At 38.6% G+C, this 121896-nt stretch overlaps 2 protein-coding genes and 1 pseudogene across 2 annotated transcripts; 2 read left to right on the top strand and 1 right to left on the bottom strand.

Annotated features, from left to right (window-relative positions):
* Positions 1-6781: 6781 nt before the first annotated feature.
* Positions 6782-8454, top strand: LOC129536120 (ADP-sugar pyrophosphatase pseudogene; annotated as a pseudogene).
* A 1713-nt stretch (positions 8455-10167) lies between these two features.
* Positions 10168-64284, bottom strand: PLCZ1 (phospholipase C zeta 1). Its single transcript, XM_055395995.2, has 13 exons — positions 64218-64284; positions 63593-63681; positions 52203-52434; positions 47841-48042; positions 44682-44826; positions 38882-39031; positions 31381-31623; positions 29962-30109; positions 24051-24167; positions 22763-22935; positions 16937-17060; positions 11387-11536; positions 10168-10253 (listed from the first exon to the last, which is right to left on the bottom strand). Exons 1-13 carry the CDS (start codon positions 64282-64284, stop codon positions 10168-10170), a joined length of 1926 nt encoding a protein of 641 aa, XP_055251970.2.
* A 1346-nt stretch (positions 64285-65630) lies between these two features.
* CAPZA3 (capping actin protein of muscle Z-line subunit alpha 3) lies at positions 65631-66530 on the top strand. The gene has a single exon (XM_055396495.2). The coding sequence runs from the start codon at positions 65631-65633 to the stop codon at positions 66528-66530; it is 900 nt and encodes a 299-aa protein (XP_055252470.1).
* Positions 66531-121896: the final 55366 nt, after the last annotated feature.

Genomic DNA, 121896 nt, shown 5'->3' with positions numbered 1-121896 from the left:
AGATCAACTAAGAACATGTACCACAACTGCTGAGCCTGTGCTTTAGAGCACAGGAGCCATAACTACTAAAACTCGCATGCTGAAACTACTGAAACCCATGAGCCCTAGAGCCTGTGCTTGGCAACAAGAGAAGCCACTGCAATGAGAAGCCCATGCACTATAATGAACTGTAGCCCCTGCTCGTTGAAACTAGAGAAAAGCCATCATAAGAATGAAGACCCAACAGAGCCAAAATTAAATTTAAAAAATTTTTTTTAAATGTTGGAGTGAACACAGCATCAACACAAGTTTCAGTAGACCAAGAGACACTGCTTGAACTTTAGGCTTTGGTAAGCACGTGGATTTATTAACCTTGGTAGTTTGTAATGGCTTAGATTGCACCAAATGACTGGTTTTTATCATTAAAGGGATGTAGCATTAAACCTTTAGGCATTAATGAGTACAGACCATGTAAGATTTAGTCTTTAGAACAAAATAGACTAGAAGAGAAAGATAACCCTTTTAAAATTTTCTTAAGCTTTTTAAGCATTAGGTGATAAAAGAACATCAGCTGCTTTCTTTAATGGATTTCTCAGCCATATCTCAAAATAGCTAGGCCAGAAATTTGAACATTAGCTAAATTTAAAGTGTGCTACAAGTTCTAGTAAAGTTAGAACTTAAAATTCTCAGCTCCAGAGACAGATATGTTTGCCTACGATATCAACTTCCCCAAACTGTGTTCTTTTGTGTGTGTGTCTGTGTGTGCGCGTGCGTGCGCATGTGTGTATTATTTTGAAGTGACTTTAGGATAACAGCTGTGGAAGAGATGAGACCAAATCTGCATTCATGTGTCATGTCCACAGTCTTCAGTCACTGAAACAACACAGTCTAAAGGAGGTACTGCATTTGATAATTACAGAAAACTCTAATTATTAGAGTTCAGATATTCCAACCATGCCTCCAATCACAGAAGGGAAGTGGATTTTAGTAATATTTAAATCAAAAAGAATGGGTATTCTTTTCATAAAGAGAATATGCCCTCTTCCTAGGCTGAGGTCAAAAAATAACTGACTGAGATTATTAAATGCCCCAAAACTGAAAAAGCAATTTAAAAGTCTGTGCCGGTTAGCCTCTGGCTCTGAAATTCTGATTTACCCCAGGAATCAAGAAGGAACTGGAATTTCTTACCATCAGAACAAAGGTAGTAGAAAAGGAAAATAAAATAGAAGGCATCAAACAGAGTAGTAATGAGAATGATATTTCCTTGAAAGAAATACTGGGGCCTTAAAAACATAGACTGGGCAGATATGAAGGGGAAATGAGATGCTAAGAGCCAGGAGAGAGAACTACAAAGTGAAAAAGGTGACAGATTCAAATCAAATTTCTCTTGAAAAAGTAACAGAAAAGGGCAATATATTTCAGTTGTTATTGGTTCAGTAGGGAGGAACAGTACCTAAAAAAAGTCAATCAGATAAAAAGAGAAAAGGCCTTGGAGAGCAGCTATCATGACATCCTAGAGAGAACTAAAATTAGAAAAACTTTTAAAAGATTTCTCATAAAGCAGCATCATTTTGTAAGAACAACTGGGAAACCATCCCTCAAAAATTGAGACAGAGTTATTAAGTGATAAGCAAATCTGGTCATATCTGAGAGAGAAACCCAGGAAGACAGGTGTAAAGGATTCCAAGAATTATTTGACTTTCAAAGGAGAAGAATTATTGGCAAGAGGGCCTAGGGGAACATACTTGGAAAATCTCTAGAACTGGTGCTCTAAGGGAAAATGAAGCAAACAGAGGACTGACTGAAGGGAAATCAGACAGGATGGTTACAGGTCAAGACTTGCTCTGGAGCAGATGTTGGTCTGAAAGGAACAGTTTAGGTGAGACTAACCACTTCCTGGGTGGCTCAGTGGTAAAGAATCGCCTGCCAGTGCAGGAGACGAGGGTTTGATCCCTGGGTCAGGAAGATCCCCTGGAGAAGGAAATGGCAACCCACTCCAGTATCCGTGCCTGTAGAATTCCATGGACAGAGGAGCCTGGCGGGCTATAATCTATGGGGTGACAAAAGAGTCAGACATGACTTGCAACTAAATAATGACAACACAACCTACTCTAGAGGTTGTCGTCAAGACTCATGTGAACAAGGGATGTGGAACAAACATGGAACTCACTGACTTCACCTCTCTCAAAACTTTGAGAGCAGAAAGAAAAACAAATGCCTAGGCCACAGAAAAAAGGGATAGGAAAAGTAAACATGGCACTCAGGTCCAGGAAACACTGTTATCCTTATATGAACTACAGAAATAAAGAGACCAAAGATTAAGTTTAAAAAAAAAGGTTATAAATCCAGCTCAAAATATCTGAAAAGAATATTAAAACAATAGGAGGGGGGAAATACCAAAAGTTTTCCTCATGTCATCCGAAAAAGAACTTTAGGGACAGTGGTTAAGACTTTGCCATCCAATGCAGGGGGTGTGGATTTGATCCCTGGTTGGAGAGGTAAGGTGACAATATACAGCCTTGATGCACTCCTTTTCCTATTTGGAACCAGTCGGTTGTTCCATGTCCAGTTCTGACTGTTGCTTCCTGACCTGCATACAGGTTTCTCAAGAGGCAGGTCAGGTGGTCTGGGATTCCCATCTCTTTCAGAATTTTCCACAGTTTATTGTGATCCACACAGTCAAAGGCTTTGGCATAGTCAATGAAGCAGAAATAGATGTTTTTCTGAAACTCTTGCTTTCTCCATGATCCAGCGGATGTTGGCAATTTGATCTCTGGTTCCTCTGCCTTTTCTAAAACCTGCTTGAACATCTGGGAGTTCACGGTTCACATATTGCTGAAGCCTGGCTTGGAGAATTTTGAGCATGACTTTACTAGCGTGTGAGATGAGTGCAATTGTGCGGTAGTTTAAGCATTCTTTGGCATTGCCTTTCTTTGGGATTGGAATGAAGACTGACCTTTTCCAGTCCTGTGGCCACTGCTGAGTTTTCCAAATTTTCTGGCATATATGCAGAGTACATCATGAGGAATGCTGGGCTGGAAGAAGCACAAGCTGGAATCAAGATTGCTGGGAGAAATATCAATAATCTCAGATATGTAGATGATACCACCCTTATGGCAGAAAGTGAAGAGGAACTCAAAAGCCTCTTGATGAAAGTGAAAGAGGAGAGTGAAAAGGTTGGCTTGAAGCTCAACATTCAGAAAACAAAGATCATGGCATCTGGTCCCATCACTTCATGGGAAAAAGATGGAAAAACAGTGGAAACAGTGTCAGACTTTATTTTGGGGGGCTCCAAAATCACTGCAGATGCTGATTGCAGCCATGAAATTAAAAGACGCTTGCTCCTTGGAAGGAAAGTTATGACCAACCTTGATAATATATTAAAAAGCAGAGACATTACTTTGCCAACAAAGGTCTGTCTAGTCAAGGCAATGGTTTTTCCCGTGGTCATGTATGGATGTGAGAGTTGGACTGTGAAGAAAGCTGATCGCCGAAGAATTGATGCCTTTGAACTGTGGTGTTGGAGAAGACTCTTGAGAGTCCCTTGTACCGCAAGGAGATCCAACCAGTCCATTCTAGGGGAGATCGATCCTGGGTGTTCATTGGAAGGAATGATGCTGAAGCTGAAACTGCAATACTTTGGCCACCTCATGTGACGAGTTGATTCACTGGAAAAGACTCTGATGCTGGGAAAGGTTGGGGGCAGGAGGAGAAGGGGATGACCGAGAATGAGATGGCTGGATGGCATCACCGACTCTGTGGACATGAGTTTGAGTGAACTCCGGGAGTTGGTGATAGATAGGGAGGCTTGGCGTGCTGTGATTCATGGGGTCGCGGAGAGTCGGACTGAGCAACTGAACTGATTGACTGACTGACTGGAGAGGTAAGATCCCACATGCCTCTAGGTCAAAAAAACAAAAACATAAAACAACCAGTTCCCACATGCTGCAAATAAGACCTGGCACAGTCAAATAAATAAATAATTTTTTAAAGGTTAAACTGTATACAGATGGAGTGGAAAGTAGACAGAGAGCACTGGTCCCTGTAAATGTGTAGGTTTTTAAGGAATTTAGCACCAACTCCCACCACCATCCCCACCACTACCATGTGTTCAGCTGATGCGTAAGAATGCAAGACACACAGAAGACCAATCTCTCATAAGCTCAAATTCCACTTGAATCTACCCCTTTAGTTTTTAAATGGAAATTTCTAGTGACTGGTAAAAATAACTTACCTCCAAATACTACAGGGAACTCAAACTTTATGGCCTAAGAATCCAGGATGCATCACTAGAAAGCTTTGTTGGTACAAATATTTCCAGAGGGTTGTTACTTTGAAAGAAATGTAATTCAGCAAATGTTTCAGTTCAGTTCAGTTCAGTCACTCAGTCGTATTCGACTCTTTGCGACCCCATGAATCACAGCATGCCAGGCCTCCCTGTCCATCACCAACTCCCGGAGTTCACTCAAACTCATGTCCATCGAGTTGGTGATGCCATCCAGCCATCTCATTCTCTGTTGTCCCCTTCTCCTCCTGCCCCCAATCCCTCCCAGCTTCAATAACTCCTGAAAATAGGATCTAATTCATATAGTCTCTCAATAAAATATTCACTGTTCAAGCCCAGAAGGGCTCCACTAAAAGTAAGCAATTCCATTTTCCTGATCCTAATCTACGACATGAGCTTCCTGCCTTTGTGGTTCCCAAATAACCCTTGAAATTTGCATAAAGTTTTCAAGTGGAATCTGGGATTCACATGCCTGCATCCCTCAAGATACCATATACTCCTCCCTACCCAAAATTTACAAATAAAGACCTCCTTTTTACAGCTCTAGGCAATTCTTCCACACTTCTTTCAAAAACAGGGCAACTTAAGAGCATCCAGCATCAGTGGCCTCCAGTGGACTCCAGTGGCCACCATCTCCCAAACAAAAGTCAAGGTAAGTCTAGACTGTGATCTGCATGTTTTCTATTTGAAGTTCTAAACAACCAGAAACAAGGGGAAAAAAATAAAGGTCGAAATTAATGACATAACAAAACTTTCCTGTCTTTGATCACTACAAGGTAATGAGAGTAACAAAAGGAAGAGTCCAGGTTTGTGTTAATGACCTCCAGCCAAAGACCACCAGAAACACACACAGTGTGTTGACTACTCATTGCAATGAGGGAGATACACAAATGAAGAGCCATGGAGTGTCTCAGCAAAGGACGTACTATTGGATTCAGGCTTGTGTTAGATGATCTGAGAGAAGGTTCAAGGAAGCAGGTGAAGAATCCAAGGGTCATTTACGTTTCCCCTAGGAGTGTTTGGCACTTCTGTGTTTGGACAATATTCATGCTTCTGTCAGGTGCTCCACCATGGTTACAGACTTACAGACTGGTCTCATTTTTCTCCTTATCCATTGTGGTCACATGGTGGCCCTTTTGGGTGTTGATGTGAAATTGTTCACGTCCGGCAAACAAACACCGTAGCCTGACTGTGAGTGTCAGGCCAGCTCCTAGCAACACCAAGGCCTTCCTGACAGTGCAAAGTCTCTTCCTAGCTGTCACTTTACTCAGTTGCATGGAAACGTAAACCAAGGAATGTAACCTAATCTAGGAGGTCATGGATGGCCACCCTGAGGAAGTGACATTTAAACTAGAGTTTAAAAGCTAAAAGATCTTCCATTAGCACAGCTTAGAGGTTCATTTTAGCTGTTTCTTCTGTTTCTTATCCCTCACCAACACTATTATTTTTCTACAAGTGAATTAGGCTTAGAAATAAGTCAAAGCTGGCTTTTCACACCATTCCCAATCTACTCTAATGTGAGAACATCCCTGGCAGTGGAGTTTCTATGGGTTCAGTTCAGTTCAGTTCAGTCGCTCAGTCGTGTCTGACCCTCCGCGACCCCATGAATCACAGCACGCCAGGCCTCCCTGTCCATCACCAACCCCCGGAGTACACTCAAACTCATGTCCACAGAGTCGGTGATGCCATCCAGCCATCTCATTCTCCGTCGTCCCCTTCTCCTCCCGCCCCCAACCTTTCCCAGCATCAGAGTCTTTTCCAGTGAGTCAACTCGTCGCATGAGGTGGCCAAAGTATTGCAGTTTCAGCTTTAGCATCAGTCCTTTCTATGGGTAGTATCTGTTAAAAGCTCTTGTGAGAAAATAATAATAGTAATAATAATGGTACCAGCTTAATTTAAAGGGTAATGTAAATGATAAATAATGCACATAAAATGGAAACAAACATGCCTAAAGATATTCCAAGATTACTGAAAGGAAAATAAAATAATGTTTCCTTTCAAAATTGCATTTCTAATGTAGTGTGGGATATTAAAGATTTTGTCTTCAAAGTTAGTGAGCTGAGTTTGAGTGGTACCTGAAGTAAAGTGAGAAAAGGAAAGATCCTTTTTTCTTCCTTATTTTAAATCTTTTCGGTATAAATGAGAAATAAGTTCTTTCTCCTTCAAGAATTAAGGAACTCTTACAATATTCACCTGGTGAAAGCCTTTAAACTCTCATGGAATTCCAAACCTTCAAAAGGCTTTAGGAGTTTAGAGAAGGTGAAAGCCTTGCATTAATGGGCGGAACAGGCCACTTGTTATTAGGTTGAACAGTAAATGATTTAAATAAGATCCTTCTGGAATGGATCATGCTTGAAAAAACAACTTACAGGGATCCTACTGGTCACACAAGAACTTGTGAAACAGCAAAGCATACAACCAGAGGATAGTCAGGTTATGGGGGTGGCAGTTACCCCAGAGCATCAAAGAACCCTTTGTTAGGAACACATCATTCTAGTGAAGCAGTTCCAACCACCAATGGGAGGCTACTGCCAAGTATTCCCCTGAGTCTGATGGATGACAGCGAAAGCCCAGAAGCAGCTGCTCTTCGGGAGCTCAAGGAAGAAAACCATGTATAAGTGTAACACTGCATGTTCTTCAGCCAAACATATGGATCTGGGTTTGTCAAATTAGTTGCACCATGCACACCTCTACCATAACTCTCAGTGGAGATGATAATGAAAATGTAAGGCCTAAGCCACAGTCAGGAGAAGGAGAATTTGTGGAATTAATTTCCTTACTTCCACATTACAATTGCCTCAAGCTGCAAAAAGAAAAAAACCCAACACCATACCTAAGTTATCCCTCTCTCAAAATAATGCCATTTATGTTATAAACCATGAGCACCCCATCAAAAGACGGGAACTGCTTTTGTTAATTCATATATATATATATATATATAACTGTATCAGTTTGCTATACACCTGAAACAAACACAACACTGTAAATAAAATATAGTACAATATAAAATAAAAATAAGTAACAGACCTTTGGGGCTTTACACCGAGTTAGAGTTCCTATCAGAGGGATAACAGCACCACAGCCGTACTGAATCCTCATGAAGGAGGCACACGAATGACTGGATTACAAGAGTTACAGGAATGAGAGCTGCTCACTTCCCAGAAACTACAGCTCACAGAGAACCAACAAAGGCACGAGATACAGACCATTCACTTATGAATGTGTAAAACTCAAGAAAGTCCACATTATTCCTACAACATGTTGAAAGTGCTTCAGAATTCACACAATACTAATTTTCTTATGGTTCTGGTTAAATTATACATACCAGTTTATCACAAATGGTAAAATCTGAACTCTGTTCAAAGTTTTAAAAGATTACTTAAGAATAGTTTCTTGTATTTCTATGCCACCTTTATAGTTCTGGTTTCTCATTTCTTAATTAGTAAATTCAGCGTGCAGTTTCTATCCCAGGCTAATTTATACACTTCCAGAAGGAACGGCCTCTTAAATCCACAGAGTGTTGAGGTGGGGAGCTCCCAACCATGTCAGATTTGTTTCACATATGATAATGTACATGTTTCAATCCATTCTCCCAAATTATCCCACCCTCGTCCTCTCCCACAGAGTCCGAAAGACTGCTCCACACATCCGAGTCTCTGCTGTTGTCTTGTATACAGGGTTATCGTTATCCTCTTGCTATATTCCATATATATTTGTTAATATACTGTATTGGTGTTTTTCTTTCTGGCTTACTTCACTCTGTATAATAGGTTCCAGTTTCATCCACCTCATTAGAACTAATTCAAAGGTATTGTTTTAAATTGCTGAGTAGTCCTCCACTGTGTAAATGTACCACAGCTTTCTTATCCATTCATCTGCTGATGGACACCTAGGTTGCTTCCATGTCCTGGCTATAATAAACAGTGCTGCAGTGAACATTGGAATGAGTTAGTAAGCTGCAATGAGTAATGAGTAAGTTAGCTGCAATGAACATTGGAATGACCCGCTGAAGAGACGGGATGCTCTGGTAGCTGAAGGGTATCTGAGAGTAGATGCCAGAGTCTATTTCTGTGCTCAGGTCACTAAAACATGCACACGTGAGGCCTTTTGAAGGGCTCTTCCTGAAGGTGGAATGCCAAAGGACAGTAGCCACATTTTTGCACACAGAACCACCAGGCCCCCTTCACTAAGACTTTGCATCCAGCTTAGTTTTCAGGGAGATTTGAAATTAGCTTTTTCATAAAATAAAATCATTATAAATAAATATAAAATCCTTTTGTAATCTGGCAAAAAAGAAGCATTCCTGTGAGAATTGACTGTTCATTCCCCCCTGGGAAGACTGTGCTCATGTGCTCAGTTGTGCCCAACTCTTGTGTGAGTCCATAGCCTGCCAGGTTCCTCAGTCCATGAGCTTTTTTCAGTGCTTTCCTACTCTAGGGGATCTTCCCAACCCAAGGATCGAACTCGCATCCCCTGCACTGCAGGCACCACGCCACTGGGAAAGCCCACTGGGAAGATTATCTCTTGGTCTTAACTCCTGACAGCCCATGAAGCAGGATCTGGATGATTATACACTGAGCAATCTGGGATACCCAACTCCTTATGGGCTGGATATTTCAATTACCAGTGGCATGTTTATTTTAAATATTTAGTTCTGAGGCTAAACCATGATAGTAGGAAAACATGGTAGATAACTTTTTTGTGTATTTTCCTGGCTATCAAGTGATAATGCATTAACAATCATAAACATAGAGTCATTTCTGTTGTTTTAATTATAAAGTCAGATTTAATTTCAACAAATACTTATAATGGCCCTCTATGTTGTCAAAAATTTTACTGGGTGATTTTACCTCACTGCCATGCAACAATGTGGTAGAATCAGTATTAGTAATGCTTGGTTTTTTAAAAAACAGTTAATACTGAACCATATTCTTCTACGTATAACATTTAGTAAAGCAAAACCCTGCTGATGGTGAGAAGCCCAGTATACGAAATAGCACGGGAATTTCAAATCTGACCAAGAGACGAACTTCAATGTACATTTAGTGCAGATTCAGAAGGGAAGTGAAAATCACTCAGTTGCATCTGACTCTTTGAGACCCCATGGACTATATGGTCCATGGAATTCTCCAGGCCAGAATACTGGAGTGGGTAGCCTTTCCCTTCTCCAGGGGATCTTCACAACCCAGGGATCAAACCCAGGTCTCCCACATTGCAGGCAGATTCTTTACCAGCTGAGCCACCAGGGAAGCAGATTCAGACACAATGCAAATTCATTCTGAGATCTGAGCATGTAAGCCACTGTAGTAGATCACCTTTAGAGATACAGAGTCTGGAAGGCAGTCTGAATGCAAATCAAAATCATATGCACTCATAAAAACATCTATGTAATTACAGGGTACCCAATCCAGTGCACAGCATCTGAGAACTAGTCTGAGAGTGTAAGGGCTAATTACTCTCCAGGATGTAAAAGGGCACTAAGCACCTGGAATCCAATTCCTTTCCACTACAATATGCACTAGTGGGTGTCTAGAAGTTAAACACTCTCAGATTTCACATTTCTTTTATACCTCCAAATATTTGCCAACATATCTTATTCACTCAGACGTATTTTAGAAACTTATAAATTCCACTAATTAAACATGATACAAACAGGTTGAAAGAGCAGCCTCAAGAGCAGAGGGGCAAGAGAAATTGGCTGACAAGGATGTCACACTGAGTCGGGACCCGCTGAAGCTTCTGTTTTGTTTCCACTGCTCTAGTTTGCATATTTTAAAGTGAATTTGCTCAGTACTTCAAAATAATTAGTTTTCTTTACATTAAAAGAAAAAATATCTAGACATTCATTCTAGACTGTTTTATTGCAACTTGTAAGCTAACGCTATGTCAAGTACCATGAGTGGCTATCTGATGTACCAAACATAAATAAAAAGGGAAGCGGGCTCAAGACTCTCACCCAGTTTGGAAAACAGAGGAACACGACGGTAACCTGCAAAAGAAATCACATCTGATTAACACAATAAAAATACATTCATCAGCAGGGGCCCCAATAGGGCTCCTGAGAAATAACATACTTTGTTGTTTGTTGTTCAGTCACTAACTCGTGTCTGACTCTTTGCAACCCCATGGACTATACAGCATGCCAGGCTCCTCTGTCCACCACTATCTTCTGGAGCTTGCTCAAATTCATGTCCATGAGTTGGGCTATAGGGATGCCCAAAATATTTTCCACTGCTACAGTGTTAACTGTAAAATGCACTGTATTCTCCTGAATCTCATACTTGGGGTAGATAAAAATTGACTGTCTCATGTCAAGTCTTGTGCTGTCTGTTGCTGTGCCAGAAATCCATGTCCATTGAGTCTGTGATGCTATCTAACCATCTCATCCTCTGCTTACCCCTTCTCCTTTTGCCTTCAATTTTTCCCAGCAAGAAATAATAAAGTACATATAAAATCTAGGACTATGAAGCTATATTCCATCATGTATATTCATTTTCCTCCAAAATAAAATATTTGAAGTTTCTACTCCAACTTCATACTAAGTAAAACACAGCTCATACGTCCCCCCCACCCCGAAAATGTAGCATCTCCAAAATTAGCCATCACCCATCTGCTTCAGAAAGACAGTTTCCTAGGTACATCTCAGATGGTACTAGAAAAATAAATATAAGGATAAAATTGGGAGCACACTGTAAATCACCCCGGAGAGGTGACTGCAAGGCAGCTCTGAAAAGAGTCAAGGTAAGAGTCTTGGTCTCCCTGTATCTTCTTAGGTGGAAAAAAAAAGTCACTGCTTCTCCCTTCTGAATGGTTCCCATCCTTCACTCCTTCATGGTAGTCATGCCTACTGTTAACTGAAACAAAAGAGCTATAATCCACACAGAGAAATTTTCATATAAGTCATGTTTGTCTAATTAGTCTTCCTAGCATTCCCAGTTCCCAATCCCACCTTCCGTATCAGAACATACTTCTATAATTCCACTAGGAATAACTATATATATTTTTTTCCTCTACATATCTGACTGTCATGAAGAGAGCTATTTGGTATATCAAAGAGTCTCTTTGTTAAACTCAAGTTATACATAAATATTAGCACAGTCATCTTACTTTTCAGAATATTACCTCTGTTCATGCATAGAACTGGTAAAGTATATTGTCCAAGAAATTCATTTCCGGCTATTAAACCTTGATTTTCAGCAACAAAACGAATCAATGCTAATTCTGGCACCTGAATAACAAATGTGAATGTTTCATTCCATCTTGGATTAAAAGCTGAAATATAAAGGAAGAGATAGAATTTTTTTAAAAATCAAACTCTGTTCCTAGGGGAAAATGCTTAATATCTGTTCTCTAAAATTCTTATTTTTAACACTTTAATAGTAATAATGAAAGCTGATGGTTTAGAGGACTTAAATCTTTAATGCATCCAATGAGAAAGAAATAATAATGGCAATAATAATACTTATTAGGTGTTTACAAATGCTGGGCAATATTCCAAAACCTTTAAGGAGATAATCTCACTTAATGCTCACACCAGGGTTATCTCTATCCACATTTACAGATGGGAAACTGAGTCACAAAGATGTTTCATAACGTTAAAAAAAATAGCCATTTTTGTGTGTGTATGAAATAGCTTTCAAGAAATAACCATTAAGTAGTGGGGCAGGAAATCAAACAAATGGTGTCTGATTTCACAGCAGAAACGTGTAACTGTTATACAATATGACTGTAGTGTTCAAGCATTTTATCAACAAAGAACTTGAGACAACAGGAAGTTATGTAACATCATTTTTCTAGGTCAGGACATATTATGGGAAGAACTACAGACAGTGGTTGGACTGAGAGCGCACTAATGTTTGCTCTAAAGTCAGCTCTTGATCCTTCTTTTGATTAAATGCTTATTTTCAATCCAAAATTGATGAGTAATCTATGTCCCTAGTGAAATAGATCATCCCAAATACTCTCCTGCCAAACAAGAAATCCAAATTGCATCACAATGTGACCCAAATCAGATAAAAATTAAGCATAATTGAATGGAACCAAGAAATTCTCATCCAGATCAAATAAATGCTCTCACTTTAATTAAAAAAAAGTTCAGGGAAAAATAATGCATTGTTTTCCACGTACAAAGGCAATGCTACACATACTACCTCAACAGATTTGTCCTTTGTGTCATGTTTCAGCACATATCGAAGCTTCTGTGACTATACCATATCTATGCTTTCTATGGTGTATCTGTGGTCACAAGTGCACATTTACTAGACAGGAATTCAGAATTCAAACAATGCTAGTGAAAATTTTATACAAATTGACTCACATTGAAATAATGACCATCTTACCTTGCTCTAATAGAGAAATAATTCAGTGAAGTACAGGAAACATGTTTAGGAGTGAAATCTCTATAGACACTGCAAAATGTCTGCACAAAATTCTTATACTAACTTATTCTCTGTCTTCTAACCCTGCTTGACCATACTCTCTCTTTCATACACACACAAAATCATACATAGATACATGTGAAAGTCCTTTTAGTTGCCAAAATAAAAAAAAAACTAATTTGATAGTTACAAATATAGTTAAAAATCATGGGATTTCCCCAGTGGTCCAGTGGTTAAGAATCCACCTTGCAATACAGGAGACCCAAATTCAATCCCTGTTCGGGGAACTAAGATCCCACATGCTTTGGCGCAACGAAGCCTACCCATCACAAATAGAAAGACCAAGTTCTGCAGCTACTGAAGCCTCTACATCCCAGAGACTGTGCCACAACTAGACAGTCCAGCACCACAAGGAAAGACCCCACATGACGCAATGAAGATACTCCATGCTGCAAATGAATAAATATTTCTAAAAAATCACTTCCTTATTGTACACAAACGTGATTGTTTTCCTCCCAGACTCTCATGTCTTTCAATACACTACCATCACACTAGTAGCTAAGCGATCTCAGCACCCTTCTTGTCCGGCTATCGACATTTTCAGTCCTGCCGGTCTTCCTCATGTGCATCTTCCATTCCTTTTCTGATGGTGCAGCCCTTCTTTAAGACTTGACTTCTGCATCGTATCACAGTGAAACCGCACCCTGACCCTCTCCTGTATTTCTCATCTCTCTCTCACACTTCTTCCTCTCTCACACTTCTTCCTCTCTCCTCTATAGAAACGATCTCTCTTAACACTCAGTTCTTAGTGCTTTATATCCCTGTTTAAAAGATTTAATTTTATTCATTTTATACAGAAAAGAAAGTTTCTAATACTGTGTCATGGCTTTCACGATTTTCCATCCCCAAAGTAAATCTCTCATTTTTATCTCACAACTAATCTTACTTAAGTATACTGTACTTGAACTTTTGTACTTTCTGCCAACATGCTTGAATTTTGTTCTCTCCATGCTTTAGCACACATGTTATTACTTTTGCCTTAAATTCCTTTATCCTAGGGAATTCCCTAGAGGAACAATGGTTAGGATTCAGCACTTTCCCTGCCATCACCTGGGTTCAATCCCTGGTCAGAGAACTAAGATCCCACAAGTCTCAAAGTGTGGCCAAAAATGGAGAAGAAAGAAAGAAAGAAAATTCCCTTATCCTCAATCTCTATAAAAAAGATTCTACTCATTTGCCAAGAACCATCTTCAAATTTTCCCCTTCCATACAATTCTTTGTACTTTCTTTAAAGCACTAATGACTCTTTTGTAACAATTTCACTTACATCTCATATTCCATACTGAACTATAAACTATCTATAATAGAATTAGTTGGGGCATACATAAGAATGCAGTGAATAGAGGTTTCTAAGTTTTTTGATACTTAGAATCAGGCTTTTAACATGATAGGCTCAATGATGTCTGGTGAACCAAACTGAATTTGTGTAGGTGTATTCCCATAAAACCAGGGATGCAAAGAAATTTTAAATGGGAGCTAAAATCACAGTATTACATAAGAAGTGCATGAAATAAATTAATATTCTGTGCATTTAGTTATGAAGACTCAAGTAAGGGGGATGGAGAGAACAAGGGATAGGTTACTAGAAGCTTCCTGATACAGCAGTTACCATTTCTTGACACTGCCATTTCAACTCTAAGGGGAGCCAAATAAGGCAGTCAGTAATGACTAAAATCCCTTCCAGTGATAACACAGGATGAGGTAATAAAACTTTCCAAATCTTTTTTCTCTCTTTTGTTCCTAGGGGCTGAGATGGAGGAATATTTGGGGTTTGGGAGGAGGCAAACATTGTATTTTGAGGAAATTATCACTAAATAAGAAAAAGATAGCTCAAACTACACCTGCTTCTCTGTCCATGCCATTCAACCTGGAGCATATTTCTAGACTCTGAAATGAAGTCCACTATACTTTGAGAATATTCACTCAAAGAAGATTCTACTCTCAAAGGATCAGCTGCAAGTTCTCTTCCTGAGTGATTCTGACTATCTGACCAACAGTCAATCCCAAGAATCTATACTTTTATAAATTTGGAAAACTCAGCAGTGGTCACAGGACTGGAAAAGGTCAGTTTTCATTCCTATCCCAAAGAAAGGCAATGACAAAGAACACACAAACTACCGCACAATTGCACTCATCTCACACACCAGTAATGTAATGCTCAAAATTCTCCAAGCCAGGCTTCAGCAATATGTGAACCGTAAACTTCCAGATGTTCAAGCTGATTTTAGAAGAGGCAGAGGAACCAGAGATCAAATTGCCAACATCCGCTGGATCATCGAAAAAGCAAGAGAGTTCCAGAAAAACATCTATTTCCGCTTTATTGACTATGCCAAAGCCTATGACTGTGTGGATCACAATAAAGTGTGGAAAATTCTGAAAGAGATGGGAATACCAGACCACCTGACCTGCCTCTTGAGAAACCTGCATGCAGGTCAGGAAGCAGCAGTTAGAACTGGACATGGAACAACAGACTGGCCCCAAATAGGAAAAGTGGAGTATGTCAAGGATGTATATTGTCACCCTGCTTATTTAACTTATATGCAGAGTACATCATGAGGAACGCTGGGCTGGAAGAAGCACAAGCTGGAATCAAGATTGCCAGGAGAAATATCAATAACCTCAGATATGCAGATGACACCACCCTTATGGCAGAAAGTGAAGAGAAACTATAAAGCCTCTTGATGAAAGTGAAAGAGGAGAGTGAAACAGTTGGTTTAAAGCTCAACATTCAGAAAACTAAGATCATGGCATCTGGTCCCATCCTTTCATGGGAAATAGATGGGGAAACAGTGGAAACAGTGTCAGACTTTATTTTGTGGGGCTCGACAAGTTGACTCACTGAAAAAGACTCTGATGCTGGGAAGGATTAGGGGCGGGAGGAGAAGGGGATGACAGAGAATGAGATGGCTGGATGGCATCACCGACTTTATGGACATGAATTTGAGTGAACTCCGGGAATTGGTGATGGACAGGGAGGCCTGGTGTGCTGTGATTCATGGGGTCACAAAGAGTCGGACACGACTGAGCGACTGAACTGAACTGAAAAACACTGCAGATGGTGATTGCAGTCATGAAATTAAAAGATGCTTACTCCTTGGAAGGGAAGTTATGACCAACCTAGACAGCATATTAAAAAGCAGAGACATTACTTTGCCAACAAAGGTCTGTCTAGTCAAGGCTAGGGTTTTTCCAGGGGTCATGTATGGATGTGAGAGTTGGACTGTGAAGAAATTTGATCACCGAAGAATTGATGCTTTTGAACTGTGGTGCTGGAGAAGACTCTTGAGAGTCCATTGGACTGAAAGGAGATCCAACCAGTCCATCCTAAAGGAGATCAGTCCTGGGTGTTCATTGGAAGGACAATGCTAAAGCTGAAACTCCAATACTTTGGCCACTTCATGCGAAGAGTTGACTCATTGGAAAAGTCCCTGATGCTGGGAGGGATTGGGAGCAGGAGGAGAAGGGGACGACAGAGGATGAGATGGCTGGATGTCATCACCAACTTGATGCATATGAGTTTGGGTGAACTCCGGGAGTTGGTGATGGACAGGGAGGCCTGGTGTGTTGCGATTCATGGGGTCGTAAAGAGTCAGACACTACTGAATGACTGAACTGAACTGAACTAATGATTTAAACTTCAGAGAATAAATAACAGTGTTAATACTGTATAATGTAAACTGTCATGAGATGCTGGCACACTGAAAATCTCACCAAAGTCAATTCTTTCATTCCTACATTTCCCTTCTGGCAAAAATGACTGAATTATGAATCCAAACACTGTTATGAGTAGGTTTCTATGGCATACTGAGTCAGAAGCCACAGACCTTTGATCTAAAATAATTCAAGCTGTCAAGTAAAACTGCAACACACTATATCAAAGAAATCTTAAGCTCTTTATTTTACACAGAAGCTAGCAACTAGATAGATTTGAGGTCATCAAAATATCTCTCTTAATCAGCCAAACAAGAAAACATAAAGAGGAAGTAAAAATGGAAATAACACTACTTCTTCAGGTCAGATACATTTTTGTATCTGTAATTGAAACTGTATCTAACAACATTAAGTCATTATCAAATTGTTTTTGCTGCATATAATACTTTGGTCATCTTGAACATAATGCAAGGGTTTGCCTTAAGAAAAATAAATATGTATCAAAACTCTATCAATAAATAATTTTTAAGCTTTCCAACATGAAGTCTAATAGACTTATCAATAAAATATATTCAGAGCTCACCATTTTTTCTAATTACACGACTCTGCTGCTTCACTTGATCATTTGGAACCCCAAAAATTTCTACAATCACTAGGGTATCAGCTTTGTTTTGATAACTGGGAGGCAACTGGATACCACTGATGAGCTGCACAAAAATAAGTAAATTGAAGAATTCAGCAGAACAAACTGTATCACTACTAAGTAAGTGATACTTTGAAAGTATCAAAATAAAATGTTTTCCAAAAATTATGATGAACTAAGTCAAGTCCCACCAAAAAACTGAACATAGAAAACAGTGAAAACCTTAAATCTTAGTCCTTTTTGAGTTAAATTTCAACTTAAGTATCAAAAGATGATTACCAAATTATTCCATTTGACCCAGATGTGATTATAGTAGAACCCACATTCTCCAATATTTACAGTCGAACATATATTTTTATTCTAACAGCATTTGTTATGATTGCTATAAAGCAATGTTTAAAAATATTATGACCCCCCTTCTGCTATAATACAGACTGAGCACTCCAATAACTTGAACTATTTTCAAATCTATGTAGTCTATAAACAACAGTAAAAATGGAAATTATAAATATTACTTCTGAAATGTACGAAAAAGCACCACATAATTTTCTATGATAGCATTTTCTGACTATATAACTTATATGTTTGGATAAATGATCATGAATTCTTACCTATCCATTGTTGTCTATTTTACCATAAGTCACCTGAGTTTGAAAAATCAATTATTTCATATATACATATCTCAGGGATTGAACAGCAGAAAAATGTTTAACAAAGTAATTAATAATAAATTTATTTCACCTTCTATTATTCAAGCTAATTGTTGAAGCACAGATTTGTTTTACTTTAAGGAACAAAGGAAATGATGTTGTTAAAGTGCTGCACTCAATATGCCAGAAAATTTGGAAAACACAGCAGTGGGCACAGGAGGAAAAGGTCAGTTTTCATTTCAATCCCAAAGAAAGGCAATGACAAAGAATGCTCAAACTACCACAAAACTGCACTCATCTCACACACTAGCAAAGTAATGCTCGAAACTCTCCAAGCCAGACTTCAACAGTACGTCAACTGTGAACTTCTGGATGTTCAAGATGGTTTTAGAATATGCAGAGGAACCAGAGATCAACTTGCCAACATCTGCTGGATCATCAAAAAGCAAGAGAGTTCCAGAAAAACATCTATTTCTGCTTTATTGACTATGCCAAAGCCTATGACTGTGTGGGTCACAATAAACTGTGGAAAATTCTGAAAGAGATGGGAATACCAGACCACCTGACCTGCCTCTTGAGAAATCTGCATGTAGGTCAGGAAGCAACAGTTAGAACTGGACATGGAACAACAGACTGTTTCCAAATAGGGGAAGGAGTAGGTCAAGGCTGTATATTGTCACCCTGCTTATTTAACTTATATGCAGAGTACATCATGAGGAACGCTGGGCTGGAAGAAGCACAAGCTGGAATCAAGATTGCTGGGAGAAATATCAATAACCTCAGATATGCAGATGACACCACCCTTATGGCAGAAAGCAAAGAACTAAAGAGCCTTTTGATGAAAGTGAAAGAGGAGAGTGAAAAAGTTGGCTTAAAACTCAACATTCAGAAAACTAAGATCATGGCATCCAGTCCCATCATTTCATGGGAAATAGATGGGGAAATAGTGTCAGACTTTATTTCCGTGGGCTCCAAAATCACTGCAGCTGGTGACTGCAGCCATGAAATTAAAAGACGCTTACTCCTTGGAAGGAAAGCAATGACCAAACTAGATAGCATATTAAAAAGTAGAGATATTACTTTGCCAACAAAGGTCCTTCTAGACAAAACTATGGTTTTTCCAGAAGTCATGTATGGATGTAAGAGTTGGACTATAAAGAAAGCTGAGCGCCAAAGAACTGATGCTTGTGAACTGTGGTGCTGGAGAAGACTCTTGAGAGGCCCTTGGACAGCAAGGAGATCCAGCCAGTCCAACCTAAAGGAAATCAGTCCTGAATATTCATTGGAAGAACTGATGCTAAAGCTGAAACTCCAATACTTTGGCCACCTGTTGCAAAGAACTAACTGATTGGAAAAGACCCTGATACTGGGAAAAATTGAAGGTGAGAGGAAAAAGGGATGACAGAGGATGAGATGGTTGGATGGCATCACCGACTCAATGGACATGAGTTTGAGTAAACTCCTGGCATTGGTGATGGACAGGGAGGCCTGGCGTGCTGCAGTCCATGCGGTCCAAAGAGTCAGACACGACTGAGCAATTGAACTGAACCAAAGGAACAAAGTCTAAATAAAAAAGAACAGCTTTTGAAGTGCACTAATTTATAAAGTGTGAAAGTGAAAGTCGCTCAGTCCTGTATAACTCTTTGGGACCCCATGGATTATACGGTCCCATGGAATTCTCTAAGCTAGAATACTGGAGTGGGTAGCCTTTCCCTTCTCCAGGCAATCTTCCCAACCCAGGGATCGAACCCAGGTCTCCCACATTGAAGGTGGATTCTTTACCAGCTGAATCACAAGGGAAGACCAAGAATACTGGAGTGGATAGCCTATCCCTTCTCCAGCTGATCTTCCCAACCCAGAAATCAAAGCAGGGTCACCTGCATTGCCAGTGGATTCTTTACCAACTGAGATATCACTAATGTAGAAATTGATACATGATTTCAATTTCTGAAGATTATAATAAAGAGGAACAAAAAATAACTGTTTGAATAAAGGAAAAAATGAAAGAAAAAGAATTAGGCCATATCCGATAATAGTTTATTAAAAAGAAAAAGGGAGGGAAGAGAAAAGAAAAAAGTGCCAATGTGTAATTTCTTCTTCCTTACATCCACACATTATAGCACCCAATAGAAACCAGAGTGACTGCACAAATATTTAATGAGCAGCATGGAATTGGCCCAGCAACCCACTGTAGTAGTCTTGCTTGGAGAATTCCATGGACAGAGGAGCCTAGTGGGTACAGTCCATGGGGTCCCAAAGAGTCACACATGACAGCGACTGAACACCCACACATCAGCTGACTATCAGCCCTCCGGGTGATTAATCCTTTTCATTAGGGAGCAGGTGTAACTCATAACAAAAAAAAAAATTGCTAACTAAGTAATAATTGAATATGAGCACTGAAATAGAATTTAGAGATTTATTGTCAAAATAATTTGTACACTCCAATTCACAAAGCCCTTTCAGGGGCCACTGCAGAGGATGGATGTCAAGCAGATGACCTTTAGTGGTCAACCAGATAGCTCTTGCTTTCATCTGGTGGTCTTAGGAGATTTTAAACTTAGGAAATGATTCCATAGTTTTAATAAGCTTGAAAATAACTGATTTAATCCAAAGTTCTCTGTTTACAGATGACAAAGAGTATACCAGAAATGCTGAATGACTTTATCAAGGATAAGAAAAATAACTGAAAAACTGTGTCTTCTTATTTTCAAATCATGCTTTCCACAATTTGTGCAAGTAATCACAAAGCTCCCTAGAACAATCATAAGAAGAGGGGAAGACCCACGTGGCTATGAGAGCAGCTTCCTAGGAAAATCATTAACTCTACCTCTTTCACATCATGTCACTTAAGCCCCTTTTGGAGTATAAATATGTGACATTTATAAACATCTGTGCATACCAGCTATCTTCCAGCTTCGCTTTTACAAATTAACCCTACATGTACTAAGCAAATACTTTGTATCAGTTACTGTGGATAAGGATTGAACAAAACATAGTCCTTATTTTTAAAGGACTTGTCCTCAGACAAGTAAGGGGAGAAAGACAAGTATAACAAGTAAATAATTATAACTTACAGTGTGCTAAGTGCCATAATGCATGCATGTATAGGGTTTTATGGGCTTACCTGGTGGCTCAGTAGTAAAGAATCTGCCTGCCAATGCAGGAGACATGGGCTCAATTCCTTGACCAGGAAGACCTCCCAGAAAAGGAAATGGCAACCCACTCCAATATTCTTACCTGGGAAATTCCATGGAGAGAGGAGTCTGGTCAGCTACAGCCCATGGAATTGCCAAAGAGTTGGACACAACTGAGTAACTAAACAGCAACAACATAGGGTGTCATGGAAAAACAGAAGAAAAACTTCAAAAGAAATGCAACTTAGCCCAGGAAAAATTTTCCAAAAAGAAGTGACTCTGAAAGTCTTGAAAATAATGAGTCAGAGTGCAACAGGCAGATGAAGAATGGAATAGTAGTCCAGTCAAAGGAAATAGCATATGCAGTACCTAGAGGTGCCATTGTGGACAAAAAAAAGAAAAAAAGGCTTCCATATGGTTTTAGAATGGGTTAAAAGGCTGGAAGTGGTGAGAGATGAGGCTAGAGGAGTGGGACAAATCCAGACTAAGAAAACAATCAGGAGACACAAATAAATATTAAGTAAACATGATCAGATTAGCCTCAGCAAAATCTCTCTTGTTGACTTGTTGACTCAGACAGGCTACCTAAAAACCCCTTAAGAAGCCAAAGGAACAGAGGTGATGACAGGTAACAAATTCCTTAAAAAAAAGGACAGCAGCAAATGACATCAGATCAAGGGAATGAATAAGAAAGACAGTTAAAGTAAGATCTACAGAAGTTAGAGATTGATAAGACAAGGGACATGAAGGAGATGTGGAAGAGAAGAATAGCTCCCAATTTTATGGCCTGAGTCAACTGAATAAATGAATTTGACTCAATTCACTGAGATTTAAATAAAATAGAAGAGATTTAACTAGGAAGGGATGTTCAGCTTTAATATTTTAAGTCTGACAGAACTGGTAGGGATGCTAGGTGGGCTATTAAAAATAAGACTTTAGAGTCAAAAAATGAAGTCAGATTAGCAATGTGAGCATGTTTGTGGTTGAAACCATGAAAATGTATAAAAGAACACAAAGAGAATGTTTAGTTTGAGATGAGGATTGAGAAAAAGCCTTTGGCAACATGAATATTTTAGGGGCATGCAGGGGGCTAAGAGTCGGACATGACTGAGCAACTTCACATTCACTTTTCTCTTTCCTGCACTGGAGAAGGAAATGGCAACCCACTCCAGTGTTCTTGCCTGGAGAATCCCAGGGATGGTCAAGCCTGGTGGGCTACCGTCTGAGGGGTCGCACAGAGTCGGACACGACTGAAGCGACTTAGCAGCAGAGGCTACCCTGGAGAAGAGAATGGCTACCCACTCCAGTATTCTTGCCTGGAGAATCCCATAGACAGAGGAGCCTGACAGACTCCAGCGCATGGCATCGCAAAGAGTTAGACACGACTAAGCAACTAAGCATGCATGGCTTCCCAGGTGGCTCTCCTGTCAAATCAGGAGATGTGGGTGCGATCCCTGGGTTGGGAAGATCCCCTGGAGAAGGTAATGGAAACCCACCCCAGTATTCTTATCTGAGAAATCCCATGGACAGAGAAGCCTGGTGGGCTACAGTCCATGGGGCTGCAAAAGTTAGACATGATTTAGTGACTAAATAACAGTAAAAGAGGAACCCACAATGAAAGTGAGAAAGAATTGCTTGGAGGTAGATTGAAAAAGGAAAAAGGAAACACACAGAAGCACATCAATGAGATTTGTGTGGATTAGGAAGGGGTCTGAAAAAGTGGCTGCTTCATCCCAGCTATACCCAAGAACAACTAGACATGTTCCTCTAATTAGAACAATGCAACTTTTTGAATTTTTTCATTCATGCAAAAAGACAACAAAAAGATATGGCAAGATGCTGCAATACCATCCACCTACAGTACCTGAAAAGATTAACATAAATTTAAAAGGTATTAAGGAAAATCAATGGAACTAAAAATATTAATGGTTACTATCTAGCTTATATCATAACTGAAAAAAAGGTAAAAGTAATCTTACCCTTATTGTAAGTGTGAGTGGATTACTGTCTATTAGTACTTTATGTGGATTAAACTTTGTTTTTTTCTCTCTTAGGAAGCGTGGTTTTAAAACATATCCAGAACAACCATTATCCAAAAATTTCCCATTTTGAAGATCCATAGGGAGACCAGGGGTCTGGAAATTTAAGGCCACTATAAGGGAAAAGATTATTTTGACCTTGTCAGGAAATGAGGGAATATCTAAAGACACATAGTTAAACAGCTGAGTGAAACCTAATCGTGGATTATATATCTTTGAACATTTTAAGAGCAAGTGTTCACCAAATGACACATGATGTTTAAACATTTGCTGTTGGCACGTTTACATTAACAGATGAAGGTGAGTTTCAAAACTTAATCTGTAAATGATTCTACAGCTTTTGAGTTAAAAAATCAAAACAGCACATAGCACAGATTATAGAATAGCAATGTACATGTCAGATAACATTCAGGAAATATGAGAATAAAGAAAATCACTACATTAAATGCTGGAAGGGTTGACACCAATGTATCATAAACTTTCAAGTCTAAAGGGGTACTGTTATCACTTGAGGAGAAAGCAAGGAACAGGCAGAGCAATAATTGTTGTTAAAATACACAGACAACTTCATATAGCCTGGTACACAGACACCGGTGGTATTCAGTACCACCATCTGCCCCCCACTGCCCACCCTACCATCCTGGTCCCAATTGTTCCCTCTCTACAAACCTATGGACCTAGCCACAGTTCGGTAACAGAAGCGTTAACACTTGGTTGGCACTTTCTAACTGGTTAGTCCCAGTGGCATACCAGTTGATCAGTTTGGAATAAGGAGGATCTCACAAGGATAAATAACAGACCTCATTACTCATCTTTAAATACTATGAATTCAGAAGTGATTAAAGTACAGAAAGCACAGGTCACTTGATTTGAAGAGGCCCTTACCAGACCTTTCATGTAAAGCACTTGATCTTCACTGTCCCCTTACGTTCATTTTCAGTTTCTTTTTCCCGTTCCTACACTTCCCATGCAAACTCTTCATGAATTTAACCTCCAGGTCTACATGCTTACCTAGATTTATCCTATGCAACCCATTTAAGAATAAACTCAACTCTTGAAGTCAATCATTCATCATTGCTTGACTCTAAAACATCCAGGGCCAAAATTTTTCAAAGGAAGCTCTTTTCATGAATATTTTATTAGTTCACAAAATGAACTTATTTTGTCTTATTTTTGCAAAAAAACAACAAAAAAAAACCCCAAACCTCAATATTCTATAATAACATACCCATTTGACAACCTACATTCCAAAATTCTTGAGGATTAAAATTAGAAGAGTCAGCTCTTATTGCTTTGGGATATACTCTGGTAATGAACTTCCTGGTGTGAAGAATAAATTCCCTGGCTGAAAAACAAATTAATTAAAATATTGCAAAATATTTCAAATAAACTACTATGTCTATATATGTATTATATTCTACAATTTTGATGTCTACTGTCCTGGCAAAAGTATTTGCAATTCATGGAAATCAAAATAAATTCATGCTTTTGTTTCACGGTGTAATTCAACTGTTATTGAAAAGTTAATAGTAATTTATTTTAAAATTTTATGTGATCATTCACTTGAAGAAAGAAACAACTGAATAACATGCTTCTTTTTCTCACATTCAAGTTAATTTCACTTTGACATAGAGCATATAAAATTCCAAAATAAAACACCACCTATAATGGTAAATGGTGTAAATTAGTTTTGAATCTTAAGTGATTTAAATAGAATAAATAGAAATGTGCAAAAAATATACGTAGACACTTAAAGAATATGTATAGGAATTGTAAAGAAACTGAAACAGACTGTGTGTATGTATGTGTTTGTCCCAGGAGACTCAGTGTAGAGTCTGCCTGCCAATGTAAGAGACTCTGGATCAATCCTTAGATCAGGAAGATCTCCTGGAGGAGGAAATGGCAACCCACTCTAGTGTTCTTCCCTGGGAAATCCACGGACAGAGGAGGTCATGGGTTCCCATGGGGTCACAAAGAGCCAGACACGACTTAGTGGCTAAACAAAAACCACCATTGGATACCCCTCAAATTTTTGAACACAGATTTCATATTTCTCCAATTTTTTTATTCTTTTTCACTATGTAAATCCTCTTCCCACATCTATTTCAGCTAATATGGTGAGAGTCGTGGAAGAAATGGTTACTGTCTACACCCACTCTATTTGCTAGTCAGAATCATTGCCACTCTCATCCTAAATGCTATTCTTTTTCTAAGATGCATGGACAGATAAAATATTAGTTATTGAAGTTAATAGTAATTATAGTTAATTTAATTAACTCATTTCTAGAGGCTATAATCTCCTTGAGGGAAAGTTCATTTTGAAGCTACTCATGTATAAATGTGTTTTGTGTGTCCAACTGTTACGATTCCTTATCTAGTCCTACATTAGATGTCTACCTTTCAATAAAACATGGGCTCTTCTGGGTCTTAATTTTTCTCATCTACAAAGTGATAAACATGAATGATCACTAAATATCCTTAACCTGATTTTGTTACTCCTGATACTTAGAAATTAAACATGCTATGTATTCACAAATGCGATTTGTGTTTATTTTAGATAAATGAGAAAATCAAATAGAAAATATAAGAAAACAACATATAATCTCATCGCTCTATTAATAACCCTGATAACCTCTTGGTATATATATATTTCCATTCTTCTGACATAGGTATATACTTATGCTTCAATTGAATCTTATTGTTTACTCTCTTTTATAAACTTCCATTTTGACTTACTAAGATAACATGAAAATCATTCCATTTCAATAATATTCACCTATTATATTTAGATGAATGAAAAGCATTCACATATATGAAAAATTGTTTCTGATTTTTCCTTATAATAAAATTAATGATGTTTATTATATTTTAAGAATGATGGACCTTCTTGCAGTACATCTTTGACTGATCATTAATTATATTCTAGAGCCAGGCATCCTGGAATGTGAACTCAAGTGGGCCTTAGGAAGCATCAAACAGAGCTAGTGGAGGTGATGGAATCCAGTTGAGCTATTTCAAATCCTAAAACAAGATGCTGTGAAAGTGCTGTTCTCAATATGCCAACAAATCTGGAAAACTTAGCAGTGGCCACAGGACTGAAAAAGGTCAGTTTTCATTCCAATCACAAAGAAAGGCAATGCCAAAGATTGCTCAAACTACCATACAATTGCACTCATCTCACACACTAGCAAAGCAATGCGCAAAACTCTCCAAGCCAGGCTTCAACAGTATGTGAGCCATGAAATTCTGGATGTTCAAGCTGCATTTAGAAAAGGCAGAGGAACCAGAGATCAAATTGCCAACATCCACTGGATCATCGAAAAAGCAAGAGAGTTCCAAGAAAACATCTATTTCTGCTTCATTGACCATGCCAAAGCCTTTGACTGTGTGGATCACCACAAACTGTGGAAAATTCTGAAAGAGATGGGAATACCAGACCACCTTACCTGTCTCCTGAGAAATCTGTGTGCAGGTCAAGAAGCAACAGTTAGAACCAGACATGGAACAACAGACAAATTACAAACTGGGAAAGGAGTAGGTCAAGGCTGTATATTGTCACCCTGCTTATTTAACTTATATGCAGAGTACATCATGAGAAATGCTGGACTGGATGAAGCACAAGCTGGAATCAAGATTGCCAGGAGAAATATCAATAACCTCAGATAGGCAGATGACACCACCTTTATGGCAGAAAGCGAAGAACTAAAGAGCCTCTTGATGAAAGTGAAAGAGGAGAGTGAAAAAGTTGACTTAAAACTCAACATTTAGAAAACGAAGATCATGGCATCATGTCTCATCACTTCATGGCAAATAGATGGGGAAACAGTGAGAGACTTTATTTTCTTGGGCTACAAAATCACTACAGATGGTGACTCCAGCCACGAAATTAAAAGATGCTTGCTCTTTGGAAGGAAAGCTATGACCAACCTAGACAGCATATTAAAAAGCAGAGACATTACTTTGTCAACAAAGGTCCTTCTAGACAAAGCTATGGTTTTTCCAGTAGTCATGTATGGATGTGAGAGTTGGACTATAAAGAAAGCTGACCACCAAAGAATTGATGCTTTTGAATGTGGTATTAGAGAAGACTCTTGAGAGTCCCTTGGTCTGCAAGGAGATCCAACCAGTCAATCCTTAAGTATATCAACTCTGAATATTCATTGGAAGGACTGATGCTGAAGCTAAAACTCCAATACTTTGGCCACATGATGCAAAGAACTGACTCATTGGAAAAGACCCTGATGCAGGGAAAGACTGAAGGCAGGAGGAGAAGGGCATGACAGAGGATGAGATGGTTGGATGGCATCACCAACTTGATGAATATGAGTTTGAGCAAGCGCCGAGAGTTGGCGATGGACAGGGAGGCCTAGCATGCTGCAGTCCAGGGGGTTACAAAGAGTCGGACATGACTGAGCGACTGAACTGACTTTTGGTTCAAGAAAAGTGCTCTATACTCTTTCCAAAGAAATGGTGATGCTACCTTTTATGACTCTACTCAGTCCCTTTTCAAATTTAATATGATGAGAATGAGAGAATTATAACCACTTTTGCTGTGCCCAGAAGTCCCAACAGCATGAACAACAACAAAAACCATCCAATAGTTTGAAATCATGGACTCTAGTAAAGTAGGTCAAATTCAAGCTCCATTCACAATATTTCACAGTAAAAATATACTTTATATCACAATCCAACACCACACACACACACACACACACACACACACATACACACACACAGTTGTTTTATAAAATAATACTTATGTTTCCTGCATATAATATACTCTTCTATATTCTATTGTTTAGTTCTATTATATTCCATTTCATTCTACTCTATTCTTTTAACTGCCATGTAGAGTTACTGAATAGATTTTTGGTCACAAGCCTCAGTTTACAACAAAAACCAAAACGCCCTAAAATATCCAGCATGTTTCTAACAGGCATTTTGAGGAGATGAGTTAAAGCATGCCTCAAAACCCTAAAGCACTGGTGGCCAGCCCAATGAGGTTAACCACCATATATATTAGAATCTGCATTACCAAATAGCCGGGAGCTTTTCTCAAGTTTTCTTTTGCAGGTTTGCTGGTGCTGACTTTTCTGCTTCTACATAAGATTGTAGATTTCAGTTTTTAAAAAGGATATGGCAAGTCACCTTATTCTCATTGACTGTGGAGGCCCAGCATAGACTGCCTCAAGATGTGCCTCAGTGGCATATTGATTACTTTGGATTAAAGTTAAGCAATGGCCAGCACAAGAGGGACACGCTCCCTCTTTTCTTTATCTTTCAAAACAGTAAATAAATCTCTCATGTGAAAGGTACACTCCCTGTATCTGAAGGTAGGACATCCTTTTCACCAATGATAGGGAATTCAGAGCTGAGAAGCCTATAAAAATAAACCTGGTGCCTTATTTAATTACTACCCCAAGCTCAAACTGTTTAGATTCTTCACAAATTTCCTGCCAGTTTCTCACTAATTTGTTTCTTTGTCTGGAAAGCATAAAGGCTGCCTTCTTTGGTCACTTCTTAGGGTCCCATTTCTATGAATTAAATTTTGTTTCTTTTTCTCCTGTCATCAATTTTATTACTAGTGCAGTCAAAGAACTCAAGAGGGGTAACAGAGAAAAAATTTTCCCTACCAACAGACCATTCCTTTTTAAGTTGATAACTGTTGTTTAGTCACTAAGTCGTGTCAGTCTCTTTTGTGACCCCATGGACTGTAGCCACCAGGCTCCTCTGTCCATGGGATTTTCCAGAAAAGAACTGGAGTGGGTGGCCATTTTCTTCTCCAGGGGATTTTCCTGACCCAGGGATCGAACCTGAGTCTCCTGCTTTGGCAGCTGTATTCTTTACCACTGAGCCACTAAGGAAGCTCCAAGTTGATGACGTTCCCCACCATGTAAGTCTGAGAACAAGGTGTAGTCTGCTCCCCATTCTTTTTCCCAGGCCTAACAGTTGTATTTCGGGCTGTACCACGTAGTTACGCACCTCAGATTTAGAGTCTGGAGACAATGAAAACAAGATTCAGAGACAAATGGCTCCTCTGTAGGTACGCAGCCATCTGGCAGCCTGGTATGGTTACCATTTTTACCTTCTTCTTCACTTTAGAGATGCAGCTTCCAGTCTATTTATCTCTACCTCACAGATGCCCACTTCTGCTAGTGGTAAAGAATCCTACCAACACAGGAGACACAAGAGACATGGGTTTGATCCCTGGGTTGGGAAGATCCCATGGAGTAGGATCCCACTCCAGTATTCCTGGCTGTAAAATTCCATGGAAAGAGGAGTCTGGCAGGCTACAGTCACAAAGAGTCAGACACAACTGAGTGAATAGGCATTCATTCAATCATAGATGTCCACAAAGCTCACCCTGGCTTCAATTTCGCTGCCATAAGCCAATCAATCTTAAGGGAAATCAACCCTGAATACTCACTGGAAGGACTGATGCTGAAGCTTCAGTATTTTGGTCATCTGACAAGAACAGCTGACTCAGTGGAAAAGCCCCTGATGCTGGGAAAGATTGATGGCAGGAGGAGAAGAGGGCATCAGAGGATGAGCTGGCTGGATAGCATCACCAATGCAGTGGGCATGAATTTGGGCACACTTTGGGCAATGGTGAGGGATAGAGGGCCTGGCATGCTCCAATCCATGGGTTCTCAAAAGAGTCCGACACAAATGGGTGACTGAACAACAACAAGCCTTTATCATCTCCCTACAGCCAGCATCACTCTTATGCTGCTAACAGAGGCATCTTTCAGAAACATACAAGGGCTCATGTAACTCCTGAGATTTCAACCTTCTGCTCACTTACAAAGTTCAAGTTTCTTGTAATTTAGCTTTGCCTACCTCTGCAACCTTGTCACTCACTACTCTCTCATATAAACTGCTCACCACAGCCCCTCCCAACAAAGTGTCCATACTGGACATTCTCAAGCAAACTTTCATTACTTAAGTAAAATTAATGGTTCAGTTCTGTGAAATAAAATGTAAAGTGACCTGAGGCATAAAACCCTTTTTAAAATCTGTTAAATATGTTGGAATTGTATTAGAATATAGTTTTATGAACATCATTGACCAATTTTGACATCTTAAAAGTGAATATAACTTATTTAAACACATCATCTATTTGAATTATAAGAATTTACCTGCCAACTTTGTAAGTTTTCGGGCTTGGGACTCCCCAATAGAGTTGCTTTCATTAAATTGCTGATATAAATTTGAATGATGAAAACTTTTGAACTTCTCAACTTTAGTATAAATAACAAGATCAGATAGGGCCATAGATAGTTTTATCTTTGTGATACAAACAAAAAAAAATAATAATAATTTCACAATTTTTCACTAATCATTTGAAAAAATCTTTTTCCAATAAAGAAAATACACTTTCAAATCAATGATTTTAGTTTTTTCATAAGATTATATCCTCAAAAACTATTTAGATTGGGTCAATTTAAATATGTTCTATGATAATAGCATTTGATGTTACTTACCAGGCAATCTAAACCTAAAATCCCAATTCATTCAGTAAGTACTAAAGATGACAATTATTTCTATTCCCTTTTCCCAAAGGTCTTAGTTTAGTCTCACAAATTTTACAAGTTCAGAAATTTTAGACTATTTCCAATGTGATCTAACATTTTGGAATAACTTCTGCTGTATTAGTACACTATTGTACACTCTTCCAGCCCAGGATCTATATTCTTTGCACTTCTGTTAGCCTCTTCCAAAGTGTTGTGTTTTTTTCATTCTTCCAGGAAAACACTGGCCACTCATGCTCAATCCATGTGCTTAAGTGTCGATCATGTGGAGTGGGTGTGGCTAAGCAGAGTGCATTCCCCTGGCAACAGTAACCAACTTAGGCAGTGTGCATGCTTGGATCACAGCCAGCCTGCTGTGATCCAAAAGGAGTCAACTTGGGCAGCTGAAAGATAGACAGGACTTTCTTTGAATCTGAAAGCATGTAAAACTGAAGCTTTGCAAAGGCTTGCACCCATATTAGGAAAGTGGGGCCAAAGTTGGCAGAAAGAAAATTCTGTGGACTTTGCTTAATACACTTTAACCAATCATTCCTGAAATTAGACTACCTTTCCTGAATGTTTCATTTCTATGGACCAGCTGAATTAATTCCTATTTTACTTAAACCAGCTGAATTAGTTTTGTATTGTTTGCAACCTTGTATACCTTTCTTTGTCATGCTAACTTGTATACTTAAAATACTATATAATATAAACAGTGATTTTCTTGTCTCTGACAGTAAGCTCTCCTTCAGGGCAGAGACATTATCTTTTGTACACTGCACAATGTCTAATATATAATGAGGCCTAATATTTGTTGGCTGTAGAGAAAAAGAATTTATGAACAGCTAACATGGAGAAAGAGATAACAACTTCTAAAATTTCTTTTCCACTGCTAATTTTTCCCAAATAAATTTTAAATGATAAACTAAAGTGATTACAAGTAGGAAAAAGATGTTTTCCTCCAAAAAGTTTAAAAAATTCTCAACTAACAAAAAAATAAAACAACTTTTCAATCACTTATAAGATTTTCACAAAACGTTGCCTCACCTTCTTTTTCCTGAAGAGTGGGATTCTGACCACCCGTTTGGACTGTTCTTCCTTTTCCAAATCATCTTGAAAACCACTCACTGGTTCTGGTTCTTTGGCACCACTTCCATCCTCCTCTTGTTCTTCCTCCTCCTCTTCTTCAAATTCCTCTACCTGCCCATGCATATCAGAACCTTTCCTTTCAAGGGTTTCACGTAAGGTTCCTATTTTCTTGTTTCTAACTAATATTTTGAATTTTAATGCCTACAGAAACAATTTGAAAGAGATACAATTATACATGTACAGGTAAACTTTCACTTGTCATGGTCATTGAAAACTCTTTCATCATATTTTCACTTTTCCCACAGTCGTAATATATGTAGCTCCTTTTTCCATATTCCTAAAAACCTAATAGAAACCAAGGGCTCTACCTGGTGGCTCAGAGGTAAAGAATCTGCCTGCAATGCAGGAGACCTGGGTTTGAACCCTGGTTCAGGCAGATTCCCTGCAGAAGGGAATGGCTATCCACTCCAGTATTCTTACCTGGAGAATCCCATGGACAGAGGAGCTTGGCAGGCTACAGTCCATAGGGATGCAAAGAGTCAGACACGGAGTGGGGGGAAGAACAAGATGGCGGAGGAATAGAACGGCGATACCACTTTCTCCCCGACAAATTCATCAAAAGAACATTTGAACGCGGAGTAAAGTCCACAAAACAACTTCTGAGTGCTGGCAGAGGACATCAGGCACCCAGAAAAGGAGCCCATTGTCTTCGAAAGGAGGTAGGAAAAAACATAAAAGATAAAAAGAGAGACAAACGACTCCCAGAGGAGAAGCAGCGCAGACGCCTGCATACACCATTAGCAAGCGGGGGCTGGCTGAACTGCTTAGAGAGAGGACTGGGCTTGAATGCCACGAGGGATAGACTGTGGGATAGCTACCCTGCGAAAAGGCGGAAAGCTCTAACCTAAGACTCCGCCAGCCCCGCTCACAGAACAAAGGGCTGAGCAGAGCGAGCTGGCTGCAGTCGGCCCATCCCCCAACCCCCGCTGAGACAGGCAGGGAGGTCAGCCAGAGCCAGAGGGGTCAACCGCGGCCCCAGAAAGGCATCAGATACAAACTGCAGGCAGTCTTGTTGCTAACAAGGCTTCTTGGGCTCGGGCCGGTTGATATCCACCTGAGAAGGCTGGGAAAACCGAGTGGCAGGGACTGGGGAGGCGATAAGTCGCAGTGACCGCACTCGCCAAACACCTGGTCACCTGAGCTGCTTGGACTGGGGAAGGCACAAAACGCAGACCCAGCCAAGTCTGCACCTTTGTGGAGTACCCGAGGACCTGAACCTGAGCCGCTCAGACCTGGGAAGTGCATACAACCCAGCGCCAGTCTCGGACAGTTCCCGGCAGAGCAACCTAGAGCCTGTGCAGTGTAGACTGGTACAACACACGCGCTGTGAGCGGGGGCAAACCCAGTGTGGCCAAGACGCTGTGAGCACTCCCCACAGATGCCAGAGATATTTGTCTGCAGCGTTCCTCCCTTCCCAGAACAGGACTGAACAACTGAGCCTTAAAAAGTGTCCACCCGCCCCCTAGTATCAGGACGGAAATTAGACACTGAAGAGACCAGCAAACAGAAGCTAAAACAGAGGGAACCACCTTGGAAATGACAGATAGAGAAGTCTAGAGACTACTCCAAGAATAAGACCAAAAACCAGAGGCAAGAGGTTTAAGCCCGAATCCCGAGAACACCAGAGAACTCCTGACTCCAGGGAACATTAATTGATAGGAGATCATCAAACGCCTCCATACCTACACTAAAACCAAGCACCACCCAAGGGTCAGCAAGTTCCAGAGCAAGACATACCACACAAATTCTCCAGCAACACAGGAAACTAGCCCTGAGCTTCAATATACAGGCTGCCCAAAGTCACTCCAAACCCACTGACATCTCATAACTCATTACTGGACACTTCATTGCACTCCAGAGAGAAAAAAATCCAGCTCCACCCACCAGAACACTGACACAAGCTTCCCTAACCAGGGAACCTTGACAAGTCACCCGTGCAACCCCACACACAGCGAGGAAACTACATAATAAAGAGAACTCCACAAACTGCCAGAAGACGGAAAGGCCACCCCAAGCAAAGCAATATAAGCAAGATGAAGAGGCAGAGAAATACCCAGCAAGTAAAGGAACAAGAGAAATGCCCACCAACACAAACAAAAGAGGAAGATATAGGGAATCTACCTGATAAAGAATTTCGAATTTTGATGGTGAAAATGATTCAAAATCTTGAAAGCAAAATGGAGTTACAGATAAATAACCTGGAGAAGAGGATTGAGAAGATGAAAGAAAGATTTAATAAGGACTTAGAAGAAATAAAAAAGAGTCAATATACAATGAATAATGCAATAGATGAGATCAGAAACACTCTGGAGGGAACAAACAGTAGAATAACAGAGGCAGAAGACAGGATAAGCGAACTAGAAGATAGAATTATAGAAATAAATGAAACAGAGAGGAAAAAAGAAAAACCAATTAAAAGAAATGAGGACAATATTAGAGCCCTCTGGGACAATGTTAAATGCTCCAACATTCGAATCATAGGAGTCCCAGAAGAAGACGACAAAAAGAAAGACCATGAGAGAATACTTGAGGAGATAATAGTTGAAAACTTCCCTAAAATGGGGAAAGGAATAATCACCCAAGTCCAAGAAACCCAGAGAGTCCCCAACAGGATAAACCCAAGGCGAAATACTCAAAGACACATATTAATCAAATTAACAAAAATCAAACACAAAGAACAAATATTAAAAGCAGCAAGGGGAAAGCAGCAAATAACACACAAGGGGATTCCCATAGGGATAACAGCTGATCCTTCAACAGAAACTCTTCAGGCCAGGAGGGAATGGCAAGACATACTTAAAGTGATGAAAGAAAATAACCTACAGCCCAGATTACTGTACCCAGCAAGGATCTCATTCAAATATGAAGGAGAAATCAAAAGCTTTACAGACAAGCAAAAGCTGAGAGAATTCAGCATCACCAAACCAGCTCTCCAACAAATGCTAAAGGATCTTCTCTAGACTGGAAACACAGAAAGGGTGTATAAACTCGAACCCAAAGCAATAAAGAAAATGGCAACGGGATCATACTTATAAATAATCACCTTAAACGTAAATAGGTTGAATGCCCCAACCAAAAGACAAAGGCTGGCTGAATGGATACAAAAACAAGAACCCCATATATGTTGTCTACAAGAGACTGACCTCAAAACGAGGGACACATACAGACTGAAAGTGAAGGGCTGGGAAAAGATATTCCATGCAAATAGAGACCAAAAGAAAGCAGGGGTAGCAAAACTCATATCAGATAAAATAGACTTTAAAACAAAGGCTGTGAAAAGAGACAAAGACGGAAACTACATAATGATCAAAGGATCAATCCAAGAAGAAGATATAGCAATTATAAATATTTATGCACCCAACATAGGAGCACCACAATATGTAAGACAATTACTAACAAGCATGAAAGGGGAAATTAACAACAATGCAATAATAGTGGGAGATTTTAATACCCCACTTACATCTATGGATAGATCAACTAAACAGACAATTAACAAGGAAACACAAACTTTAAATGATACAATAGACCAGTTAGACATAATAGATATCTATAGGACATGTCACCCCAAAACAATGAATTTCACCTTTTTCTCAAGCGCACATGAAACTTTTTCCAGGATAGATCATATCCTGGGCCATAAATCTAACCTTGGTAAATTCAAAAGAATTGAAATCATTTCAAGAATCTTTTCTGACCACAATTCAGTAAGATTAGATCTCAATTACGGGAGAAAAACCATTAAAAATGCCAACATATGGAGGCTGAACAACACGCTGCTGAATAATGAACAAATCACAGAAGAAATCAAAAGAGAAATCAAAATATGCATACAAATGAATGAAAATGAAAACACAACAACCCAAAACCTCTGGGACACTGTAAAACCAGTGCTAAGTGGGAAGTTCATAGCAATACAGGCACACCTCAAGAAACAAGAAAAAAGTCAACTAAATAACCTAACTCTACTTCTAAAGAAACTAGAAAAGGAAGAAATGAAGAACCCCATGGTTAGTAGAAGGAAAGAAATCATAAAAATAAGGGCAGAGATAAATGCAAAAGAAACAAAAGAGACCATAGCAAAAATCAACAAAGCCAAACCTGGTTCTTTGAGAAGGTAAATAAAATTGACAAACCACAAGCCAGACTCATCAAGAAACAAAGGGAGAAGAACCAAATCAATAAAATTAGAAATGAAAAGGGAGAGATCACAACCGACAACACAGAAATACAAAGGATTATTAGAGAATACTATCAGCAATTATATGGCAATACAATGAATAACTTGGAAGAAATGGACAAATTCCTAGAAAAGTACACCTTGCCAAAACTGAACCAGGAAGAAACAGAAAATCTGAACAGACCCATCACAAGCACGGAACGAGAGGCTGTAATCAGAAAGCTTCCAGCAAACAAAAGCCCAGGTCCAGACGGCTTCACAGCTGAATTCTACCAAAAATTTAGAGAAGAGCTAACACCTATTCTACTCAAACTCTTCCAGAAAATTGCTGAGGAAGGGAAACTTCCAAACTCATTCTATGAGGCCACCATCACCCTAATCCCAAAATCTGGTAAAGATCCCTCAAACAAAGAAAACTACAGGCCAATATCACTGATGAATATAGATGCAAAAATCCTTAACAAAATTCTAGCAATCAGAATCCAACAACACTTTAAGATCATACATCATGACCAAGTGGGCTTTATCCCTGGAATGCAAGGATTCTTCAATATCTGCAAATCAATCAACGTAATACACCACATTAACAAACTGAAAAATAAAAATCATATGATTATCTCAATAGATGCAGAGAAAGCCTTCGACAAAATTTAACATCCATTTATGATAAAAACCCTCCAGAAAGTGGGAATAGAAGGGACATATCTCAACATAATAAAACCTATATATGACAAACCCATAGCAAACATTATCCTCAATGGTGAAAAACTGAAAGCATTTCCCCTAAAGTCAGGAACAAGACAAGGGTGCCCACTCTCACCACTACTATTCAACATAGTTCTGGAAGTTTTGGCTACAGCAATCAGAGCAGAAAAAGACATAAAAGGAATACAAATTGGAAAAGAAGAAGTAAAACTTTCATTGTTCACTGACGACATGATCCTCTACACAGAAAACCCTAAAGACTCCACCAGAAAACTACTAGAGCTAATCAATGAATACAGTAAAGTTGAAGGATATAAAATCAGCACACAGAAATCCCTTGCATTCCTATACACTAATAATGAGAAATTAAGGAAACTATTCCATTCACTGTTGCAATGAAAAGAATTAAATATTTAGGAATATATCTACCTAAGGAAACAAAAGACTTGTACATAGAAAACTATAAAACACTAATGAAAGTAATAAAAGAGGACACTAATAGATGGAGAAATATACCGTGTTCTTGGATTGGAAGAATAAATATTGTAAAAATAAGTATACTACCCAAAGTAATTTATACATTCAATGCAATCCCTATCAAGCTACCAACGATATTTTTCACTGAACTAGAACAAATAATCTCACAATTTGTATGGAAATACAAAAAAACTTGAATAGCCAAAGCAATCTTGAGGAAGAAAAATGGAACTGGGGGAATTAACCTGCCAGACTTCAGGCTCTACTACAAAGTCACAGTCATCAAGACAGTATGGTACTGGCATAAAGACAGAAATATAGATCAATGGAACAAAATAGAAAGCCCAGAGATAAACCCACGCACCTATGGACACCTTATCTTTGACAAAGGAAGCAAGAATATAAAATGGAGAAAAGACAGTCTCTTTAACAAGTGGTGCTGGGAAAACTAGTCAGCCACTTGTTAAAGAATGAAACTAGAACACTTCCTAACACCATACACCAAAATAAACTCAAAATGGATTAGAGAGCTAAATATAAGACCAGAAACTATAAAACTCCTAGAGAACGTAGGCAAAACACTCTCTGACATAAATCACAGCAGGATCCTCCAAGACCCACCTCCAGAATATTGGAAATGAACAAATGGGACCTAATTAAAATCAAAAGCTTCTGCACAGCAAAGGAAACTCTAAGCAAGGTGAAAAGACAGCCTTCAGAATGGGAGAAAATAATAGCAAATGAAGCAACTGATAAAGGATTAATCTCCAAAATATACAAGCAGCTCTTGCAGCTCAATTCCAGAAAAATAAATGACCCAATCAAAAAATGGGCCAAAGAACTAAACAGACATTTCTCCAAAGAAGACATAAAGATGGCTAACAAACACATGAAAAAATGCTCAACATCCCTAATAATCAGAAAAGGAAATCAAAACCACAATGAGATACCATTTCACACCAGTCAGAATGGCTGCTATCCAAAAGTTACATGCAATAAATGCTGGAGAGGGTGTGGAGAGAAGGGAAGCCTCTTATACTGCTGGTGGGAAAGCAAACTAGTACAGCCACTATGGAGAACAGTGTGGAGATTCCTCAAAAAACTGGAAATAGAACTGCCATATGATCCAGCAATCGCACTCCTAGGCATACACATCGAGGAAACCAGAATTGAAAGAGACACATGTACTCCAATGTTCATTGCAGCACTGTTTATAATAGCCAGGACATGGAAGCAACCTAGATGTCCATCTGCAGACGAATGGATAAGAAAGTTTTGGTACATATACACAATGGAGTATTACTCAGCCATTAAAAAGAATGCATTTGAACCAGTTCTAATGAGGTGGATGAAACTAGAGCCTATTATACAGAGTGAAGTAAGCCAGAAAGAAAAACACCAATACAATATACTAATGCATATATATGGAATTTAGAAAGATGCAAATGATAACCCTGTATACGAGACAGCAAAAGAGACACAGATGTATAGAACAGTCTTTGGGACTCTGTGGGAGAGGGTGAGGGTGGGATGGTTTGAGAAAATGGCATTGAAACATGTATATTATCATATGTGAAACGAATTGCCAGTTCAGGGTTGATGCATGTTACAGGATGCTCGGGGCTGGTATGCGGGGATGACCCAGAGGGAGATAAGGGGAAGAGGGAGATGGGAGGGGGGTTTGGGAGGCGGAACTCATGTACACCCGGGGTGGATTCACGTCAATGTATGGCAAAACCAACCAATATAATATTGTAAAATAATTAGCCTCCAATAAAAATAAAAATTGAAAAAAAATAAATAAAGTTAATTGGAATCTTAAAAAAAAAAAGAGTCAGACACAATTGAGCAACTAACACTACACTAGACTATCCTTTTTATCAAAATATATTCACTTAAATGTTCACGGGCTATTTCCTAGGAACATTGCAAAGATACACCACTATAATTAAAACTAATAATTTTTCAATAGCTGTTTCATTGGCCAATACAATAGCAGTAGGCTTTTTCTTATCCTGAGCTTCTCAGACAAAATATTACCTCTGGTGAAGGTAGTTTGTCTGAAAAATTATCAAGCGTATATGACAGCAAGGCATCCCCAAAAGTAGCGAGCAAACTGTCGGCCATCACTTCTTGTTGGGAAGGGGAGCAGTGATTTTCCAAAGAGAGCACCACTGGGTACTCAGATGCCTAAAATAATTAACCATTACCACAGTTAATAATCAAAACTCCTCAATAACTTTAATGCAATTAAAGAAGTACTTAATTGATTTTAAAACTAACTTCTAATGTTCAGTACCTTAGCAAAATAACTTTTGAGTCTGACAAAACAAGGAACATTAAATCTGTATATAAAGGTAAATTAGTCCTAATTGTACTTAAAATATAGGGGAAAAACCCCGAAACTCCCAACTGTTTAAATAAATTTGTTAAAACTCCCAATTTTTTAAAATAAATTATAGCATATTCATATAAAGGAATGATAAAGATCTGTCGCAAAGGAAGAAGAGCTATATACACTGCTATAGAAATACGGTATCTATGATCTAGTCTTATGAAGAAAAACAAGTTGCCAAAATGTAAGATTCTACATTTTTACTTTATAAAGTACATATATATGTTTCGATATTATTAGGAAAAACTTTTAACACTGATATGTTGGAGAAAATGTTAATTTTCTACTTTTTTCTATTTTAAATTCTATAATCAAAATTCACTGCATTATAATTAGAAGCAAAGATAAAGATATTTCCAGGTTTTAAATAAGAAAGAATATCTAGTAAGTAAAAGCAACTTTGTGTGTGTGTGTGTGTGTTTGTGTGTGTGCTAAGTCATTTCAGTCGTGTCTATTCTTTGTGACCCTGTGGACTGTAGCCCACCAGGCTCCTCTGTCCATGGGAACCTCTAGGAAAGAATACTAGAGTGGGTTAAAAGTGACTCTACAAAGGTATTTTCCACCACTGTAACTTTTAACTTTGTCACAAAATAGTGGATATCACTCATTTGGAAACCTTATTCAAAATTATTTTCTTTCTTTCCACATATAATTTTCAGGGCACATTTGGCAATTTACAGTAACAAGAAAAGGAATTGCAAGGTCTGCTGAATTATTATAGACCTTTGATATATATGTCATATGTCATATTGCATATAACATACCATATTAAGTCTGAGTCTATTAATTTCTTATGGCTGTTGTAACAAATTACCATAAATTATGTGGCATGAAACAAAGGATATTTATCTTTTCACAATTGTGGAGGCCGAGATTTTGAAATCAGTTTCACAGGCTAAAATGAAGATGTCAGCAGGATCTAGGGGAGATCTGGTCCCTGCCTCTTTCAGCTTCTGGTGGTGGCCAGCATTTCTTGGCTTGTGGTCATATCACTCCAGTGTCTGCCCCTCATCTTCACATTGTCTCTTCCTCTGTTGTGTGTCAAATCTCCCTGTCTCCCACAAATAAGGATGTGATACTGGCATTTAGGACCCATCCAGATAATTCAGGGTGGTGTCTCATCTCAAGATTCTTATCACATCTGCAAAGATGCTTTTAACAAATAAAATAACATTTACAGGTTCTAGGAATTAGAATCTAGTATCTTTGGGGCTCTTATTCAGCCTACAAAATTATCTTCTTGTAAATGCCCACATATATTTATAGGGCTTCCCTGGTGGCTCAGACAGTAAAGAATCTGCCTGTGGAGACCCAAGTTAAATCCCTGGGTAAGGAAGATTCCCTGGAGAAAGGAATGGCAACCCATTCCAGTATTCTTGCCTGGAGAATTCCTTGGACAGAGGAGCCTGCTGGGCTACAGTCCATGGGGTCACAAAGAGTTGGAGACAACTGAAAAACTAATACTTTCATTTTCATTTATACATATATAAACAAGACTAATATCAAGAGAGGAGTGTAAATTTTTCTTCCCAAATATAATAAGTGATTTTGAGTTTAGGCAAAGTGAAGGCCTAGAAAATGGATTTCTCAAGTAGGCCCTGACTTCACTCACTGGGAAGACCTCATTATCTTCTATGGTCTTTGTTCCATCCTCTGGGAAGATCATCTTGTCTTTATCCTCCTTGGCCATATCTGAAGTGTGAACTGAGGAGTTGGCTTTTCTTAAAGCCAGACAACTTTTGCAGCTCGCTTTCTGACTAAGGGTGGTTTTAAGGTTCCCCTAACAAGTCAGACTTATCTTTTGTTTTTAGCAATCTAATGCCCTCAGAAACCACAATTTCATTTATGCTTGTTTCTAGTAAGTCACACGTGCTGGTACCTATACTTAAAGTTCTTTCTCGGCCATAGATATCAAGTGTATTTTATTTCATCGCTCTCTTATCCCCAAGTTAATGGCAACTATGTTGAGTAGAAAGTCTAAATTTCAGCCCAATCTTTGCTGAAAAACTGTATCACTATGTCCAACTGAGAAGTTTCATTGAGTCTGTTGAAACTCTTTTTTTTTTTTTTCATTCCATCATGTACTCTTTGGAGTCTTAGAAGTTGTAGATGTCTGTCCATCCTTGCAAGGCTTTTGAATTTTCAGACTGTCTCTATTTCCTTTTATTCCATCAGTTTTCTACCCTGAATGAAGTGGGAGAGTTTGGTACAAAAATATTTGGGAAGGGCATTTCAGATGAAGGGAATAGCAAGTGCAAAGGCTTTGAGATAGGTCTGAAAAGAGGTAAGGAGGCAAAAATGGCCACATGAACAAGGGAGAGAGAAAGAGAAGACGTCAGGGAGGTAATGGTAAACAGGTCATGTAAGGCCTTGGGAGCCATGGCACAGACTTTAACTTTTATTTTGAGTGGAATTAAAGAGTGTGAAAGTGCTGCACTCAATATGCCAGCAAATTTGGAAAACTCAGCAGTGGCCACAGGACTGGAAAAGGTCAGTTTTCATTCCAATCCCTAAAAAGGCAATGCTAAAGAATGCTCAAACTACCGCACAATTGTACTCATCTCACACACTAGTAAAGTCATGCTCAAAATTCTCCAAGCCAGGCTTCAGCAATATGTGAACCGTGAACTCCCAGATGTTCAAGCAGGTTTTAGAAGAGGCAGAGGAACCAGAGATCAAATTGCCAACATCCGCTGGATCATGGAGAAAGCAAGAGAGTTCTAGAAAAACATCTATTTCTGCTTTATTGACTATGCCAAAGCCTTTGGCTGTATGGTTCACAATAAACTGTGGAAAATTCTGAAAGAGAGGGGAATACCAGCCCACCTGACCTGCCTCTTGAGAAAGCTGCATGCAGGTCAGGAAGCAATAGTTAGAACTCGACATGGAACAACAGACTGGTTCCAATAGGAAAAGGAGTACATAAAGGCTGTATATTGTCACCCGGCTTATTTAACTTATATGCAGAGTAAATCATGAGGAACACTGGGCTGGAAGAAGCACAAGCTGGAATCAAGACTGCCAGGAAAAATATTAATAACCTCAGATATGCAGATGACACCACCCTTATGGCAGAAAGTGAAGAGAAACTGAAGGGCCTCTTGATGAAAGTGAAAGAGGAGAATGAAAAGTTTGGCTTGAAGCTCAACATTCAGAAAACGAAGATCATGGCATCTGGTCCCATCACTTCATGGGAAATAGATGGGGAAACAGTGGAAACAGTGTCAGACTTTATTTTTGGGGGCTCCAAAATCACTGCAGACGCTGATTGCAGCCATGAAATTAAAAGACGCTTACTCCTTGGAAGGAAAGTTATGACCAACCTAGATAGCATATTAAAAAGCAGAGGCATTACTTTGCCAACCAAGGTCGGTCTAGTCAAGGCTATGGTTTTTCCCGTGGTCATGTATGGATGTGAGAGTGACTGTGAAGAAAGCTGATCACCAAAGAAATGATGCTTTTGAACTGTGGTGCTGGAGAAGACTATTGAGAGTCCCTTATACTGCAAGGAGATCCAACCAGTCGATTCTAGAGGAGATCAATCCTGGGTGTTCATTGGAAGGACTGATGCTAAAGCTGAAACTCCAGTACTTTGGCCACCTCATGCGAGGAGTTGACTCACTGGAAAAGAGTCTGATGCTAGGAGGGATTGGGGGTGGAAGGAGACGGAAATGACAGAAAATGAGATAGCTGGATGGCATCACCAACTCAATGTACATGAGTTTGAGTGAACTCCGGGAGTTGGTGATGGACAGGGAGGCCTGGCGTGCTGTGATTCACGGGGTCGTGGAGAGTCGGACACGACAGAGCGACTGAACTGAACTGAACTGAAAGAGTTTGAAAAGGGGAATGCCATGATTGGACTTATCAAAAAGTCACTCTGCTATATTAAGATGAAACTGCAGAAGAGGAGGGAGAGAAGCAGAGACCCTGGATAAGAAGTCATTGCAATAATGTGAGGTGATGGTGGTTGACCAGGAGAGTGATGGTGAGAATGGGGGAAAGGGATTAAATTCAGTGTACATTTTGAAAGTAGAGCCAGGAGGATTTGCTGAAGAATGTATAGAGGATTTAGAGAGAAAAGGGAGCATTAAAGTGGACAATAATGATTTAGACCAAACACAGTTGTCATTAACTGAGATGGAAAAGACCATAGGAAAAGCGGGACTAGGAAAAAGAGGGACATTATCTGGCGCTCAAGCTGAAACATGTTAACTGTAGCTGTTAAATATGCAAATGGAAATGTCAAATAGGAAGTTGTCTACACTGGTGTAAAATTCAGAGAAGTTTGGATAAATTTAAACATCAGAAATTAGATGTTTAAGAGAATCAATGCCATATATTAAGGTTTTATATTATGATAAATTTTAAAATATTTTATGAATATTTAGTATTTATACTCTAATAAATAATGGAAGAATTAATCTAAGTATGTGATTTTAAGTTAGGCTTCTGTTTACAGATAATACATTGACCAAGCTAGGAGAACTTTAGGTTTTCCAACTTTGTAAGCTTAATTTTTTAAATAGACATTAAGTACTTAGATTTTGTTAAATCTCTTCAATTACACTACAACTGAAAAAATCTCTTCAATTACACTACAACCGAAGTACTTAAGAAAGAAACCAAATATACTAAGTTTAAAAACACAATTTAAAATGTCTGAAGGGGCTCAATTAACCAAGCTTGTCAATGGGATCAAGTATTATTCAAAATTCAGTGACTATTAAAATCTGTTCAATACACAGATGAGTATTTTTAAACTGAATAGAAGCTTTATAAAGAAAGAATTAGATCTTTGAATCTTTAACTTAATAAATTTAATAACAATTTTGAAATCCAAAGTAAGCTTTTAAACATTCTTTTCTGTATAAATAACTGCCATCATAGTATAAAATATGCCAAAAATTGAGATAATACATTTTTGATATTTGTATCTTCAAAGTAAAATATCTGAATGTTGGTAAAATATTTACTATTAAATATTTCTCAAACTTTTTGGCCATAACTCGTGATAAGAAATATAATTTACATTATGACACAATACACATGCATGCGTACATATACAGACATATAACTACATAATTAAACAAAAAGTTCCTTGAAACTACGTGTACCTTCCTACCTGAGATCTGTTTTAATAAATCTACTTTTAATGATATACTCCCTGGAGAAGGAAATGGTAACCCACTCTAGCATTCTTGCCTGGAAAATCCCACCGACAGAGGACCCTGATGGGCATACAGTCCATGGGGTCACAAAGAGTCGGATATGACTGGGCATACTCACATAATGTTACATGCTACATGGATGTTGCTGCCAACTAATGGATCATAACCGACAGTTGAAATGTCACTGATATAAACTAAGGCCAAGCACTATAGGATTTTGAAACAAATTATCTTATGTTTAAATAACTGTGACTTAACAAAGGCATGTACATACTAGGAATGCGTATTTGTGTATCGCTTGGATAACAGTTTTAAACGGAAGCTTGCTGGTCAATGTATAGCCATGGTATACAACAGGTTCATTTTGTGATCCATCCCAGCAGTCAATTTCCAGACAGCGGCATCCTTTAACAAGGGCACTAGTAAAATTTAAGCAAAATAAAATTGTCACTCCCGGATTATAGGTTAAACCTTTAACCATATTCCATGGACTATACAGTCCATGGGATCGAAAAGAGTCAGACACAACTGAGTGACTTTCACTTTCACTTTTAACCATACACTACCTGGGTTTTATTGCCTACTAGTTGATGCTGGGAAAGGTTGGGGGCGGGATGAGAAGGGGACAACGAAGAATGAGATGGCTGGATGGCATCACCGACTCTGTGGACATGAGTTTGAGTGAACTCCGGGAGTTGGTGATGGACAGGGAGGCCTGGCGTGCTGTGATTCATGGGGTCGCAAAGAGTCGGACACAACTGAGCGACTGAACTGAACTGAACTGAAGTAGATCAAAACCCTCTGTGGTTTTATGGAAAATTTTTTTTCATGAAGGACAACCTTAAATATATTGCTTATTGCCACATCTCTGGATAGGTTTAATTCTATCCATGATCAAGCCAACATTTAGCTGCTTATTTTAACTACATGGTTTGGTCCCCAGCAAAAAATGAGGGGATTGCACTGTGCCAAACCCTTTACTCAGAAGCTCACTAGAGAAAGCTCTCTATCTTTCACTGGTGGTGTAGAGGCCACTTTTCACTATCTCACACTGAGTGAAATGATTGAATAATGAAACATGGGAATGAATCATGAAAAATTTCTCACTCAATAAAGAAATTCTCCACTTAAATAAATCTAAGGGGGGGTTCATGAATTAAAATCTTTAATGCAGTCAATATTGGTTTTTCTCCTTTAAAGAGGAGGAAACTGAGACATAAAAAATGTTATAACCATCAGGAAATTAACAAATAAGGGACTGGGAGGAAAGATCAGCACCAGAAACTTAAATATTAATAGATAAACATCACTCTATACCACCTCTCACAAGTAGAGAAATTTTGAAAGACTTTTATCCAACTGTATCTCTCATAAGTGGGTAAGGAAATAGAAGAAGAAATATAATTAAACTTAACTTTAAATTTTCACAGGGGTAGAATATTTTCTCGGAATTCAAAATTAAATTTCTGTATTTCTAAATCAACCTGTTGAAAAGGTATATTTCCTCTCAAAAAAATATAATGAGGTATGAATAGAAATTTCTCTAGTGCTATGAATGGGCTTATCCTTACAGGATTTTAAGTGGGTATATTTCTGAATTTGTGGATTTTTGTATTTACTTAATTTTAAATTTAGAAGCAATATTAATTTGTAAGTTTGATGTTATCATGGGATTATAAGATATCTTCTCTATGATTTTTCCTAAGTAATATCACCCAATCACATAGCTTTGAATGGTATCTATATGCCAAGGGCTTCTAAGATTATTTTTCCAACCTGGATACTTCTTCTGAACCCCAGACACATATACCCAACTGACTATCTAGCCTAGCCCTTTGATAACTAATACCTCAAACTGAACATGGACATCACGGAACTTTTGCTTTTGAATCACACCCTACAATGGCTTTACCATTTCTGCCCATAATGTCATCACATTCTAGGTTATCAGGCCCAAAATCCTGATACCCCCTTTCCCTCATACTTCTCTTCAAATTGCCTGGTAAATCACCTTGTTGGCTCTGTCTCCCTAAAATATTTCAAATTCAACCATGTATCTCAACTGCTGCCTCATGAATTAACCATCTAGATCACCATCATCCCTGGACTGCTATAATATGTTCCCAAAGCATCTTCTACCTCCACTCTTTAACCATCAGTCTTTCCTTCACGGTAAAGAATAAATTAAATTATGACATTTTCCCAAGGAAAACCCCTCCAGTGACTTCCCTATGCAACCAGATTAAATCTATTCTCCCTTCCATGGTCTCCAAGACCCTCATAAACTTGCCTATTTCCTCTAATTCACCTCTCTTTCTTCTCCATTCACTTATTTATACCCACACTTGCTGTCTTTCTCTCTTGTAAACATACCAAGCATTATTACTTCTTATCTTCCTACTACACCTAAAACTTCTTTATTATCACTCAGACCACAGCTACACTCTCTTGAGAAGCCTTTCCTGAACCTTCAATTAAAGGAGCATCCCTTACCCCATAATTACCTTCTATCACATTACCCTAGTTCATATGATTCAGTCCCTGGAAATACTGATTTGTTTCCCTCTTTATTATCTGTCTATTCTCATGAACAAATAATTATAACCACTTCGAAAATCTTGCTCACCACTCTATCTTGAGCTGACTGACTAAACTAAAGCTGAAGACTAAATTGGTATGAACAGTATGATACATTGCAGAAAACAAAATTAAAGGTGCAGCATAGACTGCCTTTAATCTATGTAAGTCGGCTGACATACAAACATATGTATTATCATCTATAAATGCTACTTTTTTTCTTTTGGCATGGAGATATCTGAGAGTTAATTTGGACCATATTTTTCTTTAAAGTACAGGATGCTCTAAATAGCTAAATAGGATTTTAAAAGTCTTCTTCACATTTTTCCCACACAAAATATCCAAATTGTTCAGGAAACTTCAGAGGGCCAATAACCATAGAGAGGAGGTTGGCAGACAGGATTAGAAAGGCAGTGCATGATAAGGGCTTCCCAGGTGGCACTGATGGTGAAGAATCCACCTGCCAATGCAGGAGATGTAAGAGACACAGGTTCGATCTCTGGGTCAGAAAGATCCCCTAGAGGAGGGCATGGCAATGCACTCCAGTATTCTTGCCTGGAGAATCCCATGGACAGAGGAGCCTGGCGGGCTGCGAATAGTGTCACACAGAGTCGGACATGATTGAAGTGACTTAGCGGACATGCACACATGCATGATAACTATACATTGAATAAGGTATGCAACCACCCAAAGGTTGGATATTCAAGATATGCACCAATCAAAATTTCTCTACCCTACGGTTTTTGTAATATGCATTGCCTTTCTTTACTGTGACTTACAGCCTACTGGGGTAGAAACCACTAAGAACTTTCAAACATTTTTTAAATGTAATGGATTCAAAAATCAAAAGAAATACCTTATATATCCCCAAAGGTCACTTGGTCCCCATAACTGGTCAGATATCAAGTATGTATTATGTGAACTTGAAATAAAATAATCAGTCAATGGATGAGTCATATCTTGATAAACATGATCATACTTATTATTAAATAGCAGACATTCAGATGAATCCATGTATCTTCTAAAACCTTCAAATGACATCTGGTGTGCTTGTTTAACTATAAAAAATAAAAAGAATGCAGAAATATCATAAATAGTATAAAAATTACATTTCACTTTAAACTTAGTAGCAGAGCATGTTTCTAAAGTATTCATTTAGAATTAATACTAATCTATTCTAAGTTTCTTTGGAAACAAACTTTTCTAAGGTTTTTATTTTTAGTTCTTTTATATCAACATTTAAGTAAACTAAATATTACTTAATCATCTCTGTTTTTTTAATGCTTAAAAATATATAAAAGACTACTGTATTAAAATAGATAACCAACAAGGGCCTACTGTTAAAATAATACATACAAGAAAAGGACATGTGTCACAGATTCATGAATTTCCACAAGCTAAGCATCCATGTAACCAACACCAAGGTAATAGAACAGAACATGACAGCACCCCAGAAGACTGCTGCCTGCTAACTTTCTAGTTTTCCTCCATACCCCAACTCCCAACTGCCAAGTATATTCAATGGTATGGCTTCTAGAAGCACAGATTAGTTTTCTTTAGTTTTTGTGTTTGACATAAATGAACTCACACAATATGTACTTTTTATGACTGGTTTGTTTTGCTAAACATTGTTTATAAGATTTACTCTTATAGTGGCACACACATATTTTTTATTCCTATTTTTGTATAACTCTCCATTCTGTGAATATACCACAATTTATCAATTCTATTCTTGATGAGCATTTAGATAATTTCCAGTTTGGGGCTATTTACAAAACTATACTGCTATAAATAACCAGCATATATATTTTGGTGCAAATATGTACATGTTTCTATTGGGTGCATTCCTATGAGTCGAATTACTGAGTCATTTGCATATTATTATCTTTAGCAAATGATCTGTGAACTTTTTTGCTCAGTATCATATATACCAAAATTATCTATTTAAGCAGAACATTGGCTCTGGAATGAGACAGCTTGTGTTAAATTCATTTATTTGTTATATATGACGAGCCTGTTAACCTCTCCCTGTCTTAGGAATGATGGCAATCATAACGCCCATTCATGCATACTAGCGCTGTATATTAGATCTATAAAGGTTAGTTACTGTTGCTTTTGTTGCTAATAACTCAGTTTGCCTCATATTAAAAGTTAGTGTGAGTATTCACTTTAGAGAGTGGTCCTTGGCAAAGAATTTTATTTCTGGGAATTTAAACTGCAGAAATAGAAACTCGGACAAAGTTTGATGTGCAAGAATGCTCACACTAGCATTACTTATAAAAGCAAAATAAATGGGAGGAGGGGAGGAAAGAGTTTAAATCTCAAAATATGATACAATACTAAGCAGCCATTACAAATAATGTACCAGAAAAAAATACATAGTGACATTAAGTAAATGTTTATGACATCTTAAAAATGAAAAAGCCAGCATTCAAAATGCTATTACAATCTTACTTTAAAAAATGAAAGCTGGAAGAAAATACATAAAATGTTTATAGTGATGCAAACTAAACTCTCTATTTCAAAGCTGTGCAAATTATAAATATGCAAGTGTATGGTGCAAATGCTTCATATATTGTAATAGTAATGATTTGCATAAATTTATTCTTTTTTCCAGTGCAATTACCAGTGATTGGCTTATAGCTCTTTGAACTATTAACCAAGTAAATATCTTTGGTAATGGAATAGAAAACAGACTCATGTTATTCCCTTAAAAACTACTAGACTGAGATGATAGTTAATCTGATGGAATTTTATATTTAAAATAAAAAGAAGTTCTCCTCATTTGGTATACGTCACATATCACTGTGGGACAAGCTTGAGAAACTTAGCAGCATTTGGGACTATAAGTTCATAATTCAAACTGGCCCCAATAAGTCTCTAAAGTGATCTTGTGATCAAGTGGTCTTGCCTGTGTGCAAATCTATCTGAATGGAAGCAGAGGAAGACTCAAAAGATGAAATGGATAAACAGTATAATATTACAGTTAAAATGTAAGCAATTCCAAAATGTCAGTGGCACCATTCTACTATGCCTTTGTACCTTTTAAGTTGGGCTTCCCTGGTGGCTTAAACTGTAGAGAATCCTCCTGCAGTGTAGGAGACCTGGGTTCGATCCCTGGTTGGGCAGATCCCCTGGATTTCCCAGGCAACTCACTCCAGTATTCTTGTCTGGGAATCCCATGAACAAAGGTGCCTGGCAGGCTACAGTTCATGGGGTAGCAAAAGAGTGAGGCACAATTTATCGACTAAACAACAATTATTTAATTTAATTTAATCATTTACTTTGCCACATGCAGGTAACAATTCCAAAGTAAGTGTTTTAAAAATCTTCACTGGAAAAGGGCCATAAAGTGCATGTCTGTGAACTGGTTGTTTCCAGGTGGCAATGATATAAAGAGTTTGGACCAACACATAAATCAATCCACTACTTTCTCAGGGAAAGTCTTTATAACTGAAAGTAAAGACTCAGCATCTGGACTCACCGGATGTGCTTAGACAGGTACTTGTTTTATATTCTGATACAAGCTCTTTATCTTGCTGCAAACTTGTAAGTTTTAATGGAGATCAAACTCTTACCAGCACTATCTTCAATCTTACCACAATGATGCTTAGAAGCATCCAAAGTCTTTATGTGGTACTGAGTCATGAGCGAAAATCTAGCTTATGACCAAAGAGACCAATATGATTTGATCCCTGCCTATCTCTCCAGGTTCGAACCACACTGTCCTCTTCCTGTTCCTTGCTTCTCCACCTCAGGGCCAACACTTCCCTTGCCTAGACCTCAGACCCTTCTCCCATTTTGTCACATGACTAATTCTTTCTCATCATTTTTGTCTCAGCTCAAATGTTACATTCCCCATGAAGGACTCTCCTAAACACTCACCTGAGCTAGACCCTGTGGGTTGTTTACTGTTTTTTTTTTTCATAGTACATAGTACTCTCTGAAACTATCTATTTGTATGTTTAATTATTTATTGTCAGTCTCCTTCCAACCCTTATCAGGAATATAAGACCTAGTTGCCTCGTTCTCCACTGTATCCTCAGGCCGTAGAACCATGCTTGGTTGCCACAAATAAATACTTCAGTAAACCAGGAATGTATGAGTCCATGAAGGAATGTTTTGTTTTGTTAGAACCCATATCATCATATGTTAAGCACTGGTAGCCATAAACCAGTTTGCAAAGGCAGAACTCGGACTTTCACATGCAGGCGTGCCTGCTAAGTCGCTTCATCTTGTTTGACTTTTTGCAACCTTATGGACTGTAAACTGCCAGACTCCTCTGTCCATGGGATTCTCCAGGCAAGAATACTGGGATGGTTGCCATGCTCTCCTTCAGGGGATCTTCACAACCCAAGGATTGAACTCACATCTCATGTCTCCTGCATTGGCAGGTGAGTTCTTTACCACTAGTGTCTCCTGAAAAGCCCTGCACTTTCATATATCCCTTGTTAAATAAATATTCGGAGCTATTCTATTAATCTCTGTAGGGTTAAACCGCATGCTTTAATAGTGCTTTTTCTGCAACTATATGAATATTGTATTATAACATGTCTTTATTATTTTATTTAAAAATAAGTATAAATGGAAAAAATTGAAGTGCTTTACCCATTAAAGATTAAACAAAGATCAAAAACTATACAAGAGATCACTAGCCAAAATGGTTATTGGACTTAAACCAGATGATTGCGTAGGAAAATGAAAGAAAAGCAAAAATCTTTTAATGTTTATGAAATGTTGTAGACAATTAAGTGTAAACAACAGAGAAATGAGTGCTTTTACAATGTTTTAGCTCTTTCCTAGAACTGTTTTCAGTTAGCTAATTTAATATTCTATATTTCGTCAATAATATATATAAATGGAAAACTGCCTACACCTGGGTTTTTATCTTATTAATGAATAACAGGCCCTTTCTTCCATTATGGTATTTATTATAATAGGATCCTCATCTTACTTTCCCTGCCTAAGTTCATCTCTGAACACTTGAGAGATACAGAAACAGTTAAAAGGAAGGAACTAGACAATGAAAGAAAGGCATGGTTATACAACATAGCTTTCTAAAAGGTATGTACACTGTCTGTAAGTTACAAAATTAAAACTGTCAATATATAATATTACCCAGAAGAAATTTGACCCAATCAAGTTTGAATTTGATAACTGCTATTAATAAAAAAGTTTGCATATAAATATTTGATAAAACTTAGAAGTACAAGCATACCTTCTTCAATAGGCTCATATTTCTGAATGATCTCAGAAGCAATACTTTTATTGAAGTCAAGTGTATACTGCTCTTGCATCAAAAATTCGACCAGGTTCTTTTCTAAAAGAATTTTCCGGTTTTGAGAATACGTGTTGAAAATCTCAATAATTTCTTCTCTGTGTGTAATAATTCGATAAATTGTTCTAAATTCTTCTATGGTGATTCTTCCTTGGTTCAGCCTGTCATTATCCTACTAAAAAAATTTACTGGTGGGCTCACATTTTGAATGTAAAAAATACATAAAACAAAAATGTTAGAGTAGTTGTGTAACATATATACCAACTTATCCTGAAAAGAATTTACACTGGATTCTTATTTTAGATAAATATATAAAACTGCATGAAATTATACCAAAGTTTGGGAATGACTAGTGGATAATTACCACTTAAAACCTGGTGGCCTTATTCTCTACTACTACTTCTATTATAACCACATATATGTGTTAATATACGATATTTGTTTTTCTCTTTCTGACTTACTTTACTCTATATGACAGTCTCAGGTCCAACCACATCTCTACCAATGACCCAGTTCCATTCCTTGTTAATGTATAAAATAGATAACTAATGAGAACATATACCCATTTGAATGCAGAGTTCCAAAGAACAGCAAGGAGAGATAAGAAAGCCTTCCTCAGTGATCAACGCAAAGAAATAGAGGAAAACAAAAGAATGCAAAAGACTAGAGATCTCTTCAAGAAAATTACAGATACCAAGGGAACATTTTATGGAAATATAGGTACAATAAAGGATGCTTTTGAACTGTGGTGTTGGAGAAGACTCTTGAGAGTCCCTTATACTGCAAGGAGATCCAACCAGTCCATTCTAAAGGAGATCAATCCTGGATGTTCATTGGAGGGACTGATGCTAAAGCTGAAACTGCAATACTTTGGCCACCTCATGCGACGAGTTGACTCACTGGAAAAGACTCTGATGCTGGGAAAGGTTGGGGGCGGGAGGAGAAGGGGACGACGGAGAATGAGATGGCTGGATGGCATCACCGACTCTGTGGACATGAGTTTGAGTGTACTCCGGGAGTTGGTGATGGACAGGGAGGCCTGGCGTGCTGTAATTCATGGGGTCGCGGAGAGTCGGACATGACTGAGCGACTGAACTGAACTGAACTGAAAGGACAGAAAGGGTATGAACCTAACAGAAGCAGAAGATTCTAAGAGGTGGCAAGAATACACAGAAGAACTACACAAAAAAGATCTTTACAACCCAGATGATCATGATGATACAATCACTCACCTAGAGCCAGACAACCAGGAGTGTGAAGTCGAGTGGGCCTTAGGAAGCATCACTAAAAACAAAGCTAGTGGAGGTGATGGAATTCCAGTTGAGCTATTTCAAATCCTAAAAGATGATGCTGTGAAAGTGCTGCACTCAGTATGCCAGCAAATCTGGAAAACTCAGCAGTAGCCACAGGACTAGAAAAGGTCAGTTTTCATTCCAATCCCAAAGAAAGGCAATGCCAAAGAATGCTCAAACTACTGCACAATTGCACTCATCTCACACGCTAGTAAAGTAATGCTCAAAACTCTCCAAGCCAGGCTTCAACAGTACATGAACCATGAACTCCCAGATGTTCAAGTCGGTTTTAGAAAAGGCAGAGGAACCAGAGATCAAATTGCCAGCATCCACTGGACCATCAAAAAAGCAAGAGAGTTCCAGAAAAACATCTACTTTTGCTTTATTGACTATGCCAAAGTCTTTGACTGTGTGGATCACAACAAACTGTAGAAAATTCTGAAAGAGACGGGAATACCAGACCACCTGACCTGCCTCTTGAGAAATTTGTATGCAGGTCAGGAAGCAACAGTTAAAACTGGACATGGAACAACAGACTGGCTCCAAATAGGGAAAGGAGTATGTCAAGGCTGTATATTGTCACCCTGCTTGTTTAACTTATATGCAGAGTACATCATGAGAAACGCTAGGCTGGAGAAGCAAAAGCTGGAATCAAGATTGCCAGGAGAAATATCAATAGCCTCAGCTATGCAGATGACACCACCCTTTTGGCAGAAAGCGAGGAAGAACTCAAGAGCCTCTTGATGAAAGTGAAAGAGGAGAGTGAAAAAGTTGGCTTAAAATGCAAAATTCAGAAAACCAAGATCATGGCATCTGGTCCCATCACTTCATGGCAAATAGATGGAGAAACAGTGGAAACAATGACAGACTATTTTTTTGGCTCCAAAATCACTGCACATGGTGACTGTAGCCATGAAATTAAAAGATGCTTGCTCCTTGGAAGAAAGGTTATGACTCACCTAAACAGCATATTAAAAAGCAGAGACATTACTTTGCCAACAAAGATCTGTCTAGTCAAAGCTATGGTTTTTCCTGTAGTCATGTATGGATGTGAGTTGGACTATAAAGAAAGCTGACCACCAAAGAATTGATGCTTTTGAACTGTGGTGTTGGAGAAGACTCTTGAGAGTTCCTTGGACTGCAAGGAGATCCAACTAGTCCATCCTAAAGGAAATCAGTGTTGAATATCCATTGCAAGGACTGATGCTGAAGCTGAAACTTCAATACTTTGGCCACCTGATGCAAAGAGCTGACTCACTGGAAAGGACCCTGAGGCTGGTAAAGATTGAAGGTGGGAGGAGAAGAGGACGACAGAGGATGAGATGGTTGGATGGCTTCACCAACTCAATGGACATGAGTTTTAATAAACTCCAGTGAGTTGGTGATGGACAGGGAGGACTGGCGTGCTGCAGTCCATGGGGTCTTAAAGAGTCAGACACAACTGAGCGACTGTTCTGAATGAGAACATAATGTATAGCCCAGGGAACTCTATTCAATGGTCTGTGGTGATCCTGAATGGAAAAGGAAATCTGAAAGAGGGGATATAGGTATACTTATTGCTATTCCCTTTGCTGTACACTAGAAACTAATATACTATTTTAAAGCAACCATACCTCTATACAAACTTAAAAAAAAAAAAAAAACCTGGTGACCTGGGCTGCCCAGTTTAAGTAAAGAAGCAAACCCTGTTCCTCAGGAGAATCGCAGCCCATAATTAGCTCTCTGCCCAGAAAGACTTGCCCAACTTCAGGCTGAGGTATCAATACTAGTGATTTTTCAAGACTGAGGACTTCTCTGAACCATCTAGATTTGCCTCAAACCTCATCCTCACTGTGGTGATGACATGCACCATCCCATGAGGTACTTATGTGTGCTCAGTCATGTCCGACTTTTTTGCAACCTCATAGACTATCGCCCACCAGGTTCCTCTATCCATGGGATTTTTAAGGTAAGAATACTGGAGTGGGATTCCATTTCCTTCTGCAGGGGATCTTCCTGACCCAGGAATCAAACTGGGGTCTCCTACTCTGCAAGCAGATATTTTACCAGCTGAGCTACCAGGGAAACCTATCATTGAAGATGGGAAGTTATAATTTTGGTAGAGAAGGAAAAGGAAAGCACAAAGGGTAAGTAATAAGGAGAAGAAAGATGAGGCCTGGGGAACACAGTGTCAGCAGAAGAAAAGGGGGAAGAAGAAAAGTGGTAAGCAAGGAAGGTTCAAATCTTAGTTCTGAGCCTCTTAACAGCAGCCTCAAAAATAATATATGATATCAATGTATTAATATCTCCCCTGTAGGATAAAACTGAAGATCAAAAGCTTTATATGTCAATTGTCACCATTCCCAGAGCCATAGTAGACCAGGACTTGAACTAATTCCAAGGAAGGAAAGAGAAAACAATACACTATTGCCTGCACTCAAAGTGAGAAATGGAATATTTCCTGCCATATCAATAAATGAAGGATATCATCAGTGATTGCAGCCCTCCAATGTGAGCTGGCAGGCGGCTTCCCTGATAGCTCAGTTGGTAAAGAATCAACTGTAATGCAGAAGACCCTGGTTCAATTCCTGGGTCAGGAAGATCCACTGGAAAAGGGGTAGGTTACCCACTCCAGTATTTGTGGGCTTCCCTTGTGGCTCAGCTGGTAAAGAATCTGCCTGCAATGTGGGAGACCTGGGTTTGATACCTGGGTTGAGAAGATCCCCTGGAGAAGGGAAAGGCTACCCACTCCAGTATTCTGGCCTGGAGAATCCCATGGACTGTAAAGTCCATGGGGTCTCAGAGTCAGGCAGGACTGAACGATTTTCACTTTCACTTTCTTTCAATGTGAGTTGGTGAGCCCTGAGGGAACTCAGGAAGGAAAGAACACCTGCCCTCAGACTGCAACCACTCTCCATGTTGATCCCTGAGGAGGATATGAAAACACAGAATAATGACCCCAAATAGCTGAGGTGCATATCAAAGGAATGATTTCAGTGAGCCCAGACACTTACATCTTCCTATACTTAGAAATGGACAGAGGAGCCTGGTAGGCTGCAGTCCATGGGGTCGCGAAGAGTTGGACACGACTGAACGACTTCACTTTCACTATTCACTTTCATGCACTGGAGAAGGAAATGGCAACCCACTCCACTGTTCTTGCCTGGAGAATCCCAGGGACGGGAAAGCCTGGTGGGCTGCCGTCAATGGGGTCGCACAGAGTTGGACACGACTGAAGTGACTTAGCAGCAGCAGCAGCAGCAGCATACTTAGAAAAGCACTAAACTACTTAAGATATCTGGTTTTCTTTAATTTACAATGATCTTTTGACATTCAGACTACTACCCTTTGTAAAATTTCTGTGTAACCTGGGTCCCCATTGCCTCCTCAGAGCAATTCTCCCAGAATTACTTTAGATGCTACCTCCCAGGGTCAAAATCCTAAAAATTCCCCTCAAACAGAACATAACTCTCAACTTAGGTTGCATGCATTGATTCAGTTGACAAGAGTATATGTGCAGAAATAAATTAAGGTCAAATACAAGTCTGATCTCTCTCTCTTAAATTTCTCAGTGTTTCTCCTCTGTTTTCAAGACAAAATCCAAATTATTGGCATCCAAGATCCTCAAAGACATGGTTTCTGCCCTCACCACCATCACTTCTTCCATGCACTTCATACTGTGCTGTGCTCTGAATCAGTTACAATATAAATACCAAGTTACCTCTTGCTATTGTAAAGGCTGTTTCTTCTGTCTGGAATATTGTTTTCTTTTTTATTTAAGTTGGTTGGGAATAGGAAATGGCAATCCACTCCAGTATTCTTGCCTGGAAAATTCCATGGACAGATGAGCCTAACAGACTGCAGTCCATGGGGTCACAAAGAGTCAGACACGACCGAGTGACTGAGCATGAGCATGAATTTCTACTAATCTTCAAAAAAAAGTCCTCTCGAAGTCTTCCCTATGTCCTCTGCGTCTCCTCTCCAGGTCATGTTAGAGAGCCCTACCGAGGATTCCTAGAAGATTCTATACCTGCTTCTCTACTGGGGTTTATTATACCAGAATAAAACCTTTACGCATCCCTTTAGAATTGTCTCAGATGCAAAGTCGGTCATTTGTTTCCCATATCCTTAGTACATGTAGGGCTTTCCTGTTGGCTCAGATGGTAAATAATTTCCCTGTAATGTAGGAGAACTGGGTTCAATCCCAGGTAGGGTTTCTTCCGAAATGGCAAACCACTCCAGTATTCTTGCCTGGAGAGTTCCACGGACAGAGGAGCTTGGGGGGCTACAGTCCATGGGATCACAAAGAATCGAACATGACTGAGTGACTAACACTTAGCACATATAAGAGTGTCTGACTGAGGCCTTCAGAACTTGATGATTCTGATGAAATATGTTCATTTAATTGGAAAAAGGAACTAAATATCTCCCTAAAACTAGGGAGAGCAGAAAATGATGTCTTTTAAAACATATTACAGAAAATATGCAAAATCTCAGGGCCCACTGCAGGGAATACTACAGCTTTTCAAAATGTTACATGTTACTCATTTACAGTTTACAACATAAAAAAAGAAGAGTAATGAAATCATCTTTCTCCAGTTTACAAAAAATAAAAGTTCATTAAGTGGTTATTTTTTGCAAGGCATTACAAAAAGAACTTTCCCAAACAATTTATGTATAATTTTAAAACATATCTTTTGGGGACTTCCATGGCAGTCCAGTGGCTAAGACACCATGCTTCCAATGCAGGGAGCCAGGATTTGATCCCTAGTCGGAGAAGGCAATGGCAAGCCACTCCAGTACTCTTGCCTAGAAAATCCCATGGATGGGGGAGCCTGGTAGGCTGCAGTCCGTGGGGTCGCTAAGGGTCGGACACGACTGAGCGACTTCACTTTCACTTTTCATTTTCACACATTGGAGAAGGAAATGGCAACCCACTCCAGTGTTCTTGCCTGGAGAATCCCAGGGAGGTGGGAGCCTGGTGGGCTTTCGTCTATGGGGTCACACAGAGTCGGACACGACTGAAGTGACTTAGCAGCAGCAGCAGCAACAGACCTAAACCCACACATCATGCAGTGCAGCTAATAATAACTAAATAAATAAAAATGAAAGGTTTGAATAATTTTTATAAGGAAAAATATATATATCTTTTACCTTAAGCCAAGGACCCCCATAAAGGTAGATACTTTATTCTTTTTTATTCCCAAAGCCTATTAGTGGAAGATGGAAATGAGAACCCTCTCCAGTATTCTTGTCTGGGAAATTCCATGGACAGGGGAGCCTGGCAGATTATGGCCCAAGGGGCCACATGGTGCTGCAAACAGTCAGAGATAACTGAGCAACTGAGCACACCCTAAATTAGGAACCTGGTGATCATACATTTAAATGAATGATTGAATCCAGGAGGATAAAAGAACATATTAAAATAATTCTATTGTTACTCATTCTGATAGTACACTTTAGAAAACAGAATTAAGGTCTTTCACGCTGTTACCATTTCCATTGCTCAGTTTGCTAGTAAAAAGATGAAATGTTACTTAATAAACAACATTATAAGAAAGCTGATCTATCTGATGAGAAAGCTGAGCTATCAAAGCCAGAACTTCTAACATAAAATAATTACCCTGAAAACAATGTATTTAAAATATAATCTAGGAAATCTTATGGCTTTCAACTTTTTCCTCAAACTCTGACATTCTTTTCTAAGGAAGAAAAGTTATGCTCCTTGGAAGAAAAGTTATGATCAACCTAGGCAGCTTATTAAAAAGCAGAGACATTACTTTGCCAACAAATGTCCATCTAGTCAAAGCTATGTTTTTTCCAGTAGTCATGTATGGATATGAGAGTTGGACTATAAAGAAAGCTGACCACCAAATAATTGATTTTTTAGAACTGTGGTGTTGGAGAAGACTTTGGAGAGTCTCTTGAACTGCAAGGAGATCCAACCAGTCCATCCTAAAGGAGATCAACCCTGAATATTCATTGGAAGGACTGATGCTGAAGCTGGAACTCCAATATTTTGGCCACCTGATGTGAAGAACTGACTCATCTGAAAAGACCCTGATGCTGGGAAAGATTGAAGGCAGGAGGAGAAGGAGCCGACAGAGGGTGAAATGGTTGGATGGCATCACCGACTCAATGGACATGAGTTTGAGTAAACTCTGGGAGTTGGTGATGGACAGGGAGGCCTTGCATGCTGCAGTCCATGGGGTCTTAAAGAGTTCGACACGACTGAGCAACTGAGCTGAACTGACATACTAGTTTAAACTAGCAGGCAACTTGTTCTTTCCCCTTTTCTTATTCTCTGCTTCCTTCTGTCCCTAATGCATGCATGCATGCTATGCATGCTAAGTCACTTCAGTCTTGTCCGACTCTTTGTGAGCCCATGCACTGTAGCCTGCCAGGCTCCTCTGTCCATGGGATTCTCCAGGCAAGAACACTGGAGTGGGATTCCATGCCCTCCTCCAGGTTCTCATAGGTCTCCAGCACTAGCAGGCAGGTTCTTTACCACTAGCACCACCTGGGAAACCCTAATGCAGATACAGTAATCAGAGGCACCTAAGACTCAGTCTTTCCTGAAGAAGACCTTTGTGCATACCTTGGAGTCTAGCCTGAAGAAGGGAGCTTGGGCACACAAGCTGCTGTGCAGAGGACACACTCCTTGTCCAGAGGTCACACCTCTTGTCCAGAGGACATACCCCTTGTCCAGAGGACACACTGGCTCCAACAGTCAGTGGGGCTTGTGTTTCTGGGTTCGGCTGAACCATGGAAAATATAGAGAAATATAAGCTCTTGAAATTGAAAAGGATACTATTTCATATTCAGCCAACAATCAAGACTGTAATCGAAGACTAGCTATGTGTATTGAAATGACAGGAGATAATATCCTAAAATTAGTTTGTGCTGTGTTGTGCTGTGCTTAGTCTATCAGTTGTGTCAGACTCTTTGTGACCCCATGAACTGTAGCCCTCCAGGCTAATCTGTCCATGTGGATTCTCCAGGCAAGAATACTGGAGTGGTTGCCTTACCCACCTCCAGGGGATCTTTCCTGCTACAAATTAAAAATAATGATTAAAAACAATTTTTTTAATTTAATAAAGGGATTTTAAAAAAACTTAGAGAACTACTGCTCAAGTCAAGACTCAGCAATTAATTTTGGAAAAAGAAGTTTAGAATATTTTGCCAGGGTCATGAAGTTATAAAGTGCTTTACTCAAGTTTTATAATAAAATTTCACCTTGTCAGAAAGTAAATTCACGTCAGAATTTATGTCCACTATTAACACTTAGGAAATCAATAAATATAATGTAATTTTCTCTATTTTTTTTGAACAATCATGATGTAGCTTCAACTAAAATTTACTTGGTGCCTACTTTATGCCGAGCCTGATACTAGGTACATTCACAAATTATAACATTTAATATTTAGAACTGTCCTGCAAAATAAATATATTAGTATCCCCATCCTGCAGATTAAGACATTTGCTCAGAGATTTCTGACTTGTCAATCAAGTACTGCACAACTAGGTTCTAACAGACTGAAGAATCTCTACACCCAATAAGCTTGCTAATGATTACAGCTCTGAGACACTGAGCATCTTTGTGTTTGTGTGGACACCAAAAAAAAAAAAAAAAACGATTCACTGTGATTCATTTTATTTGCTCTGTCTAATAGGTGTATCATTGCCGAGTGGAGAGATCAGCAACATAAGTTAAAGCAAAAAAGTTGGATGTTTAAGCTTAATCTTGAGCTATCTAGAAAATTCAGTTAAACAATATACTTTCCCTAGGCATACTACTTAATCAACATTTTAATCCATATACAGCAATTTCACCTAAAGCAACAAAGTATTTTCTATAAGGAGAATTATTTAAATAGAAGATAATGGTTTACCATAATCATCACCCTTGTTTATACATAATTCATGCTTCTAAAGTATCTGAGGTCATTTTAAAGGGGTTTTTGAAGTATTCTAAGGAATCTCTGCACCTCTGATTTTTATAATTAATATTGTTTTCATAGCTACTTTAAAAGGGTTTTGCTAATCAAAATAGACCTTCAGCCTGGCTATGTCCAAATAATCTTAAATTCCAATTAATGAGCTATTTATTTGTTATACCTGTTGAACATTCTACATAATGCTTTTTGATACAGCTTGCATTTTACTCAAGTGCATTTCAAAGACCTATCTCTATCTTGCAGCTAATTCAAAGCAACTTGAAAATCACTAAGATTTACAGTATTTCACATTAAATACAGATTTAACATATTACTGCCTCTGTATTGTGCTGAATGTGAATTTTATTAAACCAGAAAGCACACAGCTGTTTCTCCCTTTGGGCAATACCACTGGGGGGAAGTTCTATGTGTAAAGGCCTTTCACAGAAATTTGCATTCTTCAGGTGTGGTATTAGAAATTAATCAAAATTCTTATCACTTATGGCAGCACAAGATACTTGGATCCATAGAAGCAACTCTGAATTCTTTGTCTTTTACAGCAGTCTCCTGAGAAGTTCAGTTTTTCTTTTCTGAACCTCCTCTTTTGGTTAGTAAACCTGAGGACTAAATCTGACTGAGAGAAATGCTTGTTCCTGTGTTTCTGCTTATTTTCTGAGCAGAGTCACCAATCGCCTTTCTTCAGGACTAGCTCTTCAAGGATATTTACATGATGAAGAGACAGTACTTCATTCCAGAGGAAAAAGCAGGTTTGTTTACTGTCCAGGATAATAACGTTAATAACGACACCCTCCAGGGCAAAGATCAGACAGGCTTATTGCCCGTAATAAAAGCTCTGGGTTTCTTAAACTGGAGGTCCCGCTCAGAAACCATCCACTGTATGCACACATGTCACCAGGCCCTCCTCACAGCACTTTGGGAACAGGGCTAGGAGAAATGGCAGCAAAATGGTGATACCCTGGCAACTGGTATATTAGGGAGTACCAAGCTGTCTTTTTTCTCTGAACTGGAACCTGCCTCTGCAAGCATTCCTGGAACTCTACCAGGCTCACTGGTTAGCTCACATGTGAAGGAACAACAAGGGCTTCCCTGGTGGCTCAGACCGTAAACAATCTGCCTGCAATACAGAAGACTTGGGTTTGATCCCTGGGTCAGGAAGATGCCTGGAGAAGGACACGGCTACCCACTCCAGAATTCTTGCCTGAAGAATCCCACAGACAGAGGAGACTGGAGGATTACAGTCCACGGGATTGCAAAGAGTCAGACAAGACTGAGCGACTAACACTTTCACTTTCAAAGTAACACAGGCTTCCCAGTTTAGCTTAGTTGGTAACAATTTCACCATAGATTGTGTTATCTGGCTGCCCATTTCCAAGAAACAAAATCATACTCAGGATGTCTACCTTCCTATCTGGGTTGGCTAGTCTAGTATTCTTGCCTGATTCACCAATAAATTTGCCATCTTCCTAGTAAAAAAACTCAGCTCTAACACGCAACTTTTTCTTTTTTTATGATCTTTCCGTTCATCCTCTAGTGACAGAATTGAGCCAGGTTCCCTTCCTACTAATTCTTCTTTAAACAAAGGGAAGTGAAAGTCACTCAGTCGTGTCTGACTCTTTGCGACCCCATGGACTATACAGTGGGGTCTCCAGGCCAGAATACTGGAGTTGGTAGCCTTTCCCTTCTCCAGGGGAGCTTATGATATAATTCCTTGAAGATGAGCAAAATATGATTTTTCTCGATTGCCCATGCCTTCTATAAACCACTAACATCCAATTCAGTTACCATTTCATCATTTATATGACTTGATCTAATCAGATGACAAATCCTAATCTAATGTGAACATCTGTGCATTCTCAGCAGATTGTTCTAAGCAGATAACCTGGTATTATTTCAAATTTTATCAACAACTCATTTTACCTCTTACCTAAATTCTTTCCATTTTGATTATAAATATATCTAACATAATTAATTGCTTTAATCTAAGAGACTAATCTTTCATATGTATTTCCTGCAGAAAACATACAAGTAGCTATCTACATTTCCTTATATTGGATGAAGTCCTTCCGAGGGTGGGATATGCAGGGGACGGATATTATCTCACCTTAAAAATATATTTCACATGAATAGTATTGCACTGAATATCTAATTTTTCAAGTAATTTCAGAGTTTTTTCTAGGGTAATTTTTCCACCTCTGAAGTCATCTCGAACCATCAACAAAAACCATGTAAGAGACACACCAAAAAAAGAAGTTAAGGAAATTCTCACAGAAAGTCATTAAGTACTCAAAATGACTATAGCATATTTTGTCTCTCTTCAATTCAATGCTTTTCTTCTTCTTTTCAGAGGATAGTCTATCTCATGCTTAAGTGAGAAAATAATTTTATGATAAATAATATTTAAAACAAGACTAAGTAGGTGGTATTCAGTGCTAAAGGTATGAAAGGACATAATAAAATAAGAATTATAGGAAAAGAAGAAAAATTAACATTTGAGAAATGTAGCTATTACTTGGGAAATACAGTCTATTTTCTGAAGACATGACCATCGAGATCTTTCTATCACTTGATCTCTCCCAGTGTCAAATTAATACTCCAGGAAGGTAGGGGCATTAAATGAGCTTATAATATATCATTCAACATAGTTTCTGTTACTGAGAGTTCAATAAATAGTAACCATGTCTGATATGATTACCACCATTATACTAGCCAAATGTCCAACTACTCACATGCCTCCAAAAGCAACTTTTCAAGGGCCATCAGAAAGAGCTGTTGTGTTTTTTTTTTTAATGCCATGGTGAGTGTCTAATTAGTATGAAGGAGAAAAACAAAAATAATCAAGCTTGCTTTATCTACAGAGAAACAACAAAATTTAGGACACTTCAAATTGAAAAAAATAAGATTGAGAAGGATTACTATGACAGTCTGTAAAATCATGAAAAGTATCAGTAAAAATTGTTCAACAATACACTCAATTTCAGAGTGTTAGAACTAATGGGAAGCCCTTCAATTTAATGGCTGTGACTTAATACGGCAAAACTCATGTTATAAGAAAAAGATACAGGAAGCTAGGGAAATTAAGAAAAAATACGATGGAAAAAGAAGGAAGCAGTTTACACTTAAATGAGAGAAACAAGCTCAGGAGTCTTCAAAGGGGATAAATCAAGAGAAAGCAAAGAGGAACAGAAAGGTCTTCTGAGTGGATATTTGTTCTCCATATTTTCATGACCTGAAGTTTCGTTTCTCCTCACTTAGAAGCTTCTCCCCATTATGAGTTGTCACAGGTTCCAAATATAATTAACTCTGCCCCTTGCCAAGAAAGGGATTCGTTGAAACTCATCCGTTGTTGCCACTGCCCCTTTTCTAGAAAGAAAGCAGAAAACACAGTGGTTTGTTGCCTTTGTTCTTTGCAGTTAGCGCAACACTTAAATCCCCCAGAGACTGTATGGAGGTTTGTGGTCTCTGCACTTCACTGCCCTTAAATTTTTTCTGGCTTCTTGCTTATGTTCTGACCATTTCCAAACCCACAATGTTTACAAGAGAGGCAACCCTCGCCATCTGGCATTTTCCCATCAGCCATCATCTCTCATTTTATTTTTACTATTTTGTTTAAACCCCTCAAACCTTTCAGGATAACACGCTTCCACTGGGTTGGGGACAGTTATTCTGAGGGCCTGATTACAAATCACTGCCATTGTGGCCCCCAAAGGGTCAAAGAGCTTCCAAATACTCCCTAGAAACTCTGGGTTGCTTCTCTTAGATCTATGACCACCTATGTGATAAACACAGAGACACACCACTTTATGAAGAAGGCTGTTCTGGAGGCTAAGTTCTTAAAAAATCTTCAAAATTCGTATAGCTGGTTGGCTGGGCACCACGCTGTCAGGTGACTGTCATGTTTTCCTTGGGGTCCAAACGTCCATTGTGATCTCATCAAAAGTTCCATATTTCACAGAGCAAGCTCCTTTATGACTTCATCAGGAGACTCAGAGCTGGCCAGACAACCTGTTTTCTGCATGGTCAGACATGGTAACCTTAAGCTTGAATGTTTAACACCTTGATGGGAAAGGTGCCCCATGGAATGTTCTCTCATCCTCTGAACACTGTTTATTCCAGAAGCTCTGCTTCTGCTGCAACCAAACATGTCACGTAGCACTCTGAGCAGGAAAGAGAAAGAAAAAATAATTCGCAGACTATTGATACAGGCTCCTCCAGGGGAATTTGTAAATGCCTTTGATGATCTCTGTCTGCTTATCCGTGATGAAAAACTCATGCACCATCAAGGGGAGTGTGCGGGCCACCAACACTGCCAAAAATATTCTGTCCCACTCAGCATTGATGGGAATGCTGTCCTCCTGTCTCACCACAATGTCGTGGGCGACTACAGGTTTTTCGACTACCAGAGCAAACTTTCCTTCAGATTTGACCTGCTTCAAAACCAGTTAAAGGACATCCAGAGTCATGGAATCATTAGGAATGAGACGGAGTACCTGAGGACCGTAGTTCTGTGCGCCTTGAAGCTGTATGTGAACGACCACTACCCAAAGGGAAACTGCAACGTGCTGAGAAAAACAGTGAAAAATAAGGAGTTCTTGATCGCCTGCATTGAAGACCACAGCTATGAAACAACAGACTACTGGAATGGGCTTTGGAAATCAAAATGGATTTTCCAAGTCAATCCATTTCTAACCCAGGTAACAGGTAGAATTTTTGTGCAAGCTCACTACTTCAGGTGTGTCAACCTACACGTCAAAATCTCCAAGGACCTGAAAGAAAGCTTGGAGGTAGTGAACCAAGCTCAACTGGCTCTAAGTTTCGCAAGGCTTGTGGAAGAGCAAGAGAATAAATTTCAAGCTGCAGTGTTAGAAGAACTACAGGAGTTATCGAATGAAGCTCTGAGAAGAATTCTACGAAGAGATCTTCCAGTGACCCGTACTCACATTGACTGGCAGAGGATACTCTCTGACTTGAATCTGGTGATGTATCCTAAATTAGGGTATGTCATTTATTCAAGAAGTGTGCTTTGCAACTGGATAATATAAAGGATTGCTCCTGGTAACTGTCTTGATCTGATTCAGTTGTGTTTCTGGGGGCGGGGGGTGGGGGAGGTGCTGTGGTTATTCTCCTAAAGTTGAGAAGCCACCAGATATGTCCATCACTTGGCAGATGTAAATTTTGGGGTGATTTTTGGTTTTACTTTTTTTGGGGGGAGGCCACATCACACAGTTTGTAGGAAGTTGGTTCCCCAGCCTAGGACTGAACCTGAGCCTTTAGCAGTTGAAAGCAGAGTCCTGACCACTGGACCGCCAAGGAATTCCAGATGCAAGTTTAAATTAGGGACAAGTCTTCCAAATCATTTTATTCAAGAAATATTTACCAGTAACTCAAGGAAAGGGTGATGGTAATGTGTTTCATGGTAGTGACAATCATAAAGCCAGAAACATTTATTAGAACCTAAAATGACTTTGTAGAACGTGGCACCCCAGAATTGTTAATATAGATGGCCAGGGTTAAGGCTGTGTAAGTGTGTGTAGGAATGGCTTTTGACTTTCTTTGTAATTGGAGAAGGTATGCAAAGAAAAGCCATTCTACAAATGATAATTCACCTAACTCAACTCACCAACAAGAGGGTAGATTTCAGTCAGTGACATTAGGGTTGGATGGTCCATGAAACCAACAAATATCAAAAATCTAGCTCATATGAAGGACTACTGGACCCCATGGCCACTCCCCCTCATATCCCAACCCCTCAAAAGAATCTGGAATTACTCTAATCTCCAGGCTTTTCTTCAAACAATCAAGTAGAAAAGTTTGACTACCAAGCTTATATAGTCTAGCTCTTATGAAGTCATTTATACAAGAATTTCATGCTGAACCCTGTGCTAGATGATTTACAACAAATTTTTTGTCATTAGGCTGCTACTAGTAGTAACCCCATTTTATATGAGAAGAATCTAAAAATTGAGTCACTGAATTCATCCAGGCACATGGTGAGTGATGAGTGTTACTGATCCCTAGCACTCTTAACCTCTAAGGCAGGGTCCCCAATCTCCAGGATCTAATGTCTGATGATCTGAGGTGGACTGATGTAATAATAATAGAAATAAAGTGCACAATAAACGTAATGTACTTGAATCATCCTGAAACCACCTCCCACCCTTGGTCTGTAGAAAAACTCTTCCATGAAACTGGTCCCTGGTGCCAAAAAGGTTGGACTCTGCTGCTCTAAAGCATTGCAGCTCTGGGTGGAAGCGTGTTTCATTAAAAGTTGTGAACTCTACTCTGCAATGACTCAGGGAAACATTCCACCCAAAGGATACCACTTCCAAGGGAACTAGAACTGATGGGTCGCTCTTTTCTAGCCAAGCAGTCCCCTATCACTTGTCCCAGCAATGTTACTGACCACTTTGTCTGTTTTTTAAGAATTCGAAATCTAAACCTCTCTACTAAGATTGCAGTCGAGCAGTAGCTGGGTCCCAGCCCCACATCCAACTTAGGTGGTAAGCAAAGTGCTTTACAGTTTGGACCCATACAACTGAAAAAAAAAAAGTCAAATTCTATTTAATGAACATTGGAGCCACTGTTTAAGGTTCCTCTGCAAAACTGTCTAAATTTCATACCTCTTTTAATTGGTGGGAGATCTTAGAGAATCTCATGAGGGTGACCCACGGTATATCTTTAAAACAACTTCCCCGTACCCATCCTCAGATTCTGACTTATTAGGTCAGCAAATCTACATCTTGAGCAATTATAGTGATGATTCCGATACAAGGGGCTATAGGATCACATTTTAAGATATATTGCTCTACTCTTAAAGTAACATATCTCTGCTTTCCATTTATTTAATTGAAATCACTTCCTACACAACTACTGTCCGTTGAAGGCTACTTCTACTCCTTCACTGGATTCACCACCACAGGCCAAAGACATCTGTCTGCTTTCATCTGCCATGTTAAAAATTTAAGGAAAAAAAACTAAAGAAAAGCAGCAAAGAAAAGTGCTCTCATTGCACTAAAATATACCCATCTGACAAATTCTTTCACAAAAGTCTGAATTGATATTATGGTTATATATGGAAGTATTGATATTCCAGATTGGTCCAGCATGACTTAATGTTTCATGAAACAATCACAGAAGCATTTAATGCCCACTCTAACAAAAGGGTTTTTATTTTTATTTTATGTATACACAATTCCCCTCCCTCTTGAGCCTCTCCCCATCCCCCATCCCCAACCCAGGTTATCATAGAGCACCAAGCTGAGGTCCCTGTGCTATACGGCAGCTTCCCACTATCTATCTATTAACACAGGGTATTTAAAATAATATTTATTGCTACTTCTGAATATAAAAGTCACATGTCCAAATCATAAAAATGCTTAAAGTATAAAGCATATTGGCATATTTCCTTGCATCCAATTTTATGGAATTGCTTTATATTTTTTAAAATTTTATTTTATTTTTTTTAATTGGAGGCTAATTACTTTACAATATTATATTGGTTGGTTTTGCCATATATTGACATGAATCCACTCCTGGTGTACATGTGTTCCCCTTCTTGAAACCTCCTCCCACCTCCCTCATCCCCTTATCCTCCCTCTGGGTCACCCCTGTGCACCAGCCCCGAGCATCCTGTATCATGCATCGAACCTGGACTGGTGATTCGTTTCACGTATGATAATATACATGCTTCAATGCCATTCTCCCAAATCATCCCACCCTCACCCTCTCCCACAGAGTCCCAAAGACTGTTCTATACACCTGTGTCTCTTTTGCTGTCTCGTATACAGGGTTATCATTACCATCTTTCTAAATTCCATATATATGCGTTAGTGTACTGTATTGGTGTTTTTCTTTCTGGCTTACTTCACTCTGTATAATAGGCTCCGATTTCATCCACCTCAATAGAACTAATTCAAATGTATTCTTTTTAATGGCTTTAAATATTAAGGATACACAGCATATGAAAATTTGTATCCTGTTTTTTTATATAATTTCCTGTATCATATTGTCCCATGTCATTAAAACTCCTTGAACAAATACTTTTAATTATTTACATGATACTCATATTTTCATGTGCAATAACAAGACAACCATTTCTCTATTGATAAATAGTTTAAATATATAGCATTTTATTTCTGTCATTAATTAGGCTATAGTAACTCTGTATAAAGCTTTGCCCACATTCTACACTATTTCTCTTAAGATAAATTCCCTAAAATCACATATTGAAAAGATATGAACATATTAATGTTCTTAGTACATATTGCCAAATTGCTTTCCAGACAGATTTAACAATTTATACTCCCAGTGGTAGCATGAGTGCCTCACTTAAATCTTGGCAATACAGAATATCAAATTTTTTTTTTGAAAGGCAACATACTTTAAAGTAAAACAAGTATAAAAGGTATTTCACTAACTTACGCTCCCTTTAGTTCACTTCAGTCGCTCAGTTGTATACAACTCTTTTAAGACTTCATGGACTGCAGCACACCAGGCCTCCCTGTCCATCAGCAAACCTTGGAGTTTACACAAACTCATGCCCATTGAGTCAGTGAGGCCATCCAGCCATCACATCCTCTGTCATCCCCTTCTCCTACTGCCCTCAATCTTTCCCAGCATCAGGGTCTTTTCCAATGAGTCAGCTCTGTGAATCAGGTGGCCAAGGTATTGAGTTTCAGCTTCAGCATCAGTCCTTCCAATGAATATTTAGGACCAATTTCTTTTAGGATGGACTAGTTGGATCTCCTTGCAGTCCAAGGGACTCTCAAGAGTCTTCTCCAACACCACAGTTCAAAACCATAAATTTTTTATAGTCCAACTCTCATATCCATCCATGATTGCTGGAAAAACCATAGGTTTGTCTAGACAGACCTTTGTTGGCAAAGTAATGTCTCTGCTTTTAAATAGGCTGTCTAGGTTGGTCATAACTTTTATTCCAAGGAGCAAGCGTCTTTTAATTTCATGGTTGCAGTCACCATCTGCAGTGATTTTGGAGCCCAAGAAAATAAAATATCTCGCTGTTTCCACTGTTTCCCCATCTATTGGCCATGAAGTGATAGGACCAGATGCCATGATCTTTGTTTTCTGAATGTTGAGCTTTAAGCCAATTTTTTCACTGTCCTCTTTCACATTCATCAAGAGACTCTTTAGTTCTTCTCCACTTTCTGCCATAAGGGTGGTGTCGTCTGCATATCTGAGGTTACTGGTATTTCTCCCAGCAATCTTGATTCCAGCTTGTGCTTCATCCAGCCCAGCATTTCTCATGATGTACTCTGCATATAAGTTAAATAAGCAGGGTAACAATATACAGCCTTGATGTACTCCTTTTCCTATTTGGAAACAATCTGTTGTTCCATGTTCAGTTCCGTTGCCTCCTGACCTGCACACAGATTTCTCAAGAGGCAGGTCAGGTGGTCTGGTATTCCCATCTCTTTCAGAATTTTCCACAGTTTGTTGTGATCCACACAATCAAAGGCTTTGGCATAGTCAATAAAGAAAAAATAGATGTTTTTCTGGAACTCTCTTGCTTTTGCGATGATCCTACAGATGTTGAATCTCTGGTTCCTCTTCCTTTTCTAAAACCAGCTTGAACATCTGGAAGTTCACAGTTCACTTACTGTTGAAGCCTGGCTTGGAGAATTTTGAGCATGACTTTACTAGCGTGTGAGATGAGTGCAATTGTGCGGTAGTTTGAGCATTCTTTGGCATTGCCTTTCTTTGGGATTGGAATGAAGACTGACCTCTACCAGTCCTGTGGCCACTGCTGAGTTTTCCAAATTTGCTGACATATTGAGTGCAGCACTTTCACAGCATCATCTTTCAAGATTTGAAATAGCTCAACTGGAATTCCATCACCACCACTAGCTTTGTTCGTAGTGATGCTTTCTAAGGCCCACTTTACTTCACATTCCAAGATGTCTGGCTCTAGGTCAGTGCTCACGTTATCGTGACTATCTTGCTCGTGAAGATCTTTTTTGTACAGTTCTGTGTTTTCTTGCCACCTCTTCTTACTATCTTCTGCTTCTGTTAGGTCAATACCATTTCTTTCCTTTATTGTGCCTATCTTTGCATGAAATGTTCCCTTGGAATCTCTAATTTTCTTGAAGAGATATCTAGTCTTTCCCATTCTACTGTTTTCCTCTATGTTTTTGCACTGATCACTGAGGAAGGCTTTCTTATATTTCTTTTCTATTCTTTGGAACTCTGCATTAAAATGGGTATATCTTTCCTTTTCTCCTTTGCTTTTGGCTTCTCTTCTTTTCTCAGCTATTTGTAAGGCCTCCTCAGACAGCCACTTTGCTTTTTAGCATTTCTTTTTCTTAGGGATGGTCTTGATCCCTGACTCCTGTACAATGTCACAATCCTCCATCCAAAGTTCTTCAGATACTCTATCATATCTAATCACTTGAATCTGTTTGTCACTTCCACTGTATAATCATAAGGGATTTGATTTAGGTCATACCTGAATGATCTAGTGGTTTTCCCTACTTCCTTCTTATAAGTCTGAATTTGGCAATAAGGAGTTCATGATCTGAGCCACAGTCAGCTCCCAGTCTTGTTTTTTCTGACTGTATAGAGTTTCTCCATCTTTGGCTGCAAAGAATATAACCAATCTGATTTTGGTGTTGACCATCTGGTGATGTCCATGTGTAGAGTCTTCTCTTGTGTTGTTTGAAGAGGGTGTTTGCTATGACCAGTGTGTTCTATTGGCAAAACTCTATTAGCTTTTGCCCTCCTTCATTCTGTACTCCTTCTAACTTACGTTGCCCTCTACCTAAAAGCATGCCCACAGTGATATTATGGGAAAGAAATCCCATATGAAAATATGAAGGCTAGTATAGTCAGGAAAATCCTGACTTTATATGAAGACTAGTATAGTCAGGAAAATCTACAGTTACTACCTCTTCTCTGAATATTTATCACACACATACACAAATACATTTACATTTAAAGCTTGACATGGATACAAACACATGTACGTATGCCTAGGCATATACATGGGTTTCCCAGGTGGCACTAGTAGCAAAGAAACTGCCTGTCAGTGCAGGAGATGTAAGAGATGTGGGTTCAATCCCCAAGTTGGGAAGATCCCCAGGAGGAGGGCATGGGAAACCACTCCAGCCTGGAGAATCCCATGGACAGAGGAGCCTGGTGGGCTAAAGTCCAAAGGGTCACAAAGAGTCGAACATTACTGAAGTGATTTAGCATGCATGCATACAGGCATATGCACACAGACATACAAAATGCTTCAGATTCTGAAGACTCAGTGTGATATTTTTCTTAATATTCTAGTATTTTCTCTTTCTCAATCCTATTTCCAGCTGGACGGTTAGCTCCATAAGAACATGGACCTTGTTTATCCCAAGTATCTAGTTTATAATTGTCTGTCTTAAGATAGGTACTGAATGAATATATGAATGAATGAACAAATCAGGATAATAGACGCATGACGTGTGGTAGACTTCATCGGGCTTGAGGTTTATTTTGTAAACCGTGAATCACTGCTGTCCCTTTAGGAGCCATGCATTCCTCTGCTTATTACCAAGTCTGACACTGGGACTCTTCATACTAAGGCAGTTGATTGCTTTCTGAAGCTTGCCGCCTCAAGCTCTGATGAAAATCTTTGCTCTTTTCCAACTCCCAATGGAGAGAGATTGTTTCCTCCAACATGTTTAAGAAAATCAAGTTCTCCAGAAATGATGTACAGTATTTTTTTCTAATGTTGCATCATTCTTACACTAAATAAATAACTTTGTTCCTTTACTAGCAAGACACATGCTTTCAAAAAGAGCTCCAACAGCTTCTCTTCTCTGCACTTAAAAACATACTTATTTCCTTCTCCTTCCTAAGAGTCACTGAATTCATGTATGTTCCCTGTGAGGCCCATTCTTCTTGCACACCTGATCCTAAATCCTTGATCTTTTGTCATCCAGGCTCTTGATTCATCGGTTATTTTTTTTTCTTGACTCTTCACATTCTCTACCCTCTCTTAGCTTCTCTCCTCTATAAGTAAATGTGTGTGTGTGTGTTAGTCACTCATTCATGTCCAATTCTTTGTGACCCCATGGACTGTAGCTCACCAGGCTTCTCTGTCCATGGGATTCTCCAGACAAGAATATTGGAGTAGGTAGTCATCCCTTCTCCAGGGGATCTTCCTGACCCAGGGATTGAACCCGGGTTTCCTGCATTGCAGGCAGATTCTTTACCACTTGAGCCACCAGGGAAGTCCATAAGCAAACATACTCAGTTCCAATTATCCTAAAAAAAAAAAAAAAACTTCCCTCTGAATTTTTCAGGTCCTATCACTGTGAAACTTTTCAAAAGATTATCCTATTCTTAGCTTTTTTTCTGTCTCCTTACCACTTATTTTCTTAAAGGAACAGGTTTAATTAAGACTGTGCTATGTTCTAAGCATTCTACCAAGCAATTTCACCTGCCTCATTGAATTCTTATAAGAATCAAACAACAGGGAATTATTTTTTACACTTTAAAAACTAGGAATATTTTTAAGAAATTTGGCCAAGTTGACACAGCTGGTAAGTGACAGAGCTGGGATTCCAAGTTAGATATGTCACACATCAAAACTCCTGCCTTTAACTCCGTGACTTTTCATCCAGGAGTATACTGAAAATCCATTCTTGCAAGTTTTCAATATCATCGTTCCTCATTCCAATGACCTCCACTCAGTCATCATCATGGGAACTTGACTATTTCTTTATCCTGAAAAGCTTTTCTTTCCTCAGTTCTAACTGCATCCTGGTCTCCTAATCTAAGTCTTTTCATTTTTCCTCTTCCACTGTACCCCGCACTCAATCGGACACAGGCATCCTCCAAACTTTAGCTCAACATTCTCTTCCTCTCACATGATCACCCTCATGCACCAAGGTTTTCAGCAACCACCCTTTTCTTCACAATTTTCATCATAATATTCAGCTACAACAGTACTGGATACTCAATCCACACCTATGATTAAGTAGCTCTTCAAAACAGTATTTTTTATAGCATATGTGTCTTCTCTTTGCTCTTGGCTTTCAAACTTGTTGCTTATCTTTTCAGTTTTATTTCATTATTGAACTTGTTGCTAAGCACTAAGATACACCTTGACCACATCTCCCAGGGTAGCTTCACACGAACACATCTCCCAGTTAGACCTGACCTTCAAGAACATCACAGCTCCCCCTTGATCCACACTCCATACGACCATCCCTCCAACCCTGGCCACCTATGTTCTGCAAACAAAAACAAGACATCTACTAAATAATCTTAGAGATGACCCCAATTAACTTGACTGTGCCTCACTTCTACATTCTAATACTACCTAGAAGTCCTACTTATAGTGTGTCAAAGGCAGGAATTTCAGAATTACGTTTTTATTCTTTCCCACCTCTCTCCTTTTCAATAATATGATTTTTTCTTGCCTTAGAATCTCTGTTCTATCATCAATTCAAGGTCAAAACTTCAGGCATCTTTAACTTCCTATTTCCTAAAATCCATTTTGTCATTGTATCTCTTTATTTCTGTTCTTTCAAGTATTTTTCTTATTTTTTCCCTTTCTCATTTATCAGTGAATTTTGTTACTTCTCACATATCATGTTTTCTAACTAGTCTTCTTTTATTTCCTTTTTTAAATCTCTTCTCTGAGACTCTGCCAAATTAATTTTCATAAACCTTAACTGATTATTCACTGGTGTTACAATCTTAATCAAATACTTTTAGAGAATATATACTGACTAGGGGCTACATTTTAAATTTCCTGGCTTAGCATTCCAAGGTCCCCCATGACCCAAGTGCCCCGTATCTTCCATGGATTTAACATGGCTAAACTGGACTTTAGAATTGGACTTAAACACCTTTTCCAAAAAGCCTATGAGAAGCTTCATCACAAATGATCTCTTCACTTCCTACATGTAAACACCTTCTTTCTCTAATTTTGCCATGAAACTTTACCATCCTAATTTGAACATTAGACATCTGTGTTTGTCCTATTCCTTTTAATACACTAAGGAAGGGATTTTGCTTCATTCATACACAATGTAGTGGAAATCTATGAAATTTTGAGTCAGAATATCTAAATTTGAGTTCTGATTCTACCAATCACCTCTTTTGTGACAAAACACAAGGTTAGAATATATGATTTCTTTGATACCCAATTGTTCCATTTGTTAAATGCATGATATTTTACATACAATGTGTGAGCAATAAATGGTTAGTGTAAATGTCCCAGACTTCCTGTAAGTTTTTCAGGTTGGCCAGAGCTTCACAAGCAGTATTTCCTAAAGATAAGAGAAAGGATCTGGGAGCATCATTCCTCAATTCAACCAAAGCTCTCTGTCTTCTGGGAACTGTTTACCAATATCTCTGATTTGGAAATACAGATTAATATTTTAAAGATCTTTCATAGTGTCTGGCACAAGATAAAAATATAATTTCCATGCTATATTTTCCTGGAAATAAATTCTTTGTATCTTATTATATGTCAAATGAAAATAGATCCCTTAAGGAAGCCCTGCATCCGAGGTAAGGAGCAGTGGCTGTGTTTTGCTGGAGCAGCCGTGAAGAGAAACCCCTCGTCCAAGGTAAGAGAAACCCAAGTAAGATGATAGGCACTGAGAGAGGGGATCAGAGGGCAGACAGACTGTAACCACAATCACAGATAACTAGCCAATCTGATCACACAGACCACAGCCCTGTCTAACTCACTGAAACTAAGCCATGCTATGTGGGGCCAACCAAGATGGCCATGTCATGGTGGAGAGGTCTGACAGAATGTGGTCCACTGGAGAAGGGAATAGCAAACCACTTCAGTATTCTTGCCTTGAGAACCCCATGAACAGTACGAAAAGGCAAAAAGATAGGACACTGAAAGACGAATTCCCCAGGTCAGTAGGTGCCCAGTATGCTACTAGAGATCAGTGGACAAATAACTCCAGAAAGAATGAAGGGATGGAGCCAAAGCAAAAACAACACCCAGTTGTGAATGAGACTGGTGACAGAAACAGGGTTCGATGCTGTAAAGAGCAATATTGCATAGGAACCTGGAATGTTAGGTCCATGAATCAAGGCAAATTGGAAGTGGTCAAACAGGAGATGACAAGAGTGAACATCGACATTATAGGAATCAGTGAACTAAGATCGGCTAGAATCAGTGAATTTAACACAGATGGCCATTATACCTACTACTGTGGGAAGGAATCCCTTAGAAGAAATGGAGTAGCCATCATAGTCAACAAGAGAGTCCGAAATGCAGTACTTGAAGCAATCTCAAAAATGACAAAATGATCTCTGTTCATTTCCAAGGCAAACCATTCAATATGGTAATCCAAGTCTATGCCCCTGTCAGTAACGCTGAAGAAGCTGAACAGTTCTATGAAGACCTACAATACCTTCTAGAACTAACACCCAAAAAAGATGTCCTATTCATTATAGGAGACTGGAATGCAAAAGCAGGAAGTCAAGAAACACCTGGAGTAACAAGCAAATTTGGCCTTGTAGCATGGAATGAAGCAGGGCAAAGGCTAATAGAGTTCTACCAAGAGAACACACTGGTCATAGCAAACACCCTCTTCCAACAACACAAGAGAAAACACTACACATAGACATCACCAGATGGTCGATACCGAAATAAGATTGATTATATTCTTTGCAGCCAAAGATGGAAGAAGCACTATACAGTCAGCAAAAACAAGACTGGGAGCTGATTATGGCTTGGATCATGAACTCCTTATTGCCAAATTCAGACTGAAATTGAAGAAAGTGGAGAAAACCACCTGACTTTCAGCTATGACCTAAATCAAATCCCTTATGACTATACAGTGGAAGTGAGAAATAGATTTAAGGGACTAGATCTGATAGATAGAGTGCCTGATGAACTATGGATGGAGGTTCGTGACATTGTACAGGAGACAGGAATCAAGACCATCCCCAAGAAAAAGAATTGCAAAAAGGCAAAATGGCTGTCTGAGGAGACCTTACAAATAGTTGTGAAAAGAAGGGAAGTGAAAAGCAAAGGAGAAAAGGTAAGATATACTCATTTGAATGCAGAGTTCCAAGGAATAGCAAGGAAATATAAGAAAGCCTTCTTCAGCGATGAAAGAGAGGAAATCAATAGAACGGGAAAGACTGGAGCTCTCTTCAAGAAAATTAGAGATACCAAGGGTACATTTCATGCAAAGATGGGCTCAATAAAGGACAGAAATGGTAGGGACCTAACAGAAGCAGAAGATATTAAGAAGAGGTGGCAAGAATACACAGAAGAACTGTACAAAAAAGATCTTCATGACCCACATAATCACGATGGTGTGATCACTCACCTAGAGCCGGACATCCTGGAATGTGAAGTCAAGTGGGCCTTAGAAAGCATCACTATGAACAAACCTAGTGGAGGTGATGGAATTCCAGTTGAGCTATTTCAAATCCTGAAAGATGATGCTGTGAAAGTGCTACACTCAATATGCCAACAAATTTGGGAAACTCAGCAGTAGCCACAGGACTGGAAAAGGTCAGTTTTCATTCCAATCATGAAGAAAAGCAATACCAAAGAATATTCAAACTACCCCACAATTTCACTCTTCTCACACTTTAGTAATGCTTAAAATTCTCCAAGCCAGGCTTCAGCAATACGTGAACCATGAACTTCCAGATGTTCAAGCTTGTTTTAGAAAAGGCAGAGAAACCAGAGATCAAATTGCCAACATCTGCTGGATCATTGCAAAAGCAAGAGAGTTCCAGAAAAACATCTATTTCTTCTTTATTGACTATGCCAAAGCCTTTGATTGTGTAGATCACAATAAACTGTGGAAAATTCTGAAAAAGATGGGAATATCAGACCACCTGATCTGCTCTTGAGAAACCTGTATTCAACTAGGAAAAGGAGTATGTCAAGGCTGTATATTGTCACCCTGCTTATTTAATTTATACGTAGAGTACATCATGAGAAACACCAGGTTGGAGGAAGCACAAGCTGGAATCAAGATTGCCAGGATAAATATCAATAACCTCAGCTATGTAGATGATACCACCCTTACGGCAGAAAGTGAAGAAGAACTAAAGAGCCTCTTGATGAAAGTGAAAGAGGAGAGTGAAAAAGTTGGCTTAAAACTCAACATTCAGAAAACTAAGATCATGGCATTTGGTCCCATCCCTTCATGGCAAATAGATGGGGAAACAGTGGAAACAGTGACTGACTTTATTTTGGGGGGCTCCAAAATCACTGCAGACTGTGACTGCAGCCATGAAATTAAAAGACGCTTACTCCTTGGAAGGAAAGTTATGACCAACCTCAGTTCAGTTCAGTTCAGTCGCTCAGTCGTGTCCGACTCTTTGCGACCCCATGAATCACAGCACGCCAGGCCTCCCTGTCCATCACCAACTCCCGGAGTTCACTCAAACTCATGTTGACTCAAACTCATGACCAACCTAGACAGCATATTAAAAAGCAAAGACATTACTTTGCCATCAAAGGTCCGTCTAGTCCAGGCTATGGTTTTTCCAGTGGTCATGTATAGATGTGAGAGTTGGACTATAAAGAAAGCTAAGCACCAAAGAATTGATGCTTTTGAACTGTGATGTTGTAGAAGACTGTTGAGAGTCCCTTGGACTGCAAGGAGATCTAACCCGTCCATCCTAAAGGAGATCAGTCCTGGGTATTCATTGGAAGGACTGATGTTGAAGCTGAAACTTCAATACTTTGGCCACCTGATGCGAAGAGCTGACTCATTGGAAAAGACCCTGATGCTGGGAAAGATTGAGGGCAGGAGGAAAAGGAGACAACAGAGGATGAGATGGTTGGATGGCATCACTGACTCGATGGACATGGGTTTGGGTGGACTCCAAGAGTTGGTGATGGACAGGGAGGCCTGACATGCTGCGTTTCATGGGATTGCAAAGAGTTGGACACAACTGAGCTGCTGAACTGAACCGAAGGAAGCTCCAGGGATAAGATTTGCTTTCAAATTTAATCAACCAGGTTTCCCTGGCAGCTCAGTGGTCAAGAATCCACCTGCCGATGCAGGAGACATGATTCAGTCTTCCTTGGTCCAGGAAGATACAACATGCCACAGAACAATGAAGGCTGTGGGCCTCAACTATGGAGTTTGTGCTCTAAAGCCTGGAAGTCACAACTATTGAAACCCACGAGCCCTAGAGCCCATACTCCACAACAAGAGAAGCCACTGCAATGCAAAGCCCGTACATTGCAGCTAGTGTAGACCTCACTCGCTGCAACTAGAGAAAAGCCCTCACAGCATCAGTAAAGACTCAGCACAGCCAAAGATAAATAAGTGAATAATTTAAAAATTTATCAACCTATGTCCCAATAAGAAACAGATACAAATACAGATAGGATTCTTCAAAGAAAGTATAATGAAGGGATTATCCACAAAGATGTGGGAACACAAGGGACAGTGGAATAACGTGAGAGCAGTTTACCTCTTTAGATCAGGGTCAGGGAGTCACCACTAGAATATGGAAGGAGTCAATATAATGGGTCAACAGAAGAAAGACTGTAACCTTCTGTGGAGGAACACTCCAGCTCAAGGAGACCCCTCAGGAAGAGAGCCAAGGGCATCAGTATACTTCTTTCTCTGGCTTCTGTCAGAGCTCCCCTTTGGCAAACCCAATAAAAAATGAGAGGGCAAGGGAGTCCATGAATAGTCCATGCACATCTGTGTGCCAAGGCCAATAGTTGGGGGGCAGGAGAGGTGAAAAGAAGAAGATGGATCTGGAAAGGCAAATGGAAGATACCAGAAACACATTCATTCATCTGAAGATGATTTCTCATACCAGGTAAGTCTTTTGTTTTAGCATGATGAACATTTGGCATTTTCTTAGTACATTTTATCCTTTTGTTCATTTAAAAATGTCATTATTTTGAACAAATAAATATATTTTGTAAAGCTACATAAAAGATTTGTTTGGAAGGATTTCAAATAATTTTTCTATATTCTTCAGTCCATTTTAACTCCCCTGAAAAGGACAACCTCTTCTAGGTAATAAATGCAACAGCTTTCCTGAATTAATTTTATTAAATAAATATAATGCTTATCATACTGTTCTTATTTCCCAAGTCACGTTTTATTCTTATTTTAGAATATGTAAAGTACCTGCACTTTGCAAGCACCATGTCTGTACTCCAAACTCATATGAATAAAAAAGAATTTATGGTGTGAAAATAATTTACTAATTGGACAGATTCTTTTTTTTATTCCCCAGGAATGTGATCTGTGACCCTAACAGCATGCAAATACAGCCCCTCAGTTCAGAGACAGTCAAGGCAAGAGACAATGAAGTAAGGCGAAAATTCTATAAACATCATATTTTTTTAGTAGATGTACCAGAATAGTATCCCAGTGTTTCCAAAGGATATTTACTAGGTTCACTTCAGTACTTCTTTTTATACCTCATTCTTGGATTATCAATCTTCAACAGCTCAAATGCTTTCAAATTTATTAGAAAATAACAAAAAAATAAAAATCAAGACTCTTTTGCCAAACTATTATTATAACATAACAAATGCCCAAAGTTCAAGAAGGGTCTGAGGTATTTGTCTGGCATTAAATTCACCAAGTCTAGCACTGAAATTCATTGGTCAAACTGATATCTTTAGAATTTCTAGAAATTCTTGCAGTGTGTCATGATTTCTAATGATAAGTCCTCATGATACGGAAGAAAATATGATGACAGTGGCTATTTATAGTCAGATGGAACCATTCAGTACACTTTGTTGGCCACTGACTCTCAGTACACGTCTATTCATAGGGAATTTGACTAGAAAATTTGAGTTAAGCTGCATTGACTTAGCTTGGCCTAGGACGTACTTTTATTTTTTAATTGGAGGAAAACTGCTTTGTAATATTGTGTTGGTTTGGGGATGTATTTCTAACCAGCTACCAACACCCATAGTCATTCACCCAAGAAGACCTCATACCAAACCCTTGTGGACTTTTCAGAACAATCTGAGCTGGCCCAACTCATCCACATGTGTCTCATCTTATTCCTTTTTAAGAGACTAAAATCCCAAGATCCTCTCTTATGTTACTGCAAATTTATTTAACTCCAAAATTCTTCGGCAAAATATTTTCACGGACTTATTACTAATCCTGTCTCCTTTTTACATTCCCATCACTCAATTCCTTCTTTTAAATTAACCTTCAAAAAGTAGGTCTTTATTTAAAAAAAAAAAAGAAGGGTATTTATAGATGTATGCCTCAAGAAAAAGGACTTACTTACTTTGGTGAGTCCATTACAGAGTGTGGAATATAAAGAGTGTTTAGTAGATTTTTTTTTTTTATTTTGAGGACAATTGCTTTACAATGTTGTGTTGGTTTCTGCTATACAAAAATGTGAACCAGTCAGAATTTTATGTATATATTCTCTCCCTCTTGAGCCTCCCTCTCCCATCCCATCCCATCCCTCTAGGTTGTCATAGAGCACCAGGCTGGAATTCCCAGATTATATAGCTGCTTCCTGATAATTATCTATTTTACACATGATAGGGTAAAGTATGTCAATGCTACCTTCTCAATTCATCCAAAGATATTTGTGAAATGTGTAGATGGACAGTCAAATGAATGAATATATTGAAGGAAGAAAATAAACTCTGTTTCCTTCAAATAGATAACTTCTCTACTAAATATTTTAATCTTCAAAGCATCAAGAGATGATGCTGAAAATGCAGCGACAAAGGATGTGCCTGAGATCCCATATAAAGTTTGAATATGCTGCATATGCCTCTGCTTAGAGAGTCTCGATCTACATTAAAGGCTCAGAGGTAGTCTGCCACTAAAAAAATTTTTTTACTTGAGTATTTTCTGGAATCATTTTTGATTCCTCCTTTTTTCCCTCACCATCCACATCTAACCTATCTGCAAGGTCTTTGAGTTTAACCTTTCAAAGAATATCTGTCTACCTCTCTCTACCACAACTGCTATTACTGTAGACTATGGCCCCATCGTGTCTCTCAGGAATACTGCGATGGCCTCCCAACTGACATCTCTGCATCCACTCTTAGAACCATAACCATTCCAACAATGAAGTCAAAATAAGCTTTCAAAAATATAAATTGATTTCCTGCATACCAATGAGTTAAATGTTCTTTAAGTACAGTCCTCATAAATAGGCCTGCAGAGCCTTTTGACCTTTAGCCAGAACCTCACTCTCAAACCTTATTAACCACTACTCCTTACCCACCACTCTTTTGTCCACTAGGCTCCATCCTCTGGCTTTTTTGTACTTGGAATTTCCTCTGCCTGAAAACATACCCTTCAGCTCTTACGATTAACTCCACTCTTTAAACCTCAGCTCAAGTATCTTCTATCTGAACCTCCTCTAAAGCACTGGCCCTTCCCAGTTCTCCCCACATCACCAACTTTATTTATTTCATAGTGTGTGCTTGTATGTCCAGTTGCTTCAGTTGTGTCCAACTGTTTGTGACCCCAGGGACTGTAGCCAGTCAGGCTCCTCTGTCCATGGGATTCTCAAGGCAAGAATACTGGAATAGATTGCCATGTCCTTCTCCAGAGGATCTTCCTAACCCAGGGATCCAACCAGCATCTCTTTATGTCTCCTGCATTGGCAGATGGGTTCTTTACCAGTGGCACCACCTGGGAAGCACTCATCACCACTAAAATTTTTAAAATTCTGATTTCCTACATTAGAATACCAACCCTATGGGGGCAACAACCTTGTTTATTTACCAGAACATCCTTAGCACATAAATAATACCTGACATATGGTAGGGAATAAATAGTCACTAAACAAATATGTTTATTTAGGGGATCCTCTTTGAAATAAAACTTATTAACATTCCACAGACCACAGATAGTCAAGCATAGGCTAAAAAGTTATCACTTTACTTAAGAGGTTGAGGCATATCTTCAAGGAGTTAAGAATTTCTATTCATATATAATGAGCTTTACAATTCTGACATAAAATATTATATATGTGCTCAAAAATCCATCACAACTAATGTCAAGGCTATTAGGTGTGTGGGAGTGTGTGCTTAGTTGTGCCCAACTCTTTGCGAACCCATGGACTCTAGCCACCAGGCTCCTCTGTCCATGGAATTTCCCAGGCAAGAATATTCAAGTGGGTTGCCATTTCCTCCTCCAGGGGATCTTTCGGAGCAAAGGATCAAACCCACATCTCTTTCGTCTCCTGCTTTGGCAGGTTGATTCTTCCCTGGTTGCTCAGCAGTAAACAATCATCTTGCCAATGCAACAGATATGGGTTCAACACCTGGTCAGGAAGATCCCCTGGAGGAGGGCATGGCAACCCACTGCAGTATTCTTGTCTGCAGAATCCCATGGACAAAGGAGCCTGATGGGCTACAGTCCATGGAGTCGCAAAGAGTCGGACACGACTGAGCAGGCACACGCACACACACACACACACTCCTGGGAAATCCTTCATTTATCTACTGCGTTAATACATTTTATTTAGCCATTATATGTCCTAATTTCTACAAATAATTCTCTCTTGCTTTGGATGTTTCCTTATAACTGATTCCATCCTTGTCTTAAAAAAATTGATGTTAAAGTCTTCTGCTGGTAAACCCTTCTAACTTTGGAAACAGTGAGAGTTTCATAGCATTTTTGGTTCTTTTTTGGACTAAACGACTAACCATCATACAGCTTTATTTCTTCTTTTAGAGACTGGGAAATTGAAATGAGGCCCTGGGAATTTGAGTGCCTTTTTCAAAATCATGCAGCTTTAATTAACACTATAGTCCTGGGTCCAGGTTACTTTCATATTTTGTTCAATTTCCCTATTATTTCTAAGTTCACAAGACAGAAGTTAGAAGGAATACATATGGGGTGTGTGTCATGTCCAGCTCTCTGTGGCCCCATGGACTGCAGCCTGCCAGGCTCCTCTGTGCATGAGATTTTCCAGGCAAGAATACTGGAGTGGGTTGCCATTTCCTCCTCCAGGGAATCTTTCTGACCCACGCAGGGATCGAATGGATGTCTCCTGCGTCTCCTGGATTGGCAGGCTGATTCTTTACCACTGAGCCATCAGGGAAGCCCATGTATGGGGGACTGGATCCAAACGACGATGTTGAGCAACACCTAATTTCAGAGAGGATGCCTGGAAAGACCCACTTCCATTTCTATTACAGTGCAGCAGTTGATTAGCTGCTCATTATGACCTAAGTAGAATCAGACACCCATTTATTTCCCCTTTTGATAATTATCTTTTGATAATTGGAGGAACTTGTCCTAACAAAGAAAATCCTAACAGCTCCATTCCCATTTACACTACGACTTGCCTACAAGTGGATACTATCCTCCTCCCCTCAGAAAAAGAAAAAGAGACTACAATTTCTTAGTAAATTGAGGTATCACTAATGCTCATAATTTTAACAGATTTTTTAAAATGCTCTTCATGTGGTTGATGAATGGTGAAATTACACAGGTCTTGAGTGAGAAGCTATAAAGAAGGGAAGTAAATCTTATCCTTCTTCTGTTAATATACTCAATTTGACACAAGAAGCTGCTTGAATTAGAAGACAGCAATCCTAATTTTAAAATGGGTGAAGTATAGAAACAGGTAATCTGGTGATGGTTTAGATGCTAAGTTGTGTCTGACTCTTGCGACTCCATGGACTGTAGCCTGCCAGGCTCCTCTGTCCATGGGATTTCCCAGGTAAGGATACTGGAGTGGATTGCCATCTCCTCCTCAAGGGGATCTTCCCCACCTAAGAATCAAACCTGCATCTCCTGCCTTCCAGGTAGATTCTTTACTGACTGAACCAAGATAATCCAAAACAAATAAGAAAAACATGTGCAATAATGAAAGAAATGCAAATTAAAACCACCATTAGTGGTTTTCATTTAAAAAGGCAAAAAACAATAAGCTGATTTAAGTAAATTATGGTAACAATGTGTATTTGTGTATATGTACAAGTCCCCATACATGTTTCCATATGCATGCATATACGGGTATGTGCCTGTGTACGTGTGTATAGGAATTCTCATATATTATTGCTGCTGCTGCTAAGTCGCTTCAGTCGTGTCCGACTCTGTGCGACACCATAGACGGCAGCCCACCAGGCTCCGCCATCCCTGGGATTCTCCAGGCAAGAACACTGGAGTGGGTTGCCATATTATTGCTAGTGGGAAATTAAACAAAATTTCCTGTTCTCAGGAGCAATCTGGCACTATTTAGTCAAATTAATTGTATGCAAATCCTATGTCTTAGCAATTTCATTCCTGGGTATATTTCCTTCCAAATTTCTCACACGTCTCCGAAAGGAAACATGTACAAGGATGTTCACTGCAGTGTTGTTTGTTGCAGCAGGAAGCTAAACTCGGTTTAGAAGTTCACCAATGATGGATGAAAAGTCAAATGTGGTGGGACTTTCCCGGCAGTCTATCAGTTGGGACTCCACGCTTCCACTGCAGAAGGCACACGTGTTTGATTCCTGGTCAGGGAACTAAGATCCCATACGTGCACCATGCATGGTACAAAAAGTAAGAAATGAATAAATTTTTAAAAAGTTAAACATGGTAAATGCACACCAAGGAATATCATGAATTGCTGGAAGAATAGAACAAATGTACATGGAACAGTATATGTAAGCTAAATCACTTCAGTCATGTCTGACTCTTTGTGACCCCACAGGCTCCTCTGTTCACGGGATTTTCCAGGCAAGAATATTGGCATGGGTTGCCATACATCCTTCTTGGTGGATGGTACAAGCACACTGCTGGATAAAAGCAAGTAAGAAACAATATGATTTGTATCACGAAAACAAATGCAGAGATTAAACAGAGATACTCCAAATAATGCACATTTTTTAAGTACATATTTTTTAAAACATACATTAAGTGCATTAGAATGGTTTCCTATATAGAAAACAAATTGAAAAGTACTAATAATAAGCACAACTGTAAAATAGCTAGTGGGAAGTTGCTATATAACACAAGGAGCTCAACCCAGTGCTCTGTAACAACCTAGAGGAGTGAGATGGTGGGTGGGGGTGGGAGGGAGGTTCAAGAGGGAGGGGATACACATGTACTTATGGCTGATTCCTGCTGTTGTATGGCAGAAAGCGACACGACATTGTAAAAGCAATTATCATCCAATTAAAATTAAATTTTAGGCTTCCCTGGCGACTCAGTAGTAGAGAATTTGCCTTCCAATTTAGAAGATACGGATTCGATCCCTGATCCAGGAAGATCCCACATGCTGAGGAGTAACTGAGCTCATGTGCCACAAATAATGAGCTCTAGAGCACAAGTGTCGTAATTACTGAAGCATACAGACCCCTAGAACCTGTGCTCCTCAACAAGAGAAGCCACAGCGATGAGGAGTCAGTGCACTGCAACTAGAGAATAGCCCCCACTCCCTACAACTAGAGGAAAGCCCACACAGCAGCAGAGACCCATCAGAGTCAAAAAGAGAAAAATAAATAAAATTACCCCAAAAACAGAAATTTTAAAAAATAAAGAAACAATTGCAAGCACAAGAAAAAAAGGAAAGAGAAACAGAAATAAAAAGAGCTTTACTTGGTTAGAAGCAGTGAGAACTTAAAGTCCCCAAAGACAAGCAGAAATACCGACCCCCCCAAGATTTCCGTCACCATCCCTCACTTTCTGTGGTTTAGAAGGCACCACACTTCATCTCCAGCTCACGTAGCTGTGAAAAGTCTGCAGTAGGGAGACTGGGGCCAAGGACAAGAGAAGGCGGTGCCCTGAACGAAGTCGGGAATGTCACTCGCAGGTCTGAGGTTGACTTCCCCAAGATAAGCATGAACTGGGGCTGGAAAAGAAAGTCCATCCCTGTTTTTCTTAAGGGGGTGACTGGAAAGGGTGAGTTTGGCTCCACAGACTGTCACGGGTACCACTGTCTGCTGCTGCTGCTGCTGCTGAATCGCTTCAGTCGTGTCTGACTCTGTGTGACCCCAAAGACGGCAGCCCAGCAGACTCCCCCGACTCTGGGATTCTCCAGGCAAGAACACTGGAGTGGGTTGCTATTTCCTTTTCCAATGTATAAAAGTGAAAAGTGAAAGTGAAGCCGCTCAGTCATGTCCAACTCTTTGCGACCGCATGGACTGCAGCTTACAAGGCTCCTCCGTCCATAGGATTTTCCACTGTCAAGGAGAGACCAAAAGAGACCCGGACTTGTGGAAAATTGGAAAAGCAGCATATTTCTTGCCAGGTCAAAAAATTATAAAAATCTGATCATAAAGACAGAGCATAGCTTTACTGTGACTGGCACAAAATTGTAAAAATTTTCTATGTAATAAAAGTGCTTTATCAAGGACATAAATTACCTGCTTCTCCAGTTTCCCTCCTTCTGATCCTCAATTTCATTCTCCTCTATCTTGTTGCCTCAGCTAGCTTCCTGATGGTGAAGAAAATTAGCAGAGAAGTTTCTGGAACTATTCATTTTTAAATATTTACTTATTAGAATTCAGTGCATGTGTCAGAAAAAGCAAAACCACAAAGATAAAATCCATTTATCTTTAAGCAGAGTACTGCATTTGAAGGAATTTAGCTGTAAAATTATCCGTGATATTTTTTTGGGAAAAATGAGTTGACATTTTTCAAATAAGTACTGGAGGGGCTTTGATGCCCTCACCATACAATCACATGTATTCTCAAGATGCCCTGGAGTTTATGGCACAAAGAACAGATAGCACAAAACTTGACACTAAAACGCCAATTTATATCCACCCCAAGAAACGAGATTCAGAGGAATACAGTGCATTTTTACAGTGAACACTGTAGCTATGGAAAATATTTTGGATATCCCTATAGCCCAACTCAAACTATATACAATAACTTTTTAATTACATTATTAAAATATGGTTCTTGTGCACAGAGTCCAAAAAGTGTTTGGAATGGCTATAGTGAGACAATAACTTATGGAATCAGCAAGAGATTCTCAGGCAACCCTCTCATCTCATCCATTGAAGTCCAGAGTTAGAAATATGTTTATTCTATCCATCTAATAAAACTATGCCCCTCTGTCTGCATTCCCACCCTATTAGCTTTCTTCTGGAAAGTGATCATGGAGAAGCTTTTAATGATGCCACAGAAAACTCTTTCCAAAGGTCTACAGAACAAAAGTCTGTCTAGTCAAAGGTGTGGTTTTTCCAGTAGTCACGTATGGATGTGAGAGCAGGATGAAAAAGAAGGCTGAGCGCCAAAGAACTGATGCTTTCAAATTGTGGAGAAGACTGGAGAAGACTCTTGAGAGTCCCTCGGACAGCAAGGAGATCAAACTAGTCAATCCTAAAGGAAATCAACCCTGAATATTCATTGGAAGGACTGATGCTGAAACTGAAGCTCCAATACTTTGGCCACCTGATACGAAAAGCTGATTCACTGGAAAAGACCCTGATGTTAGGAAAGATTGAAGGCAGGAGGAGAAGGGGGCCACAGAGGATGAGATGGTTGGATGGAATCATCAGTTCAGTGGACATGAGTTTGAGCAAACTCTGGGAGATAGTGAAGGACAGGGAAGTCTGGCGTGCTGCAGTCCATGGGGTCGCAAAGAATAGGAGATGACTTAGCAACTGAACAACAAGTGCTTACTCTTCCAGCTTCTGAGTAAGATGGGCCAGGTAGGGCCTTTGTTGTGACAGCATCAGCAGTTCACTTCCATTCCTAATCCAGGAGTAGGCAAACTTTTTCTGAAAACGTTGGATCACATATTTTTTAGGCTTTGCAGGTAACAGAAGGTCAACCTCTATCAATATATACATATATAAACCCTTTAAAAATGTAAGAACAATTCTTACTTAACTTGGGGGCATAAACAGACAGGCTGTGGGCCCAATTTGATTTGCAGAGCCTGCTCCAACCATAACTGCTTTTCTCGCCTGCTCCTGTTAATTTCAAGAGGACACCCCAACAAAAATACTGCAAGCAAATCCTTGTCTCAGAGCTGGTTTCCCGGGACCCTGATTATGAGAGCTTAACAAAGGGAGAACTGAGACTGAGAGGTTTAACAAGAACTTGTTGGGAAAAGTGGTGACAACGTTGATTTTACCCAAGCTCTATGGTCCTAGAAAATAGAAACAATTAATCCTCCAAACCAGGAGTCTGAAACCTCTGAGATCTAATGCCTGATGATCTAAGGTGGACTTGATGTAATAATAATAGAAATAAAGTTCACAATAAACGTGCTTGAATCATCCTAAAACCATCCCCTTCCCTGGCCCGTGGAAAAATTGTTTTCCATGAAACCCATGCCTAGTGCCAAAAAGGTTTGGGACTGAAGCTCCAAAGCAGTTTTCCAAAAACTCCCACCCTATTGTGTTCCAGGAAAGGGCTTCCTGTGAAGAACCATTCCCCCGTACAACTCAGATCACCCTCTACTTTCTCCTAACTCCCACAAGACTCTTAGATGACTCCCTTGTTTACATATAAGGCCAGACACCACCCCTCAAAATTCCCATTCTTTGTCTCATCAGTGATTGGCTGAACCATCTGTCCCCCCAAAACTAGCTAGACAAGGAAATAAACTTTTCCTGTTCTTCTAACAGACTGAGGCTCCCTCTGATCTCAGAAACCAATCGCAAGTGTAAAATCGCTCCACCTGCAGCTTCAAGATTCTTCCCTATACAACCTACATCACCACCCTGCTGAGACACTCCTATTCTCAGATCCCCCTATTGCAATATTCTGAATAAATTCAATTTCATTACCTGTTCTGGGTGTTTTGTTTTTGAAAATGAGATGACCACGGGGAAAAGAAAAATAATATAACAGGCACTAAGGTGTTGGAGAAGACTCTTGAGAGTCCCTTGGACTTCAAGGAGATCCAACCAGTCCATTCTAAAGGAGATCAGTCCTGGGTGTTCATTGGAAGGACTGATGCTAAAGCTGAAACTCCAATACTTTGGCCACCTCATGCGAAGAGTTGACTCACTGGAAAGGACTCTGATGCTGGGAGGGATTCGGGGCAGGAGGAGAAGGGGACAACAAAGAATGAGATGGCTGGATGGCATCACCGACTCGATGGACATGAGTTTGAGTGAACTCCGGGAGTTGGTGATGGACAGGGAGGCCTGGCATGCTGTGATTCATGGGGTTGCAAAGAGTCGGACACGACTGAGCGGCTGAACTGAACTGAACTGAACTGAAGGCATGAAAGGACCTGATATTGTCAAAGAGACAAGAGGAAGTCTGATGTGGCAGGAATCAAGAGTTGTGGTTGGAGTCTGAGTGAATGCCAGTGAGGATAGACAGAATCACCTCATATGTTAAACCAAGCGCTGGACCCTTGTTTCAGGAAAATTCCTGAGGCCTTTGTACAGTCCCCTCATGGAGTAAAGAGGCTTGGTGACTAGCCAAGGAAGACTAAGTCTTGCAATGGACAGAATGAAGCATCCTAAATGTCCACCCACAGAGGAATGGATAAAGATATGGCACATATATACAACGGAAAAAGAGTGAAATAATGCCAATTGCAGTGACCTGGATGGACCTAGAGATTGTCATACTAAGTCAGACAAATTCCATATGATATTGTTTATATGTGAAATGTAAAAAAAAAAAGGTACAAACAAACCTATTTTCAAAACAGAAATAGAGTCACAGATGTAGAAAACAAACAGAATTGTAAAGGGGGAAAAAGGAGAAGGATAAATGGGGAGATTGGGATTGCTACATACACACTACTATACATAAAATAGATCACTTATAAGAACCTACTGCGTAGCACAGGGAACCCAATACTACTCAATACTCTGCAAAGATTTATATGAGAATAGAATCTTAAAAAAAATGGATATATGTACATGAATAACTGATTCATTTTTCCATATAGAAGAAAATCACACAACACTGTAAATCAACTGTACACCAATAAAAAGTAATTTAAAGAAAAGAGAGAGAGACAGAGCCTGGTCCCTTGATGAGCAGAGGTCTTCAACTGACACATCCTTAAAGTCCTCAAAATAATTTTGGGAACTGTATATCCACTTGTACATTTATAAGTTACCCTTAAGATTTTTCATAAAAAGCTTAAATTATTTCAGGTAATTCAGGCATATTATAAATATTTACATCTTGAAATAAAATACACATATCAAGTTTTTTTCTTTTTATATCAGGCCTTAAAAAGCAGACAACAGAATCTAAATATCCTAGATTTATCTATCTAAAAAATAAATGAACACTTTATTTTATATAGTTCCTTTATCTCTTTGAACTTTTCTATTTCATTTCACCAACATATTTTATGCTAATGTCATATATCTTCATGCTGGAAAGGTTTTTACTGGAAGTAAAAGTCTTTTATGCTAGAAAATATAATACATCTTTGCTCAAAAATCTGTATGCAATTTTCTCCATTGTCTATAGAGCCTTAGTTTAAAAATAGTTTTTTCTCCTATAAACATTTATTCAGCACAGTATAAATACATTAAAAATTTGGTGATTGGTTATTAAATATAAAATAAAATTTATCAAAGATATACCTTATAATGTATGGCTCAAACTGATTTTCATTGAATTTCTACATCTATGAATAAATATTATTAATTGCTGAAGAGAAAGGATTCAGCATCAAATACTTTTTTCTTCTTATTTCATAGATATAAGAAATGAGCAAACTATCTGATAAATAAGTGGACAGGAATAAAAAGTTTTCTGATAGCACTCTGTTCACTCTGTTCTTTAAATTCTTCTGAATTATATACTAAAAATCACATCATAATCTATTATCAAAAATTATTGCTAATGATGTATCAAGTCACAAACTTCTTAGATAGCCCTTTTATTGTATTGAAAGCAAAAAATTAGAAACCAACTTATTTGCAAAGAGCTTTATTATAATGGGCTTCCCTGGTGGTGCAGATGGTAAAAAGTTGGCTTGCAATGGGGGAGATCTGGGTTCAATCACTGGGTCGAGAAGATTCCCTGGAGGAGGGCACGGCAACCCACTCCAGTATTCTTGCCTAGAGAATCCCATGGACAGAGGAGCCTTGTGGGATACAATCCATGGGGTCACAAAGAGTCTGACATGACTGAGTGACTAACACTTTCACTTTATTATACTAGGCCCTGACATTCTCAGTTTCTTGGAAGAGCACAAAGGCTTTACCAAGACTCAGCCAATGACTTGCCTTGTGCCTGCAACTCTGTCAGTTAGAGGCATTTTATTTATCCAATATTCTTAGATAGGGAGGAGGAAAACAAAGTATTAAATTCGGTACACCTTTGATAAGGTAAAAATCCTTTTAAGTGCCAGTTTTTATCTTACGAAGGTCTAGGAGATTCAGAGTTAACTCCTGTAATTAGTGGAAAACCTTCAACCAAACAACCTAATTAGCAAAACTAACCCACATCAGAGGGCTTCCCTGGTGGCTCAGAGGTTAAAGCGTCTGCCTCCAATGCGGGAGACCCGGGTTCGATCCCTGGGTCGGGAAGATCCCCTGGAGAAGGAAACGGTAACCCACTCCAGTATTCTTGCCTGGAGAATCCCATGGACAGAGAAGCTTGGTAGGCTCAGTCCATGGGGTCGCAAAGAGTCGGACACGACTGAGCGACGGAACGGAACGGAACGGAACCCACATCAGAAAAACACTGAACTTCAAGTTTTCACTTTCAAAAAAAGTGTTTGGTACATATACACAATGGAGTATTATTCAGCCATTAAAAAGAATACATTTGAATCAGTTCTAATGAGGTGGATGAAACTGGAGCCTATTATACAGAGTGAAGCAAGCCAGAAAGAAAAACACCAATACAGTATACTAACGCATATATACGGAATTTAGAAAGATGCAAATGATAACCCTGTATATGAGACAGCAAAAGAGACACAGATGTATAGAACAGTCTTTGGGACTCTGTGGGAGAGGGTGAGGGTGGGATGATTTGGGAGAATGGCATTGAAACACGTATGTTGTCATATGTGAAATGAATCACCAGTTCAGGGTCGATGCATGTTACAGGATGCTCGGGGCTGGCATGCGGGGATGACCCAGAGGGAGGATAAAGGGAGGAGGGAGGTGGGAGGGGGGTTCAGGAGGGGGAATTCATGTACACCCGGGGCGGATTCATGTCAATGTATCGCAAAACCAACCAATATAATATTGTAAAATAATTAGCCTCCAATAAATGGGTTCATGTAGGTTAAAAAAAAAAGTGTTAATACATAGTTTCAGAAATATAAAAATCACTGTGAAACAAATTAGAAATCAGGCCTTGTAGTACAAATTACTAAAAGCAGTCATTAAGACTAAAATTTTTCATATCTAATTTAATTTATACATATTCTAATAAAGTCAAAAGCATAATAAAATGCCATCTTCATTTCTTCATTTACAAGACTATTGTATTTATGAAGTGTGGAGTGTACCAGCACAGTACTCCTTTGGCAAATATGTAACTTGTATGTTTTAAACTCTGATGTTCAGCTTTAGTATATAATTAAATAAGAACTGTGTTAAAAACATAATAAATCCAGAATTAAAATGCCCTATGTATTTTATATAAGAAATGATATGCAAAGCTAAAAATTACTTAGTCCAAAGCACACAGTTGTATTTCTTGCTAATAGAAAGCAGAAAATATTAAATATTTTATAGATGAGAAAGATTAGGCTGACTGAAATCAGAATAAATATTTTATGAAATCACTTGAGAAAGTAAGTTTAACTACATTAGCAAATAATGAACTCCAATCTGAAAGAAATCACATAAAATGTCAATTTACAGTTATCATCCTATGTCTTAAGAAATTTGATAATGTTAAAATGATTTCCAGTTAGAGGTGAAAGAATTTTAATCCTTTGGTTCTTCATTTTGAGCTAATGGCATGACTTGAGGATGTCTATCAGAAATGGCTGAAAAGAATCAGTTACCTTTAAGTGGAAAACCTGTTCTCAGGATATTCTCTCCAGATCAGTGGATGTGCCTACAACACTGGAGGCAACAGAAGAGGCAAAGTCACTCCCATCAGTCAACTCCACAACATACCAGAATTCAGAATATAACAACCCTCAACCAACATTCAAATGTCTTTCTGCTTATTGCCCTAGAACTTTTTTAATATAAATTTATTTTAATTGGGGGCTAATTACTTTACAATATTGTATTGGTTTTGCCATACATTGACTGAATTCTCCACGTGTGTACATGTGTTCCTCATCCTGAACCCCCCCTACCACCTCCCTCCCCATTCCATCCCTCTGGGTCACCCCAGTGCACCAGCCCCGAACATCCTGTATAATGCATTGAACCTGGACTGGTGATTTGTTTCACATATGACAATATACTTGCTTCAATGCCATTCTCCCAAATCATCCCACACTCGACCTCTCCCACAGAGTCCAAAAGACTATTCTATACATCTGTGTCTCTTTTGCTGTCTAGCATACAGGATTATCATTATCATCTTTCTAAATTCCATATATATATCTTATTATACTGTATTGGTGTTTTTCTTTCTGGCCTACTTCACTCTGTATAATAGGCTCCAGTTTCATCCACCTCATTAGAACTGATTCAAATGTACTATTTTTAATTGCTGAGTAATACTCCATTGTGTACATGTACCACAGCTTTCTTATCCATTCATCTGCAGATGGACATCTAGGTTGCTTCCATGTCCTGGCTATTATAAACAGTGCTGTGATGAATATTGGAGTACATATGTCTCTTTCAATTCTGGTTTCCTCGGTGTGTATGCCCAGGAGTGGGATTGCTGGGTCGTATGGCAGTTCTATTTCCAGTTTTTTAAGGCATCTCCACACTATTCTCCATAGTGGCTGTACTAGCTCGCATTCTCACCAACAGTGTAAGAGGGTTCCCTTTTCTCCAAACCCTCTCCAGCATTTATTGCTTGTAGACTTTTGGATAGCAAAAGTGTCTACGAGTCTGACTGGTGTGAAATAGTACCTCATTGTGGTTTTGATTTGCATTTCTCTGATAATGAGTGATCTTGAGCATCTTTTCATGGTTTCTTAGCCATCTGTATGTCTTCTTTGGAGAAATGTCTGTTTAGTTCTTTGGCCCAGTTTTTGATTGGGTCATTTATTTTTCTGGAATTGAGCTGCAAGAGCTGCTTGTATATTTTGGAGATTAATCCTTTATCAGTTGCTTCATTTGCTATTATTTTCTCCCATTCTGAAGGCTGTCTTTTCACCTTGCTTATAGTTTCCTTTGTTGTGAAGAAGCTTTTAATTTTAATTAGGTCCCATTTGTTTATTTTTGCTTTTATTTCCAATATTCTGGGAGGTGGGTCATAGAGGATCCTGCTGTGGCTTATGTCGGAGAGTGTTCTCTCTACGTTCTCCTCTAGGAGTTTTATAGTTTCTGGTCTTACATTTAGATCTTTAATGCATTTTGAGCTTATTTTTGTGTATGGTGTTAGAAAGTGTTCCAGTTTCATTCTTTTACAAGTGGTTGACCAGTTTTCCAAGCAACACTTGTTAAAGAGATTGTCTTTTCCCCATTCTATATTCTTGCACCCTGTTTCAAATATAAGGTGTCCACAGGTGCGTGGATTTATCTCTGGGCTTTCTATTTTGTTCCATTGATTTATATTTCTGTCTTTGTGCCAGTACCATACTGTCATAATGACTGTGGCTTTGTAGTAGAGCCTGAAGGCAGGCAGGTTGATTCCTCCAGTTTCATTCTTTCTCAAGACTGCTTTGGCTATTCCAGGTTTTTTGTATTTCCATACATATTGTGAAATTATTTGTTCTAGCTCTGTGAAAAATACCGTTGGTAGCTTGATAGGGATTGCATTGAATCTATAGATTGCTTTGGGTAGTATACTCATTTTCACTATATTGATTCTTCCGATCCATGAACACAGCATATTTCTCCATCTATTAGTGTCCTCTTTGATTTCTTTCACCAGTGTTTATAGTTTTCTATATATAGGTCTTTTGTTTCTTTAGGTAGATATATTCCTAAGTATTTTATTCTTTTCATTGCAATGGTGAATGGAATTGTTTCCTTAATTTCTCTTTCTATTTTCTCATTATTAGTGTATAGGAATGCAAGGGATTTCTGTGTGTTGATTTTATATCCTGCAACTTTACTATAGTCATTGATTAGCTCTAGTAATTTTCTGGTGGAGTCTTTAGGGTTTTCTATACAGAGGATCATGTCATCTGCAGTGAGAGTTTTACTTCTTATTTTCCAATTTGTATTCCATTTATGTCTTTTTCTGCTCTGATTGCTGTAGCCAAAACTTCCAGAACTATATTGAATAGCAGTGGTGAGAGTGGGCACCCTTGTCTTGTTTCTGACTTTAGGGGAAATGCTTTCAGTTTTTCACCATTGAGGATAACGTTTGCTGTGGGTTTGTCATATATAGCTTTTATTATGTTGAGGTATGTTCCTTCTATTCCTGCTTTCTGGAGGGTTTTTATCATAAATGGATGTTGAATTTTGTCAAAGGCTTTCTCCGCATCTATTGAGATAATCATAGGGCTTTTTTCAATTTGTTAATGTGGTGTATTACAGTGTTTGATTTGCAGATATTGAAGAATCCTTGCATCCCTGGGATAAAGCCCACTTGGTCATGATGTATGATCTTTTTAATGTGTTGTTGGATTCTGATTGCTAGAATTTTGTTAAGGATTTTTCATCTATGTTCATCAGTGATATTGGCCTGTAGTTCTCTATTTTTGTGGCATCTTTGTTGGGTTTTGGTATTAGGGTGATGCTGGCCTCATAGAATGAGTTTGGAAGTTTACCTTCCTCTGCAATTTTCTGGAAGAGTTTGAGTAGGATAGGTGTTAGCTCTTCTCTGAATTTTTGGTAGAATTCAACTGTGAAGCCATCTGGTCCTGGGCTTTTGTTTGCTGGAAGATTTCTGATTACAGTTTCAATTTCCATGTTTGTGATGGGTCTGTTAATATTCTCTATTTCTTCCTGGTTCTGTTTTGGAAAGTTGTACTTTTCTAAGAATTTGTCCATTTCTTCCAAGTTGTCCATTTTATTGACATGTAGTTGCTGATAGTAGTCTCTTATGATCCTTTGTATTTCTGTGTTGCCTGCTGTGATCTCTCCATTTTCATTTCTAATTTTGTTGATTTGATTTTTCTCCCTTTGTTTCTTGATGAGTCTGGCTAATGGTCCCAAACAATATAAACCCAAGGTGAAACACCCCAAGACACATATCAATCAAATTAACAAAGATCAAACACAAAGAACAAATATTAAAAGCAGCAGGGGAAAAACAACAAATAACACACAAGGGGATTCCCATAAGAATAACAGCTGATCTTTCAATAGAAACTCTTCAGATCAGGAGGGAATGGCATACTTAAAGTGTTGAAAGAAAATAACTTTCAGCCCAGATTACTGTACCCAGCAAGGATCTCATTCAAAGATGAAGGAGAAATCAAAAGCTTTACAGACAGGCAAAAGTTGAGAGAATTCAGCACCACCAAACCAGCTCTCCAACAAATGCTAAAGGATCTTATCTAGACAGGAAACACAGAAAGGGTGTATAAACTAGAACCCAAAACAATAAAGTAAATGGAAACAGGATCATACTTATCAATAATTACCTTAAATGTAAATGGGTTGAATGCCCCAACCAAAAGACAAAAACTGGCTGAAAGGATACAAAAACAAGACCCCTACATATGTTCTCTACAAGAGACCCACCTCGAAACAAGGGACACATACAGACTGAAAGTGAAGGGCTGGAAAAAGATACTCCACACAAATAGACACCAAAAGAAAGCAAGAGTAGCAATACTCATATCAGATAAAATAGACTTTAAAACAAAGGCTGTGAAAAGAGACAAAGAAGGAAACTACATAATGATCAAAGGATCAATCCAAGAAGAAGATATAACAATTATAAATATATGTGCACCCAACATAGGAGCACTGCAATATGTAAGACAAATGCTAACAAGTATGAAAGGGGAAATTAACAGTAACACAATAATAGTGGGAGACTTTAATACCCCACTCACATCTATGGATAGATCAACTAAACAGAAAATTAACAAGGAAACACAAACTTTAAATGATACAACAGACCAGTTAGACCTAATTGATATCTACAGGACATTTCACCCCAAAACAATGAATTTCACCTTTTTCTCAAGTGCACACGGAACCTTCTCCAGGATAGATCACATCCTGGGCCATAAATCTAGCCTTGGTAAATTCAAAAAATTGAAATCTTTCCAATCATCTTTTCTGACCACAATGAAGTAAGACCAGATCTCCAGTACAGGAGAAAAACTATTAAAAATTCCAACATATGGATGCTGAACAACATGCTGCTGAATAACCAACAAATCACAAAAGAAATAAAAATATGCATAGAAATGAATGAAAATGAAAACACAACAACCCAAAACCTGTGGGACACTGTAAAAGCAGTGCTAAGGGGAAGGTTCATAGCAATACAGGCATACCTCAAGAAACAAGAAAAAAGTCAAGTAAATAACCTAACTCTACTTCTAAAGAAACTAGAAAAGGAAGAAATGAAGAACCCCAGGGTTAGTATAAGGAAAGAAATCTTAAAAATTAGGGCAGAAATAAATGCAAAAGAAACAAGAGACCATAGCAAAAATCAACAAAGCCAAAAGTTGGTTCTTTGAGAAGATAAACAAAATTGACAAACAATTAGCCTGGAACTTTTTATACCCAGGGAAAATGTCCCATAGCAAGATTTGAGCCAGGAATGTGCCTTTGTTTAACAGAGTGGAGGTAAAACTATTAAGAAAAGACAGGTGGCAATAGAGAATCTGCTTGATCATGCAGGAGAGTTCTCAGTAGATACATTTTAGGAAAAGTATATATGGAAACTGAGAATCCAGAAAATAATTACCTTAACTTTCTTTGCAAACTCTCAAAGGTACGAATAGCCCAGTTGGAAGACTGTCATCCTGAGGCTTGTGCAATCTAGTTTCAGACTACTAGAAATAGAAAACTAATAATAAGGAAATGAACAAAAAACATGAGATAACTTGCAAAGGGTTCATGCCCTACTGTGTCACAAGTGATTCTGCATATTCGCTTCTTCATAGTATTTCTATGAAAGAATAGAAAGAGTTCAATTCTTTATGTCACAAACAAAAAAGAAAAAGTTATAATTGAGGGCCATCATTATTGTCAATCATCTCAGGTGTAAATTAAAAGGTTCCCCTCACTTCCAGGTAAGAAATGACCAATCCATTTCACAGAGGTTGCTTCCTAAGATAGGGATGCAATGGAGTCGGGGATGGGTTAAAGGTAAGGCCACTGGAGCAGAGCAGAGGGAGTTCTATCTTCACTGTTCAATCATTTGGGAGAACTCCAGGAAAGTAAACTGTCCCACTGTAGAACTGAAAAACCAGTACAAGCAGTATCTGTTTACAACTTAATATTTATGATAGGAGAGTAAAAGGCACTTTATTCAAAAATTCTTTAGGTTGCTGTCTGCTTCAAGGAGATCAAACCAGTCAATCCTAAAGGAAATCAACCCCGAATATTCATTGGAAGGACTGATGCTGAAGCTGAAGCTAGAATACTTTGACCACCTGATCCGAAGAGCCAACTCAATGGAAATGACCCAGATGCTGTGAAGGACTGAAGGCAAGAGAAGAAGGGGATGACAGCATGAGATGACTGGATGGCACCACCAATTCAATGGACATGAGTGTGAGCAAATTCTGGGAGATGGTGAAGGACAAGGAAACCTGGCATGCTGCAGTTCAAGGGGTCGCAAAGAGTCAGATACAAATGAGAGACTGAACAACAGCTGTTTCCTAAACTTCTGAGTATTTCACTGACTGCCATATAAACAAAGCCATTAATTCAGTTAGGGCCTACAAAGCAGAAGAAAGTCCCTCTTTGGCTAAAAATTTATCTAAATTATGTGATACACAAATTTATACTTTTTAAAATTTTTTTCAGATTTTTTTGATGTGTAATATTTTATTTCAAGATGCAAATATTTATGAATGAAATTACATGGAACAATTTAAACTTATGAAAAATCTTAAGGGTAACTTGTAAATGTACAACTGTATATACAGTTTCCCAAAATTGTCTGGAAGATTTTAAAGATTTTTCAGTACAAGACCTCTGCTCATAAAGGGGCTGTGCTCTCTCTCACTCTCTCTTTTTTTAAATTAATTTTTATTGGAGTACACTTGATTTACAATGTGTTATTTTCTTCTGTACAGCAAAGTCAATCAGTTATACATATGCATACATCTATTTTTTTTAGCTTCTATTCCCATATAGGTCATTGCGGAGTGCTGAGTAGAGTTCCCTGTGCTATACAGTAGGTTCTTATAAGTTATTTATTTTGTATATGCTGCTACTGCTGCTGCTAAGTCGCTTCAGTCGTGTCCGACTCTGTGCGACCTCATAGACGGCAGCCCATCAGGCTCCGCCGTCTCTGGGATTCTCCAGGCAAAACACTGGTGTGGGTTGCCATTTCCTTCTCCAATGCATGAAAGTGAAACTATTTTATATATATCAGTGTGCAAATGTCAATCCCAATTTCCCAAGTTATCCCTCTCCCCTTTCTTCCTTGGTAATCATGTTTGTTTTCGACATCTGTGACTCTATCTCTGTTTTGTAAAAGGTTCATTTGTACCATTTTATCAGATTTCACATATAAGTGATATCACAAGACATTTGTCTGACTTATTTCACTCACTATGATAATCTCTAGGTTCATCAAAGTCTCAGCCACTGAATTAACAAGGAAGTCCCCCCAAATTATTATATATATATATATATATATCAAGACTATATCATACAAATAAAAAAGAGGCTTGTTTTTCAAACCTAAATACTTACATATTCATATTTATTATGATAAAACGGAAGGAACATCTTTCTAAAGGATGCCTAGTAGGAAAACTGCTTGAGTGCTTCAATTTCCATTTTAAAAATTAATCTTGCAACATTTTATACAAAATCTTATAATTGGTTCTATAGTTAATTAAAATTTCATTAGAGAGCAGATATGAAAAGTGCAGCTTATTTGAAGTATTTATTATTCCTTCTTGGATTACTAATTAATTAAAGCCTCAAGTGCATCTATATTAAAGTTACCTTCCTGCTCATCTATCTACATGTCCGGAAAGTAATACATTAAAACCAAGAGGGCTTCATATATTTGGTGCTATTATTTTGTCTGCCTAACTTGTGAATGCAAATTTATTCCATGGTACTTTCTGAAAAATTAACTACTGTTTCAGCTAGCAGTTTTTTCAGTCCAGTTATTTTAATAATTAGGATTCTATTTGAAGTTCATTTTCATTTAAGCATATTACAATTTCTGTCAACATTTTTCTCTTCATCAAAAGGCTGGTTTGAAGCCATATCAACAACATTAACTGTTCTAACCTGTAGACTTTTCATGAAACAAAATGCTATTTTATCCTCTGGAATTTAGTTTGCATTCCTCAATCTATTTAAAACAGATTTCAATTCAAGATGTATAAAAATATTGAATTACTATGTTGTATACCTGAAACTAACATAATATTGTAAGTCAATTATACTTAAATTTTAAAAAAAGTAAAAGCGGAAAAACAAAAATCTTCCTAAAGAAACAGATTTGAAAGAACCCAACCATTGATATTAATACAAACATCGGTATTTTTGAAGATGCTTTGGATATTTCTTAATTGCAAATGTCCTACTATGAAATTGATTAAATTATATACAAAGTAAAATGCATATATACCGATATTTTTGTTAGTATTGAATATTACTAGGATCTGTTTCTATATTCAGAAACTCATGGAAAACATTCCTTAAGGGTTTAAAATATTTCCTACTGTGAAAAGTTCTCAATTTATTACAAGCCAATTAAAGAAAGTTTATTATACTCATGGACATTACAGCAGACTCACTACTATAAATATACATTTTCCCCACTGCAATCACAAGGTGAATTTTTCCTACCTTAAGTGGGAATAAGATTTTTTCAAAGAAGGATACGAGGTTTTTGCAATTCTCCTTTTCCTATAACAAGTAACTAGGCAGGCCTCAACATTTAAGGGACAGACACAAAGATCAGAAAAAGGAAGCTTCTAACCTCACACAGTCTCTCTGTCAGGAGGAACGACATGGAGTTGTTGATATTTGACCATTGTGGAGGTGCAAAATTGGCAATTTTGAGTAATTCAGCCTATAAAGTTGATGTTTGTCTTTAATCCAATTTTCCTATGGATTTACTCTGTATTCTCCATAAAGGAGGTCTATGGAAGTGTCTACACTGCTACTCAAGAGGAAACTGCCATGTGCAGAGGAAGGAGACCTTGTGGATATAGGGCCCAAGGATTTTGTCGCCTATTAAACCCCAGAAGCTCTGTATTTATCCTTTTTACTTAGGGTTCTATGCTCTTTAAACACTTCATTATCCTCATTTCTTCCACTGACATTGCAACTTTTCAACTTTCCTGCAAACCAAAGGTAACCAAAGTCAAATATCACATAAACACGATTGTTGTATTTTGACCAGTACCGAGTTCAACAGGACCATGCCCCATGTAGTGCCCCATGCATCATTTCATTAATGATGAACATGAGCATTTCATTAATCACTTTATGGTGGAAATGAAAGTGTCAGATGTTACTCTTTGGCTTGTCCCCAAGCTTCTGCCACTTTAATAATTAAAAGGGCAAAGGCTATGAAATTTCACCTCAGAACCAGGAAAATGAAAGCCTTTGTGAGAGGGAAATGGAGGATTCTGGATAGAGAAATGGACTGTTGCATCCTAGCAAAGCTTTGTAGGAACACGTAGTTGTTCTGTAGAAAATGCACCCTATCTACAAAGTGTGAAAGAAACAGCAGACCATTTCCTTAAGAGAGGAAAAACCCTCTTGTTTAATATTTATGAGAAAGTCTCTTTATGGGGAAGAAAAGGGATCATCGTTAACTAAGTAGACTAACAGGAGAAAAACAGTTATAAAGTCCAATTTTAAAGTCTGTGAGATAAAGAGATGGGGAAAAAAATCCTCTAATTAACCAAATTTGTGTTTTACATGAGTACATACTTTGTAAGTCCTAATGAAAAGATTTTATATGTGAATCACAGCCGGATCTTATTATCTGCCTGGAAAAATGGGGGTAACTGGTCTAAAACACAAAATACTAATGTGACTTTACATGTGAACATGCAGTTACTGCAGAAAATTTGGAGTGGAATGTATCCAAGTTTAAAATTAAACTTTAAAAATGGAATGAGGAATCATAGGAACTACCCAAGCAAACAAATTTGCTTTCTAAAGATAAAGAAGGGTTTTTTCTTAAGACCTGGAGAACTTAAATAATCCATCAATAAAGTTAAAGTACACTTATTATTCAACATGCAGCAGTGCACACTTCAATAGGAATTTAAATTCAAATTACACATATTTTCCCCTATGATTTGATGGTGTGACGATACATCTTTAAACTTTTAAAACTATCTGGATTTTATTTTGCCAGTTTGTGTGAAATCATCACTAAATTGATTTTTTTCTCTGCCACTTGGATGAATACTCTTGTCTATTCCACTAAGTGGTGGACACCTTTTATGAGATAGTAAATGCTCACATGTATTTGTGCATGTTTCCATTTTTCTGTTTTTCTTCCAGTAAGTCCTTATTCCATATTTTTAAACATGTCATTTTAGGACATAGCTCTTCTTTGTCAAAAATGGTTTTGACCATTCTTACTTCATTATTTTTTCCTCTAGATTAGCATCAGAATTTTTGTCAAGTTGCTCCTAAAAATTACTCTCTAATTTAACTGTAAGTCTGTTAAACCTGGGCTTCCCAGTGACTCAGCGGTAAAGAAACTACCTGCAATGCAAGAACTGCGGGAGACGCAGGTTCAATCCTTGGGTAGGGGGCGATCCCTTGGAGGAGGGCGTGGCAACCCACTCCAGTATTCTTGCCCGGAGAATCTCATGGACAGAGAAGCCTGAGGGCTACCATCCATAGGGTCTCAAAGAGTCAGGCACAACTGAGGTGACTGAGCATGAATGCATACACTGATAAGAACCCTAGGAAGTATCATCGCTATTCCTAAATTACAGAGAGTGTAACTGAATCTTGGAAATTCTAGGCAGCTACTAAGTGAGGAACCAGAATCCAAGCCTGGGCCAGTTTGAATCCAAAGCCACGATGCTAATTATATCAAGATACATTCTTCTCAATAATTGTATCACAATATATACAGAGCACACCACGCAAAATGTCAGGCTGGATGAAGCACAAGCTGGAATCAAGATTGCCAGGAGAAATATCAATAACCTCAGATACGCAGATGATACCACCCTTATGGCAGAAAGTAAAGAGGAACTGAAGAGTCTCTTGATGAAAATGAAAGAGGAGAGTGAAAAAGTTGGCTTCAAACTCAACATTCAGAAAACTCAGATCATGCCATCTGGTCCCCTCAATTTATGATGGGGAAACAATGGAAACAGTGAGAGACTTTATTTTCTTGGGCTTCAAAAACACTGCAGATGGGGATTGCAGCCATGAAATTAAAAGACACTAGCTCCTTGGAAGGAAAGTTATGACCAACCTAGAAAGCATATTAAAAAGCAGAGACATTACTTTGCCAACAAAGGTCTGTGTAGTCAAAGCTATGGTTTTTCCAGTAGTCATGTATGGATGTGAGAGTTGGACCATAAAGAAAGCTGAGCACTGAAGAATTGATGCTTTCATATGTGGTGTTGGAGAAGACTCTTAAGAGTCCCTTGGACTGCAAGGAGATCAAACCAGTCCATCCTAAAAGAAACCAGTCCTGAATGTTCAGTGGAAGGATTGATGCTGAAGCTCCAATACTTTGGCGACCTGACACAAAGAACTGACTCATTAGAAAAGACCTTGATGCTGGGAAAGACTGAAGACAGGAGGAGAAGGGAATGACAGAGGATGAAATGGTTGGACGGCATCACCGACTTGATGGACATGAGTTTGAACAAGCTCGGGGAGTTGGTGATGGACAGGGACACCTGGCATGCTGCAGTCTATGGGGCTGCAAAGAGTCGGACATGACAGGGACTGAACTGAAATGATACTTTTCTCATTGAGTGTTATACGTCTCTCCATCCATTCAAGAATTCTTACATATACAGCAGTAAAATATTATGGTTTTCTTTATATTTATTTACATTTCTTAACTTAATTCCTACTAGTATAATTTGTTCTACTGCAATTGTGAATGAAATTCCTTGTTGTTTCATTTAAAAGGTCATTATATTATTAATAATTATTGTTTTGTACACTGTTCTTGAATCCAGTCACTTCAGTGAGATTTCTTAATTCTGGGATGGTAACTTTTAAAAATTATGTTATCAGCAAACAATGATAATTGGTCTCAGTCTTTCAAAATATTCTCGTCTTTACTGTTTCTTGTAAAACTACATTGACCTCTAATACTGTCAAATAATATGTTTCAAAAAATAATTTAATGATAAGAAAAGGTCTTTTTTTATATATAACTCTTAGTTTGAGATAATTTTTTATTAAGTAATTTTAAAGTATTTATTACTTTAACTATGAATACATTCAGTTCAGTTCAGTCGCTCAGTCGTTTCCGACTCTCCGCGACCCCATGAATCACAGCACGCCAGGCCTCCCTGTCCATCACCAACCCCCGGAGTACACTCAAACTCATGTCCACAGAGTCGGTGATGACATCCAGCCATCTCATTCTCCGCCGTCCCCTTCTCCTCCCACCCCCAACCTTTCCCAGCATCAGAGTCTTTTCCAGTGAGTCAACTCGTCGCATGAGGTGGCCAAAGTATTGTAGTTTCAGCTTTAGCATCAGTCCCTCCAATGAACATCCAGGATTGATCTCCTTTAGAATAGACTGGTTGGATCTCCTTGCAGTATAAGGGACTCTCAAGAGTCTTCTCCAAAACCACAGTTTCAAAAGCATCGATTCTTCGGCGATCAGCTTTCTTCACAGTCCAACTCTCACATCCATACATGACCACGGGAAAAACCATAGCTTTGAATAGACGGACCTTGGTTGGCAAAGTAATGTCTCTGCTTTTTAATATACTATCAAGGTTGGTCATAACTTTCCTTCCAAGGAGCAAGCGTCTTTTAATTTCATGGCTGCAGTCAGCATCTGCAGTGATTTTGGAGCCCCAAAAAATAAAGTCTGACACTGTTTCCACTGTTTTTCCATCTATTTCCCATGAAGTGATGGGACCAGATGCCATGATCTTCGTTTTCTGAATGTTGAGCTTCAAGCCAACCTTTTCATTCTCCTCTTTCACTTTCATCAAGAGGCTTTTGAGTTCCTCTTCACTTTCTGCCATAAGGGTAGTGTCATCTGCATATCTGAGGTTATTGATATTTCTCCCAGCAATCTTGATTCCAGCTTGTGCTTCTTCCAGCCCAGCATTCCTCATGATGTACTCTGCATATAAGTTAAATAAGCAAGGTGACAATATACAACCTTGACGTACACCTTTTCCTATTTGGAACCAGTCTGTTGTTCCATGTCCAGTTCTAACTGTTGCTTCCTGACCTGCATACAAGTTTCTCAAGAGGCAGGTCAGGTGGTCTGGGATTCCCATCTCTTTCAGAATGTTCCACAGTTTATTGTGATCCACACAGTCAAAGGCTTTGGCATAGTCAATGAAGCAGAAACAGATGTTTTTCTGAAACTCTCTTGCTTTCTCCATGATCCAGCGGATGTTGGCAATTTGATCTCTGGTACCTCTGCCTTTTCTAAAACCTGCTTGAACATCTGGGAGTTCACGGTTTACATACTGCTGAAGCCTGGCTTGGAGAATTTTGAGCATGACTTTACTCGCGTGTGAGATGAGTGCAATTGTGCGGTAGTTTGAGCATTCTTTGGCATTGCCTTTCTTTGGGTTTGGAATGAAGACTGACCTTTTCCAGTCCTGTGGCCACTGCTGAATTTTCCAAATCTGCTGGCATATTGAGTGCAGCACTTTCACAGCATCATCTTTCAAGACTTGAAATAGCTCAACTGGAATTCCATCACCTCCACTAGCTTTGTTAGTAGTGATGCTTTCTAAGGCCTACTTGACTTCACATTCCAAGATGTCTGGCTCTAGGTCAGTGATCACGTTATCGTGACTATCTTGCTCGTGAAGATCTTTTTTGTACAGTTCTTCTGTGTATTCCTGCCACCTCTTCTTAATATTTTCTGCTTCTGTTAGGTCCATACCATTTCTGTCCTTTATCGAGCCCATCTTTGCATGAAATGTTCCCTTGGAATCTCTAATTTTCTTGAAGAGATCTCTTGTTTTTCCTATTCTGTTGTTTTCCTCTATTTCTTTGCATTGATCACTGAGGAAGTCTTTCTTATCTCTCCTTGCTATTCTTTGGAACTCTGCATTCAGATGCTTATATCTTTCCTTTTCTCCTTTGCTTTTCGCCTCTCTTCTTTTCACAGCTATTTGTAAGGCCTCCTCAGACAGCCATTTCGCTCTTTTGCATTTCTTTTCCATGGGGATGGTCTTGGTCCCTGTCTCCTGTACAAATATTGACAAATATTCAAGAGGTATTTAATAAAATCTAATGTATTCATCAGGCACTCTAGATCTGATAGAGTGCCTGATGAATACATTAGATTTTATTAAATACCTCTTGAATATTTGTCAATATTATTTTTCCTTATTTAATTCATTTATAGGAAATAAATGGATTAATATCAAACCATCCTTGTATTTTTAAAATACAAACTACTTACTCATGGTGAAGTGTTTTAAATCATGATAGAGTATTTCAATTTATTAATATCTCATTAGAATTTCCTTCTTAATGAAGGGCAAAAGTTTGTAATTCTGTTGTATAGTATCTTTTTCAGGTTTTAATAAAATATGTGATACTTTATTAAATGACTTACTTATTAAATGACTACTTATTGTCTCAATCAGAGTACCACGAAGAAACAAATACCACGTGGGGAAATTAAGATAATTCCAAAGATTAATAAAGTTACAATGTACAGAGAGGTGAGCAGGGAGTAAAGAAACCACAAACTACACTGCAGCACATTAGGGCTGCTAACAGATCTGACAGAAAAGATCTAACAAACCTAGTTCACAGGTAGGAGTAGATACCAGACCTAAATGAGAGAATAACTTGAAAATGGCCACCTTGAGAAAACTTGTGATCTTCAGTTGGGTTCTCAAATAGGTAACTACTTGGGAAGGGAGCCAAGGGAATAAATACTACACCCTCCCTTTCCTCCCTCCTTCCTGTCTCCTGCTGGGTGTCCCATTTGGCTAAGCCCAGTGCAAAAGCAGAGGACATGGAGTTTTTTGATGAAGCCGTCTGTTAACAGAGGGTAGGGTAGAGACGGGGAGTTAACCCAGAGAGGCATATGAAGGACACCCAGCACAGGTTTTCAATGCTCTGGAGTGAAAAATAGACTTCTGAAAGGAACTCTTCCTTTAAATTTTAAATAGATGATTTATAAAGACTCTGTGACTCTGGAGTATATAATTTTAGATAATTGGAGTGTTTCTAAAATTTTTTCTAATGATTATGTTAGAAAAGTTTTCTACATCTTGAGTTAATTTAAATAGTTTTTTAAAAAGCTCTAATAAGCATAAAATTCTCCTATGATTTTATCTACTCTTCATTTATAATTAAATCCTCTCACTTCAAACTGAATTTGTATATTTTTTTTTTTAGGTTTTCCACCGACTTGACTTATTTGAAAATACTAGTTGTTGTCATTCCTTTTTAATTTCCGTCCTATTTTTAATTATGTATTTTATAGAAAAAACCTAGACAGTGTATTAAAAAGCAAAGACATCTCCTTGACGACAAAGGTTCATATAGTCAAAGCTGCCATTTTTCCATTAGTCATGTATGGATGTAAGAGTTGGGACCATAAAGAAGGCTGAACGCCGAAGAATTGATGCTTTCAAACTGTGATTCTCGAGAAGACTCTTGAGCGTCCCCTGGACAGCAAGGAGATCAAACCAGTCAATCCTAAAGGAAATCAACCCTAAATATTCATTAGAAGGACTGATGCTGAAGCTGAAGCTCCAATACTTTCGCCACCTAATGTGAAGAGCCAACTCACTGGAAAAGACCCTGATGCTGAGAAAAATTTAAGGCAGGAGGAGAACAGGACAATAGAAGGTGAGATGGTTGAATGACATCACCAACTCAATAGACATGAGTTTGAGCAAACTCTGGGAGACAGTGAAGGACAGGGAAGCCTGGTGTGCTGCAGTCCATGGGGTTGCAGAGTCCAACACGACTGAGCGACTGAACAACAATTACATAAATCTCTTTCCACTTGGATTCCTTAAATTAATTTTTTATTTCCCTCTTCTTGAATTGAATGCTTGATTCATTTATTTCCTTTTTTAAATTTTCAAAACATGTTCAAAGTGTTTAGTTCTGAATATATTTTTGGCCAAATCATGTAAGTTTTCATGACTTTATTTTTTCCTTGCTAAACTGCTGAATTTTTATTTGTTCTTTGCATGAGTGCTCAGTTGCACAGTATATGAATCTTTTCTTCTACAGATGGACAGTTAAATTCACTCCAGTTTTCTTGGAGGATGAAAATTGGTATCAGAAACATTTTTGTGTGGCTCTTTTTGCACACATGAGGAAGAATTTTTGTAGGGTACTTAGGACTGTAACTGTCTAATGATGGGTTATGCACATCTTCAACCTGGAAAGAGATCCCAACTTATGTTCCAAATTGATTGCAACAATCTCTGTATACTTTCTACTTTTAAAATTTATTGAGTTTTTTCCAGGGGTGGGCAGGGAATAGAGCTAGTTAAGATTTAATGTTAATAAATGCTCCCTTGACATTTGAAAATTTCAAAATATTTTCTGTTTGTTGCTTATAAAATTGGATACTAAACTACTAATTCAAAATTAGTAACCATATTATTCAAGTGTTATAATGTGTTTTCTGTCTTCTTGCTCTAGTATAAATATATGGAGAAGTATTAAAATTTTCCACTGCATTTTTGTAGATTTCATTTTATATTTCTAATAGATCTTGGTCTATAAATTGCATTATTTCAAGATTTTTTATCCCAATTTGGTATTGTAACTTTGAACATTATTAAGTAGCTGTCTTTTTAAAAAAACAATTGTCTTGTTTAAACTGTTTTCTCTTTATTTCTGTTTGTTATGAATAACGCCACCTTCATTTTTAAAAATTTTAAACATTTTTGCCTAATAAAGATCTCTTTGATCCTGTTTCATTTTATAATGGTATGCTCTAATGTAAAGCCTTCCCAAAAAAAAAAAAAAAGCCATCAGATGGAATTTAATGGAATTTATTGATTAATATGAGATCTCACCTATTTACATTAAATGTTGTAATTGTTAACTTTGCTTTGGTTTTAGTACACTTATTCCATCCATTCTATTCATAATTTTCTTCATTATCCTGCTAATATTTGTTATTATTCTCTCAAAAAATTCTAAAGAGAAAGAATCATTTGTTCTACTTGTGAATCTCAGGAAGTTTTGCAATGATCTATATTAAATTAGAGCTTCCCTGGTAATTTAGATGGTAAAGAATCTGCTCACAATGTGGGAGACTCAGATTTGATCCCTGGGTTAGGACGATCTCCTGGAGAAGGGAAGCCTATCCATTCCAGTATTCTTGCCTGGAGAATTCCATGGACAGAGGAGTCTGAGGCTACAGTCCATGGGATTGCAAAGAGTTGGACACAACTGAGCAACTAACACTTTTACTTTCATATTAAATAAACTATCAAATTCAATAATAGAGCAATATTATTTTACTTCCTTTTATGGACAGTAGTGTTCCTGCTCTTTTTTAACTTGGGGTACAGTTGATATACAGTATTACATAAATTTCAGGGTACAACATATTGGCTCACAATTTTTAAAGGTTATAATCCATTTATAGCTATTATAACAAGAGTTCCTAATCTTGATCTACACCTCTTTCCAACCCACGTAGTTTTGATGTGATAATAATAATGATCACAATAATAATAGCTAATGTTTACTGAGTACTTACCATGTGCCAATCACTATTTTAAGCACTTTTTTATATTAATTCCTTTCATCCTTACCCCAACCCTATGAATATTGCTCTTGTCCAAAATTACAGGTAGGAAAACTATATGGCTGAGAAGGTCACAGGTCACAGAATTCGTGTGTGATGAATCTGGATTTTGAACTCAGAAACTCTGGAGTTAAAAGCCTAAACATCTAGTTACTACATTAAATTTCTCTGACATTTAATATTTTGTCTAATTGTATAAATTATAACCTGAAAAGGGAAACAGTGGATTTGATTTGTTTTAAGATTATTTTTTTGATGTGGACCATTTTTAAAGTCTTTATTGAATTTGTTACAATATTGGTTCTGTTGGTTATGTTCTGATTTTTTGGCCTTGAGGTATGTGGGATCTTAGTTCCCCAATCAAGGATTGAACCCACACACCCTGCAGTGGAAGGGGAAGTCTTAACCACTGGATTGCCAGGGAATTTTCTGATTTTTATTTTGTATTTAAATAATTAAAACTTATCCTGGTCTACACCTTCATCATGCTTTTATTCAAACATCATCTTCTCAGCCCTAACTATCATATTTAGAATGATAATACTCTCTTCACTCCTGTCCTACCTCCAGGGCATGTTTGGCTGACAACTCTCTCTCTAGCATCTAGAACAGTAATCAAGACATAATAATCATTCAGTAAATATCTGTCGAGTGAATGAGTAGATGAAGAAATAATTTGGGTTCAGTGGTCACTAGTTCTTTTCAATTGCTATTTCATCATAGTAAAGGTCTTATCTTTGACTTTTGTTTTTCATTTTCCCTTGCATTAGCAGGAAGGATTTTCTGTGTCTTTACCATAAATAAAAATTTGCCTGGTCATCATATTATCTATTTCAAACAGTTTTCATCCAGAAGTTTGTAAGTTTCCTCCATTATCTTATAATAGTCACAGGAAAAAACTTCCTAATAGTCCATAGGAGAGAAATTCAGAGGACAATTCAATTTTTATCTCCTTATATGATATCTGAAATTTTTTAAAATGATCATTGCACTGGGAATTTTGGAGATAAGGATGTATATTTTAATACCAATGTTTTACCCTGAAATCTCCCAAAAATGGTGTAAAACAAAATGCAGTCTTTGAGAAGTTTAATGTGCACTGAGGTATCATGTAAATAAAAAGAGGAAGTCAAAATATGACATATTAAATATTTATGAACTGATGATGAATAACACAATTGAATGAAGCAAAAAATTATAAGTACGGAAGCTGTTTTTCTATAAAGCAAAATTGACCTTAATTAAATTTAAAAATGACAAGCCATTGCTTATCTAAGTTACACCTAGATTCAAAAATATTAGCAACCTGAAAGTTTGGTTATAGTCTCTGAATCACTTCTTTGTGACTACAGAGAAATTTCCTAACATTTTATCTACATACACATGACAACAGAATGGTAATTGATAGAAAGATATCAAAAGACAGTTAACCTTATATCAGGTGGCTACAAGGGCAAAGATATTGGAACTTGATTGCACAGAGATGGCTACCAGGATGGGACATAAAATAGCACTCTCTAATTGTGAGTAAAATATTCCAAGTGTATTAGTTCCCTATTGCTGCTGTAATGAATTACCACCACCTTGTTTCCATAAAACAACGTATACTTATTATCTTAACAGTTCTGGAGGTCAGATGTCTAAAATAGGCTCACAAGATTTCTTCTAAAGGCTCTATGAAAGAACCTATTTCCTAGCCTTTTCCAGAGGCCACCTGCTTTCCTTGGCTCATGAATCCATCATCATATCTCCTCTGGCTTTGATCCCTTCTAATTCCCTCTTATAAGGACCCTTGTGATTACACTGAGCCCACCAGATAACCCAGGATAATCTCTCCACTTTTAGATACTTAATCACATCTGCAAGAGGCTTCCCCGGTGGCTCAGTGGTAAAGAATCTGCCTGTGATGCAGGAGACACAGGAGACCTGAGTTTGATCACTGGGTAGGAAAGATTCCCTGGAGGAGGGCCAGGCAACCCACTCCAGTATCCTTGCCTGGAGAATCCCATGGACAGAGGACCTTGATGGGCTACAGTCCATGGGGTCACAAAGAGCTGGATACAACTGGAGTGACTGAGCATGCATGAATATCTGCAAAGTCCCTTTGGTCAAGTAAGGTAAGAGATACACAGGTTTTAGGAATTAAGACACACAAACCAAGTCCCTCAAATTCCCTCTGTCCCATTTTAAGATGAGAGATACTGTAAATCTAGTAGAAAGGAAATGTAAATGTAGTAGAAAGGAAATATGATGATGCCAGAGAAATGATACGATAGCAAAATCCTTAAGAAATAAAAGAAAATAGCATTCAAGGATACTGCTCCCATTTTAGCAGTACTTGGCACATTTGAAGAGCTTATAAATGTTTGCAGACACTCTAAATACATGCTATTCTGAAGCTCAAGTATTTACATGAAAGATACCAAAAGGCAGAAACTTTTATTACATTTGCAATATTCATAGCAAAATTAGACAAAAATTAAGTTACCCAATAATAAAGAAATTAAAAATACTACTGGGTTGGACAAAAAGTTAATCTGGGTTTTTAGGAAAAACCAAATGAACTTTCTGGTCAACCCAATATTTCAAAATCTTATTTAAGGGAAAGATAAGATATCAAAAGACTTGAATGATAAAAACAGTTAAAAACATCCAAATTCATAAGACATTACTGAATTAATACTTTAAAGAAAATACACTTTTCTGAATATAAATGTTATTGGACACCAGCCACCTAAGACTTGGGAAAGAAACAGATTATTAAGCCAAATAAAGGTGGGAAAGAGAAATGATTCAACTAACAGCAGAAACAGGCGTGCTTGGGAAAAGGAAAGCAAAAATCAGTAAAAATCGATCATTGGAAACAATAATTAACTGGGAAGGAGTAGATAAGGCAACTGGCTTTCTTTCATGGGGTGAAGAGATCCCCAAGGGAAAAAGCAGGTGACCCCCTGTCAACCTGGATGTCCCAGTAAATAGACTAGAGATATTTGCTAGAAAGGAGACAACTTATTTCTGAAATGACTTGAAGAGGAAATCTCTGGCTAAAGATTACTTAGAGTAAATAGAATCAAAGATGACAGGGGCATGGCTCCTTAGAGAATGTCAATGCAGGCTATTCACCCAGGGTATAAAAATAGAGATGTTTCATAATTGAAATGCTTCTACCATGTGCTGTGCTCCTGTCAACATCACAAAGAGACCTATCTGCTCCTGGTCAGAGGGGCACACTGGACACAGGAAGGATCTCTCTCTGTTGCATCTGAGTCTTTTAACTGCCTATGGCCTTGATCTAATTTGTGAACCTTGGTACTAGGTAAGATTTCTGATCAATGTGGGTCTGGCTTTTCAAATCTACCCTGTTTGTTGGTAGCTCACTAAGCAATAGAAGAAAACCTAACAACACTGATCAACCACTGGGTTTCATTTTTTAAACTTTAATAAATTTTATATTAAAAGATTATTTAACCTGTGACAAATATTCTCAACTAAAACATTCAACTAGAGGGAAAATAGCACTGATACCTATTTACAAATATAGACCATATTCAGAGAAACATAATAAAGACCCACATTAATACAATCAATGAGACAAAAATATAAGAGTATCCCATCATGGTAGATTCACTGTATTAATAAAACATGTAAAATTTTCAAGACTATAAATATAGATAACAATAACTGTCCAAAAATATTCAAAATTAAAACTAGGTCAAATAATTCTATCAGGCAAAAACTGTTAGATTCCAAAATCTGAAAAGGAAATACCAAAGAAAGGTTTACTAAGCCAATTTCAACTCTTAAATGATACACAAATATCCAAGTATTATAAAAACTCTCAGTGATTTATCCTGGGATTTTAAACCAACGGACCACAAATAAAATAATCAACATGGCTCTTCACATTAACAAGGCAGGAAAAAACTAAAATCTTCTAAGCTTCTCAGTAAATACCAAGAATACATTTGACAAAATCCAATATTTGTTCTAAATTTTAAGTCTAAAGCTAAAGTCATTGGGAATTTCTTAACCACCAAAGAGTACTACATTTCAAGTAATGTGTTTATATATTTAATACAAATTCATCGGAGTTTTTTCTTTAAATAAAAAAAGACAATGAATGTCTTTCTTTTAGCACTCCTACTGAGTATATTAATAAGACTCACAATTCATGTATTAATAATATTGGCAATTACTATCCAAGCAGGAAAAGAAATCAGGGTACAAACATTAAAATGACTATATAAATGAACCACATTTGCAGATGGCATGAATACATATCCAGAAAGGCAAAAGGAAAAATACAAATGAAGCCATTACCGAAGACAATAACCCAGCAAGGCTCCAGAATATGTGATAAATCCACTAAACTTAATTGCATCTCTTTGTAAAAATGATACCTGATTAGAATAATTCAGAAACAGAATCAGTTTCACTGATAATAGAGGTCAACATATTTAAAGACTAAACAATTCATTTAATTTAGGTCATAAGGTTTTTTTTTTTTTAATAGCATAACAGAAACAGACAAGAGTTGTAGCAATATATTAGGATTCTGGTTGGGAGTGTTAATACAGAAAAGACGTCAATACTCCATAGCTATTATATTTAATAAATTAATAACAGTAATAAACAGCATTTATTGCTTACCATGTGGTGGTTACTATGGAAAGTGCTTTTGTTTCGTGTTTCTGCTTAATTGCTAATCCTATAAGATAAATTCTATTCTACTCTCTTTACAGACAAGGCAATCAAGGATAAAAGAAGTATTTGTCTATAGTCAATACGTGTGTGTGTGTGCACGCTTAGTCACTCAGTCATATCCAAGTCTTTGCAACCCAATGGACTGTAGCCCTCCAGGCTTCTCTGTCCATGGGATTCTCTAGGCAAGAATACTGGAGTGGGTGGCCATTTCCTCCTCCAGGGGATCTTCCCAACTCAGGGATCGAAACGTCATCTCCTGTGTCTCCTGCATTGCAGGCGGATATTTTACCCTCTGAGCCCCAGGGAAGCCCACACTGAAGTAGAGTGGGCCCCTATTTCAATATGATCATGTCATTATAAAATGAGAGAATCTGGACACACACACACATACACAGGGAGAATATCATGTGAAGATAAAAGCAGTGGGTGATGCTACCACAGACCAAGAATACCAAAGCTTGCCAGGAAACCACCAGAAGTTAGGGAAGTGACAGGGAATAGATTCTTCCTCACAGCCTTCAGAAGGAGCCAACCATGAAGAGAACCTATCTTCAGATTTCTAGTTTCCAGAACCATGCGGCCACAAATTCTTACTGTTTCAGTCATTCAACTTAACGTTACGTGCTAAGTCGCTTCAGTCTTGTCCAACTCTTTGAGACTCGTAGCCCACCAGGCTCCTATGTCTATGAGATTTTCCAGGCAAGAATACTGGAGTAGGTTCCCATGCTCACCTCCAGGGGATCTTCCCAACCCAGGGATCAAACGTATGTCACCTGCAGCTCCTGCACTGCAAGTGGATTCTTTACCCCTGAGCTACCAGGGAAGCCCTCAACTTGTGGTATCTTTTTAAAAATTATTTTAATTTTTTTTTTGTTATTTATTTATTTTTTATTGGAGGCTAATTATTTTACAATATTATATTGGTTGGTTTTGCCATACATTGACATGAATCCTCCCCGGGTGTACATGAGTTCCCCCTGCTGAACCTCCCTCCCACCTCCCTCCTCCCTTTATCCTCCCTCTGGGTCATCCCCACACACCAGCCCCGAGCATCCTGTAACATGCATCGACCCTGAACTGGTGATTCGTTTCACATATGACAACATACATGTTTCAATGCCATTCTCCCAAATCATCCCACCCTCAGCCTCTCCCACAGAGTCCCAAAGACTGTTCTATACATCTGTGTATTTTTTAACTTTTGGTCATGCTACATGGCATGTGGGAACTTAGTTCCCCATTCAGGGATCAAACCTGTGCCCCTTGCATTGGAAGCGTGGAGTCTTAACCATTGGGACACCAGGAAAGCTCCCAGTTTAGTGGCACTTTGCTATGGTAGTCCAGGCAAACTAATATAATGCCCCTAACTTTATGATAAACCCCTTTGCCATTAGCTAATTTGAGTGGGTTTCTGTACGTAGAAAAGGAAAAAAAAAGATATGAATCAAAAGCCTAACTTATATTACCTTTGCTCTGAGCAGAGGGAACACCCTTGGGCAGAGACAGAATTCTTCTCAGAAAATTACTCTGAATGTCCTCCAGGACAAAAATAAATGAAGAATTAAAGTTCTCTTCTAAAGAGTACGATCAAGATACTTTCAGCCAGAAAAACCATAAAGGCAGTTCAAACCAGAATCCTGCCTTGACAAAACAAACTCACAACCATGCAATCTCAGAATGCTTAGATCTGAATGACACTATTTCTTTAGATTCCTTCCAGGATAAACTACTAGCCAAAATATAACAGAGTAAGCAGTCAGTTTTATGCTGTGCTTAATCGCTCAGTCATGTCTGACTCTTTACAACCATATCTGCAGCCCACCACACTCCTCTGTCCTTGGGATCTCCAGGCAAGAATACTGGAGTTGGTTACCATGCCCTCCTCCAGAAGATCTGCCCAAGCCAGAGATTGAACCCAGGTCTCCTACATTGCAAGCTGATTCTTTACTGACTGAGCCATGGGATTGCTATTTGTTGCTCAGTTAAAAATTAGGCAATAGATACCAAATAAACAAATAAGTGATCTTAGTTTTAGAAAAGAAGGTAAATTTTATTTTGGCAATAATTAACTAGCAAACTCGGAGAAGGCAATGGCAAGCCACTCCAGTACTCTTGCCTAGAAAATCCCATGGATGGAGGAGCCTGGTAGGCTGCAGTCCGTGGGGTCACTATGGGTCGGACACGACTGAGCGACTTCACTTTCACTTTTCACTTTCACACATTGGAGAAGGAAATGGCAACCCACTCCAGTGTTCTTGCCTGGAGAATCCCAGGGACAGGGGAGCCTGGTGGGCTTCCGTCTATGTGGTCACACAGAGTCGGACACAACTGAAGTGACTTAGCAGCAGCAGCAGCAACTAGCAAACTCATGCGGTCTGCACATTAAACAAAAATTATCTTTTGGGGGAATTTCCCTGGTGGCCCAGTGGTTACAAATCCACCTGCCAATGCAGGGGACACGGGTTCAATTCCTGGTCCAGGAACTAAGATCCTACATGCCACAGGGTAACTAAGCCTGTGCACTACAACTACTGAGCCTGTGAACTCTAGAGCTGGTGCTTTGTCACAAGAGTAGCCACCATAACGAGAAGCCTGCCACCAAAACAAGAGAGTAACCCTTGCTCTCTGCAACTAGAGAAAGCCCTCATGCAGCAATGAAGAGCCCTGTGTGCTGCAGCAAAGATCCAGTATAGCCAAATATAAATAAATAATTATTTTCAAAAGACTATGTTTTCATCTCCCCTAGCAAGCATAGGCATCAGGCTCATCCAAAAGTGGAACTAGAAGATGAAACTATAAAGTGAAACAGGGAGAATGCAGAAAAGTAATGAGAAGCAGGTTAAAGGTACCACATGTTAGCAGTTTCTAGCTTGTCTATCTGGGAGTGGTCACTGATCCCTCTAAATCCCACAGATGTATAATGATTCTAAATGAGAACCAATAAAAGCCACAAATTGTCTATTATCATCCCTGATTTACTAGGTGTGCAGTAGCCACACATAAAATCTGACTGCTACATTAAGTGTAGACCTAAGAATCCCACACTTTTAAGCAAGTAGCAGACTAAAAAGGAATATGCCACAAATTAACAGAACTATAATTTGAAGAAGCTAGCAAATTGCCTTTTTAACATGGAGTACTCTAAAGTTCAGCTTCAATAAAAGAAAAAAATATATTTTTGGTTTTACTTCAAATATATTGATTGAGTTTCAAAAGGAAAACCTTCCTAGGTACTGGTCTTTGTAATGAAGTTTAATATTGTAGGTTTGCTAAAGAACAGAGTTTTGTAAAAGCTTATCACTTCCTATAAACAATTGTAAAGCTTTTGTTTTTCTTTCTGGAAAGAAGAGTTGTAACTAAGGACTATCACCCAGGGATCTATAAATCCCAGGGAAACGTCCCAAGTGCCATGGCTTACTAAATGGAGATTTGTTTTTTCTGAGTTTAAGTCCTAATTTCACCAAATTAGCTGTTGCTTCATGGAAACCTCCCTTGTTAATATTGTCTTATAATCCTTTAACGTGATATATCTCTCCAATTTATTTGTCTTCTTTAATATCACTCAAACAATATTTTGTAGTTTTATGCATAGAAGTTTTACAACTTCTATTAAATTTATCACTATTTTATATTTTAATACATTATTATAAATTATATTTTATTTCACTTTCCAAATCTCTGTTGCTACTGTATAAAAACATAATATATTTATACATATTGACCTAGTAAACTAGGTCAATTTAGATTTGCTAAATTTATTCATTCTAGTAGTTGTGAGATTCCTTAGGATTTTCTCCATTTAAAAAAAAAAAGTCATCAGAAAATAATTTTGATCTTTAGTTTCCAGTCTTGAGCCTTCAATTTCTTTTCCTTGACTTACTGTCTTAATGTGGCCTTCCAGTATAATGTTAAATAGAAATAACTACAGCAGACATCTTTGCCTTGTTCTTGAGCTTAGGGGGACAGCATTTAGTCTTCACAATTAAATATGATATTAGCTGTAGGCTTTTCATACTATACAATTGATCATTCTGAAACACAAATTAGATGAGGTCACTCATTTTCCCAAAGTCCTCCAGTGGTTTTCCAAATCATTCAAAATGTCTTCCTAAATCTTTACAATGATCCACATAATCTAGCTTTCTGTTATCTCTCTGAACTCATAGCCTCTATTCTTCCCCAGTTTTCAATCTGCCACACTGGTCTTTACTTTCAGACATTAAAAATATGCTCCTACCCTGGGACTTTTACACTTGTCCCTGCTAACTGACTGCCCTTCCCCCAGATAGCCACAGGGGTTACTCCATGAAAGAGATCCTTCTTGGCCACTTCATATAAAATTCTACCACCACCATGCCTATGTATATTCCCTGTCCTCCATACTGCTTTATATTCCTTCACAGAACTTACTTTATATTCCTTCATAGAATTGCTTTATATTCCTTATAAACTTCCTTCATAGAATTTAATATACTATATATGTACTTCTTTTTTTATTTATCTGACCTTTCCCCCATGGCTCATGTAAGATCCATGAGGGTCGGAACTATTTCTAGAATAGAACTGAACACATAGTTTGTATTTAAAAAGTATGTATTGATTGAAAAAATAAATGTGTTTGAGTATATATGAGGCTCACCCTGTTAGTTGGATAGGAACATTGCAAAGCAAATTGTCCAGTGGTTAAGACTGCACACCTCCACTGCAGAGGGCACATGTTCGATTCCTGGGCAGGAAACTGAGATCCTGCATACCATGTGGGGCAATCAAAAAAAAAAAAAAACCCTCAGAAAGTACCGTAAATTCTATGTAATTTAAATCATGCTACAACCTTCTGAGCATTCTATTATAAAGATCTGGGTTTGACAGTTATAACTGGGAATGAGACTAGATTCTGAAATGTATTTACCCATGGCATGATTGTCACAACTGAGCCCATTTAATTTTTCAATTTAATGACCCAAGGTATACTTCCCTGAATCTAGCCAACCCTAGATCTCTTTATACTTGAAAACAGACAATTCTTTTATTTAAGTTCAGCTGACAGAGAAGCTTACATTGAATAAAGATTTTTTTTTTTTTTTTAATTCTTTGGTTCTCCTGATAGAACTGTGGATGGCCTACTCTGGCAAACACCAGTTCGCTTACCCTCATGGACTGTAGTATTCTGGTCTCATCTGGATGGATCTAGAGTGTACTTTATCCTATTTTTTTAGCAGGTGATCTCCCACCTTCCAGTGAGCCAGCACCAGCCCAGGACATGCAGCCAACCATGTGGGAAGCCTACCCTGCTTTCCAGAAGGCCTGCACTCACCACACGAGGCACAGCATCACAGCCAACCTGGCCAGGGGCCAGCCCCATCTATTAGCATGTCCACAATAGTCAGTTCCACCATAGGAGAGTGGTGCATACAGCTCACATATGGGCACCCCTAGAACACGGAGCTCTAGTGACCAGAGGGGAGCATACTGTTCAGCCCCGTAGGCTACCTTCTATAAAAGGAGATGACAGGCAGACGCGAGAGATGCCCGGCTCCGGCGCAACTGACCACGTGCAGAATCGTAGCTGAGAGGAGCTACCCCGTGACCAAGGTTAGGGCAGTGGCCAAGAGGAGCTGTACCACATCCAAGAGGCAGTGGCTGCTTGGGCACCGGAGGGCCGAGAGGAGCTGCTCCACATTCAAAGCAGGAGGGGCGGCCTTGAGGAGATACCCCTCGTCCAAGGTAAGGTACAGAAGCTGCACCTTGCTGG

The sequence above is a fragment of the Moschus berezovskii genome, chromosome 6, assembly GCF_049115385.1.
Source record: "Moschus berezovskii isolate FMDL1 chromosome 6, NW_MosBer_1.0, whole genome shotgun sequence".
NCBI classification, from domain to species: Eukaryota; Metazoa; Chordata; class Mammalia; order Artiodactyla; family Moschidae; genus Moschus; species Moschus berezovskii.
Note: the sequence above shows the minus strand (reverse complement) of the source record. Positions and strands in the feature narration are given on the sequence as shown.

Coding starts and splice junctions, on each gene's coding strand:
- PLCZ1 (XM_055395995.2), bottom strand. CDS start 64,284: ATGGCATTAAAAAAAAAAACACAACAGCTCTTTCTGATGGCCCTTGAA. Junction 52,435..63,592: donor ATGTGAAATATATTTTTAAG/GTGAGATAATAT, acceptor TTTTTTTAGTAG/GATAATGACAGGCTGAACCA. Junction 10,254..11,386: donor AGTTCTATGCATGAACAGAG/GTAATATTCTGA, acceptor TTTCTTTTGCAG/GTTACCGTCGTGTTCCTCTG.
- CAPZA3 (XM_055396495.2), top strand. CDS start 65,631: ATGTCACGTAGCACTCTGAGCAGGAAAGAGAAAGAAAAAATAATTCGC.